The following is a 144,179-nucleotide window of genomic DNA, read 5'->3' as shown; positions in this document are numbered from 1 at the left end:
CCCGATCTGCTTAACGGTGGATGGATATTTTCAGAATTTATAGAAGACTGAATAGAATATGTGGACTGGGCCTGTGCCGCATCAGTATTCCAGGGGAGTGACGAGAGCGAGTCGCGATCTTGATGGGCTACGAACTCGAGAGGACCTTCTCGTCGTTCCCCGAAGTCTATATAACCAGCAGCTTTCTCCCCAAGTTTTGTATATAGAGCGACGGGTATAGGTGGAGGAGGATTCGTTATATGTGCGGAAGAATAGGAGGCTCTTTTTGCAAGTAATAGGGAGAAGGAGCTGAGCGAAGGAAGAATGGAAGCTTATTAAAAAAAGGACTCTTAGCGGAGCGTTACATCTTGTCTTTCCGCGAGGAAAGAGATGCTTAGAGAAAGGAGAAATTGTGAGATGACAAAAATCGAGGGAGCTCGTACCCGAGACAGGGAGGGAGTTTTTATTTGACATCGCGTTTTTCCCGAGGAAAGAATGGAAATGGTTGAAAAGAACGCGGAGTCGAAAAATGGCGGAGCGATAAGTCGGGGAGCGGGGAAGTTCGGCGTTGAGGGAATCGTAGGAAATACGTGCAATAAGAAGGCGAACAACTTGTGTCAGCCGTCGGAAGTTGTCGTTGATCGTCTCGGGGAATTTTTCTTCTCGATTCTCAAAGAAAGAATAATCTATCGGTGTGTATAGACCGGTGGAAAGGCGCACGCAGACAAAGTCCCGATGACGCGTTGTCTGCTCGGGATGCTCGTTGAAAAATAAAACCTCCCGTTCACCCCGCGCGGCGTCTTCCGGAAAAAAGTGAAAGATATTATGTCGATGAGAGAAAGCAGCAGGAGCAACTCGTGTTCGATCTCCGTTTCCGGATTACTCGATTTCTAGATTTTCGTGTGTGCGAGGAGGAAAAAGCCCAGAAGAAAACGAGAAGATGATTGAGAAGGAGACGGCGGCGTGCGCGCCGAGAGCGCCGATGGCGGGAGGCTTTTTCGAAGCAGGCTCGCGAAAGGGTGAGAGAAATGAGATAAAAGAGGAGGCGGTTGTCGTTGGCGCGGTTCGAAGCGAGTGTATCGGGGAAGACAGCCGGAAATTCAGCATCTTCGATCCTCTCTCCTTTTCTACTTGTATCTCTACATTTTAGTCTGGTGGAGGCTGCGCGAGCGATATGTCCGGTGGGAGGTTACGCCGGTAGGTAGAATATCGTGCCGGTTCCTGTGCGAAGCTCGCGGCGGCTCGTCTGTGCGCGAGAGGAACAGATATCCGGAAAGTAGGTTCCCGGTGATGCTTGCGGGACTCGTGCCGTTCCGTTGGCGTTTTTCACGGCGTTTTACGCCGTCAGATGCTGCTTCGCGTTCGTGGGATACGCGGCACTCGCGTCTTCCTCAAATCCGTGGTGGAAGCCTCGACGCGATTGAGCTGCATTTCCCCTTTGAAATAGTATCACGTCAGGTGGGAGATGATCGCAGGCGATCGATAGCCTGGCAAAGGGTCCGGAGGAGCTGCTGGCTATTCGGTTCGTAATTGCTCCGGTGAGGGATTTTTGCGTAACGAGTTATCCGGAATCTTTGTAGAACGAAATTTGAGAGATTCGACGTTCGTTTTAGCGCTCGGATCCTCCGAGCTCAATTTCTAGGGAGTAACGAGGGCGAACGGGAGTCGCAAAGCTTCCCGTGCAAAGGTCACGCTGAGAGTTCGCTCTCAAGTTTTCTTGGGCGCTTTCGTATCTTTGCCGAGCTTCATTATCCTGCGGCACACAACGCTTCTCGTGCACGGAGACCTCGGAGGATGAGCGTGTGTGCCAGAGTACGTACGCACACACGTGTGCCTGCAACGATTCGCAGTTGAACGGTGGTCGCGCCTCCGCGAGAGCATTCTGATAACAGGCGTTGACGATGGGGGCCGTGGTACGAACGCGTCCATAAGAAGACTGAAGAATGGAGCGAGGGAGGGGGCCGCGTCCGGGCGAAGGTGGCGTTGAAGATCGCCCGTGTGTTTCGCGTCCGTGGCCCCCACCAGGGAGTCGCGTTAATGCCGGTTCCACGACATTTCCGCGGAGTGGGAGAGACGAGCGGCGAGCGAGCGAGCGAGAGAGAGAGAGCGCGCGCGAGAGCACCCGCGAGTCGCGTCGCGAGCTCCGCCCACTTTGGAGCTCCGCCCAGCGGCCCCCACCCTGGTTCCCGGGCGAACGGGGCGGCCCCCACTCCTCGGAGGTTTCCGAGTGTGTGCGCGAACGGGCGAGCCGTGCGAAGGGTAATTCTACACTGTGAAGCGTGAGCGAGCGAAGGAGAGTTTTGGACGCGGTGCCTCGAGGTGGCGCGGTGGCGATGTTGAAAGCGATCCTGGTGGGGGAAGCGGCGGACGAGGACGCGCGAACCGAGCGCGCTGCACCGCTTGAGGAGTGGAGTGTGCCCAAGTACGGCGGCGAAAGAGGGGCAGGGGAACATCGCAGAGGAGTGGGGTGGGGAAGCAAGAGCGCGGAGGGGCGGGGAGCGAGCAGTTCGGCAGCGCGACCCGACGTGGGCACTTCGCTGTCCGGCCTTTCTTCATTAAAATATATATTTCCGTATTACTAAATAAGACAAACAACGTTGATCATTAAGAATAACGAAATTATTAATATTAACCAAGTTCTGTGAGTCCGTGAGATCAACTTGTACGAGCACACACAAACTATAACGCGCCCCGCGAAAACCTGCACTCATTAACTCGCGTGTTTTTCCTCTTATCTTCTGTACACTAAACCGACAAACAAAAGGACTCAATACTAATATTATATCACCGGAAACAACAGAACACACTCGTTCACCCTCACCCCCCCACACACACACACACACACACACACACTCGTTCACACGCAGACAAAAAGACACCACTTAACGAGAAAACAGACCAGGAGGATCGTCACTTCATTAACTGTTCCTCTAAATCTCGATCCTTCGATACGTTGTACATTCGTTACATAGATATTCCAATTAATTATTACTCATTGCGTGTTCATCCTCGGAGGAACACGAACGACTGTCGCCCGCCTTTTTTTCTGTTCCGTGGTGGTCCCTGGTGCGCGTGTGATTTAGAAAGAATGAAACGAGGAGGGAAAGAAAAATAATAACGAACGACGTTTCATCGTCTCTATTGTGATCCACTCTGCATTTATTCACCGTACGGAGAATTTCAAGGGACTTTGTTAACAGTGCGTCGATAACGAGGGTGAAACGGAGATAAGGTGCCACAACGAAATCATAAAGTTACTACGTAATCTAATATATATATATATATATATATATATATATACACACACACACGAATATATATATATTTACATAAACGCGTGTATGATGAATATACATGCAGTGTGAGATTATTTTGACGAAATTTCTCCCCACTCGTCTCAAATACTCCATTCGTGTATCGTCGTTAAGATCATTCGTTACAGTTATACTTCCTGCAACGGCTTCGGAAAGGAAAGCGTAAAGATAATTATGAAAAAGTGGTTTACCTGTGCGCGTAAAAAAGTGTCTTTTGTGACTTTTCGATTGTGCGATAAACGACGATTGGCATAGTTTTTTTGTATCGAACGTGCTACAACTTGATCGACTCGCGAGAGAATTTGTCATAAATTTTCATCGTAAGGTTTTATTGACATAGTGAAAATATTGGAAATTACTCTCGTTATTTGAAACTCGATGTCAGGAGAGGTGACCGGCAACGAATGCAAGTGCCAATAAATGCGTGCATATCTGTGGCTTTTCGTTTTCATGTTTAATCATCGTTTCAAAGTTTTTCGTAACTTGTTAACAACGAACAACTGTGCGACATGTACCACCGTCGTCGTGGTCGAGTCGCCGCAATAGCTCTGAATTATCGTCCTCGTTCTCTCGTCCCCGAACACTTAGATTCCATATAAATTTCGAAAATTCAAAATAATTCGTTAAACCACAAGATTTATTTGTAAAGGCGAAATCTCCGGGATAATAAAAAGTGCCGAATGGAGCGAAATGAAATGATGAAAAAAGTGAGCTACTCTGACGCGAGGAAACTGGACGCAAGTGGGATATGAGCCCAGGTACGTGGTCATGGATTAATCGCCGATGTTCTGTATTACGGATTAATTCGATAACGTGCGTCGAACGGTCCTTCTCCTCCTGAATATTCGGCCCAATTATCCTTCGTTTACTCCCAACATTATCCACTATTACGCACCAACGAAACCGAGCGAAAATCCCCTCCGAGTACTCCGAAATCGTCCGGTTAACTCAAGCCCAAATATCGAGTTCGCCGCGTGTCGCGAGTCATATTCTCATCACCTTTTCTCGTAATTTACTCCGGGTCGCGTTCCCGGTGACTCTCACGAAGGTGCACTCCCCGACTTCGTGACAAAGGACGAGCGCAAAGAGAAAGAGATAAGAGAAAGGCAGAGAGAGAGAGAGAGAGAGCGAGAGAGAAAAAGAGAAATATAAGCGTTCTAAGCGTCGACGATCATTGTCTTCGACAGTGTTGCGTTCTCCCATGCAGCGGACGCATACACACATCATGAGGCAGGTTCAATGACACAATAATGACGTTTGGTCATCGCGTAAAACATTCGTCGTTCGCACCTGATGTCTTCCAAACGCAATTTCCCCGTTCTCCGTAACATTTATACATACAAACACGTACGACTCCATAAATCCATGTGCACCTATTTATATGCATATACGTACGCGTGTGAATGTGCACCGAGATGGTTTATAGTCGAATTTAACGTCACAAGAGTAAATAATCCAAATGGTCGTTGCGTACAGTATTATATCTATAAATGCACTTTACCAACTGAAGAAAACGGGTGCATCTGGAAACGCGTTGCAGAAGAAATCCTACGGGCCTTTGTGCGTGCACGAGTGTGTTTAACTTGCACGTGTGCGAGTGTGTGTGCTCTTCGCGGAAGTCGTGAAAACGCGTGCCACACGTCAGATTTCGATCTGAACGAGATAAGAAAACCGGTAGAGGCACCTCCGTGTTTCAGGGTCTGCTCTTTCGCTCTCTCTCTCTCTCTCTCTCTTTCGTGCTCTCTCCTTGGCTCGACGTGCCCAGCAAGGGGCACGCGTGATGCATTTTCTGCCCGCTTTCTTGTCCCTTTCGGTTTTAGTAATTGCGCGAAAAGCAATCGAGTCGAAAGACTTGAGAACATCGTCTCGAGGTGATCGGTCTTGAGGGCCGCAGTGGAAAATCCGTCCGAGGACTGCACCGGAGAAAATTTCGTTCCAATGTGCTCGAGAAAGTGTCTTTTTTTGTTTTCCCGAAGACGCGAGGGGCTCATAATTTTTCATTAATTCGAGGCGATTCGAAACTCGTCGAGTCATCGCTCAGTCTTCACCTATATTAATATCTGTTGTAGCTTTGTAAAAAAACGACACGAACGTGCCGGCAAATGATTAAAAAGAAGCAAAAAATTGTGCTCCGATTAATCACGAATATAATTCATCCTGTTTGTGGCGAAACTGCGCGAGGCTGTACTCAGAAGTTTCGTTCTCGCGAGGTTAATTAATCTTCTCGCCGTATATTTATGCGGATATACGAACCAGTTCGCCGTACTTTCGCCCACATTTGCCTACGTATATGCAATCTTTCAACACTCGCAGCGGCTAATTAGAAAGACAAACGAAAATGTCCCTGCTGCGTACGCGCGTTGGATTAGAGCCTCGTCGTTGCACAGCCTCGGCTCCGTCATTGGGTCAAATTTCGCCTCGTAACTCCTCGTCATTCCATTCGTACTAATTTGAAAAATCAATTTCGCGCATTTCGCTAGCGAGATTCTCGTGCAAAATTTCTTCAGCGCGGTCCTCGCGAGGTGACGGTTGAATTTGTGACTTCGAAAAAAAACTTAATTCTCGATGAATCTGAGAAAAATTCTTCAATGTTAGTAAACATGTCGTTAAAAATACTGCTTTTAACTGAGCCCGGAACTCTCGTTTTTTTCTCAATTATTTCCACAACCCCATAAAAAAATGTATCTCCATAAAATTCCCCTCGGCAAAAGAGCAGAATAAAGTGAAAATATTTTTTACTGTCGACAATAATCAGATCGTAAATTCGGAAGCATAATTCGTGAGTGACGAGCTGATCTCTGAATTAAGCAAGTATACACACGTACGCACCGGATTATCGAGTTGTTCTCAAGTGTCTCTCGGCGTTGATAGGGACGCACTCGGCAGGACAGGGAAGAGATAGCTCGAGCAGAAGACGGGGAAACAGCAATCCGTCGGATCCCGCGTTGAAGTCTCCGAACGTTTGGCGAGCTCGAATCGCCGTTCCCGACAGTTGAAATCCTCTGCTCATTTGTTTCAACCAGTTTACCAAATTATATATTCGTTTTTTCCTTAAAATATGAAGGAAATTTAATTGCGACCGGAATTCTAATGACACGAGAACATTATAAAGTCACGCCGAGTCGTCTGCGCTAATGAGCGACTAATGAATGAGATCCTGGGCAAATCTAGCGCGAGCGGCGTTATCGCATCGCGAAGAATGTCCGCGTTGCACGCGCTCCTCGCAGTCCAGCATCCTTTTCTGCGTATCTCGAGGCATGACCTCCGATTTCTATACACATATACACATCGCGAACGCTCGTTCCTGTCTCATTCAAATAAGTTAGAGAGGCTTTTACTTTTCTCGAGTAGCAAAACAGCGCGGACGAGTGTGCACCTCGGCGTGTGTATAAGCTTGAGAATCGCGGCGAGAGAAGTGACGTGGCGCGTGCGAGCTCGTGCCCCGATCTTCAACTTATCCGTGGTGCGTTAGCGCTGCGTATGTACGCTTATAGAAGCGACGAGGCATTTTCGCCCTGTGCATATATATTCGACGTGCGAGAAGTGAGCGTTGCGATCCCCGTGACTACGTTTACATTAGCACACGGGAGAAAGACGTTGCCGAGGAATTATAGAGTCCGAGGGAGAGAGGAAAGGCTCGAGAAGATATGGAGAAAAAAAATTGAAATTCCAATGGAAAAGGGGTCCGTGGATGAGTTCCGGATCGTCTAATATTATGCGTGCGATTGTTATGCACGCGTGTCTCGTGTAATGGTATTATGAGGCCACGAGGATGCCACGAGACACGCGATTCCTCGGTGAATAGAAAGAAAGAATGAAATAAATAACGCACACGCGAGGAAACGTGTATCTATGTAAATGTCGAGTTACCCCCGCGCGCGCGCGTCCCTGGGTTACGTTATATTTATTATTAACATAAATCTACCACGATATTTTGGCGCTGCTTACAAATGCCACGATTTAACTCGCGCGCAAGTGTCGATAATGAAATAATGAGAGCCGTGTGTGCTGCCGTTCGAAAAATATTAATCGCCTCGTATCTTTCGGTATCTTTTTCATGATGAAGTGTTAGCTCGCCAAGCTCGAAAAAACATCGACGAAAATAATTGAAGCTTTCTCTGAATCGAGCCCCCCTCCGTCTTCGCTCCACATTTCGGAAGGACGTTGCCGAATTTTTCATTAATTATTCACGCTCGTGACACTCTGCTTTCCCTGATAAGCCCACTCGCACTACGCGCACGCTCCCACTTATGCCTCAATAAATCCCGAAACATCAGGGGCTGCTTCAGCGTTGCTCCGTGACAGGTAGAGTATCCCCCTGGCCAGCTGAAAAGGCTTGGACGAAACGCCCACAAACGTACTTAGCAGGCTACGAAATCGGATAATCTGACCATCCTTTTTCCGAGGTTTACACTTCTGGCCCGTTCTCTCACTTCTCTCTTTCTCTCTCTCTCCCCCGCTTTTGTGATGCGCCCAAAAGCGTTTTAGATTATCCCTTTTTTCGGCCTGCCTAACCATGTCCACTCAATTTCATCGTATTCTCCATTTTGTATTTATGAACCCAATAATAATAACCAAAATATCGAATGAAAAAAGATAATACTCTCACATTTGTCATTCTGGTACAAACTAATACTTGATATATCATTACGATATATCGCTCGTTCGTGTGTACAAGAAATACATGTCACGTTGTTTCGTGTAGTTCGTACTCTATACGCTCATATGGAAAAAGAAAGAACAATATGTATAGACTCTTCTATGTGTATGTATATAAATGCATAGAGGAAGAGGCGTTGGGTTCAAGCTTAACCGAATATCGGCCTTTATGCTCACGACAATGACGCTTTATTATCATAATCTATTATCGCTGCTCGCACAAGCGCACTCACACATTTGTAGTTTTTTACGTTTCTCGTGTACTTGAGTTCTGCTGCTTCAGCTTAACGGTTATTCGCTTCGTTACCAGAACCGCTGTCTACGCGTAAAATTCCCCGTCTTTCGGCCTCTCTTCCTCTCTCTTTTCGTCAGTTACACAAGAAATGTGTTTCTCTTGTTTTTTAACCAGATAAAAATGTGCGTGAAACGTTGCTCGATCCGAACGTTCTAAAAACACATAGAATCGGACAAAAACACTTATTTTCTTGGATATTTTTATGAAGCGTAATATTCGACGGAATTGGAGTTTTAACGTTGCACATGCTTTACCGTGGGGGGGAGGAAATTGGAATTTAATATTCCGCCAGCAAACATTGTTTTCTCTTGATTAAAAATAGTCCATAAAAAAGCAGGCGAGTAAGTCGTGCCCGGAAATCGTAAACTGTGCCATACAGATTGTTGAATTTCTGTGGAAAAATGAAATGAGCGATATCCCTATTAATGGCGGACGAACGTCTGATTGTCCCCGCGTGTCGTGCGGCATAAAAAATAGCGAATTAATCCTCGTGAAAAAGTCTATCCGCTGCGAGAAGAATATGCCTGCTCATTTACATCCACGTGCACGCTCTCGTCTTCCGATTATTATGAGCGGTTAAACGAGCAGAAATAACGCAAAGCTCTACGTGTTTTCCGGGTTGACAGCAGGTTACCGGTTCCTCTTTTTTCGTGTCCCTTCGCCTTCGAGAGGTTCTATTTTTAATCTTTTTATTCTTGTTTCGGGGCGGTTCAATGCTGTCATTGTCCCATTGTTGTGTGCTGAAACATTATCAATCTCTCTCGATGAATCTGCACTACAATTTTGACATCGGAGATTGAGATAAGATCAGAGGGAATATTCAAACGAAATTACAAAGCCTGTGGCACTATTTTGTCTTCGTTTATACTTCCCTCGATTATTTGTGTTCCGATTTTCGTGTATTATTTTTCCTTTCTCTCTCATTAATCGAGGTTCTTATCGTAAACTCGCGCGCGCGGGCTACGAAATTTCTTTCCCGGTTAATTATAGAATGGCGACCAGCCGGATCGCCGAGCTCTCCAGTCGTTTGATAAGACAGTAAAGCTCTGGGAATGACAGAAAAATTACTAGCCTTTCTCAGGATCGATGCTTAACGAAAATTTCATCGAGCACGGGTCGCTCCGTCAATCGGGCTGACTGGTGTCGCACTCGCGTGGATTTACTGCCAGCCCCGTTAAATTCGTACACATACGTTAGCGGAGAAACGCGTTTACGTACAAACTGTTCCTCGAGGAGTGTCTGTCTCCGAAAAATAAATGGACGTTCTTGTTGCGCGCGTTTATAGTTACGTATAAAATATGTTACGAGGCTGCGAGCAGCGTCCGATAATACGGAGCGAACAGTTTCGTGCATATATAGCTACTGCATATAATAACGCGTTTCGCAGCGATGCAAAAATCCGTGTAAAAGCCGAGTGCTCCGGTCATACTCGGCGAGCTGAGAAAACGGACAGCCCGGATACCTGCGCGCTCGCTGTCCCAACGAGCTAACCGTTTGTGTGTTTTCACCATCTCAAATCCGTATAGAAACGCATGTAACTATAATATATCCAAATGAAAGAGGCTGGATAAAAAAGCAAAGACCGCAACTCCCTATCAAAGGAATTAGGATTGACGAAGAGTCGAGGAGGAGCGAGACAGATACGGATGAAAGCGAGGGGGCGCGAGAGTCCGACTAATGAATGCGCGAGCACACGCATACACACAAATACTGCGAGGAAAGCGATGGAGAGGCTCGAGATCGGATATCAGTCCAAGCAAATTAATCCGACGGACTAACGAATCAAGTATCGTTCGAATATCTCTCATTCTTTGCGTCTCCTTTCTTCGTCTCCCCCGCACGCTCCCCTCTCTTTTTATTACACTTTTCTTTTATTTTTCCACCCGTGGCCCCGCTCCGCACTCTTCCTTCCTCTCGCTCTCAACTATTTGTCTCTTCCTGCTCGCGATCCGGTCTCTCTCGCCTACGATTTTAATCTCTCATAATCCCTCGCCCCTGTCATCTTCCACATAGACGCACACACATCCACGCACACACGTCCTCCGAGACGTACGTGCGACTCGAGGCCCAAAGAGTCACGGTGTTCGGCTGCTGCTGCTGCTGCTGCTGCTGCTGCTGCTTCTGCCTTTAGCTCGATCAGGGCGGTGAACATGGCCACGCATATATGTGCCAGCATCAGCTTCGGGAGAGGGGAAAGAGGAAGGAGCCGGGGGTCCCAATGGATCGGGACAATGGTCCCTGATTGCGGATTAGGGATTAAAGAGACAAAAGACACGCCGCGTCCCGGCTGTATTCTCATATTGGATAGCATAGTTTTGTCTTGTACAATATATACGCAATAAATGATAATAATAATCATTATAGATATAATGAAAAAAACTAATACACGTGCGAGTGCGTTTGGAAAGCAGACTCGAGCATCGATCCTCCAGCTTGTTACGTTACAGATTTCCCCAATATTTTCGTTCCCTCACAAATCCACGAGCAGAAAACAAAAAGCTAACGGTGCCGCTGCTCCCGCAAGGGTTGAAAATCCCTCGTATTCGCGAGCGATTATACCGAGTCTCTTCCTGTGAAAAAGGGAGAGGAAAAGGGGCGGCTTTTTGCTCCGCGATCGCGCCTCGATTTCGATTCTACGCTGGTGGTGTCCGCGATGTTGGGCGCGTTAGTTTGTAACCCCGCGGGGTGAGAGATGAGATCGTAGATAAGATCTGTCCAGCTGGTAGATAGCCATTGGGGAAAGCCTCCCCAACAGGCAATCACCTTTCTCGGCGGTCAGGCTTTCGCGAACGCTCATCCGGTCACCGCTATATACATATAAACAATGCGTGCATTTGTTGTTTAATTTTTTATTTTGTTTTAACGTATCTATATGCACCGCAGATATATCGAGGTGATTTAAGAATGAAGCCAACGAGTACACACGCGGTGTAACGTACGATACCTGATAATATCCAACTCGCTGCAGCTTCGCGCAAACATAAAATCTTCATTGATTTACTCGCTCACGTAAATTTTTCAAATTTTACTATTTATACGCCTTCCTTCGAATTACGCGTATATGCTGCTGCTAGCTCGCAACGATAAAGCAGTTTATTGCCGGTGAAAGATCTCTTAGATTAATGGAGAATCTCGTCGTCTCCTCTCTCTCTCTCTCTTTTCCACTCTTTCTCGTTAGGGAAGAATTGATTGCCGGAGGATTTTCAGAGGCTGAGCTCGGACGATCGATACTCTGGGAAAATCGCAGCTTTTGTTGTTTATTCACATGCAGCTTATCGTCATTTGAATAATAGAAAGATGAGATCGCGTATCTTGCGGGGATGGAAATAATGCGCGTTTGATAAGAAATGAAAGTGCGGTCTCCGCTTGCAATCGACTTTTTAACGCTTGGCAAATTGGTTGGGATTGGCAGTTGGCTTCTGCGTGCGGACTCGGATTTTATTTCTGTCGCGTACGTAACAGCTGCTCTTGCTTCGGGTGAAACTTTTTCGAATTTTTTCCCCACCCTTTGCAGAACCTCTTCCGTTACAACTCTCGGTCGTTTGGTCGTCCACTTTTTTCTAATTCTACCGATGACTCAATGTCAAAGCATGTTCGGACGACAACGTCGAATATTTGATGTTGGTACACACACGTACCGTACAACACATGAATATATTTCCTTCTTCGCTCCGCGTTGGCAAATCTCGGAGGCCACGCCTCGAATATTTGACCAACGACGATACATCTTCGGCCTATCTTTTACGCATACAAATACAGGTGAGAAGAACGGCGATTAGCATTAGCAATGACTTTAATCAGTGAAATGAAAACGAGTTTCGCTGTTTATCGATTTCACGGAAAAGTAAACTTGAACGATGAAGATTTAATGAAAAACAGATTTTGATAAGCTTCTCTTCGAGTCGATGTTTGTGCGTCCAAATTAAATTGAATTCGCTTAATTAATCAAACCAATTGCGGATAGATTCGTTTAACGTATTTGACGAATTCATTAAACTCGATAGGTCCAATTAATCGAAAGAATTTTGGAGCTCGCACAGTGACATGCGCTTCATTTCCAAAGGATTCTTCGTCCCATATGCGGATCTCTCGTTTCTCGGCGGCGAATCGCGTTTTACGCGCGCTGCGTTCCTCCCCTCCCCCCCGTAAAAGCCCAAGGGTTTTGAGCGTGCAGCCTTGAAGTGTCCGTCTCGTGTTTGATTTAAAATGCACGAGACAGGAGCGAGGAAGAGAGAGAAGGAGAGTTCGCGACGTGTCGCGGGTACGCCGATTGGCAATTTAAGGGCACTCGCGCGCCAGCGGTATGAAGCTGCGGTGAGGAAAGAGCGACAGAGTGCAGCACACGGGACAGCAGCAACGTCACCGTTTGTCCAGCTCACTCTTCTCGGGCCCGAGCGAACTAGTTTTTGTCCCTCCGAGCGAAACGTGCTTACGACGAATCAACCAATCGGCAAACATCGTCCTTCCATCTCGTCCTCCTTCTCGTCCACCTTTTCCACCTTCTCTCGAATGATTCCACACGAGAGGCTTCCTCTCTCGATTCAAACTATCTCCACTCTCTTCTCTCTCCCGCTCTGGCCATTGCCACCATGCTGTTTATTCGCGATCTTATAAATTTATTCCTTCGCGCTCGATACGTAGGCATAAACTCGTCGAGGGCCATAAATACACGAAGAAAGCTTAGAAATCAGTAAAAGTCTCGCGCGCCTCCGTTCATTTCGCGATGGAGCTTTACCGAACGCCTGATTTTAGATTGAGGATACGCCTCGATTCGTCTATTTCGAGTAACTATATACAACTGATTCGAATAACGATAAAGTTCGTGAAAATTGTCTTCTTTTTCAATCAAATATCAGCGATATATCACGGAAATGATAAACCAACAGCCAATACCTCGAGATTGCGATTCAATAAAAACGTGGCATTTTCATCGTTTAATTTCCAAGGGTGCCATTACACTTTAAAAGCAAAATTGAGCAAGGTGTGTGTTATCTTCACCCTTTTCGACGCCTATAATAATCTCCATCAGGTACTTCAGTGGAAAAGTGCCAGTAGGAAAAGTTGGAGTGTGTAGTTTCATTCTCAAGCTTGCATATGGATAACTACACGCACACACACACACACACACACACACACACATGAAATCTTTCTTCCTCTTTCCTTCTATCTTTCGCATACTTCGAAGCTATTTCACTCCATTTTTTGCGCGAGTTCCACTTCGCGACTAGCACACCTATATATGTGTATATGCACATATTTAGTCGCGTGTGTGCCTGTGTGTGTGTGTGTGTTAAAGGCTGGTAGAGTTGTCGAGACTCACTTCGACTCATCGACTTCACTGCGAGAGAGCGAGAGAGAGAGAGAGAGAGAGAGGGAGAGCGACGAGACTCGAGGAGAGTTTCTCGTCGCGTGTTTCTTGCAACGTTCTCGCAGGTCATTAGAGTCTCTCCCTTTCTTTCTCATTCCTCTCTTTTAGCTTCTCGATCTTAAGGAAACGGGTATAAATTTACAAAATGCAGGCATTGCACTGACTAACCTTGTCTTTCTCTGTCTCCGTTTCTCGCTCTTTCTTCCCTGTATCTCGCTGATACTTTGATGTACAGCGAAAAAGCATAAGTACGAAGAGAGAGAGAGAGAGAGAGAGAGAGCACCGAAAAAAGAGAGCGAAATAAAAGAGAGAGAGAGAATAGCAGCACATATTTTCACGGTTAAATGTGTACTTAGCGAATGTATTACTTAGTACATGGAAATGGAGAACAACTCGCGTTACACTTATAAGGACTCTTCTCCTTTTGTACATGCGCTCATCCGGACGCTAAATGTGCATGTATCGATCATTTGCCAATAGAAAACTCGGCGCACGTAACTCTCCGGAGTGGGCAAAAACTTGAAAGGTCCTTTAATAAACCGTTGCTTCGAGTTTAATACTCAATAATATTTCGTAATAAGAGAATAAACACTCAAAGTTATTGGCTCTCGTCGTTACCGAGTTGTCCAAGAGATTTATTTTATCCTAAAATATTTATAAGCCCTAAAATCGAATTCAGAGAAGTTTCGCTCTTTCCGCGAGTCAATGTTTCTTTGCAATAAGTAATATTTCTCGTATGAAATGAAATTGCGAGACAACGCTTTCGCTGTTTATGCACATTCCTTGTCTTCTTCGACGAGGAATAACCGATAGGATGGACGATTAAGAATACATTGTCTCGTCGGTCAGAAGCGATCGATTCTATCGACGTGAGCGACAAAACAATAAATAAGGAAGGCAGGAACGCGCGGCGTGGAAAAGGCGTGCTTAGGATATCAGGTGAATCGGTGAGGTCAAGAGGCTCTTCTGGACGCTCCACGTGTACGTTTCGTTCTAGATTTACCAAAGTATATATAGACATGCACGTGAATGTTGATACGTGTGGACAGAGGTTCAAATATTTGACCCAAAGCTCGCGTCATCGTACACCCATCGCTGAGTAGAAAATTCTATCCGTCAATCTTACGGATTGCCGAGGAAGAAAAATCGTTATTATATCAGGGATCGTCACTCGTAATCGAGCGAGTCAGAGACTCCCGTGATTGCGTAAACAATCACGAAAGAATCCCCGAAATCGTCGACCTCGAAAATTAATTGAATTCGACGAGACGTTTTCTGTGACGGCTTGAAACAAATTCAACTGTAATAAAGAAATCCCACTATGTTAATGGACCATTAATTAATGGAGTTAATTGAGTTTGCGCTCGCCAGATCGACTCGGGGAAGGCCTTTCCGTGCGGATCTTTTTAAATTGATCCAATGCTTGTTTTCACAGTTATCTTTACCAGCCAAAAATTTCGGTGTTTATGTGAATAAAAATGTCTTTACGGCCTTCGTTATGTTCAATAAATGAATCCGAAATCCGGCGAGAGTAAAGATGAATACCGTCAATAAAACTTGTCACGTTGTAAAAACGTGGGAAAACATTTTTTCCGATCTCCGACACCAACTCAAACGGAATAAACGTTTTTTTACAACTTTTACTGCACGACTTTTTTCTTGTCGATATTAAATTTGTTTCTACGTGTGTATTCTACGACGTATTTTTTCGGGGCAGAGCGAAGTTTGATGATTCCGTAGCACCGAGGCGCGCTCTTGAGGTTATTAGGGTCGGGGGCACAGGCTCGGTGAAAAGTAAGGACGTGGAACCCTCGTTAATTGCTCTCGGCCAACGCCGGCTGCAATTAATTGGAAGAGATAGGACCCAACACGTTTTCCTCGCGCTCGAATATCCGACCTGAAGTATGCCTCCGTCTCTTTGACTCTCTTCTCTTTCTTTCGTAACATTCGTATCTGTCAATTTGACAGAAGCATCCTCGAAATAACACACACAAAACACAGTCCCACCACTAAAACCTGTCACTAAAAAAATGGTTTTTTTGTCCAGCGTTAGTGTTTCTCGTGTGTGTTCATACACGCGTACGATCGAACTCCGTTTTCACCGTTAATTATTCGTAAGCCACAAGCCATTCCTCGTTTCACTCGAAGATAAAGAAAGATAGACAAAAGGGGAGAGAAAAGAGAGAAGGCAGAAGAAAATAGAGAGAAGAGGGGAGGGGAGGAGGAAGATAAAGAAAAAGAGAGAAGCTTAATACCTGCTGATGCAGCCGTTCCGGAGGTCCCTTCAAAAAAATCCTATTGAGATGGGCTCAAAGACAAAGATAGAAAAACAATAAAGGGACAATAATAAGAGGAACAAAAGCCAAACTATGTATATCTATGTCTATAGACATAATTTTGTCTTGGAACATGAATAGAAGAAAGTAAAATAGCGAGAGGATGGATGGACCGTGGGTACATGAATGTGTCCGACTCGAAGGTAAAGCAAGGTGACCAGGTGCTATACCTGAACGCACAACCTGCCACCGGAGAGGTGGGAGAGAAATTTAGAAAACTTCTTAAGTGTATTAAGGCTCATGCTTTTGACAATGAATTTCTTCGAAAACTGTGAATCCATACTTACCGGTTGTACGGTGGATAAGCCATCGCGATTTTCCCATGAAACATCTCTTTTCTTGGATACTTGAACAGCAGATGAAGAGTGAGCTCGGGAAGAAACGAGGCTGAAAAACGCTACGAAAATTCCTCGTGGATCCAGACGGTCGAAAACGCATTTTCCTGCGTGTGTCGAGAGCCGTATACCGAGCTGCATCCAAATCACGAAAAAAGTCAACATCGCATGCATTATCGGCTCGAAAATAACAACAAAATCCCAAGTGATTACGCTTTAGGGACTCCCAGTCTCCCATTTACACGCTTCGAAGGGTTTCCCTCCAGAATTCGACTCTCCAGAGGACTGTGCTGGTGGCCGACGAAATATTTTCATTGCTGGACACACACAATGGTCGAAAACTCGAGACGAAAACGAACTAGTCGGAGGGAGAAGGAGCGAGGGAGAGAAAAAAGTGAAAGATCAGAGTAGGGCTCGTTGAGAAGGAAAAAGTAGGAGACTTTTTTTACCTCTGCATTTCTCAAAGCGCGTAATGCACCCCAGGAGGCTAGTTTGATGGACGCGCGGGGACACACAACAATGTGACCAGCTACGGGTTTTACAAGATTTTACAAAGGGAAAGGGAGAAAGGGAGACGGAGGATTGGTCCGCAAAAGCTTGCTCCTCCGCCCGCGCACCTGGCAAACGGTCGCTTCGCTATATACGTCAGTCCAGCTCCAATCCTCTGTAACAACGTACCCATAATTTCACTCAGTTTCGGAGCCGAGTGTACACACTCAGTCGGACTTTACAGAAACTTATTTCTAAACGTGCGTAGATCGTACCTGGGCTTTTACGGGGTATAACCGAAACGAAAAGCCCACCTGAATGTTTCGAAATCCTGAATCGACGCGATGGTGCGGCGTCTCTATCGCGGTCACCACGACAGTTTCGCAGTTGAGGAATATCTGCCGGCAGGAAAGTCTGTGACATCCGGTCATCACCTGCGCGCTCCTCGTTTCTATTCCTCGTTGTCGTAAGTTTTCCGCAATGGGGACGAGCCCCGGAAAATTACTTTGCGAAAACTCGAATTCTTTCTCACGTCACTCGCTCCCGGTGAAATATTCAGCGGGGCTCAAAGCTTCTATCTTCAGCTTCGTATAATTCTGACGTTTTTCAATTCTCGATATGCAGCAGCTTACTAAAGAAAATATTTTTTTTTCCACTTCATGGCCATTCGTGTTCTCGTAGAATTATGATAGAAGGGTTATTGGTTTGCTCCTTTGAAGGTTTATTACGAGCCAAAATCGTAAAACGAGCATCACCCACACAACGTGCTTTGGGCGATCATCGTGATTTCTCAGCAACACGAGAGAGTCAATTCGAAATTGCGATTGCGTGGGATGATCGCAAGGCGTTATTATAATATATGATCAAGACTACGTGATGAGTATAAATATATATCTGCATGTGAATATACATGTACGAGGATTACTGTGCGAGTTGTATACGCACAAAAAATAAAAAAGAGGAAACGATGCATTCGTCGATACATATGATTTCTCAGGAGCAAGCACCGACAGTACTTTTCAAATATTTCTCTTGGAACTTATATTTTTCTAAGTACTTGATAAATCAGTTCACGTTTGATGCGGAGATTAGCTCTCGGATTTGTTGAATTCCTGCGATCCTGGTATCTTCATCGTTTTATTCCTCGGCTGCGCGTATCGTTTTTATTGCTACTGCGTTCATCGCGTCGAGGAGAGATCCCGCGGTGATAAACGTTGGCAATTAATTCGCGAGTAATTAATCGAATCGATTTCTCTCGATATCTCAACGTACTAAATGAGAAATAATTAAAAAAAAAAAAAAAAAAAAAAACAAGACAAACGAAAGCACAACGAAAAAACTTGACTAAAGTTGTGTATATTTATGGGATCGCCGATGACGCGATGATGAGAAAAAAAACCAATACGACACTTATTCCTCGTGTGAGAGTGTGCTTGGAAATAATAAATGTCGCCATTATAGAGAACACCCGCGGAGATGGATCGTCAACGTAAAAGTCATCATGGAAAATCTGCTCCCCCGAGATCCTGTATGTTTGTTTTAACTCTCATTGGAGATTCTTCCTTCTGATCGGAGATAAGATAAAAGTTAAACGTGTCGTCGGAGAGACCGGAGGACCGAGTCCAATCTCGTCCCGCAGGAAGTGTAGAAACGTTTCGACACGAGTTCTCAATTTTCATCCCTTTTTTCTCTTTCTTCGCCCCTCTCCTGCTCCGTCGTATGACTTCGCTCTCTCTCTCTCTCTCTCTCTCTCTCGCTCTTTCAATGACCCTCTGTTCCTGCTATGAGAGTACGGATCAGAAGAATTCTACTGTCGCGTCATTACGGTGGATTATTGCTCTGTCGCAGGCCTAGACATCCGGGGAGGAGGAATCCTTTAATCGCCATGACGTCTGCGAGGGTGCCATAAAAATTATCTTTTCGTGCGTGCATAACTGTGTGTTATACATACGCAAATATATATATTTCGAAATTGAGGACCGGTGCGCGTCCCGGTAATGCCGGGTAACGTCATTCGATAAATCATTCAGCGCGTGAGTCATTGGAATCGTTTACCGGAGGAGGAGGAGGAGAGCGAAACGTTATTGATAGGCGAGCGGGAGAAAAAAACCGTCCGAGAAACTCTCTTCGAGCATTTTCAACGAGCGCCTTGCTTTTTCGATTTTTTTCCTATCGCCTATCCCGCTCCTCCGGCCATTTTTTCCCGCTGGCCTCTCCTTCCCCTCGCCGCAGAGCGTGCTTCATACGTCTTAATAGAACAGTACTTTCTCTCCTTTTTTCTCTCCTCAGTAATAATATGGCGCTTGAGCTAAAATTATTCCAACTCCACCTCGAAGCTCGGCCATAAGAACGCGCTCGATCAGTATCGATGATCCTCCAAAGAGGGGGGATCTGAAAAAAACGTATTATTCTATTCCCGTGATAATTTTTGATTCGTCATTGGATGGATTTCGCGCGTTTGTCTCGTCGCCGGTCCGGGTGGTCCCGCGGCCAAGTCAGAACCAGATTTGGCTGGCCCGTACCATCCAGACTCGTATTATACGCAGACTGATTTTTCATCTCTCTCCTCCCTCTCCCCGCGGCTCGATCCGCTGCGGGATCCGCGAAATCACGAATTGATAAATGACACGAGTTTTATTAGTTATTCACTCGTGCATCTTGGACTTTTGATTGATGCCTTTGCTCGATAACGCCGAGGAGGAACGAGCATGTCTCGAGTCTCGAGATTCATTCTACCCTCTTCTCATCGAATATGCGAGTGTAATGATAAATCCATACAAGAAAGGCTCACCAGCACGTATATGTTTATACATGTATATTAATATTTTTTAAAAATCGTCTATACATCGAATCTGTACAAAGCTCACACTCGTAATGAACGATATTTGAATAATTGATTCAACACTTATTGAGATACACGAGAAAAATGAAAAAATAATAAAAGTCGTGATTGCTTCGATTAAATTAATTGAGATGACAATATGTTTGCCCATCCCTAACACGAGGCGTGGCTGCGCATTTCTTTTTTTTTCTTCCTTTTTCGTTTTGAGACTCTCGACTTTGAATTCTATTTAATATATGCAGAAGCTCCTCGCTCAACGTTCCCTCCGTGTCTGCACGCGCGTGTATACGTAACACACAACAGTAAAAAATACTACATTTCGTTAGTGTGCATGGTAGTCGCGGAGACACATTGCTCGCTCGTATACGAAGGCGGCGGCAAAGCCTCGCGTATACACGCAGCCTCGAGAGAGCACATACGAAGGACGAATAGCAATTAGTAATAATTCTGTCAGACAATGAGCCCGCATCTGATCTGGGCATGAGAGAGAAGAAGTCTGCGAGAAGCTCATTCCATATAAATGTATATGCGCGTGTGTTGGTAATACGTCTCTTATTATGCGTGTGTGCACGTGTGCGCTTCTCTCTCGTGGGACACAATAAGAGATTCATGTCGTCGGCTCGATTTAATGGACGCGATGATGCGAGATTGAGCCCAGAGTCCGTGATATACATATACATATACGTGAAGTTACGTGTGTGCTCATCCTCGCTGCGAATCGTTACGATGAATCAACGCGGCGTATATTCTCTTCGAGAAAATTCGCCGGAGCCCATTAAATCAGATCGTAGAAAATTTAATTTCAAAAACACGCTTCAACCGAATCTCGGCCCAGAAGAAGAAACGTGGATTGTTTTTTCTCGGATTTATTAATTCCACAAAATTCCAACGCTCACGTTCATTATCTGATGTGTACGAGGAACGAGAAAAATTCTAACAAAATCTAGAAATTCGACGGAATTCATTTATTATTTAAAACCCCCTCAAGGGGACGCCCGAGAAATCTCATTGATGCTCAATTTTACTAGTCATTTTCCTGCACGACTGCAGTCCTCATACGCGCGACGACGAGTAGCTAAGGCTCCAGTGTTGTTGAAAACGAAATAATACCAATTGTCCTTCTAGTCTCGTTTGTTCACATCCGTAGGATCCCGTCGCACCCGCGGAAGCTCTCCCGTATAATTACACAGAAATGTACGCGAGCGAATGAGAGAAATAAGTGTGTACAGACATGCTGGAAATCATATATTCCCCGGGGTTGACATTTTTGACGCGTCATCCTTAATGAATTATCTTGCGAAGCTGCTCTCGCAGCGGGACGTCCTGCGCATGGATCGGTGTACATGCACGAATACGAATAAAGAGCGCGTACGACTTCAGCTTTCTGTGCAGCTAGTCAGCTTTCTTTCTCCCCTGGCTTGGTCCTCCTCTCGCGTTCGAGCGTGCAAGCGTCAACGACGAATTAAACGTCAGGTTTCAATGATCGAATTAACAACGTCGATATACAGCGAAGCTCACAACACGAGGGACGAAGGGAGACAGGCAGAGAGGGCAGCCCCGCTTAGCTTCTTCACTCTTTTTGTTCTTCCACATGCACATTCATGCGCGCTTCTGATGTACGGGTATAAATGTAATTCTCTCGTTTGGCCCCCGTTAATATACTCGGTCAAGGCTTCCCCAATCGCTTCTGTATATTTTATAGTCCAAGTTTCATCGCCAATCGTTCTCAATCGTGCGGTATCTTTTCTCGCGTAACATATATCTCAATGTTTAGGGCACGTGAAAACTATTCGAAGGACAAATCCTGAACCAACGGAGTTGAAGAGGTCGAAATCGCGATTGAAGCTTATGCCGTTAAAAACAGTGCGAATCGCAACGACGGAAGGCGCGAAACTCGGAAACTCACGAGTTCTTTGCGTATATCGATCAGCACTTTGAGGGATGTTTTTACGATCATTCTCGACATTTTCCCACCTCTCCTCGAGTGCCTCTGCGCCGTGCACTCGTGTTTGTATCTAACCGCAGCACTGTACGCTTCCGTTTCATTATATTATTATACTTGGGACGACACGGCGCGGCTCGAATGTCGTTTTACTGTGGTTGCGAGGGAGAGAGAAAGAGAGAGAGACACACCGAGCGAGAAAAAAAAGAGCGAGAGCAGAGCTCGATGTACGTAGGTTGGTAGGTAAAGCTGGTAGAAGCCGCCATGTCTAATTATGTCGCATTGATTTTGTCATTAGTCGGCCCTCTCCACCTTCGTACCTCACCCCGCGCGCTCCCCGCTGCTTTACATCAATGTGTGCATACACTCACTCTCCATACATATGCATAACGCGTATATAGAGACATCTTTGTAGCGAATGTTTCATTGTTGGCAGCGGTAGCTCGAGCAGTTTTGCTGCTGTGAAAAAAAGATATTATTTCCCATAGGTTCCCCTAGAAAGTCGGCTCTTTTTTCCTTTCAATGCAAACCAATTTTCCTCTCGGTCTCGTGCTTTTTATTGGATTTACATCGGTCCCTCAGAAAGGGACACGTGTCCCGTCTGCTTTTTTCGCCCTCCTCGATTTCACTGTAAAATAAATTCTATTTGTGGAGATTGTCCGATGTCGCCTTCGCCGATTCTCCAACCTCGATTCGCTCGTCTCGATTGTTAACAACTTCATAAACTCACGGTGAAAAAAGAGAAAACATTCTACGTATATGCCCAATCGTAGCTCCCCCGTGTTATTTGACATGCAAAACCGCCAACAAACAGTTTAAACTCGCCGAACTAATAGCGAGGCTTTACACGCTGCGGGCTTCTATTTCCGCAATTTGAAATAGAACGAGACGCGAGCAGGGACAAAACCTCCAGAGCCCGCCAAGAAAAAACAAAAACTCCCTTTCTTTTCGTAGCCTTTCTCGCTTCCTCCTGCAGTCGCTAGAGCTTCGCGAATACACTTTGTGCTAAAACTTCAACGCGATACGATATTTCGGTATTTTCATTCGCAACAATAACGTCTCATGTCGTATTTTCATGGCTCGTGATTCACAGAACACTGTTTACCCATCAACGAGGCTTCAGTTCGCGCCTACGCACGCCACTCCCAAATTCCGATGATAATTATTAATTAACGATCTCTTTAATGCCAAGCGAACGATTATTCTTGCCGCGATATTCTCTCGCAACACGAAACTTTCCATGTCAAATAAATTACGCACACGTTGCGAATCCAAGCTAGACAGTTCATCGGTTTCCTGAAGCTTCATGGATAAGAGCGTCAACGAAGTTTCAGACAAAGCGAGCATCATTTCGTCAGAATATTCCTTTTCGATTTTCTCAATTGATCAATAAATATTGTTCTTGCTCGAAATATCTCGTAATTTAATGTAAACGGATATATAACATTAGTTGTTTGGAGAACTGGGTTTCGGCCTGAGGACTACCGCTGGGAGAACTCTCCACGTGACGTTACTGATTCGCCGTACCAAGTATATACCTATGTACACATAAAAGTGACATTATAATGGTCCCAATAACAACTCTCGCGGTGTGCGCGGCCATTAACGAACGGGGTGAAAAGGGGGCCTCCGCGCTATGGAGAGTATAAAACACACGGAGAAAGCACATACACCGATCGACTCGCGCGCACGCACTCTGCGTTTTAATGTTACAGTAATAATCAACGTGTAGCCTGCGACCATTTTGTGTGTGCTTTTTATTTTTTCCTCGTTTATTCCTTGATCAATCATCGTACTTCTTATTTCGCGCACAACGAATCGTTAATAATACATTAACGCCCTCGACTCGATCGAATAATAAAATATAATGAGTACGACGATAAATATATGTGAATCGTTGATCGGAGTCATGGAAATATACAACTGTGAAAGCACGTTAAATACAAAATAGTCGCGCGATAAAAGAATGAATTCGACGCACATATTTTTCGGTGTTAAGGTTTCTCGACCTTTTGGGCGGGAGAAAACGTAGCAGCGGACGCCTCCATTCATCAAGGCGCGTTCTCATTACGCGTCTGCCGACACGAAATTACAAGGAATTTGCTGCATATCTGTAGCGTGTTTTACAAGTGCCCGTGGCTGCATGCCGTACAAAAGGTCGCTACATAAGTGTGTATGTTCAATGTATTTCTTTATATGAAAGCATCGGAGTATCATCGAAGCGAGTCTCGGATCGAGACCGCGTACAAACAGAGGGCTCGAAAGAGCGCGCGCGTGTACACACACGCACAGACGAAGCCCATTCGTTGAAATGACTTAAAATTGAATACTGGCCGAATTAAAATGAACTCGTATGCAAGTCTTCTGCATGTTCTTCAGTCCTTGTGTGGATACTCGTCCGTGTGCCTTATTCTACACGGGCCCGTCGCTAATTCGATGTGCCTCGCGTGTCGCTCATTCTTCCTCGTTCCTGCTCCACACGTTTATTTTTCTCTTGCTTGTTCACGCGCGCCCGAACACGTTTTATTCCGGATTCGGTAGACACATGTATTGACTCTTTTTTAAGGCACACGCGTGTGCGTCGAAATACTGAAATATGAATTTTGATAAACTGCGCGGATATATATCTAAGCGGCGTAGAAGTTATTCAAAAGCTCCATTGTCATTTCGACCACGTGAAACGCCCGATGAAACGTCATAAATCAATGGGACTCGTTGAAATTGCGTATTCGCGACGTAGAAAAAATCGTTGCGACCGGATCGCCGGGGCCTTATTCGAGGTAAATTTCTGAAGCGAGACTTCGAATAGAGGAATCGAAATAAACTTTTGAATTCCACTGAAAACAGTTCACTTTCTCTTAACGAATTGCCTCCATCGGCGGGCTTTCGTCTCCGTCAAACGTATTTTCCGGAGGACAAAGAAAAAAAATGTTGCAAGGGATGGAAGCGTCATGTAATTTGTTAGACGCTCAAGCTCGATGGAATCTAATAATCGGTGACCGCGAAAACGCAAGGGCGGCGTATCCGTTATGGCCGATACGGAGTTGAAGGGCCAAAAGAGACTTTGCAGGGAGCCACTTTGCGTCCGGAGAGCTTCTGAGGTTTGGAATCCGCGAGGAAGAGGGAAGATGGAAGGCTCCTCGGCGCCGTCTCTCTTTACGCTCTCTCTCTCTCTCTCTCGGTGCTTCTTCCATCGTCACTCTTTTCGTCTCTCTCCAGCTCGCGCGGTCCACACAACCCGGTGTGCGTGCAGCGTGTTACGAACGAGTTTCTCACGGTATATATGCTGTTGTATGTGCCTCGTGGATGCATTCGGAGGAAATTATAAGGGAACGGGTTAAAGCCGGGTTAGCGAGAGAGTCGAGAAGGAGAGCGATAGCGAGGGAAGATGAGCGGGAGGAGAGCGTTGCCGGAGCGAGTCTACGGGGCTGAGATGCCGAGCGAAAAGTGCACACGATGTGAGGAGAAGAGGCGCAAGGATACGCGAGTAAAGATGGAGGAGGTGAGGAAAGAGGGAGCACCGCGGGGGCGGGGAACATACAAGAGCAGATCCGAAGAGTGCGGGGGCAAATCATAGTTAATTGATATCACAAAGACGAGAAAGATGGAGAATAAGACAGAAAAAAGGGGAGTGAGAGAGAGAGAGAGGAAGATAGGGCTGCTGCTTCTCGCGTTTCCCCGCAGCGCATCAACGTACCATCAGCGAATACACAGAACACGAAAGAACAACGATGATGCCTGCGTATCGACTGAGGTACATGTAAACCTCGCTTGAAACACACACCGTGGCCCACGGGCTTTTTCCTTTCTCTCCGACCGACAACTTAACTTCATAATCGTCAGCTCTCGCCTAACAACCATATCGTGGATTAACCTTCCGATATACCTGTCTGTTATTATCCGTGAAGCGAAAATTGCCGAAGAATGAGAAAAATTTTTGTTTCTTTCAGCAACTTGAGAATACTCGGTAAATAAAATGATCGGGAGGCTCGAATGTCTTTCGTTGTTATGCGGCTTGAAATGGTTGAGCTCTCAGCAATGTGATCTATGATTGGCCTTATTAGAATACTTGGAAAACATTCGGGATGTGCATCCATTTTTTCGTTAGCGTTGCTTATAAACGTCCACCACCACGTTTGGTCAATTCACCACGAAAATATTCTCGAATCGCTTTATATATTGCAGGCTTTATTGTGACGACTGCCAACTCCTGTTACGTTGCGAAAGATTGTCGAATCTTTTTGTTGCACAGCTCAGAGCTTATCGGTGAAAAGAGGTTGAACAATGGCCTCCTCTTTCGTGAGTCCAAAGATGTGCTCCGCACCGTCTTCCGGAGGTGGACCTTTCTTGTGAGGAATATGCGCACGCGAGGTCATCTCGTACACATATGAGCCTCCATCGCACCTCTTCACCTATATGCACACACGCGTGTAAGAAACTTTTTCAATACCAAAAATGACGAGATGGAGATGCGATAATTGGGGAAAAGTGGTTAGGTCCGGAAGGAAAGAAGAAACAAAAATTCTTCGGCGTGCGTGCCCCGCGTCTTCGTGATAAAACCTGCAAACACAGAGTCGTGAAATGTATAGAGTGCTGTTGAACTGCTGCTGTTGTTGATGAAAGTTTCGGAAACCTGTATGGGTGGTTGTAACTGTCGAAATCGCTGCCATGTGGTCCGTTTCGATGGCTCTTTTCCTCCTACTTCGACAATTTCTTTCCTCCGCTGTGTCCTCTCGTGAAACTTTTTTGACAATGAATGTGGTCGAATCAGGTGGTCACGTATACATCGGTTCGGTTTCCGGTCCGAAAGGTATAACGGGACAAGAAAGACTGAATGATCACCGGTGTCAATTCTCTTAGAGTTTCCCCAAGAAACCATTTGATTCGCACATCTCTTTTTTTCTCTCGTGTCTCCTCTTTCTTTTTCACAATGGGTCGATATTCGACGCGTGTATGCAAATCTATACGTTCCATTCACATATTTTTTACAGAAGCTTGTCAACCACCTGTCATATCCTGGCAAAACTTTATCCCGTTACTCCTGCCCATGAAATTATTCTCTTTCGATAATTTTCTGTTTCAACGACTCTCGTCTCATCTCCAAAAAGTAATCGACGATTGACCTCGTCGTCAACGTGCATCGTGAGAGAATTTTTCAAGTCACGCGATATCCTTTTTTTCTTCGTGTGTAACGCGATGTATCGATAAGAAATAGAGAGCGAGAAAGGAAGTCATTGAAGCATTTTACTTTACGTTGCGATGGGCAAGTCTTTTATTTTTTTCCTATTTTCTTCTCGGATATTTAAATTCAGTGGTTTCCGCTCGCTTCACCGATCATATACGATCGCACGTGCCATGTAAGACGACGAAATACACCATACAAAATGAATATACGAGCGCAGACGCGTCAGACCGATGACGATTAAGATCTTATCGTTTAATTGGAGGAAGAGCGCAGCCCCTCCTCATGTAAAATGCCACCAGCACGACCAAAAATAATCGAGGTGTGTCCGAACTGACCTGGCGCTACAATACGGTTCCACCTCCGCCTCTTCCTCAGTCCTCCCGAGATCGCACGCTTATACATCTATTTTTGTTTCTTGACAAATTCGAACATTCCGATATAATCTCAATGGTGCTTTGAGGAAAAAATAAAATACTGATAATTTATCTCGACGCTCTTAGAACCAGTCTTGTAGATGAATCGAGCCCCATTTCTCGGACGTTTTTTTTCGTTGAAACACTCGAAAACGGAAAAATCCTACGACCAGGTGATGCCATAGTTTGGGCAGATGTTTCCTCAGTCGTTTCTGCTCTATCGCATAGGAGGACTAAATACACAGCCCGAGCCACGGTAAAATGGTCGTGGAGCTCCTCAACAAATATTTTTCTCCGATCACTCTTTCCCTGTTTTTGAAAAATAGAAAAATCTTTTGATGAATTTCCATATAGAAGATTCACCCAAGTTTTTAGGATTCCATAGACATCAGCAGCGAGCAGAAACACCAAAATCGTTTCCTAAAACATGGAGTACTAATAACGAAGCTCCGATTGATTTTTAAACACATTATTCGTACGGTGTACGCTAAATTATCGCTGAATTGTTTTGTACACCTTCTCGACGATATTTGTTACACATAAAGCGTGAGCCTGTAATACGATAAAAGTGGAGGAATGAGGGAAGTGAGGAGGGGGGAGGGAGCCAGTTAACGCTCGCTCAAGTTTATTTAATGGTGTATCCGGTTCACTGCCGGCAATACCAACAATACTTGCGGTACCCTCGTCTACATTATATGCACTATGTTCATACTCGTAGTCGAGTAATAATGCGCACACGAAAAGCCGCCGTTTGTGTGCAATCTCAGCCGAGTTAGATACGGCAATGTTTTCCCTGAGCATATAACAGGTTATTTAGACTTGTATATCAAACGAGACACGGCAGTGTCTGAATGCCAATTAAAATAAAACTTGAATAATAAAATAATTGGTCAGATTAAAAAATAATTTTAACAAAAATAACAATTAAAATAAAAGTTGAATAATAAAATAATTGGTCAGATTAAAAAATAACTTGGTTGTATTGAAAGAAGATGAATTTTTTTGGCACGATAAACAACAATAATGGAATAATTTGATATTTGCGATGTCAAGTCAAACACGAAGTTACGGTAGGAAAAAGTTTGCGAAAACTAGGCCATTCTTTCGAGTACAGAGGGAAAGAATATAGACTCGAAGCGGAAATAGTGAACGCGTCAACTTCTTCCATATAGCAAAACGAGCGCAAGCATAAATAAATATAAAGACGATTTCAAGAGAAACACACTTGGCGCTTTTTCTGCTGATCCGTCGTTTCTTCGAGTCCAACGATTTATCGCAGTTCGTTCTCCCTCCCATCGTGCTCCCGATTCATAATCGATGTACCCGCAAGATTGAAGATATTATCATGAAGAACATGGGAAATAATGGCGATAAGAAAAGTTAACGTGATTCGATCGGGGGATCTACGAATATCTGTAAAAATGTAATTGAAGCGTTTCGCTCGAGTATCCTTGCGCAGATAAAAATACAAAATAAATAAAATTAGTGAGCGAGCGAGGCAAATAGGCCTATAGAATTTGCTTATCCATAACGTGCGTCGATCCACGCTGCATGATCTTGGCGTCTTCGTCACGAGAGTATCATCACCAAGATCGATCTCTTGCTCGCGTCCCGTTTCTGATCTTCTCTCATCACGATAATGCATAATTCGCGAGTCGAGTTGGGTGTGGATACGAGTGGAGAGTACGAGGGATGTAATACGATCGTGGAAGGAACTCGGGCATTCACCGTATCGCACACGCATTACAAAGTGATACGACGCGGTACATGCATATCCGCGCGTGTATAAATATCCATGTGGCTGCGTTACGAGTATCCGTATAATACTTTGTACTGTACTTGCGGTCCTGCAGGCTTTGGCGGAATCTCCGGAGACGCTCGGGGATACATTCGCCGTATATACGGTGACTGGATTATGGAGTTCCTACCACGAAATTACGAGAAAAAGAGAGAGAGAGAGAGAGAGATCGAGAAAGGGGAAGAGGGGAAAGGAGCGAGAGAGCAAAAAGTAGCAAAGAATGAAAGGCGAGGGAGGGTACAAGGGAGGTGTATAATGCGATACACGTACGTACCATAATGTCCGGCAATGGTGGCTTTTCGAGAGGAAGAAAGAGAGAGCGCGAGGAGGGGACAGGGAGAAAGAGACGTAGAAAGACTAAGAGAGGAACGAGAAGATGGTATAAGAAGAGCTGGTAAAGAGAGTGAGAGATTCTACAAGATGAGAGAGCCTCGGGCCGTCACGGCGTTCTACACCCCCAACGTGTAATACGTGCGGGCGGATCGCATGCACATGTATACGTCCTCTGATCCTCCTGTTCATATTCATATATCTGTGCCGAAGCACGGATGTGTGCGCATGCATTCACTGGCTAAGCGCACACGCGTTCACTGGGGAATCATCTCGTGCGCTTACCTCTTCCTCCTCTTTCTCTACGTTTTCCTTCTCCTCCCTGGTCCCCGGGCGCACAACACACCTACTTATCCGTCCGACGATCCGTTAGATTCCAGGGATACCGCGAACCGATGCCGCCCCCCGTGCTCGCGCGCGGTTACTCTACTACTACTACAACTACTAACTATCGAGCTTCGTACACAGCGGCCGCATAAAGCGAGACGGACGGAGAGAGCGAGACAGAGCAGAAGCGAGAAGGAGATGATCGTGCGCGAGCGCTTACGGCTTGGGCTCGATTTCACGTAATTGGGATGCAATTATAAAATCGCCGGGGCGCTCCCGGCGCTTTTACACACCGTTCGCTTCGAGGAAAGCGGCGTTGCTTGTACAGCACCGCGGGCGCGAAGATGCGAGAGCTCAACATCCAACCATAGCCTTCTGCGTTTTTAAACCTTTCGTTTCTTTCATACGGCTCCTCCGTCTCTCTATCGTGTCCTGCGTATTATTCCTCTTTCAATGTTGCCGTACGAAGCGGCCTTATCGACGCGTCCGTGTCGGTGCAAACATCAGAGTTATGGGAAAAATTTGATATCGAACGCTTTTTTATCTTACCGGCGGGACACGAATCAATTTACAGTAGTCATTTCGACGTACAGCCGAATTAGACAACAATGAGTCCAATTCATTCGGATATTTTTGTGGGAATATTCGAAGAGGTTAGAGATAAAGAGCGTAAACGTTCTCGAGAACGAGGTGTACTCATCTCTCATAAATGAAACAGATTGCTATGAGCATTGGAAAGTATAAAGACTAAACACGCAGTTACGGATATTGCCGATGTATAACAGAATACAGAGATCGCCATTCAGAAATGATTTTCAAAAGTTGTATATGTTTGCGCTCAAGCTTACATTCTCGCACCCGCTTTGAGGGTGCTGGGGAAGCAGAAAGAGGGATCAATGTGACCAATCGATATTGATAAGTTAGACCGATGAGCCGCAAACACAGCTGGTTACCTTCGCGGGTTTTCAGGTAGACACCAAACCCCCGGAGGACAGTCCGAGCCTTGTATTATATTATATATTGCATTATATTGTAGCTGAACTATTGGAACTATTCTTTGCGCACGAGACACCAAGACGTTTCTTTCTCGCGTGAAGCGCTTATATTTTCGAGTGTATAGTACAAACCGTTTCCCTCACTCTCGGGTATTTTCGTGTATGCCCAGCTTGCCGCGTTTCTACGTATTTTCCTATCTTTTCGGGCCTCACCTAGGACCGCATTTACCTCACTTTGTCCACGGATATATCTCGTTAACTGTGGACGGGCATGGGCTATAACGCTCCGCTCGAATCGACTGGGACTTTGGCTTGTTTGCTCGGATTAACCGGTCTAGACGCGCTTTATAAAAACCCGCGTCGAAACTATACCCACCCTCGAGACTCTTCTCTAGTATGTCGATGTATTTCTTTCGGAAATTAATCATCCAACTGTATTTTTATATTCAATGGGAACATTTTTTTTCCGTTTTGACGTAGAGATAGATATGTTGAAATAATAGTCGAGTAAATATGATGGTCTTAAAGTTCTTTTTCTTTCAACATGTTACAGGTACGACCTGGGGTTGCGACGGGGTAGCTAGTGAATCTTCTACCGGGGGTGAGGATTTCGATAGGACGGAGTGTTGTCGCGAGCTCGGTGTTGCAACGAGTGTAAGGACGACGTTCTGGACGTCGAAAGTCGACGGAGAGATTAGAATACGAGGTAGAACTGGTGGTGGTGGTGGCGGTGGTGGTGACGACGGAGAAGATAATAAGGAAAAAAAGGCGTCGAGAAATATTGTGAAAAAAGTCGCGGGGGTTGAAACGTTAGATTTAAGCAGAGAAAAGTCGAAAAAAAGTAGTCAGCGCGAAATCAGCGCGAAGAACAACAGAAGAAAAGGAAGGAGAAGAAGAAGCTTTAGCACGGTGAAGAGCCAAGTGTACGCAGTCACCGTGGGTGATGTGAGGCTGGCGTTCGCCTCACGTTTGGGGTAATGCCCTCCAGTGAGCCCCATCCCTCTCAGTACCATCTACAGCAGCATCACGGGATTATTCAGGCATCGCATTTGCAGCAGCAGCTCTCGTCGTCGTCGACGTCGTCGTCGACGAGCGCTAGCATTGGGCATCAGCATCAGCTATATCAACAGCTGGTTGCGGCCCATCATCAGCAACAGCAGCAGGAGCAGCAAAGACAGCAACAGCAACACGGAAGCTTTCAAAATTCCACGTACGCGCAGCAAAAACAAGAGATGAGCCCGGAGGAGGAGGGCGGCCGGGGTGGCGGGTCCCCTCCGGCAGCAGGGGCTGCTCTTCATCAGCCCCATCACCCTCGTACCGCGAGTCCACCATCGGGTACGGAACCGTGCACGCGGGACGCAATACCAACGCCCACGCCTACCGCGGACACGACAACGACGACCACTGCTACGAGTAACAGCGGAAATGGCAATGGCAATAATAACGGTGGTGGTAACAACGGAGGAACCGGTACGACAGTCGTTACCGGTACAACTTCGGTAACCGCTGGGGCAACAGGAATTACGTTGAGGGAACAACAACTGCAAGGGCCAAGCCCGAGTCCGAGCCCAACCGGTGGTGACGTTGAGAAATTCGACGGCAAAATCGTTTATAATCCCGACGGATCGGCATATATAATCGAGGGAGAGAGTGAACTTAGCGAAGACGATTCGTTGCCTGATGGATGCATAGTCGATGGTCGAGGTGTTTCGGTTCCACACTCTTTGGTCTATCCTCAAATCGCCAGTGCTTACTATGTCTCGAGGCTTTATGCGCATCAGGCGTATCAGCAACAACAACACCAGCAACAACAACAAAGATCCGCGGCTCAACAGCACAATCCTGATTTACCTGTAATGCATAGTTATCGCGTAATAAGTTACAGAAGCGCGGAAGGTAGCAAACAAAAACAGCCCAGTACACCGACGCCGACGAGCGGTACGCCGACATCCGCAGCTTCGGTGCCTGTCAAACCAATACTCATGTGTTTTATTTGCAAATTGAGTTTTGGCTACGCCAAAAGTTTTGTAGCTCACGCACAGGGTGAACATCAGTTGACGCTTATGGAGGACGAGAGGCAAGTGTTGTCTCACTCTACGGCATCAGCAATAATACAAGCGGTTGGCAGAGGTAAACAACCGCTCGTGAGTTTTCTCGAGCCCGTAACGGATTCGTCGGTTTGTCCACAAACATTACCGGCACAACAGGGTACTCAACAAGGGCAAAGAGGTAGCTCAGGGACCGATGTTATTGAACAAATGGAGACAACAACGACAACGAGTACTCCCGCGAGTACGCCCGGAATACCGAGTAGTCCGTCGCAAGCGAATCATCATCAGCAGCAGCAGCAGCAGCAGCAGCGCGAAAGGCCATCTCCGACAACACCTACAACACCAACGTCGCACTCGAATACACCATTGAGTTTCAATCATCAGCAGTCTCAACAGCAACACCAATGGACCGGTGCTCAAGTGAGTGCGGCGTCCTGGGCGAAAGCTCCAGATGCGATGCACTATACTTCTCCACCTCCACCGCCTAGTTCAACCAAAGGCTCGCCCTCGTCGTACGCAGCCCTGACTCAACAACCACCGAATTTTTTAACCGGTACAACGATAGGGGTTTGTCCGGAACACATGCAAGGACGTCCCAGTGGTGTTGAGTGCCCGAAATGCGAGTTAATTCTCGCGAGTAGTCGGTTAGCCGGCCCTGGTGGTCCGCTCGCCGGTATACACAGTAGAAATTCCTGCAAAACCCTCAAGTGTCCGAAGTGTAATTGGCATTATAAATACCAGGAGACACTGGAGATCCACATGAAGGAAAAGCATCCGGAAAGTGAAACCTCATGTATTTACTGCATAGCAGGACAACCTCATCCGAGGTTAGCCCGAGGGGAGACTTACACCTGTGGTTATAAACCTTATAGATGCGAAGTGTGTAACTATTCCACAACGACCAAGGGTAATTTGAGTATACACATGCAGAGTGATAAACATCTGAACAATATGCAAGAGCTCCAGCAAGGAGGTGGTGCTGCTTCGGCCGGTAGTAACCCATCGTCGTCTCAAGAGGCTCCTATGCCAACGAGAAGTCCTCATCACCAGCAAAATCACGGTCCTCATTTGAGCGTTGGACAAACGGTGAGCCAAGGGAAGCCGAAACCAACGTTCCGTTGCGACGTTTGCAATTACGAAACTACCGTTGGGCGAAACTTGAGGATACACTTGACCAGCGAAAAGCATACGCACAACGCGCTTGTTTTGCAACAAACACTAAAACAACAGTATCACCCATTTTCGGCGCTTCAGTCCCATCATCAACAAGCCCAACATCATCATCAGCAACAGCAACAGCAACAGCAGCACCAACAACAGCAACTCGAACAACTATTGCATCTTGGTGGTCTCGACAAACCTCAACACGCCGAAGCTGCGCTTGCCGATATGGCTTATAGCCAGGCTCTTCTTATACAAATGATGACGGGTGGTCAATTGCCACCGCAACTGCCACCCGAGTTAATTGGAGGTATGGCGAATATGGGAGCAATGAGCAATCTCGCGGGGGACGTTGGTCTATCGCCCGAGAGCATGGAGCCACCCCCTGAACCCGCAGATCCTGACCCCACGTGTCTTTTTCACTGCTGTGTATGTAATAATTTTGCGACTGATTCCCTCGAGGAATTGGGCAAGCATTTAGCAACGGATAGATCGCGTACGCGAGAAGGTGAGATTCTCGCCCTCGTAGCAGGCAATTTCGGCTGCAAATTATGTTCCTACAAGACCAATCTCAAGGCAAACTTCCAGCTGCATTGTAAAACAGACAAGCATCTGCAGCGTCTTCAGCACGTTAATCACGTTAAAGAGGGTGGTCCCCGTAACGAGTGGAAGCTCAAGTTTCTCGCGTCACCAACGAGCGCTGCTCAATTACGCTGTCACGCGTGTGATTATTACACCAACAGTGCTCACAAATTAGCTCTACACGCATCATCGCCCCGCCACGAAGCTGCTGCTCTTTTACTTCGTCATTTACTCGAAGCAAGTGCCAATACCCAATCAGTGGGTAAACTGTATCACTGTGCCCTGTGCGGTTTTAGCGCGAGGCACAGGCTTCCTCTGTTACAACACGTACGCTCACTGAGGCATCTGCAGATGGAACAATTGCATCAGTTGCATCGACGCGTTGGTACACAGGGAAACGAAACTCCGCATACTGATATCGGCGACGTTTTTCAAGTTGCCGCTGATCCCGACTCGTCGGCCAGTCAACAACCTAGCCCGACCACTCCTACAACACCAAACGCCGCAAACAACAGCAACGGTGAGTTACACACAAGCTGTGAGAGTCTCACTTCTTCTTATTCATTCCTCCTCTCTCCTCTCTCCTCTCTCCTCTCTCACCATAATCATACACTCCTTCTTTTCCCATTCATGTTTTATTCGGCACTTGTAGAATAGAAAGTCTTCCAACTGTCGTGGCACTCGTGGCGCGTGCCATCTCAACTTGCAACAATCATTGTGAGGAAGTATAAAGAATATACCCTCCCGCGTATTGGGCAATAAAAGATGAATGTATCACGAGAGTCGATCACGCACAAAATTCACCCTAACTCATCGGCAACAGGCGAATATACATACACAATGCGCTGCATATACAAATACATCGCGCCCACGTACACGAGCACCACATTGCCCAGCTACCCTCTACTTACCCGGGAGCTTTATATATATTTCAGCCTTCATATTTATATATAATGACAAGAAAACGCGATACTAGCGAAAAAGCAAGAAACATCAAAAGCAGAAATGAAGCACGTGCCCATTTCGATTCACAATCCATCCAACTGACGACTGAAAATAGGTACACTCGGCACTGCCAATGGTGTTCTCCCTATAGGCGCGCGCGCGCGGTATGCGGTTTTTCGACAATGCGCGCCTCATGCCGCCTTAAGAATCCGGCAGTGCAATCGTATTCATTATGTACCGATACGACAACAGATACTCATCCATTGTTCACGTGCTTTTCTCTTTTCCTTCTTTTTCTTCGACTTCGCTCTCTTTTGATGAAATGTAACTCGTTCACACGTACAAGAACCGACACGCATATACCAATCGGAAACGAAGGCCCCATTCACGAATTTGTACTACTAATCTATAATTCGCATTTGATTATCTGATCCAATGAGACATCTGTGAACTGTCTGCCTTGCCGGGGCTTGTGCCTCTTGTGTTTTCTCCAACAATGCATGTGTATTGCGTGACTAATGGTTAAAGCTTCCAAGAATTACGATGTGAACATTTCTTTCAAGCGAAAAGCTAGAAATTTTTTTAAATTTCAATAATTGTTCAATTCTTCGTGTTCTCATAACTAAAAAACCGTTGTGTCGACTTTATACTTTGTAATTTCATTATGAACGTTTACATTAAATTTTTGAATAACGATCACATTTATTTGTCTGGGCAACTGAAACTGCACTTATTTTGACTCCATTCCAATGTTAATGTTCGTATGCGTCTTAAAACCAAGATAAAGTAAATTTGCACGATCATGGGGGCAGGAAAACCGCGTAAAAAATTGTTTGATTTTACATAACGTCAATATGTTTAATTTGTGAAATTTCAGAGCGGCGTGAAGAAGGCAGTAGCGATTGCGGAAGTGAGGTGAAACAAGAGCCCGAAAACGATCTGGAAGTCGATCCAGAACAGGAGGAGAGCGAGGAAATTATCACGTGTCCTTATTGCATGTTTCTACCAAGCTCGAGGGATGAGTTAAGGACGCATCTCCTGATTGCGCATAGGCAGGATTCCGAGGAAAAAGTAGACACTGTGAAAGAAGAACCGACGCCGGAATTGCTTTGTCCTTTGTGTCAGGATGGTTTCAAGGAACGTCCGGCACTGGAGAAGCACGTAATGCAAATTCATTCAGTGAATGCTGATGGTTTACAAAGGCTCTTGCTTCTCGTTGATCAAAGTCACTGGTTGAATAATAATCCACGGAATACTTCGACACCCGCGGCAACGCCTACTTCGCCGAGTACTGCGACCGCAAAATCTCAACAGCAGCAACAGCAGCAGCAACAACAACAACAACAGCAGCAGCAGCAGCACCAACAACAACCACAGGCGCCACAACAACTGCATCATCAAGAGGAGGAGATTAACGAACGTACGACTGTCGACGAAGTCGAGGAGATCGCCCATTGCACCGTTTGCGGACGGGTGTGTCGTTCAATCGAGGAGCTTCAGCAACATCATCGCGAGGCTCATCCTGCCACGAGACCAACCCTAGCTGTTAGCGAGAAACACGTTCACAAATATCGTTGTGGTCAATGCAGTCTCGCTTTCAAGACACTAGACAAATTGCAGCAACATTCGCAGTATCACGCGATACGAGACGCCACAAAGTGCGCGCTGTGCGGTAGATCGTTTCGTTCGGTCCAGGCTCTCCAACGCCACTTGGAATCTACTCACGCTGACGTACACGAGGAAGAATTAGCGCAATACAAGCAAAGCCTGTTGCATGCTCATCCTTTGCTTCAGGCGTTGACGGAAGAAGCATTTCGTAGACAAGGTGGTCTCGTTTCGGATGCAAATGCCGAAGAGGAGAGCCGCGGTGACGAAGAGGAAAGCGATGCCAGCGACTCGTCACCATTGCACAAAGAGCAGCGTTTACTCGAGGATTATTTGAACAGCCAACCCGTTGCTGAGGACAGTTATCACGATCCTGGGCGCAAGTTCAAGTGTCATCGTTGCAAAGTCGCATTTACTCGTCAAAGTTATCTCACCGGACACAACAAGACTTTGCTTCATAGGAAGGGTGAAAAAATGTCTTATCCAATGGAGAAGTATCTCGATCCAAATAGGCCATTCAAATGCGACGTTTGCAAGGAGAGTTTTACGCAAAAAAATATTTTGCTCGTGCACTTTAACAGCGTGAGTCACTTACACAAACTCAAGCGAGCGGTGCAGGAACAAGGCAATAACAATACTCTCATATCGGTGGTACCACCGGCTAGTCCAGTGGAGTCCCCTGATTCCCAACAAGATCAGGACAAAAAACCGTATAAATGTAACATCTGCAAAGTCTCGTACTCGCAGGGTAGCACGCTCGACATTCATATGAGAAGTGTTCTACATCAGACCCGCGCCAGTAAATTGCAAGATCTCGCTGCGAGTGGTCAACTCGATCTTGGACGTCCGTTGATCGAGCAACCGCCACCTACGAGTCCGACGAGTCCACCTTGTGGTAATAACGCGACTACGAATACCGGTGGCAATCAAGTATCCTGTCCCCGTTGCACTGCACTGTTTGTGAATCAGGAACAATTGGCCACGCACCAACAACTATACTGCATATTCAGCAATCCACTGGCGCTCTTTCAACAATTGGCAGCTTCTCAACAAATCGCCGCTTCCACCCCGGACAAAACACCGCCGCCGATGTCAACGACACCGGGACCTCAGCAACACGCTCAATCGACAAACGTCGCTCAGCAGCAACAGACGCAAGTAGCTCAAGATATTCTTGGTCAACCTCGTCACAAGACTTCGCAGATGTACAAACATTTGCTCGAGAGCTTCGGTTTCGATCTTGTGATGCAATTTAACGAGAATCACCAGAGAAGACAAAGAAAAGAAGAAGAAGCGGCGGCGGCTCTTCAAGCACAGCAAGAACAGCAGAAGCAAGAACAACAGAAACAAGCTTTGGCTGCACAAGCAGCGCAAGAGCGAGAAGAGGAACCCGAGGAGACGATGGACGAGGAAGCAATTCCGGAATTAACGCGCAGTACCTGTCAGCATTGCAACAAAGAATTTAGCAGCGTTTGGGTTTTGAAGGCACATTGCGAGGAAGTACATCGCGATTTGGTGCCCCGTGAATTCCTCGAAAAATACGCTCAACAATTCAAGTGCGAGTACGAAAAGAAGAGCGTTGTCGTTACCGTGGCTACCTCATCGTCGACGAATACCGCGCCACGATGTTCCACGCCGGCGTCCAATCAGCCGCAGGATCTCAGCTCCGATAAGGAGAGGTGCGATAAGGAGAAGGAAGAGAGTCCCGAAAGTATGAAAGAACAAGTCAGTCGTACGCCAGAAGCCACATCGACTACTCCGGCGACGACACCGGCATTGAGCAATACACCAGTCTCAAGTACGGATTCTCTAACACCGACTGCTCTTTCGACCAATGCCACGCATCATATTCAATCACAACAACAACAACAACAACAAGCACAACAACAACAACAACAACAACAGCAGCAGCAGCAACAGCAACAAGTTCAGCAGCAGCAGCAACAACAACAACAGCAACAACACGCCCAACTGACTCTAGCTCAACAGATGTCTGAAATGCAAGCCGCTCTCAACGCCATGGCTGCTTCGCAGCTGCAACAACAACTCCAACAATATCCCGGTCTCATGATGGGTATGATGGGTCTTCCTCTCGGACTCAATGTGCCTGCTCTGGCTGCAATGAATCTACAGCCTCCTCTCGTTCCAATGATGCTGCCACCACCTCCGTATGACGGTGCTAACGCCGGATATCCACCCATTAACGCACAGGCTGATATTCTTGCGAAGCAACATCTTGTTCTGCAACAACAACAAGCGGCTGCGGTAAGTTCAATCATATTACTTCATTTTCATAACCCTTTATTTCCGTAAATTCTTTAACGAATACTAGTCATTTTTAGACGCCGGGTAGTTTTTAGTAGTTTTTTTTTACAATCAAATATAATGAATGCGAATTTCTTTCTATCCTCTTCACAATACGGTTGTTCAAAACAATTGGTCGATTAATAATTATCGTGCATCGAGGCCAAAAATTATGATGTTGTAGATCGATTGAAAAATCTTGCTGTCTCCAAGTTCAAAGTATGAAAGCTCTTGAAAATTCATCTTTTTATCTTTTTTTCGTATTCAGGCTAATGCAGCAGCGTCGCAAAAGCGTGCACGTACGAGAATAACAGATGAGCAATTGAAGATACTGCGAGCTCATTTTGACATTAATAATTCGCCGGGTGAAGAGCAGATTTTGGATATGGCAGCGCAGAGTGGCCTCCCACCGAAGGTGATAAAGCATTGGTTCAGAAATACGTTGTTCAAGGAACGTCAGAGGAACAAAGATAGTCCGTACAATTTCAACAACCCACCGAGTACGACACTGAATCTCGAAGAGTACGAAAAAACAGGGGAAGCCAAGGTAACACCGTTGAATTCGAGTGTCTCCGGAGGCAGTTCTTCGGATGACAAGAGTCCGAACAAGCAAGCCTCTCCACCCCCTCCATCGTCCGGATTACTATCGGGTTCGATGTTGCCGCAAATAAACGAGATAAAACAAGAGATACCGGAACCTACGCAATTGCAACAGCAACAATCGCAGCACGAAGATCCGCAGCATCATTCACCAGGAAGCTCGGGCGGACAACAGTCCCGACCTCATTCACCCGCGCTGAGCATGAGTTCAGTGTTTTCGGGACTTCATCATGATATTTCTTCTCACGGTCCGATTGTGACAAGTGCGCCGAGTACGCCTATGCTGCCACCAAAAATAGCACCACAGAACTTTGCTAGTCCGAACGCGAGCTCAGGAGTCGTAGTGCCAGGCTCAATCGCTGCACTGGCATTGACACCGCAACGTTCTTTGAGCCCGGGACGCGGACCAGCCGATTATTCCTTCGGTGGTAATAGCAATGGTAGCAATTCATCCGGGGGTAGTTCGGGTAAGCGTGCCAATCGTACACGTTTCACCGACTATCAGATTAAAGTTTTGCAAGAATTTTTCGAGAACAACGCCTATCCCAAAGACGATGATCTCGAATATCTGAGCAAACTGTTGGGTCTCAGTCCCCGAGTTATCGTTGTTTGGTTTCAAAATGCTCGACAAAAAGCTCGCAAAGTATACGAGAATCAACCGGCGGCTGAACCGGTAACACCAGGTGGTCGAGAAGGTGACGATGGCTCGGGTCGTTTCCAGCGTACTCCGGGTCTAAATTATCAGTGCAAAAAGTGCTTACTCGTGTTCCAACGTTACTATGAGCTTATCCGACATCAAAAGACTCACTGTTTCAAAGAAGAAGATGCCAAGCGTAGTGCTCAGGCTCAAGCAGCAGCGGCTCAAGTTGCCGCGGTTCTGAGTTCTGAGGACAGCAACAGTAGTTCTACGACAACCACTAATGTTAATCCGAGTAACCAAACACCGGCTACTCCGCTTGCTGATCAACTCCAACAACCAATGACGACCCCAACACCGCCTCATATTCAACAACAAAGTTTGTCGCAGCCGTTGCATCAACAGACTCAGCAGTCGATCGCAGCGGCTTCTCAGCAGTCGCAATCCGAACCGAAAGAAGGCAGCTTTCAGTGTGACAAGTGCAATCTCATGTTTGGGCGATTCGAACTTTGGCGAGAACATCAGCTCGTACATATCATGAATCCATCGCTCTTTCCACCCGCTTATCCGCCTGACTCGCCCTTTGGTATACTCCAACAACAGGCGCTCAACGCCAGTACTGGCATCAACGCCGATTCGCAGCATCCTCTGATTGCGATGATGCAAGATCGCAAGAGAAAGTACGAGGATTTTGAGGAGAGCACGGGTAGCGATGGACGACCAAATTCCGAGCACAACGAGCAGCCCAAGGACAAACGTCTGCGAACAACAATCCTCCCGGAACAACTCGATTATCTCTATCAAAAGTACCAAGTAGAATCAAATCCGTCGCGTAAAATGCTCGAGACTATCGCGCGCGAGGTCGGCCTTAAGAAACGCGTGGTACAAGTGTGGTTCCAGAATACACGAGCGCGCGAAAGGAAGGGTCAATTCCGTGCCCATAGTCAGGTAATAAACAAACGTTGTCCTTTCTGTCCGGCATTGTTTAAAGTTAAATCTGCATTGGAATCGCACCTGTCGAGTAAACACGCCGATCAAGTTGCTCGCGGGGAAGTGAACATCGATAACATACCGGACGAGGAACTCTCGATGGAGTCTGCACCATCGAATTCCAGCACTCCGAATATGATGCCACCGCTTTTTCCACCGTTCAATACTGACATGGAGGCATCATTGAAGAAGTACTACGAAGAGTCGATGAAACGTTACATAAGCGAATTGCAGGCGCACACGAGCAACGGAAAACAAGAAGGTAGCTCGGCAGTGACAACAACAACGACTACGACGAATCAAGGCTCGAGTAGCACGACCGGTGAATCGCCGCTCGATCTGAGCAAGCCCGTCGATCTTAGTCGTCCGGTAAAGCTGAGTCTCGGTGGATTATCGAATTTGCTAGAAGATCAGCACAATGTTTCGCAACATTTTCGAGGTGGAAGCGATTGCGGTCCGTTGACTGATCTTTCGGAGCGTAGTATATGCGACGATGACAGTATGAGTGAGACTACGGAATTTCTCGACGACGAGTGCGGTCCCGTTAGTCCAGCGTCGAGTACACAGAGTTCAAGACACGGAGGTGCTGCGAGTGGTATGGGCGGTAGTATCGGTGGTGGCAGTCAAGCCGTTAGCAATGCTGGCAGCGGAAGTGGCGGTATACAATCAGGCGGCAAGAGATATCGTACGCAGATGTCAGCGACTCAAGTAAAGGTCATGAAATCCTTGTTCTCCGACTACAAGACACCAACGATGGCAGAATGTGAGATGCTCGGTCGTGAAATAGGATTGCCGAAACGCGTCGTCCAGGTGAGCAACAACATCATCCGGGAACGATCTTAAGACTCATTGAAATAAAACTCGAACAGCAATCGGAAGCAAATGAAAAAAAAAAAAAAATAAAAAAATAAAAAAAACTTACCTCCGCGATTGAGTTTGATTGTTTTTTGCTCTTGAGAACCGCAATACGTGAGATCCTAAAACTTTGATGGAATTGTTCGAGGACTCGGAATAGCAAATATCGCGGAACGTAAATAATTGTGAGAAATTCACGCAACATGAGCGTTTTCATCGCAAAGTTCTGAAAAACTGTGTCTCTCTTCCCCCATCTCACTTTTTTTCCTATCTACCTCTCATGCAAACGCCTCGCTACGGGGCCAAGACACAAAAACACGCAAAACAGGATGGACTCTAATGGAGGGTGCCCTCGGTTCGCAGGTATGGTTCCAGAACGCGCGTGCCAAGGAGAAGAAGGCTCGCCTGGCGGCTGGCTTACCGGCCGAGGGTTCGGCAGTCCAGCCACATCGCGGACCAACCGGGCCGGACGAATGTCGTCTTTGCTCGGTTCGTTATTCCCCTAAATCACCGCTTCAGGAGCACGTATTTTCGCGACGTCACATCGAGTCCGTGAGAATTGCGGTCGAGGATGGTAGCCTAGTGCCACCGACACCTGGCGCACCGATTCTTCCAAACAGTATTAACAACGCAATGAGTAACAACAGTACGATCGGTACGGGCGTGGTCACTCAACAGACAACGATAAATCAACAACAGACAGAGGAGAACATGATGTACGGGTCGTTGTTTCTTCACCCGACGGCAATGTTCCAGACTCAACAGCAGCAGCAGCAGCAGCAGCAACAACAACACTCTAGCAACGCTGCATCGAGCGCTGCAACGACTACCACCGCCGGTGAGTGTCTCGCTGACCTCTTAGACTCGTAATGCGCTACAAATACTGTGCCACTCGTGTTCTCGATTCCACAAAACAAAGAAAACTTTATGAGACAAGGAAAAAAGAAAAAAGAAAACACCCCAATCCCAGAGACGTGAAAACAAATGAAAAATTAAACTATTTCGAATTGCGGGATCCGTTGATCTCTCACGACTGTGTATATAATCGTAGTTGCGAGTTAACGGGTAGGATAAAGCTCCAATTAAATGACGAAAGATATGATGGCGCCGGAGATCGGTCTGTTCGTAAACCGTGAATAATCTCTCGTTGTTGATTCGAGAGCACGAGAGTATTGGCGGCTCAGAGAGAGACTTTTTATCTGTGTCGTGTTTGCACGTCCCGTTGTTCTTAGCTTATGCGTATGTTCATGTATATCGATGGGTATATACATATGCGACCGATACAATTATACGAAAACGAAAAAAAAGGGACACGAGGAGAAGAGGGCCCGTGTGATACTCTAGGGGCCCCCTCCTTCCCCGGTTCACTATCGTGTCTTACGTTTTAGAAAAATCGTAGATTATGCTAACGCGAAGTAAATAACTTTTTTTTATATAGTTGCGAATAATATATCCAGAGCTAGGCAATACTGAAAGTTCCTATCAGATGACTATTGTAGCGATAAGGAAAGTTTAGCGGAAATAATTAAATAATTGAGCGGACGATGATTACAGACACGCACTTACGCACATGAAAACACAAACAGACACACACACACACACACACACACACAACCATGTACACGGACATTCACACACATTTAGGTATTCATATACTCACACTCAGAGGTGATAGATAGTTCGGGCCATTTTTCTTTTATTCAATGTTTTACCGAATGATACGAGAAAATATATCTCGCAAGATATAAGAAGCGACTCTCTCGACTTTTAATTACATGTAATTTTTTGTTTTTTTGTTTTTTTTTTTTTTTATATAATTACTTTTCTCTGTACGATCGCTGCCCTGAACGGAAGAGCAAAAAAGTAAAAAAGAAAGTGATTGGAACGACGTAGTTTCGCGCCAAGATCTTCTGTACAATAAAAACAATATATGTATATTAGATTTTATTGATTATCGAATTCATCGTCATTTTTATAGGAATGATTTATTCTCAACACCAATCGCTATAATTTGGCTTTTTGAGAAAATTTTCATTATATGAATTCGTAGCGTAGCTTGTGCCGATTCGACGATGATCTTAGGACGCTTCTATGTAAGTTTTTTTTTCATAAATGTAAGTAGCGAAGCAACCCCAGTTTGAGCGATTTCTCCTTTGTGAATATCCAAGAACACTTTTTCTTGATACTGTGGAAAATGACGATGGGCTTTTTTCTATTCTCTTTCTACTCTTATTTTTCGGAAAGAGAAAAAATAATTCAAGATATAACCAATTAAGAAATTCCTTCATTCTGCTCGTTCGAATGACCACCGATCACCACTGTAAATACCTCGCAAAGCTCGCTGTTTCGACTTCCATATCGACAGCTTATCATTACTCTCGTTTCTCATTTTTGTTTCTTCAAGTCCAATTGTTTTGGGTATTGATGACTCTTTTCAATCTCATACGCCCGAGATTTTGGTCTGAAAGATACTTTTGACCTTATTCATTTGTTGGAGTTTGTCATCAAATCCTTTTTCAAGGAATTACACTCATGAGTTTTACTCTGATCTTTTTTTTTTTACTCACGATGAACAAATTACTCCGCTATCAAGATGACTTTGATCCTAATCACCACTATTATTATTTCACTATTACCATTACACTACTACTACGACTATTACTGCTACTACAACTACTATTACTATTACTACAACTACTTCTACTACCATTTATTATTATTATTATTATTATTATTATTATTATTATTATTATTATTTTATGCGTTAGTTATTTATGAGTTTCCTTGTGATCGCCACACTCTTGACCGCCCACGCGACCTAACCCACCCGCGAACGTTCTCGTTGTATATTCTCCCTTGCTTCTTCATCTTATTCTTCTTCTTCTGTTCTTCTTCTTCTTCTTCTTCTCGTTTTCCTCTTCTGCCTTTCTTCACAAGAGTGGGAAGTACCTCGAGATGTCTCGAGGAGGTAGACAGCACAGAGGACCAAGAGTGGGGAAGAAAGTCCTCCTTTCCTCGCACATTATTTCTCTGTCTTTTTTTTCATCTTTATTTCAAGGCGTATCTCTTTTCCTTCTCCTTTTCCTTTTTTTCATTCTCTTCAGTTACTCTGCGTTCTTTCGCCCGTTCGCGAACGTGGTCGCCAAGGGTGTGGCTCCGCTTCTCGCTTTTCTCTGCTATCTTCAAAAAGGATACAGGAATCCCATATATATACATATATATGCGAAAAAGAGAACACAGAACCGAAAAAAAAACATAACACGAGTGCGTACTCGACTATCGTATACGACACATGAAACAGACAGAAATACACGGTAAATACACCATTACAATGTTATGTATGTCGATCCCATTACTCCTGTGTACATAGTTTATTATTATTATTATTATTATTATTATTATTATTATTATTATTATTATTTTATATGATTAATATTATATTATTTTCTTCCGTTCTAGTCTAAAATAAAGCTATTCTATCGAAACATTATTTTTTTTTATTGTTTTATTATTATTTCGCATGCTCCCAAAAATCCCAACACAAAGATGGCAGATCCTCCGAAAAGACTGACTCGTTTCTCGAATTGTTTCGAAAACTTCATCCACGGTCGAGCAATCCATACAGGATGGGCGAGATTTCTCGAGAGGTATTTCTTGCTGTAAAAAATTTGAATTTCCCTTAATTTGTGTAACAATGAAGATAAAACTGTAGCTGAAAAGATACGATTTATGAAGGAACATGCTATTTCGGGGATTGCGAATTTTTTTTAGTGAAACCAACTGATTCTTTTATGGATGTGGTGTTTAAATGAGATTATTATATTTGATTTATTTGAAAAAAGTGGTTATTATTCTACGAAAAGGAGAATAGTTTCGCTGACGGTGTGTGGGTAAAAATGATGTTTTACTGTCCGGGAGTTAGGCGCGAGGATGCCGAGGTGCCAGGTCGATTCTCGCGGTTAAGAGAAGCAGAGATAGCTCTCTCGGGTGGCCGTGAATTATCCACAGGCGAGCTCGAGTCTGGGCAGCCTCGAGAGAAATGCGCCCACCACCAACGCCAACCGAGAAACGCTTTAGCGCTCTCTGGACGCTCCGGAGGACCGGAGTTAAATGCTACTGAAGGCTGCCCACACACACACATTTATATATTTATATATTTGTACGAAGGCAAAGACTCAGCAGGGAGAACTTTACCGAGTTTGTAATAAAAATATGAATGACCGATTCACCGAGTACAAACTACTCAAGCCTCTCAACTACATAGCTCAGTCATTACTGTACAAGATCGTACACTCTTCAATTTCTAGCTCCTTCGTACTCGTGACTCTTCTACGTGTATATACTTATTGGGTACACTTTCGTAATTTTCTTATTTTTCTGGTCCTCATTTCAGTCGTCGTCTTTCCTAGAACTTACTTAAGGGTGTTGGGCTCATCTCTCTGCTTCTGTTTCTCTCTTTCTTCGTTCAGCAACCATTTCACTCAGCCAGTCTTGGACTCTCGTCGATAGTGTAATTTTTATCTCTTCCTAGTCTTTCTCGACTTGTCTTATTTTTGTGATTTCTTCTTACTCATAAATCACTACGCTTCTCTAAGAAATCGTGGCAGCAAAACTTTTTCACCATCGGATATTAGGATTTTCCAATATTCATCGCCTTCCCAGCATCCTCAAGGATTTCTCTCACTATGTAAAACCAGCTTGTGCAGTTGTGCCCCGGATATTTTATTCTTAAATTGCTTTTCATCGTTCGATCAAACTGTGACGTAGGTCACAATCGTTCATTATTCCATTCGATTTAATTCACTTTCCTTTTCGATGGAGCTCCGCTCCAGCTTGAGCAAACTATAAGCCCAATTTCTCTCGATCACCGCGCCAATGAGACGTGTATTTTAATGACGAAAGTTTAATAATAAAGTTCTTGTGGTTAGACCGAGTCATCGTGCTGGTAGGTGATCTGGTTTAAGGAGGAAAAAAATGGGGTCAGAATTCATCCCAGAGTTGGGAAATGACTTCGATATGTACGTGTGCGTGTAAGTGTGCCCATGCACATGTATGTGTGCGCTCGATCGGTAAAAATTGATTTCTCGCTCCTCGAAAATGTAAAAGCGTCGGCACTTTTGACGATTAGTTTCACTTTTCGGCATAACCTCCCATTTTTATTCGTTTTTCTAATTACTTTCACCGCGTTGCCGGACTTTCTTGCTGTAAAAACGGAAGGAACGGCCTGACACGATGGACATCGGTAAGAATCGATCGAATGGCTCATACGATGAGAGATTTCCCTCATCATCATTGGTACAACCGCCAATTAACTTCGCTCCAGTTCTATCTTCGATCACGACCGATCACTCGATTTGCCTTAGAGTGTCATAAATCCGAAGCAAAAACTAGTCCAAACACGAGTTCAGCTTTGTATAGGGCCACGACCTCCGGCCTAACGATAAGAAAAATAATTATGTAGATGAAAGAATATAAAAAAAAGAAAAAAAGATAAGAAATAACTGGTGCACGTGTCCTTGCGCCCAGACGTGTTCCCGCGGATCAAGATTCTCGCTCCTACAGAATGCAAATGACAACTTCTCGAAAGGGCTTTATACTATAACCCTTCGCATAGCCCGGCTCTTTGTCGGTGTAAAAAAGGAAAGGAAAGAAATGGGGCCACGAAGCGCGCGTGTGGACGTTTGTCGATAAACCTGCACTCTGGAGATTGAAACCAAAGCAACGAAAAAACAAAAGAAAAAACGAGGATGAAAAAAAAAAAAAACAAAAAAACAAAAAAACAACAGTACGCTAGTCGTTCTCCCGAAGTGTACAGGTATTCTATATCTCCGCTCGCGCCTGTATAATTCGCCCGGTCGGAGCGATTCGCCTTCGATATTTTGCTTACGATGACAATCGGGCGGAGAACCCTCAACAGTCTCTCGAGTCTTTGGAGACTGTACGAATTAGCATGCCGCTCGGAATTTCTTCGCTGCGAGATCGTCTCGTGAAAAGCCTTTTTTTCTTTCCTCTATTCATTCTCCTTCTCTATACATATATATAGATTTACCTATCATTGCCCTTCGCCTCCCGCGACGGTCCATTCAGCGAACGCTTTTTTATTTGTCTCTAATCCCTTCTCGACGTCGTGCCCAAAGTGAGGCTCGTGCGCGGTCAACGTTTGAGGTGGCGGAGGATTTTTCGCCGCTGCCGGATCGCCCCCGAGATCTCCAACGGTTTACTTTGCCATTTTTTTTCATTCTTTTATCTCATATCCGCATACGCATACATACACATACTCGTGTACACTGATGTTCATATAGAAGGATATAGCTAGTAAAATTTTTCGGTGAGAGAATGGATCGAAAGGGAAAAAGGAGTACGAGCGTGCTCTCGGAAAGACCGTGACTCCTTTCGTCCCGGTGTTAGGGACTTTCGGGGTCCAGGCCATATGTTACCCGATCCCACCGGAGGCCGAAGCTATTAATTATATCGATCTATATGGTCCGCGAGTGTAGTTAGTCGCGAACGTTCGAATGCACGGCTGCCACGATCGCACGCACTTTTACAAGCAGCACAAAATCCACGTACACATGCACACGTCCCTTCGGAACCGATCTGACTCTACGCATCGTTTTAATGCGAGTCCCTCACACGTTTCACCTCTCCTTTCATTTTTTCTTTTCCATCCCCGCTCAATTGGTCTCTCATCCCTCTCTACGGCCGATCGCGAGGGGTGAAAACGTAAAAAAAACTCATATACGCCACGGATAAAGTACGAACCGTAGAGTTGCACAGAAAATACATAAAACCCCGAGGAGCATAAATCATTAGCCGTCTGTACTGTGTATCTATACGTATATACATACGGATATGAAAAAACGCGCGTCGTTGGTGCCGCACAAAAAAACCATTATATCAGTGACTCACGCTCTTCACGATTCCAACAAGGGACTTGCTCAATGGCGAACTGTGTCGCGTCTGCCGAACGAGAGGAACAACCAGGATTAACGAAAAGAATCAGGGAATTTACGGGATTATGCTACACGATTCGTCTATGCTGGATTTTTTGTGTAGACGTTTGATTTAATGGTCGAAAGATCGATTGGACCCTGATTTACTTTCAATGTTAAAATTCATTCGAGACTTTGTGCATGGCAATCTTACACGAAGATAATTTCATAGGAGAAGTTACGATGCTGCTGGGCATTGTATAACGACGTTAACCGCGGTATAAAGCAATTTTTCATTGTCGCTCTATTTAAAACGTCGTAGTGAAGTTTACTCAAAAATAACGACGCATAGTTTCACAGGGAAATATAAACTGAGTAATTCCCGCGTTGAATTTCTCTTCCCTTGTTGGCTTCGATCTACGCTTGCCCAGCATTGTAAATTCTTTTTATTCACAAACGTTTAGTGAACGACTCGACACTTTGATCTGATTAGGCTCATCGTGACTCTCTCTCGTTTGCGATCGATTCTCGAAGACCGCGTAGTTCAGTGATTGAAGAAAACAACGATTGAGGGACCGAGTAAAAAGTGGATGGCTGAGAAGCAAGTAGAAACGTTATAGACGAGCGAGGTCTGTTAGCCAAGAGACGGGCTAAACCAGTAAGAGTAGTCAAGCGTATGCTCTCTCGAGGTCTCGCACGGCTTATTCTTTTTCGTTGGACACACTCACATATATATCTTCCTCTATTCCTCGATCTACCTCCTTCGTCTCCTCATAATTCTCTTCGTGCTCGAGGGGAGCTTTCAGCCTTTTTTTCTCACTCTCTCCTCTTTCTCTCTCTGTCGTTCTACCTTCACGGTGTTTGTCGAAGGCGCTACTGGAATCCGGTAAAAAACTAACCGCTGACCAGCCGGCTTCACTGCTACTGTGCTGAAGCATCGATCCCCCTTCCCTTATACGTCCTAACCGTAATGTGCGTCAAGCTATTCTATCCACATCGGGCCCATCGAGATGGCTCACGAATACATGTAATTAAGTGAATCTTGGTACTCGGTGATCTGAAAAATAGAACAAAGTTGTGGAGGACTTTTCGGGAGGACAATTCTCAAGGAGGAATGCTCTGATTACCGTTCTCACACTTCCCATGAGATGTTAATCAGCTGGTTTGTCATCGATGGAACATTAGACGGAGAAACTGCTCCAGACATTTATTTTCAGAATTTTACGATGTATTCACCTAGTAAAACTCACGCGCAGAGCTTATTCTACTCCGTCGTAAAGACACTAGTTACCCCGAGTTCGTCGTCGGTCACATAGTCGCGGCAGTTTGTCTCGCGCATAGACAGGAGGAGCAGAACGGGAGCAATAAAATGAGTTCATCTCGTCAAACTCGATTTGTGGCTTCCGCTTATCATTATCATTGGCGCGTCGAAACAGAAACCCGAGTAAAAAGAGCGTAGAAAAATGAATGAGGGAAAAAAGAGCGTGTCTCGAGTGCTCGTCTTCGCTACAGCCTCGGGTAGTCCACGCGTCCTTTTTGCCCACTTTCATCGGCCAAATGAACAATCAGCGTCGCAATGCGCTCGTAATCGACGTGTGTTTTTACTCCAAAGTCTTCCTCTTGTTTCTTCGCGGATTGTTGAGTCGTGGAATCTCGAGCCTTGGGAAGAAGTAATTTCGATGTCAGCGCCATTTATGAGGTGAGTTGCCGAGTTAGTTTCAGGAATTACGGTAAGAAATGATTTCGCTGTACATACGAGCGACGAGTGTATCCGCCATTTTATTCAAACTTGCTCAATAAACTCGAAGACGCGCACGTTTCGCAGGAAACTTGTGATTTCTAGCGTCCCTTCGGTTTTAAGCATCGCCCGCATGGTGCCTTCAAGAAATAGTCAAATTCTGGATAAGACGTGATCTGGGACACCCAGAATATAGCCGTGCAAGTAGAAAGAGTCCGAGTCATCTTGAGCAGCAAAAGTAAAGAGGTACACGTAGGCCTGGTTTGGTAGGAATTGAACGCGCAGGCTTGCAAATCCCGAGAAGAGCTGAGCGCGCGATTTCGCGCGTAAGCGCAAAACAGGCGCGACCGCAAAGATCGCCTCGAAAGAGAGAAAGAGAGAAAAAATTGGTAAGAGAGATAGAGAAAGCAGAGGAAAGAGCAGTAGGGAAAGAGTATTAGTAGAGTGCATCGGCACGAGGCTTCAGCAAAAGCCTCTCCGGCTGCCGGTGGTTGCTGCTGGTTCGAGTTGTTGTCTGAATTATACTCTGATTATACTGCGGAGAGTGCAGTGTGCCAGCCGGCTATGATTAAACATTAAACAACGCCATTACGGCGAAGTACGAGATCTCTTTTGCCGCTATACTACGCGCTTTCGACGTAAGCAGGATTGCTCTTGGTTCATTGTATACGTATATACGTGCACATGTATATAGATATGTCGTTATTTTCGCTGCTGGATAAATCCAAAACGAAAGATCAACAGTCTCCGTATAAAAGAGACGGAGAGGCAAGGAAATGGGAAGAGCGAGAAGGAGCGGGAGAAGGGAGGTGACCGCGGTTGCTCGTGTCCTCCTACGACTCGGATTAGCTTGTAATCCTGAGCACGCGGTACTCGAATGTATACAGGTTTATATAGCTATGCGAGGCGGCTGTATCTCGCACAAGCTACCTCGAGATATGCTGATGGCTAACCAGAAACAAGAATGCCAAGAAGCGTAATTAGCTCGTCCTCCTTCCCTCTCTGTCTTCCTCTGCGCCTGGCTTTCCTCCCGTCCTCTTGACTTCAACGACTTTGCCTCTATTTACTTTGCTGCAGACATTCCTTCAGATCGAGAGCGCAAGCAGCGACAGCAACGGGACGAGAGAGAATATTAGCAGCGTTTAGCTACTTGTCTCGTCCTTTTCACATGCTCGGGAGATTAGCCTCGAGACGGTGATAAGCTTTCTCGCACGGAGGGTGTCGATTCGATGTTCCGACAATCTCGGAGATATCTGCATCAGGCTCAATCGCGTTTTTACGCATCGTACCTTTCCAGAAGCTCATTCGGGGTTGTACGCACCGCATTTTTGGCAAAATCTCTCGTGCAAAATTCGAGTGGAATCTTCGTATTTAATTGCTCGAAGATGGGTAAGAGCTTCTCGTTTGATTCCTGGTAATGATTTTTCTCTCGTGCCCACGAATTATGATGACCTACCGCCGGGGTGATGCGCTCGGTGTTCACGGCGCGTTCCAAACGTAACGACCCTCTCGGACAGCTCTAACTCGCTTATAATAACTCGCGGAGTTTCTGCTCCGCGGTCGTCGTCGCCGGTACGTTGCGGTCAGCGTCCTTTTTTTCCATAATCCCCGTCTCTCTCTCTCTCTCTCTCTCGCCTCCTTTTCTTCTTGGTGCATCGTTCCGGGGAGTAGCGAACAGTGGAAGAAGGAGATGAAAAAAGTGAGGAGGATAATGATGATCCGCAACGGGCATTATTGTCTCCGCGGCAGGTTGCCCCCGCGTATTCTATAATTATTCGCGTATAATTTAACCTGCGGCGAACAGCGCTGCTGGAGCTCAAGTGAGGGCGTCGAATATCCGCACGAGAAATAAATGAAAAAAAGGCCAGTGAAAGAGACAGGGAGTAATGAAAAACATGAATTCCGGAAAGGAAAGTTGGCTGTCTCCGCGTCTCGGTCTGTCTAGTACGTACATTATAAATAAATATGGCAGAGCTTGCAGCGGGGCCACCTTGAGCATCTCTGCGAGTCACTCCACCAGTTACAATTATAATCCACAAATTTATGTAATTCATCAGGCGTTTTCGGCTTGCCAGAAAAAGCCAACTCTCACCGCGCATAAAATCGAGATCTTGGAAATAAAAACGCATCGAAAGAAAAAAGATAACCCGATAGGGTACCGAGTATAGTCGTAGTAGTTGTAGAAGCAAAGAGGCGGCGGGGGAGCGGAGGAGGACGAGAAAAAAACGAGGCAAAAGACAGAATAGAAATCGTTGGTAAGTTCTGTGGAGAACAGGGCATAACTCACTCGGCCAGACAGAAGAAAGGAATTAAAGATGGCCGTGATTGCCGTTGGATCGTGGCCAGAGGAGAACAGCATCTCTATACATATACACATACCTGGATATATATATATAGCTGGTAAAAGCGCGCGTCTTCTCTCCTCGACGCGTAACTAAGTCCTCCTCGCGCGCGAGCTTCTTTTCGCTTCTCTTCCACCTCTTCCATCTCATTCTCCTTCTTCTCCGGTCCACTTGTTCTTATTCTACTTTGGAAGCGCGCGCGCGTCGAGGGCTCGCGGCCAAGGCGCGAGATCGGCGCCCACATCGAAAGCACACATTCCCCCCGTCCGAGGGATGAGAGATTCCCTCTCGCGTATTAGGAATTCATATCTCGGGTGGGTTCGCGGGGGGTGGCTTCTCCCCGTTTTCCCTCATCCTACCTCGTCTCTCCGAACCAAGAGAGTGAGAAGCTTCTTCAAGTGTGATCAATACGAACTCATTCTTACTGCCAGCGATACTCAACCCGCCTAATAACCTTCGACAAGTACTTTCGACAATCTCAACATTTCCTTCGGCAGAGTTTAACCTTTCGATTCACCTTCTCGAACGGTTGTCAAGGGAAATAAATATATCGACGAGTTAAAAATCTACGCAATGCGCTTGAAAACTGCAAGCAACGTTACACCGTTTGTTAGCTGGACTGAATTTTCGAGACGCCAGCATCCGGTCCACCAATACCGATCCGAAATGTTTTTTCTTCTGTTCAGCATGAAGAATTTTTGTCTCAAAGAATAAGGGGGGGGGGGGGGAGGGAAAAATATGAGAACCGTTGTTACGATGTTTTCACGTAATTTCGGATGTCTTCCACGAGAATGCCCCGGCAGGAGATACGTCGAGAGCTATCCTCGAGGTTTGCCACAGGAGATGGAAGGAACGAGGAGGAACGATGGGGTGAGGGACGCAGACATACATTAATAACCAGAGAGGAAACGTATCTTTCCAGTAAAACTCACCCCCCTTCTTCATAGATAGAGCACATATAAAGTAGCCTGAAGAAGATACGTACACCTTATATAAATGTATGACTAAAGGGTAGAGAGAAACTGGTGGGCGAACCGGCGGATTTTCTTATACGTATATGACCGTAACATAGCTTATTAGGGAGGAACGAGAAAATCTCATGCGGGTAAATCCTTCCTTGAGGCATTTTTCTATATCTTTTACTTCGGCAAACCACCCTCCCACTTTTCCTTTTTAACATTCCTCGTTATGGGAAGAAAAATGCGGTAAGAGAAAGGGAGAGAAAGAGGTAAAAAAGAAATATTGGAATACGCTAACAACCCTCGAGGACTTTGGGGATCGTTTCGCATCGTAGATTTCGATGTTCTTCGCAAATCCATTCGAGATAATGCGACTACAGATTTTGAGTAAGTCTTCTTACTGCTTGATAACTCTAAGACGACTATTGATTGAGCGGATTAAAAAGCGCGAGCTTCGATTAGAGAGGAGGAGAAACAAAGAAGTTGTACGAAGAAAAATGCACTCGGAGACATGTGCTGAAAGATTGCGGAGGGACGAGAAGGCAGAGAGAAACGAAAAATAATCTAATGGAGGGTCTCGTGTCTCGGCGAGTAAATTGCGGTGGTTCGCGGGTTTGCGGTGTATTACCGGCTCGATTATCTCGCACGGTTTTAATAGACATACCCAGAGAAACTATCGTGCACTGCTTGCGTACATTTTGTCTATTCAAATGTAAAACTCTTTGGCGTTAAAAGGACGTGAGTTTTGCTTAAGAACAAAATATTGTTCGTCAAATCAAATTGAAATACTTTTGATCACACATGCGTGAATGATCGCGCACTATTTTTCGAGGCTAAATGAAAACAAAGTTTTTGAAATCCACCCTATTTCACATATTGTAAATCAGTTCGTTTCCTTCACGATATTTTTTCAACTGCTGATGCATTTGAATCGAAAATACTCAAAATTCAGTTTCGTTCCCTCCAGAAGTTGATATTGGTGCGACTTTTCTTCTGAGAATCCGAGATCATTTACGATACTCTAATTTTCATGAAGTTACACGAAAAAAGATAAAAAATCATGGAATCCCGATAGCGAGTATTGACGAAAATTTGCGCATTCGTGACAACGAACCGCGAAAGGATAACGACTCGCGAATAGACTGGACACGATATACCCGTGCATTTATACATATACTTACGTCTACACGTCTGAGCATTGGACAGGGTAAGGGAGTGTGTAACAGGAAGGGGTTATTACGTACCTTCTGCAAAAAAGAAGGAGAGACAGAGTGAGAAAAAGATTCTCTCTCGCCTGTAATCCCAGTAATGTCTGCCGTTGCAGAATAGAGAGGGCGAGAGTAAGGAAAATGGATCTTTCTATTTTTCCCTCTCTCTTTCCACTCTATCTTTGGCTCTGTGGCATGCACGTTCTGCCGCAAGGGAGCCAATGCTTTATGACTCGTAGACATCGAATCCCAGCAGTTAAGATACGGCGTGGCTTCTTTCTCCCCAACTCCTTTGCCCACCCCTCGATACTACGAAGTATATTTGACTTGACACGCGCGAGAACCTCGAGATTTTCAGGGAATACGAATCTCCGGATTCCCTCACGATCTCTTTGCGAATTTCAATTATAAAAGTAAAACGGCATTGTGAGAATGTATAGGCACAACAAGAGTAGGACAGTATCGATCGATGCTTTTTGCTCTTCGAAGCTTGTGAAGAAGATTAAATGAATCCATACCGAAATGATAGCCCAATGTTTATAATCTCCTCGAAGATTGAAAAATTTCGAGAAAAAAGAATAAAAGTGGCGAGAGCGTGGCGACAGAAGGGTGGAATAGAGAGGAAGAAGAGAATTGGAAACGAAGGACGTAACGAGTGCCGGATTCGACGGATTCCTGACTACCGCCTTCGATCTCACCGGAGAACGAACCGACGCCGAGCTGATCTCCTGTTTATATACATATTATGGGTTCGCGGGTGGAAAAAAAGCCCCGTCGAGCATGAGACCCGGGGAGAGGGTTATTTCTATACGCGAGATGTTACGGTGGACCGCGAGAGGGAGAGAGACGTGAGGCTCGTTGGAGGAAAGTCGAAGGATCAAAAAGAGGACGCGATCGCTAATAATATCGGTGAATGCCTGAGAATCCGCGCAGGGTGGAGGCTTCTCGTCGCGCTTCTTCGATCCGCTCTTTCGTCTCTTTCTATATTATAGCTCAGTGTCGTCTCTACCGGAAAGGTTCACGAATCTGCTCGTCGTTCGACAACATGCGCCCTTCTCGCTTCCAGCTTTTCGATATAAATTCACCTATGGGCCATGTATAACGTACAACTCGCGGTTTACTCCCGCTCTCTCTCTCTCTCTTCCTCCTCGGTCTCGCGTCTGCGTGGCGAGCCGACCGTAAATCTGCCAACGGTCAACCAACTGAATACTCGAACACTCCGTGGCGGGCCCGCAGTGAGCTGCTGTATTTCTCCGCTCTGCGCCTATTTCGCTCTCGGGCCCCTCTTCTCTTCGTCCATCAGTCAGCCCGCTCCGAGTATGCGTGCGTGCACTCTTTCTCTCTGCTCCTCCAGTTCTCTTCTCTCGCGAGTCTTTCGAAAGGAAGCGACCGCGAGATCCCTCGTTCATTTTGCCTTCTTCACCGCTTTTGCGTGAACGTCTCCTCCTCGTCCTCCCCCTTCGGGCCCACGTGCATTAACTTCTCGCACACGATGTCATTGTATGCACAATATTCGTCGGCCCGAAGCGTCTTTGCTGCTCAGCGAACATCCGAACGGATCCGGCACCGAAGAACACGACGAATGTCGTTCATATGACGAACGAGAATTCGCCAATGGATTATCGAATATGACTAACATCGAGGGTGTATTGCAGACCCTTAAAATTCGATTTCGTGTTGCCAGTCAAATTTCATGTTGCGTAGCATTTTATTTCATTCAAAAAGAGAGCCAAGACGCCAAAGTATTTCTGTTCGTAATATTCATTTTCAGACACTCCAAATATTCTTCGCGGTGTTAATCATCTGGCGCGAGAAAAATCGAATAAAAAAAGAGTACCTTCGATTAAAATTCGTCGGAGAAATAGTACTGCACCGTGACGAAAGAAACGGGCAAAAAAATCATCGGCGAATAACGAAGCATCGGAATCGGTGAAAATTCGTGGTGATTATTAGAAGGATTGCTGAGGAAGGTTGTTATTATTATTTGTACAAGATGAGGCGGTAATGGCGCGAGGGTAACGCCCCTGAAAAACGAGAAAGAGAATTGTCTCTGTGTCCGGACCCGGAGCGCGCGCGCGGCCATTTCGCCGGGGGAGGCTACGAAGCGAAGGGCAAATGTAGCGTCGATTGGTTCTCCTGGCAATGTGCTGAGACTTGAGAGAAAGAGAGAAAGAGATTGCTGCTGCTGCTGCTGCTGCTGCTGCTGCGACACTGGAGAAGGCAACGTGCATGTGCAGCTTTAACGTGCATGCGCGCGACTCTGTCTCTCGAGAGCGCACGCTCTCTTGTGTGTACCGAGGCGAGAGACTGTTTGCTGCACTCCGTAATGCATTCGATGTAGCATACACTGAAAAACAGAGCGAGAGAGCGAGGCAAAAAGAGGAAAAAAACGGAGAGCGAATGCCCTCCTCCGTGATCGCTCGGATGCTGCAGAAGCTCACGCGTCACGGCTGAGAATTACGAGAAAGGAAAAAAGAGATCGCGGAATTAATGGTGGTGGCAAGTCAAACGAATCCCCCGGGCGTTAAACTAGCAAATTTAATAAATTCCATCACAAAAACTGTCTTCGCAGCCTTTGAATATTCCTTTCCAGCGTCAAACGGGACGGACAATTCATCGATTCGAAACGATAATTGTAAATACATATTGAAACTCAAACGCTGCTTTTTTCATTATCGCATTATTGAATCACGCATGCGAGAGCTTATCGAACTCGAATTAAGTTACCCGATCCCAGCGACCGTACGCAACAAATCTTAATAAGCGATCTCCAGGAGCGATAATTAAGGGTGTTTCTCAAGTCTCAATGGTATCGTAACCATGCTGGCTTCAAAATAGTAGCAACGTTATTCCAAAATAGTTATCTTAAATAGCTTCCGGAGTAATTTTCAAAGCGCGTTGTAAAATATCTCGAAGAGAATGTTGATCGACGAGAGATAAGCTCGATCTCAGTTATAAAGCGAAGTGATCGTAGATGGAGAACAGACGTATACGTACGCGAAGACAGAGTAACCAAAGATGTGAGAACCCCCTCCCACCCCTTTCCCCCCTCTATTGTTCGTAGTTCAGGGTGTATCAAGAGACACGACACCCAAATGCGAAGGAAAAGAAAAAGGAGAAAGAGAAAAATAAAAATTGTATGGACCGTAGAGATTCCAGGATGCTGTAACGTGTCCTGTAAATTCCTGAGCCCGTGTGCTGTGTACGAAATCCTTGTAGGAAAGAGAGCTCTCTGACACACCTGGCTACTGGGTGGCGAGGACGAAGATACACTCGCAGAATTATGTTCGCGTACGCGTATATATAGAAGGATCTTTAGGGTCGTTTCTCGTCAGCGCTCTCACCCCCGAGAACGGAAACATCAATGACAAAGGAGCTACTCTTGCTCTTAAAGGAAAACGACAAAGAATCAACGATTTCGTGAGATTGCCATACAGGAGTATTAACCATAGTCGTCTGTTTGGTGGAGTGAGAGCACAGGCGAGTTGTGTATGACGCACCGTTCCGTACCGGGGGTACCGAAGCTTTTGTCACGGAAGACTGATAGAGCGAGAGGTACCGCGGGCAGGAGAGAGCGAGAATGAAAGAGTTCTCGTGTTCGAATAAAGAGAAGCAAGGAGCCGTGTGCGCATCTCGCGGGCGGGTGTCGAATGCGTTCATTTACTGTGTAAAACGGCGGTAGACTCTGCGTCATCTCGTTTTTTTAAAAGGAAGGTGAATATTATATTGCTTGTATATTATAAATCCATGCGCGGGTATTATAACGAGGGCAGGATATCTCGGGGAATCGTCGGGGAGACGCAAGGACGAAGCTGCGAGATCTGGTTCGTTTTGCGCCATTAAATATACAATTGAGCGGGAATAAAAATAAAAAGGAAAAAGAAGAAAATGAGAAGAAAAGGGTATAAGAATTCGAGTGCAGGCCGATCGGCCGGTTGAGAGGGTCGTAAAATCATACCGCGTGCTCATAAAAAGAAGAAAGAGCAGACTCAATTCTGTCGCATGAAATTATAATCGAGGAGCACGAGAGGATTAAACGTTTGTCTTTATTTCATTCGTCCGAAAGAAGCCGCATTCGCTTCTGCGCTTCTCCTTTTCCCTCTGTGCTCTGATTTTAAAATGGCTGAAGGGGATGGTCCTCCCAGCGCGAGGACTTCTATTCGCAGACTTTTGCTCCGAGCAGGACTCCTTCGTCGTCGTACACGCTCTCGTTTTATCCTCGCTCCTCGTCCTACGGAAAGATCCAGTTTTTACCGCAACCGAGGGATGGATGAGGGATCGCGATCGCCCGTTGGAAAAAAAGGAGAAAGAGGGATGCCAAACGAGAGTGGAACAGGGAGAGAAAGGTGGACGACGAGGAATACAGAAAGAGGGCGATCATGTGCACCGGGAATCGGGAGTCAAAATGTCAGGCGAATCTTGATGTATCTCGTCTTTGTTGATGGCCACCTTTCTCTTTTCTCTCTCCTTCGATTCCTCTCTCTCCCTCGCTGCCCTACACTCCTGCCCTTTATTCGACACTTAGCAAGGTGTGCGTGCACGCGAAAGTCCCTCGTTCATGGCTTCCATTCGGCGCCCACGTCGCCTTCAGCTTCCATCCCTCTCGCGCATTTACCTCCATTTATATCGCATTACCAAAAAGTCCGAAGCAGGGGCCTGCCTCAAATACACTTCACCAAAATCCGAGATGCGAGAAATCTCCTTCTCAGTCCGCAACATCATCATTTCTTCTAATTTTATTTATTCCGAGATCACGAGGCGCCTAATCTCGTCAACGTTCCCTCTATTTCTGGCTCTGGCCCAAATTAAATCCCCGGGGCACGTTCGAAGGCTTTCTTTCTACAATTTACGTTCTTCACTTTTTTTTCACCGTCGACGTATCTCATTGGAAGCTCGAGTAAAAATAAAAACGTGAAAATCAAGCCACGCGTGTTTCCTAACAAAATGAATTGTTCTTCGAGGTCTTTTCATCGCCGAATTCAACCGATTTCATTCCATCACCGAACCAAACGATCGCGAAGAACAGTGGCCATTTTGCTGGCTGTTCTTTGATACCCGCGGCTCTCACGTCGCATCAGAATACGATGAAGCGAGGCACGAACCAGCGGTGTTTCCTCCTCGAAATGACTAATGATTCTCACGGCATGCTCATTACGAAAAAGAACCCGCGAGTCCTTTGCGGCCTCTAACGACCGGTAGAACTGAACGCGTATGTACATGTGCCCGGGACTTTTTCTCTCTTTCTCGCAACATCTGGCCCCGTCAGGTACGCGCGTCGTCGTCCACCGTCCGGGAAAACTTAATGCGAACAAAATTGATAATTCTTCACATGCGCACAGACCTACACACATCCACGAATGCAGGATATAAACGATTATATTCAACGTGGGGGCCTTTCGGTTAATTTTTTTTCTTTTAATTCATCGACTCACCGGAAAACACGCGTAGAGTCCACAGCAATAATAAGGATCACTCGGTCTCGATTGGCCGCGCGCGTGTCGATATATTACGTCAAATATGTGCCCGCGCAAGAGGGAACCTAAAAAATTCTCCTCCCGATCGGGGTTCTCCCGAACTCCCGATCTACTCTCGTCTCTCTTTTTCCGCTCTGTCTTCTCCTCTCATCCTTCTCTCTTTCTATCCCATTGGATTTTAAACCGGTTTCGCGAAACGACGACGTAATGCTCCAGCATATCTCGCCACCGCTGTAGTAGAATCGGCAGGAGCCAACTACCACCCGCTTTTAAAGAATACCAACTTCCGAAGCATTACAAATGTTTCGTGCTCTAAATATATACGCATGTCCCGATTTCACGTGCATACCGCAATAATTCTGATTTCACGGACCCTTTCAGCGACTTTATCGATTCGAAATTCCTCAATTTCGCTTCGAATTATCAATACTGACACGTTGTCAAATTATTGATGGGACAGAGTTGGAAAAATTCAGCTAACCGGGAATACCGATCAGTGAATAATTATCTCGTACGAAGAACGGAGGTCGAATCGAAAAAAGTCTCTTCCCGGTGGCCGATCGTTCATTGCTGTATAGTTAACCCTACACCTCATGTGCCTTTTTTCATACCCTCAACCTCATGACCGGGGTTTGAACGCACCCCACTCTTTTTCTGCTTATAAATCCGGTCCTACGATGCTAAACTGACTTTATCCTACACCATTTTCTTCGTTTTTTTATAACGAAAAGAATGATGTACGATAAAACTAATTTCAATTGAATTTATATATTAAAAAATCCGTCGATAATCAGTCGATAATGTCGCTCGTTAGGACGGGAGCGTAGTTTGAAGTTCGCGTGGGGTGTGCTCACACCCCAGTCATGCGTTCTAGGGTCAAATTTCATGAAGTATTAATTGAAAGCGATAGAAGTCAAGTGAATTTACCGACATGTTGGGAGAATGAACAGTCAAATTTTATGTATTCCGTTGACGTTGTCGACCTTATTCATTTTACGAACGTTCTCTTGACGTTCCTAACGAAGAATATTGATGACTGCACGACGAAACGAATGACTACACAGAATTGAAAAAATGTTAGGAGAGTCCTTCAAGAAGATCATTAATTATGAAACGAATTATAAATAATGCAGCGGAGATGATATTTTCACAGTTATGAACAACGAACTTTGGTACTACGATACGATTTTCCAGGTGGTTGTTTCCCCAAGGTTTGAGAGGATTGAGTCTCTCAAGCCTGAGCAAAGATGAGATAATGTTAAAGTCAGCGAAAGACCACCAAAGAGTCTTGATGTGTATATATATGTACAGTTTTGTACGTTCACCAAGGCGATAGACTTTGAAAACAAAAATGTAATAATGGCAGTGAATCCCCACCTAATCACCTTGATTTACGTCGTGTTTATACTTATTTATATTTCTTGAGCGTTTAGTGCACACGCGGGGATGATCTATGAGACGCATTAACTTGGAGTCTTGTTAAACGGTGCCTCGGGCTCGAAGAGTACGGTATACGAGAAAGGCAAGCAAGAAAAAAGAGTGAGGGAGATGTGAAAGAAAAGAGAAGACTCGTAAGAGCTCCGTAGGAGGGAGAGAGAGAGAAAGAGCAGCAAAGTATATCGATGATGGTCCACGTTGAAGTGACTACAAAACTACTACACTCTGGCCTTTCCGGTCCTCTCCCTCCATCCTTCTCATAACCCTTACGAACTGTCAGCCCATCGCCCTCTCACGTGCACTCGCCCTTAAGGCCAACATCGATGTACTCTCTCTCTCTCTCTTTTTCCATTCTTCCCCTCTTACTCCTGCTCTCATCTTGTTCTCTCGATGGTAGTTGGAGTTTTGTGACCCGACCCTTCATAAACTAGTTCCCAACTGCGTTGTATGTTAAAAAAAAATGGGCACTTATATAGACGTAGGCGTGGATGAGCCGTTAAAAATGTACACTACGAGCTGGAGCCAACGTTAGGAAAAGAATGGAAGAAAGTGTAGAATGACAACGCGACGTGGGTAAAAAACTGTGACACCTCGCTACCGAGGAAAATGAATGGAAAAATAGGTCGTTAGAAAATGAATGAAAGCTGAAAGGAATTTTAAAAGAAACGTGGGAATTTCCACCTTGGCACACACACGCACGCACGCACACACGATCGTAAACACAAGCATGTTTTCAGTTGCTCGCGTAGCTGTAAAATTCCGAAGATAATCCCGAGAAAAATATTTCATCATTAGCTCAACAACTAATCTAAATCTTGCCTCTTTTATTTTCTTGTAATGCGTTAACGCGAAGATCCGCATGCGAATGAGATATACGAGACAAAAGACGAGGGTGAATCTCCGTGAAGAAATTTAGATGATTTCCAAAGAGACGTTCGACCAATACCCAGAAGCGAGACAAGAGATTAAGAAAAAAGAAAGCCGAGAGGAGGGAAAAGGACGAGAGCAAAGAGATGCACAACGAAGAAGAAGAAGAAGAAGAGACTCCAAGCTGTCTGGTCCATTCGTGTGCTTCCCGGGACTCGTTTTGTCTCTTGCTACGAAGCACTTCTCTCTCTCTCTCTCCTTTGGCTCTCGGAGAATCTCTCGCGAATTGCCATGCTCTCCTCTTAGGCGCGTTTGGTCCGCGCTCGCGCGCACCTTCCTTCGCTGTATGCGCGCTTCCTCGGTCCAGGGTTATTGCCGCTGCGGACTTTTTTCTTCCATTCCTGGACAGCCCTTGGTCTCGCTCTCGCAGGATATATCTCGCCTCTCGCTGTGGCGGCCTCCGAAGTCAGAGAGCGTTGAATGCCGAAAGCAAGAATGAGCGAAAGAGAGAAAGAGACGGAGCGAGATAAATAGAGAGAACGAGAAGAGATGCGAACAAGAGAAAGAGAGAAGACAGAACTTGCCAATCGTCGAGATGCGTTCGGTACCTGTGTATATGTATACACGCGAAGAGAAGAGAAGAACAGTGTAAAAACGAGATCGACCACCTAGTTCTCTCGCGAGAGGTGAATCCTTAGCTCCTTTATGGCGTCCGATCTAGTTAAAACACCTCGCTCAGTCCAGATCACTGCGTTTATTACGTTTCCAGGGACACTTTTTTGCTTCTTCAGAACTTCCGTATATAAATATATTTCTTGGTGGAACGTGCAATTTGACGATGTTCTATGAAAGGCTGAATCGAATGTGAAAAGTGATTAAGGACTGTTCGGATGGGATTAGTGCGCAGTAAACATGACGAAGGATTCTTGAAAAGCTGCGTTTTTAACAGCGCAACGTTACGATTCTACAGCTGCGGAAAACTTTACGTTAGCTCTTTCTTATGCCGATCCAGTGACATAAAAGCGACGGTTATTTTACATCGTGACTATATCGCACCACTGCCCGCAACATGTTGAGAAGTGTGCCGAGAGAATCAGTGTGAAAGAAAGTGTGAGTGATACCGTCAGAAAGGAGTCGTCCGGAGATAGAAAGGATAAGGATGGAATGTCTTCATCTTGTCCAGGTGGACATTCTGAGACAAGTAACGTTGTGGGAGAGAACGAAGAGCGAGAGAGAGAGAAAGCTCTTCACATGCGATGTTTTTATCGTTGGAAAACGGTCGTTTATCCTCGCGATATCCTGGCGAAAGAGAAACGAAAGGGAAGCAGTTTCGTCTCCGGTTTCCTTGGCGGAATCGAGTCGCGTGGAAGTCGTATGAGGAAAGAAAACGAGAGCAAGCGAGGAGGGGCTGAGGCGCAAGAAAATTTTCGCTCAGGCACATTCGTGTTCCGGCTCTAGCAGCCGCGTAGAAGTTCGACTACCGATCTCTTGGTGCATAACTCGATTAAGAGTGCTCTCGGAAGACACGGCAGGATTTCTGTGTTCCATTGCCGCACTCGTTCCAACCGGGAGGCGCAAGTACACGCAACGCCTTGAAAAATAACGCAGGGCAAAGGAAGGACGCGGGGGAGCAAGGGGGAGGAAAGGAAGTAAGAAAATGTAGAGACAAGAGAAGAAGAAAAGGAATGAAAAAAAGCAGGTGAAAGAGGTGAAAGAATAAGGCGAGGCGCTGGTTAAGAGCGAGAATCCCCGAGGAGAAAGAAAGAAAGAGAGTGACGAGAGACCAGCAGTAACACATGGAAAGGATAGAGTTATTTATTGTTATGGGCAAGCGTCTCGCGCGCCCAATGTCCTCCGGGTGTGTGGGTGTCGAGATACTCTCCACCACTTTCTCTCTTTCGCTCCACATCTTTCTCCATTATTTCCTCTCGCTCCTTCCCCGCACTCTTCATCGTAGTTTCTTCGTACTTATCCCTCCACTCGTTCTCCAACTCTTCGATCTCATTCTCGTCTTTATTTCTCCTAAAGCCGATGTTCCAAGGCTTCGGTGTATATCTGCTCGCCGCCCGGAACAAGAAAACAAGAGCGAGCGAGACCAGGCGTAAGAAGAGGAGCAAGGACTAGAGGAGGAAAAGTAAGACGAAGAAGAAGAAGAAGAAGAAGGCGAAAGACGTAACTTCAACACACGAGGAGCGCGCCCGGATACTCTGTCAGTTACAAAGATTCTCCACTTTAACCTCCCTCCCTTTTCCCTTTTCCTCTCGTCCTCTCTCTCTCTCTCCATTCCCTTACTCAGCTCCGTTCTGCTCGGCACGCCGCTTCCTTAAGCTTTGAAAAAGAGAACCAGACCGCGAGAAAGAAGACTTTCGTATACGCGCAATACAACACACATACAGCACGCGCTCGTGGAGGAGAGCCGCCCACGCTTTCGTCCTCTCCTGGGCACATACCCCGCTGGGTGTCCAACACCTACCTACATCAAGTTCCTCTCCCGGCTCTTCGGGGACCCTCACTCTTCGGGGTGTGTTTCGTGCATGTTCCCGCTCTTCTTCACCTTCCACTCGTTCTCTTCTTCTTGAAATACTTGTCCTCCATTCGATACGAAACGCGAGAGGGAACACAGATACGCCACGTGAGGCCTTTGCAGGAGCCAGAAACTGCGGCATTCGACTCGAACACCACGTGATACTGAACTTTCCTCAGTATCCATATACAAGTATATATGTCCAGGTATACATATGGAACGTATAGAAACGCTTCGGCCGGAGCGCACTAAATTTATCCCCGTGAACGACTTTATTACATTAACCTGACTATACGGCCTAGGCTCGAGGAACGAGCAAGCCGGGTAACGTTTAATTCGAAATTATTACTTAGAACGAGCTTCTCCGCGCTCCTCGCAGATCTTCCAAACTCCCTATTGAGCGAGAGTGAAGATGAAAGCGAAGAAGGAAGTGAGAGAGATGGCCAACCGATGGCAAAAAAGACAAAACAATGAGGCGAGTTCCGTGACAAAATGCGTGGATATACCGGGGTCACTTTTGGTGTCTGGAGACAGGCCAGGTCCCCGAAAAACCTATACGAGTGTGGCGTGAAATATATTTATATGTAATACAGCATTTAAGGCTCGGCGCGGTGGTGGAGAAGTTTTGATTTACGCTCGAGAGGGTGTTGGAATATTAACAGGAAAATAAGAGTGTGGCACAAACCGCCCAGAGGAATTCTCCGAGCGTCGTGAAATTTCTTCCAAAGAAGGAACTCCCGTCTGAAATGTAATTCGTATGAAGAAGGATCGATGGACAGAAAACAAGGCAAACAGATATTCCAATATACTTTGACAAAAATTCAACATTTCTAAAGCACGCGGCATCTTTTCCCCACCAAAATTCCAGAGAGTCTCGTAACTTTGTAGCTGCAAATCTCGTTGCGTCTATCTCCCCTTTTTGTTCGCTCGAGACTAAGGGAACGTCCTCGAGTACAAAAGATCGTTGGTCGCTCTCAAGCCTCCCCCCCCCCTCTCTCTCTCTCTCTATTTTCTTCTCTTTCTCGTGGTAATTCGTCGGTGACTTACTGCGAGTGACCCGCGGGATGTTTGCGAGAGTTGCTCCTGGGGTACCATAATGGCCGAAAGCGAAAAGCGTCGTGCTAAGGCACAAGCACAGTCAGCTTTCAGTGGCCTCTTCTCACCCGCGCGGCAGAGAATATAACCGGCGAAGAAGTGAGGTCAGAGCGAGAGGATATTTTTACGAGTCTGGAGCTGGAAGTTGGGTCTCTGGAACTTACCGCGACTCTTATTTCTCTCTCTCTCTCTCTCTCTCTTTCTCTTTCCTCGTATAAATACATACATATATATTTATAAATATATATATAAGTACAGTTGGCGTATTCTTTCTTGGGAGAGCTATCCTCGCGATGCTTCGACTCCTCGCGGTGTGGAGTTATAATTTACAGCCCTCTACGGGCGCCCTCGTCCAAGTGCTCTCTCTTTCTTCCTCCTTAAATATCTATATATTAACATATATACGTGTACATCCGTATACAAGTATACTCGAAGCGCACCGTGCGCGAAGCAGCAGCAGCAGCAGCAGCAGCAGCAGCTAGCTCGCAGTTTCAAAAGACACCACAACTTGCTGTATGTGCATCACACAGCCTGCTGATGCTACGAGAGATCGAGAGTGAGAGAAAGAGGAGAACAGATCAGCGCACTATGGACCCGGATTGCTCCGAGAAGCTCGCCCTCTCGCTGGCTTAATAGTGTCTGTGCTGAGAGCGTTCGTCTGTCCGTCCCTTCGTACGTCCTCTCTCTCTCTCTCTCTCTCTCTTTTTCTCTCTCTGTATAAACTCAACATATCCTCTGCATTTGTATATATATGCATACACGTATCCCTTACTGACTCTCGTTGCTTTGCCTTTTGCTCGTGTTCCCGACACACCAGAACTCTTCTTGTGCCGAGAAGCTACGTGTGGGTTGTTAGTCGGCCAGTTTATGCCCTTTTCTCTCGTGCCCTCTCTCTTTCGCTCTCGCGATTCGGAGCTCTCGCGCGAGCGCGTTTATACTTCTTCGTTTGCAAGAACCCTCGCTCAAGAGTCTCTTCCTCCGTTTCGCGACCACTGTATCATCGGAATCTTTCTCTCGTACACCTCTTGTATACGAGCTATACCTACCGTGTGGATGTAATACACACACGTTTATAGAAAGATTTTTATTCTTACTATGTACGCAAGATCGCTCTCGTTGTTCCAGGACGAGCGAGAACAATGAGATAAATGCCGAGACTCGCTTGTTCTTGTCAGCCGCGGTGGCTTATACGCTCCTCACTCTTCCTTCTTCTTACTCCTTTTTTTCTTACTTTCCTTCTCTCCCTCTCTCTCTCTCTCTCTCTCTCTCTCGTCTGGTCATTCGCGCGAAAAAGATCCAAAACTGCCCGTGAGCTCGCGCGTATAGCAGCAGCCCCCGTAAAGCGCGATATCGAGAGAGACTCCCCCCCCCTCCCTCCCCCACTTCTCTTTATTTCAATCTCTTTCTCTCTCTCTCTCTCTCTCTCTCTCTTGTGCTCCTCTCGCCCCCTCGAAATCTCGAATCTCAAGGCTAACTCGATAAATCTCTTTGCTCAAGGGAAACGAAAAGAGAGGAAGAGGGAGTCTCGGGTGCGCGAGTTACAAATTAAAGAGACCGCGCCGGAGACACCTCGCCATATACATACACCGAGGCCTATTATTATATATTCATCATTTTTTTCGATTCTTTGTTTTTGTGCTGCTCGTTACGATAATGCCCCCAAAGAGACAGAAACTGTGTATATTTACAGGCTCACCTCTCTTCTGATGGCTATGAAAATGCAGGTGTTTTTCACGTCAGAATTCAATTTCTCGATTTATGTTTATTTCACTACGTAATACGAATTGTGCAGTCCGACGTTCACTAAATAATATTCTACATTAAAAAATTATTTTTACATTTCTATTATATTTCACTTACCATAAATTTTTAATCGTTTTATTTACCACTTGATTGTGGAAACTCGTAAACAAAATAGCGTGTCTCATAAACGAGGTCAGTGAAATCACCGCCTGAGCACAAGCAGATTTTCTGAAATTTGACTAATAACTAAATGAACGGTGAACCTGCAGGATCAAACTGAATTTGATCCTACGTCCAACTGATTAAAATATTCGTTTATCAGTGCGAATGCCCCCATTGAATAATCATCGTATAAGAACGAGTGTGAACGCTGGAGGAAGATGAATCGACGTTTCAAATGGCTGGAAGCTACTGATGAAGTTTCATTATTACACGAGAGGGTCAAATGTATTTTTTCACTCGCAATGGCGCAGCTCGAAGACGATTAGTAGCGAGGATAAGAAAGAGCGAGAAAGAGAAATATCGCGGCGTTCAAGTGTGCGCCTGCCTCGCTTACCTGACACATTGTTACAACGCGCCCTGACGGATACGCCCTTACAACATCCACTCGCCACAGCTCTGCTTATATAGCCCGAGCGAGTAACACGTGGCGTACAGCATCACTGGAAATCACTCGCAAAGCATTCACCTGAGTTGGCTCTATTCAGACGACAAGATAAAGATTTTTTTACTCGTGCGTTTGACTCTATCAATGAGAAATTTAACTTCTTTTTAATTCAGACCCATGAGAAGAAGTAAAACTAATCAGCACCCTGCAGTTTTCACCACTTGAAATTTGTAGATCATATTGTTTAAGGAAGTTGAGGCTGTACAGTCATTTTTTTTACCCAAAAGTTATGACCTGTACCTTTCAAAAGTTAGGCCAGTTTACACTTTGGCAATGTTGCATACACTTTAAAGAAAAGTTGGGGAAAAAAAGACGAAAAACTGGTGAAAGCTCAGTCGAAAACACGTACGGTGACGATCCCAGCCTCAAAAAAGCAAATCTCCTAATAATTCTGAAAAAATTTACACTATTCAGCAAGCCTTGCTCATGTTGCTCAAAAAATTTCATATTTTTAGCACCATTTTTAACGGAGATATCACTGAATGAATGTGTCTTGACTTCCATAAGATTATACATGTTATTTAGCCCAAATTGTTATTGATTTTTTTCAGCAACGACGCTCCTAAACTGTCTCAAAATTTAACTGATTTTTTTTTACCCCTCACTTTATAAGATGCAATCGGTTTAAAAGCGATGACATTATTATCATTCTAATGCCTCAACTTCCTTAAACAGATTAGGATATTCGATAGATGACACGAATTATTTCCTTAAGGGATATAAATTGATGAAATGTACGCTAGAGGAATCTCGTATTATTCGCATTTTAATTAAGTCATGAATTTACTGATAAGGAAAATCGAATGAAAGAAAAAAATAACAAATATTCGATTTTTTTGAAAATGAATCCTCTGTGAGCAACAGTTTTCTAGAAAAATGATGTTAATTTGGGTAGTTGTTCAGAAATTTTGTTCGCCTCCTCCTCTTGTTGTCGTAACTACGAGCCAGTGTATGTGTCTGTGTTCGTGTGTGTGTGTGTGTGTGTGTGTGTGCGCAAACAAGTTCTTGTCGATGGAGTACGAAATGTTTCGTGCAAGAAAAATGCAAAGACAAAGAGTTTAAAGAAGATAGCGAAGAGGAGAAAATAAGAGAGAAGGAGAAAAGACTCGAGGACAAAAGGTGAAGACAAGAAAGAAAAGGCAGAGAGAAAAATGCGGGAAGTTGTAGGGTCGGTAACTCTGGTGGTAGACGCGTCGTAAAGTTTCGCTTCCATCGAGGGCGAGAAGAACTTCGCGCCTTCCACCATCCTCTCGTGCACCTTTTCCATTCCTTTTTATACTCCAATTCCTGGTGTATTTTTCCGCTTCCCTAGATCCATCCATGTTTGTTTCGTGTTTATGTTTTCCAACATTGAAAGGCCTGTGAAATATAATTCGAGTTTCAAGTTGCCTCGATTCGCTCAGATAAATGAAGACCCCAAGGTTTCGGATAATTAATCCCCTTTTTTCGGCTGGTTTTAATCTTCTCTTCGGCTCCTTTATCGTTCGCCTTTCTCGCGTCGTCTCCGCACTCTCGACGCTTACTTCAGTCACTGTAACGCGCGTTATGCGATTCGGCCACAACGCTTAGGTTAACTGCTTATGCAGATTGGCAATAGTAAAACTCGCCTGGGAGTACAGAACTAGAGACCGCGCGCTGAACGAATCCCTCTCTGTTATGTCCATACGCTTATGTATAAATAAAAATATACAAAATGTGCCTCCGTCATTGGCGAGCCAAGACTATGCATTAGTCTGCGGTCAGGACTATCAGAAAGCCACAAAAAAAGCAGTCAACTTCTCATTCTATGGTCACCAATTCAGCTGCTATTGTACCACGTCCTTTTTATTATCTCTTTTCCCCTTCCATTGGCAATCTCCCCCAGCGAAAAGTTCGCTCTATTTTCCTATAGAATTAATCCTGCTGGTTCCATCGATGCGAAGAACTCGTGTGTGGAAGACACGAGATGCACGAGTACGTTATGCATTTATGAAAAGAACGAGAAATTCGAGCATTCGAGCGATGATCGATAGACTCTTGTGCATTGCTCCCTCGAATTATGCGAGGCATAGGCCTCATTGAGATTCGATCATTTTATCGAGGTGAACCTGTGCAGCCTCCGTTGCCATTGATCATTTCTGGAAAACGGTACGATCTTGAAAAGAACTGGATGGAGGGGGAGATCGAGAAAGAGGAGCGATATCAATTCAGTCCCGACGAATGATCAATCACGAATGCCACGACGATACACATACGTGTGTGTTGTTAATATTATCCCCTGAAATCAGGGGATGATTCGAAAAAAAAGCTTTTCACTTTTTATTTGACCAGCTTGGAGCAAAAAATATGTTGCCTGTGAAACTTCCATATGTGCCTCACCTTTCTATTCTTCGACACTGAATATTTATTCGACACAAAAATTATAGTTTATTGTAGATAAGCACAGTTCCGGGGCCTCTTACGGGGGCAAAGTTTTTAATTTCGTTTACACTTTTGAGTTTTTGAGTCTTCGAGTTTCGGAAAAGTTTATATCGTGAAGAAAATTCATCACAGATTCCGTTTCTTAAAAAAAAACATTACGGGGCTTTCAAGGAAAGAAAACACATGGAAAAACTTCAGTTTTTGACGCGTCGAAAGCGGATGCCAGTCATTACGTTTGGACTGCTGGTAACAGCTGATCGAATTTCGGGCGAATTCGGGAATCACGAGAATTTCATTAAATTTATTTTTGAGACTGACTCACGCACTTTTATTCGTCTAGAAGCTCCGCTTTTTTTAACGAATTGACCATTTCTTTTTCTCGGTGTCATTACACCGATATAAACTTACTTTCGCACAATGAAAATGTTCCCTAGGTTATGTGTATTTCAAGTGTCAGCGGTACCGACTAAATCATTAACTAGTCAAGTTGAAGTATAAATTTGATCATTTATGATATTCTTAAAACATTTTATTACATTCTCGTGATGAAAATATTGTCAATGTAAGTGTTTATTAATTTAACGAACAATTTAGACTTGAATTTAATCAACATAAAGTAATTGTGAACTTGACTAGTCATAGAACAGCTGAACTATGCTCTAATCAACGAAATTGAGATAACGCTCAGCAGAGATCAATAGAACTGCAAATCCTCATCGAATTCAATTCAAAAGCCTCGATCACAATGAAATTTCTCCCTCAATTATATTTAATACAGAGTACTTTGTTTCTAACGTCGAAGAAAATAATCATAAGCCAATTCGAAAAACGTTTTGAGGATCTCGATATCAATGAAATATCAGAGAGCGATCGAGGAATGAATAGTGTTCAAAAATAGGAAGAAAATCGCTGCGTTTGTGTCCGCATAGTTGTGCTCGCGGTGAAGCATCGTAGAAATTGAGAGAATTGCCGAGTAGGCTCTAATTGAGACGCGCCCTCGAAGACACTCATCACGGGGTCGCTAACACCCCGTGTCAACAATCAAGCCGCCTCGCGTCTCAACTTAATTATGCACGCCTCTAATTACCGCGGAGAGGGAGGAATGAATAAGGGGAATGAGGCGCCTGATGTGTACGCGTGACTCGCACTCGTTCTATCACATATTTATGTACGTGTACGTGTATAAAAGAAACTGGCGTTGGTGGCTACGAATTCTACATTTTCTCTGGCACACACGGGCAGCCAGTCAAAAAAGGAAAAAGTGGCAGCGCATTGTACACATAGAACCGAGCCCGTTTGTGCCCACTTAACATTTTCTTGCGTCAATCTCACTCGTTTCCTCCCTTAATTTGTTTAACTAATCATTTCCGACTCGTTAAATAACGCGACGTTAATTATTTGGTAATACAAATGTCGCCTCGTCACGTCTCCTCGCGTACAGTGTTTACTTCATCGTGAGTGTATTTTAAGTATAGCGATAATTATCGCACGAGGAGCATTTCGCTGTCCAACTTAGTTCGATCGACTGCGCAAAGGAAAGGATTCCTTTCGACAATAAATATTCGCATGTTTATTAAATTTCGCGAATTCGGAGTTTCATATGACTGAATAATGCCCATAGAAAGCCCACGTGAAGACGAGAATAAATTTGTTTGCTGGGGAGCATAAAAATTCGAAATTGAACTCGTTTGTGTGCGAGTTTCGAATTTATACGTGGACGAAAAACCGCGGCGGTACGTGCCTCTCCCTGCATCCCTGAATCACGTACGCTTATCAGAATCTCATAGACGTAACGTAATTCGCAGCGATATATTCGAGCTTCTCTATCCCGGCGTGTCTCTCTCTCTCTCTTTCGCTCTCTTTTAGGAAACCGGTCAGTTTCCGCGTGCTTATTTTATGTGCATAAGTACGATTTTACTGAGCACACACAGCAGAGCACAGGGTAAGATTAGAGAATGAGCGGCGGCGGGGCAAACGTGTACGAGAGATCAACGAAGAAGATGACGGTGCGAGGATGCTGTGTGTGCGTTTCTGAGACGATTATTCGACAAGAATACCGAGGAAAGAGCGGGAGCGAGAAAGAAATAAAAAACAATGACAGAGAGGGAAAGAGAAAGGGATACGAGGATGAGACAGAAGGAGAAAGAAGGAGAAGTTTACTCCGGTATTCCGTGAAAGGACGCCGTCATTCCGCAGTCTCCCGTCACGGGAGGCATCACCGAATGGAGGAATCCTCTCGCGTACGAGAGAAATCGCGCTCAGAAAAGAAAGAAACGAGATAAATATATGTATGTATTCTCCCGAGCGGTGACGGCCTTTTTTTCGCTTTGTTTATCCACACATATAACTCGTTATATGTCCTGGATAGAGTCGCGTGTTTGTGTGCGAGCAGCATCAGGAAATACGTAGTAAGACAATCAGGTAATGCCTACTCGGTATGCCCCGGCGGCCGTGCGCCGCAGTGGCACCCTCGAGGGTGCACTAGACGCTTCCCAAGACTCTCTCTCTCTCTCTCTCTCTCTCTCTCTTCACTCTCGCCTCCCGCTTTTCCCCGTTTTTCCTTCGTCTCTCTCCACCCCGCAGCATGTACATGAGACTTACGTAGACGCGTTGTACGTACAACGTATCGTGGACTAGGGAACCCGGCAGGGAAAGCTTAAATTATTAATTAAGCCTCGTTCTCGCAACGTTGATGGAATTAAGCTGCCGCGGAAGAGAAAATAAACATGCGGGATACGTGGCTCATCGTTTAGCCCTTCGACTCACGCGACACAAGCGAATACCGGAGTGGCGATATTTACAGATATGAACGCGGCGGATCGCTTCTGGGGAAAAAGTGCATTAAGTAATGAAGAATAAAAGCTCCTGCAGCTCGTCACTGTCAGCTGGAATTTCTCGGAGTTTCTCTTCCCACTCGAAAGCTTGACGACTAGCACCAAAATTAAGGCGAAATTAAGGTTTTCCATTGCAACGGTGGTTCAAGCAGTCCTAGTATGATCAACAAAAAATTTGAGAGACAGAGCCTATTTTTGCTCGGCCCAGAATCCTCCGCAACCGCAGAGCAAAATGAACGAGAGGATTAGAAAAATCGAGGCTGATTTGTGCGTAAAGATAATAATATTCTGATGATCCGAAAAATGCAGCAGTTTCTCATTGCGTTTCCTGAGCAATCGTCATGACTCCCGATTTTAGCAGTAACGTACACACGCATTTATTGATTTAAGCTGAAAGTTCGACAGCTTGCAATTGATGAGTCATGACTTTTTTCCGTTCAATTTTTTCACGTTATTCTCAGTGTCGATGATGATAATTTACGTTGGGGTCGTGGCGCGACGCCATTAGCAATCGATACCTCGCTGGCATATATATGTAGACAAGTCCTCGCATTAGATTCTTTAGTGTGGTCGCAGTTTTAGTCGCATATAGAGGGTAAAAAACTACATGAAAGCTCTTGCTGTAGAGTAAAATAGTGCGCAGTGTATTCCGCGTGTCTCGCTGGCTTGCGGCATGTGGTCGTTACACGTATACAGCACTCGTATACGCGCGTGTAAGAGCGACCCTTTGCCAACCCTATTGGAACTATTGACGTGTAGAAAAATAAAAGACGACAAAAAGAGAGAAGAGAGGACGAGGGGGTAGTGATAAATGTGACTGCTTTCACTGATAGCTCATGAGAATAGGCAGTTCTCAATCGAAAAATTGGACACGCACACATCGAGAAATCCGAGCTACATTAATGTGTCTGTATGTGGAGCGTGCCACCCTACTAAAAAAAGCGCGATTAGCTAAATCGTTCGATCTAAAAACTGATGGGTCATCGTCCTTGTGAAAATCAAATCGATTCGTATATTAAACGCACATGCAGTCGACCTTTGATGCGATTCTTGAGAGCACGAAGGGGCCTGGATTTCTCAACGTTCACGCTCGCTTCTTCCACATTCTTCCATTAGCTGCATCAAGTGCTCATTAATCAACGAGACCAAGAAGGATTCTCTTCATCTGGAGATTCATGTTCTCTGTAAAAACGTTCGACGAAAAAGCAAGTTGAGCGAGGTTGAAACGTAAACGAGGAAATACGGAGCAATCCTTGTTTTCAGTGATAAAAATAATTTTACATTCCATTTGTTACTGAAAATCCGTTCGTTCGCGATGATTTACTCGTTACATAATGTACCGGTGAAAGAGTCTGTGCTTCCTTCGTATCTCAATCGATGTGGCCCCTCGTCGAATTGCGGCAAAACCCATAAGAAGAGATGGCCTAATGACATTCCCGATCAAAGGAGAAAGCCACCCTTCCTGAGCAGATAGCCGAGGAAATTTAAAACTGCGTCTATATCGCTCCGCCTTCTTTCCTCAGGTTTTTTTACTCTCTCGTCCCATCTCGAACTCGCCTCGCCACATCCCTTTTCTTTTTAAGAGAAATCCAAGTCAACTCTGACGAGGGTTAATTCCGATCACGTATCCCACGTACGCGTCCATACTCCGGGCTGTTCCATCCCTCTCTTTGTATTTCTTTTTCTCTGCTGCTTAAGAGACAAAATTCGCGATCCCTCTTCCGTACCGCGCTTCTTCTCCTCGGTACTCTTCATCTCCACCCTCCGCCGGTGCCCCTTCTCGGCAGATCCAACCCCTTTGATTTCCCCTTGGATTCTATCGCTATCCTCGTGCAACTCTTCCGGGGGATAACTTTGAAATAAAATAAAGAAGAGAGGCAGTCGAAGGACTACGTGCTGAACACAGGGCTCGTCGTGTGTTACAAGACACCACGAGACGTATTGGCGACTCGACTACGTCGATGTGGCTTCGTATGTCGTCGATACTCTTGATTGAACATTGTGATTTTCGAATGATCGACAACTACCGATAATTAGACGATTCAACAATGTCTCAAGTTTCCTTACGAATTTTTCCTTCAATCAAATCATTACGGACGGAGAAAAATAAATAATAATACACTTGGAAATCATTTTTGCAACGTTTTTTTTCCATTCCATTTGTCCTGAAAGGAACGCGTCCACTGCATTTAAAGCAATCCTATATAAGATTCTCGTTCTTCTGCATATAGTCAAACAAACAAGCTGACGAATAAACGCTGAAAGTCTCACGAAGAATTCGCGTTCTTCGGGGAGCGGAAGGCTACAGTAAGGACAGGACGACGACGAACGAAGAGAATAGATGGTAGCAGCATGCACACAGAAGGAAAGAGGAGACGGATGGACGCGAAAGGGGACAGATCGTCAAGCAGACGGGTCCAAATAACTTCTCTCCCTTTCAGCATCCTTATCGCGCGCTCTCTCTCTCTCTCTCTCTCTCTCTCTCTCTCTCTCTCTCTCTCTCTCTCTGTCCCTTCGGTTCTCCATCTCATGATCCTTTTCTCTTTCTCTTTTTCCCTCATTCTTGGCTCGCATTTTCGCTGGACGCTCGAGCTGCACGAGCTATAATACTTTCTTATCTTTCTCTTTTGCCTTCGCTTCATTCGACTCTCTCTCTCTCTCTCTCTCTCTCTACCTTTGTATGCAACGACAGAGATTCTTTTCCAAGACTATTATAATACATCCATTCTCGTCTCTCTCCTCAAGCAGCGAACATAACAAGAAATTTTTACCTACTATGCGAGACACGAACTACATATTTATAGATGAATCAACAAAAGTTTTGCACTATACTTGACAGTGGAACATGAAATGTTGACTTACTGAATAAATCATAAAGCGTGGAACGCAGATTACTGCTGGTAATTCAACAATCGATGAGTATCGAAAATTATTAGAATTCGATTAGATGAAAATGTGATTGATCGAACTTATCGAAACATTTGCAAAGTTTAAACCAGAAAAAGTGCAATCGTCATCACAGTAAAACACGCTGTCTTCCCCTTCAGCGATGAGCGAATTATTTAGCAATTTTAACAATACTAAATAAAAGATCCTGCAGGAAAACGAGGTTCATTCCCTGCAGCACACACGTAGCAAAACGGGGGCGTACCCTCGAGCTTCATCCCCTATCAATCGGACCCAAGTAAGGGGTAAAAAAAGAACTGAGTGTCTGGACCACCGGTGAGAGATCCCGCCCATAGGATTTTCACGTCTGGCAATTGCTTCGTTTTCTCGATGCGCAAGACCGGCTTCGACGCTATACTTGCTCCTCGAAACTCGCTCGTTTCTCAATCAAATTTCGGCCCACATTTTTCGTCATTTTAAACGCAGCTTCAGTGACATTGTTCTGTTCACGAATTCGAAGATCCTATTCAACGTCAGAGAAAGTAATTTGACTCTAGACGGCAAAGTTAATCGTCTCTGACTCGACAATTTCTAGAGCGTTTGCGGTGCAGTAGTGAAAATCTTTTAAAAAACTGTCAGTTATGGAGTTGCTCGGAGATATTGACAGCGAGTAAGGCCGGTTACCTATCTCTACATTCGTGAATACATGCGCATACGCATACACGTGAGAGAATGTATTACTACATTGAGAATCTTTTGCGAGAATATTATTAAGAAAGGAATGTGTAAAGTGAAGGAAACTGCGTGTGTATTCGTACATGTGTAAAAAAAGCGGGGGATCTGCGAAGAAAACGAGGCGGTGTGTGCTCTTATAAAGATAGGGAAAAGGAGACGGGAGGCTTGAGGGGGCATGATTTTCTCTGGAAAGGGAAATTGACTGAGGAAACCTGAAAGCTCTCGCAGCGAGCCGGCGTCTCCCCCTTTTTCTTCCTCAGCGTCTAAAGTACCCGGGCTCGGCTCGTGTGTAAACTTTTCTGAATTTCCTTAGGCAAATATTGCCCGGGCGAGAGCGGGTCGCTCGACTCAACTCGTACATATACACACACCTTTACCTTCGCATGCATATGTGTGAGTCTGTGTGTGTGTATAAAATATACACGTACGTACGTGTATGAACGAGACACGGGTGCGGAGGGACCCTTAGGGCAAAGAAAATGAGATTTTTCTACGAGCGAGCGAACCGGACGAGGCCAAGCCAAGCGCAGAGGAACAGGCAGGGGAATGAATTTGAAATTAGTTTGTACCCGAGGCTCTCTCGCGAGTAGATCTCTCTCCCTCTCCCACTTCTTTCTTGCCTCGGATGCCTGAAATTCTCCGAGAGAGCAGGAGAGAGATCCGTACTCTCGAGGTCGACTTTACTATTACACGTGACCGAGCCAATTCCACCTTATATTCGCATATATACATGTGCATAAATATATAAATGGGATGCATATATTTTTATTCCAGGACCAACGTGATTGTATGAGACGAAACAAAATACAGCTCGCAGCAAATTGCCATTACCCTCATGACGGAACGACAGTTAAGGGAGATCGTGCGATACTTGGGATTCTAAAAAGCTACTGAACTTTTACGCCCTTTTCATTAACGGAGAAACGATTAAAATTTATTCTCCCAATTAGTAAAATTATGGGTAACTTGTTTTTTGAGATTGATCTATTTTTTTAATGTTATGATAACGGCTCAAATAATTTCGCAGTTAATCGTCAAGCAATATGTTACAACAGCCATTTTCTATTCGTATGCGCATGCATATCTATATTTTAAAGCAGCTGGCTCATGGTGTTGTCAAACCTTCCACCATTTGCCGTTATTACTCATTAAGCCCAAATAAGTGTTTTTATTTTTCCATTCCCAAGGCATCATTGGTATTTAAAAACACGATATTTTCTTGTTCTCATTTTTGGCTCTTCAAAGTTCGGAGGATCCTATTTCATTAAATCCGAATCGTCGCAGGGGAAGTGTGTCTGCCATAAGAGCCTGTGTATAGCCCTTCAAAAATGTGATTTTCGTTGATCGTTTTCTCGACAACTGAACGGTTGATCCTACAATAATTTCGGGAATAGATGCACCGTGTATATTTCTAGGATATTTCAAAATGTCGGGAGCAGATCGTCCTTAAAAGCTTTCTATCGATAGCACAAATCAGAGAATACTTGAAATTTGTTAACATTTCAATCAAATTGAATTTTTAGAAGAATCCTTTCGTTTATAAATAGTTTGATTTTACGAAATTTCGACCAGTGTACCTTGCAAATAAGATAAATTTAATAAGCGAAAGGTTACCGGTCATAAGGGAAAGAATGTTTTTTTTTCGTATTCGTTGGAATGAAAAATGATGGCGGTGCGTTCGCGAGGGAATAAATTTTACGAGCCGCAAAATTTTCCGACGCCTCGGATATTACATTGGTTGGCGAATACGCAGGCAAGGACTGAAAAAATTGAAGGTACGAAAGACGGGAGAAAGCGTAGATGAGAAGTTTTTTCCCAAGCGTAATGATTTCATACAGAAAAGAATCTTCTGCGTGGGTATATATATTAATTTTTGTTTATGGTTTTATTATCCTTCTTGTTGATCGATTCATCAAAATCGACGAAACAATGTTTTTCCATGTTTCCTTTCAGTTTAAATTCCACACGAGCAAATACATCATTCGATAATACACATCCATAGAAAAATACGCGCCAAGTGAAATTAACCGAGTGCAAAAATGTGCACAATGATATTTACCCGTTGACAAAGTAGAATAAAGTAAAGGGGTCGTTTGAATCATCAAGGCTGGCACGCCTCAGAAAGACATTCAAGCATTGCCCTATTAAATGTGTTTGTGGGAGAAAATTTCCATGGCAACGGCTTCCGACAACAAATCGTATCACTCGAGTTCTAACTCTGAATTCAATTAATAATAATGCAGCAGAAGCACCATCAATAAGAATAATTATCCTCATTATATCAACACGAGCTTTGCTGTTGACTCAAATTCGAGCGCTTGATTTATATTCCCACAACTGAAATGTCAGACTTCGGTGCGGAGCCGCACGCATCAGCAAAAATAAAAATCTGATTCTGAAATATCTCAATGAGATTTCCAAAAACAAAGGTCATTTCCCTCCTGACTTTTGTGACGAATCAGAAATTACGCAGAGCTCGCATCCGCAAGATTTTTCAATATTGGTAAAGCCCAATAAAAAAGACGAAAATTTTTCACACATTTACAGAGTTCATACAGTATAGAATTCTCTGTTTGTAGCAAGGACAAAAAATTACATCGTGCAAGACTGCAATCACCGTGCTTTGAAGAGCAATATAATATTGGTCATAAGTTATCGATACTATCACGAGAAGCCTCCCACGTATGTTTATAAATATGAGTAAAAGCGTAGTAAATACGAGTATATATACGTTGCTTAATACGAAGGGCACACATGCACGAGGTAACAAAAACGGGCGTGTGTTTTCCCGCGCATTCATTGCGCCTCCCTGGAGATCTCAATCAAGGCGAAAAATAATTTCTCCCCAACTCCTCCCATCCCTTGGTGGCTCGGCGCTGTACACGTGTTCATAAAACACACATCTCGATACACGTGTATATCTGTTTTCGCAATATTCCACGTAGGTATAGATTTTACCGCAATCCTGAGCGACCTCTATCATAATTTACGTGGCTCTTCTAATCGAGTTTCGTGTAGTTTGCTTTCGTATAAAATCCCTCTGTAATAATCATTATACCAATAGTAATCATGAATCGGAAGGATACGATGAGCCGAAAAGAATGTGGAGTATAAATGATAATAATAATGTATTTTCTATGGAATTAACTTAATAACTGATCAGAATATCAGAGCAATATAATAATGGTAAAATAAGCTCAATTATAATTGGAGTAATGACAAGTGTTGAAAAAAAGTTCCATTGGGGGCCAATGAGTGCGAAAATGACCGGGACGGGACGAGCTTGTTGGAGGATTCCTAATCTCGGCGGAGGGTTAAAAATCCAAGCAAAGAGGGGGGGGGGAAAAAATCTGGTGGAAAATGAGAGTATTCAGTGACTCCTCGTCTCGCTGTGCACTCGCCGAGGATCCTAATGGTTGTCCACTTCGAGGTTCGCATGCTCCAGCGTTTCGTCACACCTTGGAGCATCGTCAGTCCTTTGTTTTAGGCCGCGGTGCGCGGCCGGCTTTTCGGTGATCTCGGTCCTCGGCTCCGGACCGTTTACACTGAATTTTTAGAGGCTTTTTTTGGTTTTTTCGGGATGATTGTTTTTTTCAATTTTGTTGCTCCGCGGAGCCGAGAAGTACGGGAGTTCGCGTCGACGTCGTCGCGATCGAGGACGTTTTTGCCCGCGCGTCTCGCCACTTAACTCTACGCGCTCTTCACTGCCCTGTCATCGCCCCCAACCCACCTCGGCCCTTTTTCTTCAGCCTCGTCCTCATCCTCCGCGCACTGTAAACCTCGTCCTTCTGTCTTTTAAGTTTTTTCGGCCACTCGAACTCGCCTGCTTCCATGTACTTTCAACGGTGCCAGCAGCACTTTAGCACAATTTCGTCCTGTTTAACTCGCATTTAATGTAGGTGCGAATGATAAACTGAAAGGATTGTGGAGATTTCGTTAATTTTCAATGGTTTTATCAACGGTTTAGCGAGCGTTAACTAATCGGTGGTAGAATGCAAAATGGATGAAAAATCTGAACAAATAACGAATATTGTTTTCCCTGCGGAGAGCCACTGAATTTGTTGCCTCCGCCTCAAAGTACATTGTTTGACCATGCAGCGAAGAAAAGGGGAAGAAGATGGGGAGGAGAGGGGCTAGGAAAGATAAAGAATTGAACGTTGCCGCTGGTGGCTCGAGCGAGTCTAATTCCATCGCGAGACAATGGATTCGCGAGGTATCGGAGTAAAGCGAACGCGTCGGTGGATCGTCGGCGATTAAACGAAGGATCACAGCAACAGTATCTTGCCTCCGGTCCCTCTCATTCGCTCGCGGTCGTTCCTCTCTCTCTCTCTCTCTCTCTCACGGAGACTCTCACTTTTTCGTTCTTTCGCCTATCGCGCGAGAAGCAAAAGTTGCAGCATGTGAAATAAATGGAGAAACAAGAAGTGAGATTCTGCAGTGTGGAAGAAAGAGAGTAGCTCGATCTTTCTGTCGTGGGAGGCTGTCGTCGTGTCTCTGTGCGTGACTCTCTCTTCCTCTCCTTCTTTCCATGCTTATTCTTCCTTGTTGTTTCTCTCCTTTCATCCCACGTGGAAATTCAATTAGGAACGCGCCTCCTCCTGAAGTACCCTTCTTGTCCTTGTCCTTGTATAGTACTCGTAGCTCTCGTGTATTCCAAGCTCACGCTCGCTGTTATATTACCGACTACTTACCGATCCTGTGTATACATATATTTCCAATTCGCTTCGTATTTAATATATAGATACATTACAATGTATTCGCAAATCGATTGACACGAGAAGTCGACCCACGCGAATACGATTTCGCAGGCGCGTTGATTCCTTCCCGGATAAAATTAATTACAATATATCTCGCATGTCTAATCATCCTGTCACCCCATACCGTACCCATTGTTAAGCCTGTGAGAGCTTGCGAAATCACCCAATCGATCTGCTTTCTTTTCTCGCGGGTCAGTCGAGCGAATCAAGGCATTGGGAGAAGATTTTTTTCTCTGGGAACAATCGAAGGAGCATTGCACTGTTGCGCAATTATAATTCGTTAATCGTAAATCCGTTAACACTGTATTCGATTTTTACGAATTTTCCTTGAAAATAGGGACCTCGAATCCTCCTATTTTCGTGACGATTCACCAGCCAATTGCCAATCACAGTGAGAAAAAAGTGTTGCAATGGCCTCTGAATGATGGTTTTTCGTAGGATCACTCACACAAAACGTTCGCGGGATTTCTCATTGTCGAAGATTCGACGAAAGGGTGTGAGAGTAAACGAGGAAGTTTTGTGGCGCTGGGTGATTCTTATCTCGAGGCAATCCAAGCAAAAGCGCTTATAGTAGCCGAATAGTGTGACGATCTCGTGGCAAAAAGTCAAGTTCCCCTAGTTCGGCCCGTTGTCTTTTCGCTTGCTTTTATGTAGACTGTATGACTCGAAAAAAGCGAGAGAGGATGAAAAAATAATGGATAAAAAGAGACGCGGAGAGTACGAAGCTCGCGGGGGTTTGTCGAGAAGGGCGTCCTCGTCGAGTCGCTCTTCGGGTCCTCCGAGTTTTCGCCCGCCCGCAACCTCACTCCCCCAATTATCCGAAAACTTCGGTCCTTCCGGCTCGCGCACTCTCACGACACGTATATTTGTGGTCAATAGAACCACCTTAAGCCACTGCTGTACCCGAACTTCTCGCGGTTCCTTCTTTGCACTCGTTCGGCGAGAATGAGACGCTGCGGAGAAGAGGATCGTTCGGTAGAATCACTCTATAGATGTATACGAACAGGGGGGGGGACAAAATCGAGCGCAAGGGGGTGAAGAAAGCGCGAAGAGACGCACTGATTAAAAATTATCACCCACCGACTACAAAAGGAGCTCTCCTCCTTCTTATATACCTTGCTTTTTCTTTCATCCTGTCCCTCCGTCGTCCCTCCCTCCACAAATCTCTTCCTCTTGCTCCTCTTTTTCTACTGCGTTCGTTTACAAACGTTTTTTATTTCATTTCGCCAGCCGAGGACGAGGAGTAAACGCTCTTATTTTCGCCCTTTTTTACCCCGGCACTCGATCCCTCCTCTCCCTCACTCTTGTTTTTGTTCCCTGCTTTTTCCCACTCTCTGTCCCTCGCCGCCAAGAGTTTTGGCCGACTTTTACGCCCTTTCAGCTCACCGCTGAACAAGCCACACCGCTCGCGCGCAACATCCGAGACGAAGATACACGAAAAGAGTCCTCCGCTCCCCGGAAACTTACCAGACGAATTAAAAGTTACTCCAGCCAGGGACAAACGTACACGAGAAGAAGAAGCAGGCATGGGATGGGAATAGGACGGAAAAAGGAACGCAAAAAGAATGATCGTTCGCTGCGAGAGGGGCAAAACACATTCGTAAGATTTGTAAGGTTATATTCGCGCGTGCTGCTCGTCCCGCGCTTCCACTCAAAGTGCCACCGCGGATTCGATTTCAGTCGAAAAACTTCTGAGATTGTGGTCAAAGTGATTCTGCCCTCGAAATTCTTACTTATTCTCTTTCCAATGTATCTGACAACGAAATTAACGATTTCAATTAAACGCCGTACGAATCAGGCACCAAATACCGGAAGTGATTAAATGCCCCTGAGAAATATTCGTCCCAAAAGATCACCCCCGCTCTAACGTTGAGAAACGTCGATCACATCTCGAATAATTAGAAAATTCGTTCACACACACCCACGGCAGTAGTTTCTTATCGTAAAACACTGTTTTCTACACGGACCACAATGTTTATATGGTCACGTACGAGCATCGCGAATGGATGCCACGATCGTTAACTGCGAAGGGCTCTGATAGTGATGCAAGAACTCACTTAACACTCAAATTGGCGAGAAGTTACGGAGAGCAAAAAGAATTTTGCATGTGCCTGTATACTTACGTGTCCTGATTTCATACACTGTGCATACGCACACAGCAGTATAAATGTGCGTCGAAAGATATATGAACATCGTGCGAAAAAGAAACCGTGAGGTTGCCGGGTACAGGAGTTTAATTGGTGGTAATACGAATCCGCGTAATATAAACCGCCATCAGTCTCGCGTCGGGAGGGGACCAGAGAGAGTGAGAAATATATAAATATAGAAGGACGCAGATGTGCAGGAAGAAAAGGGAATTAAAATAAAGGACATAAAAATATGAAAAAATAATAAACGCACAGACTGGGTCTGAAGAAGGATCGATGTTTCCACCTTTAATAACGTACGACTCGAGCCTTCTTCGGCGTCCTGCCCTGCACTCCCCTCCCCGATTTACTTATTTTTTAATATTTCTATGTATATACACATGTGCTATCGCAATCGATTTGGTTGATGAAGGAGCACAGGCGAACTCAAAGTTCCTGAGAAACACCGACGGCTTTCCATTTCTCCACCGGTCCTCGCGCGACACCCTCACAAAAAATCACACCCTCCACCGATCGACGAAGATAAATACGAGCGATGAGAAAAGCGAGGAGAGACGGAGGTAGAATGAGAAAGGAAGCGAATTTTCTCCTCGTCATTCCCGCAGTTTTCTTTCAGCGACCCTCGCGTTGCAGGGGTTGAAAAGCCACCCTCTCTCTCTCTCTTCAACTTATCTTGCCTTTAATGTATTCACAAATCTTCCTGCTCCAACGCCACCGAGAAAACGTTATCGTTCTTCTCAGACATGCTAGAGTCAGCAAGAGAGCGACGACAGCGCCACAGAATGCGTCTCCGGCGAGGTTCAGATGTCCCTTCGAGTCTCGGATACACACGGTATTCAGCCTCCTTGATTTTATTTATATTACAGATACATCAATGAGCGTACAGAGATCGGAAAGAAGAAAGATGGCGACTCTCGAAAATCTTTATTCCACTCTTTTTCGAATCTTCCTCGCCTCCTCGCTTATTCATTCCTCCACGACTGTTAGTACAAGCATGTACGTCTATAGATCGATTCTAAGGAGGTTCATCGACGAAGCTTTTTTGCGTTCCTACACGCGAGGGTGGAACTCATTTCGCGGACCGACGCACTCGTCTTCTATTTATATCGAGGGATAGCATTACGGAGGGATAGAACGAGCCGATCTTCCTGTGGCATCGATTACTCTCTTTCTTCGACGATCGCTGTGCAGCACCGCACACGTGCCAAAGCCTCCTCTTCCCCTACTTCTGGATCGAATCATAATTATCAGAGTTTTATATTGGCGGTTGAAAATGAAAACTGTGTTTATTTATCTTCGTTCACAAGCGTTCTCGGATATTTCATTGGATCGCATTTCATTCGGAGATGAATTTCTCTGTCATTGTCGTACGACGAAATTTGGTTTTATTCATAAAAATATCAGGCGCTCCGGCGCGACTAATGATTTTGGAGGAAGTAATACTTTTTATTTTACGAAAATACTGCAGTGTCCTCTCGAATATATTTTAATATGAATATCCATATTCCCGTCTTGACATTAATATTTATATGTGTGTGCGTGCGCGCGTGGGTGTTTGCTCGCATGAAAAGGGACGCACGAGAAAAGCGAGGGAACGGAAAAACGGAGAATATATAAGTCCATTATTGGATTCTGAACATTCTCGAAGTTATTAAAATTCGAAGCGAGATACCAGCATACGAAAATACATATAATATAAATATCATTTCGGTTGGCGAAGAATTCTTTCCCCCAGGCTTTTTCGATACACCGGAAAACACAAAAGATTATTCCAAATAAATATATAATATATTCCGACGCAATCCGTTTTAATTTGACAGACAGACGCTGCTCGTCTACCAGCGAAACTTTGCCGAAGACCATGCAGGAGCCGCTCGATCGATCATTATTCACAATAGCCCAGTGCGATCGCTCTTGTCGCTAAGGTTTCGTTTTCAATACGGAAAATAATAAGGTAGAGCATAATTTCGAAATAAAACCAGAAAGGTTGTTTAAATGAATGACGAAGTAATAAACATTACATTGCGGTATTGATAAAAGTCATTCAAATTTCGTAGCCCAATATCGACGATTGATTTATTGTTTAACGATTTGCTACGAGCATTTATATGCGGAAAATGGTAATGAACCCCTCCGAAAAATGAGGGATGGAGAGGGGGTGAAAGAAATTGGAAAATGAGCGCCACAGATTGGAGCAACGTTTTTGTCGATCCGCTGGCGAGGGTCAACCCTCACAGACACGTCGCTCGTGTTGCCTCGGAACGTGGAGGAAGAAAAAAAAATAAAAAACCTCGGGATTCGTGATCATAAATTTTAAATTACAGCTAGGTCGATCGAATGGGGTTCGATCCAGCGGGACTAATTCACGCTATTCTTCGAACCCCTTTTCCCAACCCGGTGAAGCTTTTTCTGTACTCTAGATACGACATACGTGTATCTATAAGTCTAAGAACCAACGGCACAAGCCCCATCCCCCATTTCGATATTTTATTCCGATCGCGAAGAACCCCTCGGCCGATCATTTCGTGCATTACTCGCTCGTAAATAAGAATCGAATCCCTGATAAACTGGAACACACCCCCTGCAGCATTGACCCCCCTGAAAAGAGCAAGATCCTGCGCGGATTCGGGGGTCTCTTGGGGGCGGCAGAAAAGGGTGAGGACTTCGAAACAGCCGGAGACATTAATTGTAAGATTTTTTTAATACCTGCAACGAATCCGGCGAGAGAAATTTATTATTCTGGCAAGAGCGTCGCGATATTGTCACGAACGTGTGCGGACGGAAATTTCGATTACAAGGGACGGGCGGAAGCAAGAATCTACACTGCGAAAGTGGTGACAATATTCTAATTTGGGGAAAAAAACTATTAGCAAAGAAGGAAACGTTCCCACAATTCCACACAGCTGAAATTTGATCGACCCTCGTTTGGTAGAATATTTTTTGATTGATACTTTTGACTCCGGTCTAAATCTTTAATGCATTCATCCCGCGAGTTTGTTTTTGCACCGAATCCGCCTTTCGTTCGTTACTGATACAAAGTGCACAAAGTGCCATTTCGGGAAAAAACGAGAGCGTTCGGGGGGATCGACGTAGCCCGGGATTCGCGTTTGATTTTTGGTTTGCATTGGTGCTCGGTGGACCGAAAAAACCTTTAGAGAGTTTTTCCGCTTGGAAAAGCTTTTCCTCCGGTGCTATAGAAACGTACGTACATGGACGTACGAACGAAGCTTGATTCCGCACCCACACACGGTCCATATCTTTTCTCTTGATCCCGAGTCCCCTCCACGAGCACGCGATCCATACTCTTTCATTTGGTGATTGCTGTTTTAAATAATTGGCCCTCTCTATCAGCCAATCGAAATACCGGAATTTCCATCGTGAAATTCTCGTTTCTGTGCGGACGTAAAAAATAAAATATTACCTGCGATTTTTTACGGATCTCGACCCCTAGACGAATGCATTCGCACGCAGACGTGCATCGCTCGGCCGATACTGCGCTTGATAATTAATCGAACTTCGAAACGAGCCCAAAGCGATATTAAAAAAATATTTTGGCACAGTCTACACGTCATCCGATTGACGAGTGTAAAAAAAATTCATATTAGTAAATATATACAGACAAGCTGATATGATAATGTTCCGCTCTGGCTCGGGTATTAAAAGCTCCGTGACCCGAATGGTCCGCCCACGAGCTAGACTCGCTTTCGGACGGAGAAAAATCATATGCATTCATATACGAGCGACGCACACACGGATTTGATGCATGCGGAATGAAACGAGGGCGCACATTACAATACGGAATGCCTTGATAAAAGCCTGGCAGATAGCCGAAGCCAACTGATCATTTCGTACAAAAATAGTCGATGTCATTCGCCACACGAGCGCCATTTTGTTAGCTTTTATAAATAATAAAAGTAAAAATTGTCCTCCGCGTACACGTGTGGGCTCGTGTGAAACGTACGCGGAGCACGATAGTCGACACTTCCGAGACTCACGCATCGCTGCTCGTGATTTACGAGATCAACCAACGTCCACTTTTCCACGTATACGCTTCTTTATACATCTCTACTTTTATCCCTTTTTTCAATGCTCCCTTGGAGCGAGGGGGTTGCGAGACTGGATATCGCCCACTCCACGTTTCCCCCCTTTTGTTTCATTACTTTATGTTTTATATTTCTGTTGCGCCTGAACTCTGCCTACTCGATATAAACAAACGACTAAACGTCTCTGAAAAATCCGGAAAATTATGATTGACACTAATATATTTTTTCGATATCTCTTGAATATAAATTATTGCATTAAGGTACCTCGTGCACGAAACGATTTTCTTAAGAGAGTCTTGAAATTTGCACAGAGTTTAAATGCGGGTACTCGACTCACACGCATATCAAATTTTAAAGGGTTCGTCTTATCGGTTATTGAGATAAACGCGTTTAAATATGAAGAAAAATACACAGGGTCGTAGGGACCGTGCGTTAAAAATCGTTCATCTTTCCATATAAGGAATGAACGCTTTTTACGAAGTTTATGAAAAAGTGCACAATAACAATGGAGGTCTGAAAAAAATTCGAGACGATTGTCTTATAATAGTAATAAAGATGTATTACGTTGAAGATTGAACGAGATTGGTAACTCGTAACCTCACATTTGCTTATTTCAGCATTTTGTTTCTCTCTGGCTTGGCCCATTCCTGTCATAGCCTTCTGTCTTTTTATTAACACTTTTTTCTTCATCCATTTCCCTTTGTGCTCTGTAAAGCGACTTTTTACATAAAAAACTCTAGTATTTAAGCCAGGAACGAATAAAAATTCGGCTTCAGTCAGCGATGGATCCCCGCTTAATCAGTGGCTGGTAATTTCATTCGCCAAAATAAAATAAGTCGAAAAAATGTATTTACAATTTTGAATAAATAATTCTCACATTAATTTAGAGTGATAATATCTTTAATTAGGAAGTAAAAATCGACCCAATTTAGACACCCATAAAATACGACCCCACGGGCATGATCTACCTTAAATGAGTCGTTTCCCACTAGATTAAAGATGCCAGGAGAAAAATACGAACAACACGAGACAATGTCTTCCTCGATATTTTCTTATTTACGAAAGAACTCTGCGAATTGACTGTCAAATTTCGCGAGGAATTTCCACCTTTGAAATAATTCACGGCCCTTCGTAATCTCCATTTTCAATGTTAATAATTATTGAACTTTTGGTTGAGACTGTTCTATTTGTAAAATGTCGATAGCGCGCTCGACTGTAAATTATATAAGAGACAAAAAAATAATCGCGAGCGGCGCCATGTCATCGAGAGTAACAGCGGAGGGAGATTCTCGATGTAAAATAGATACGAAAATAGCATGAATCGAGAAGAGCATTGGCGAGGATTTAAATACTCGAGAAATCGTGAAGTGGAGCTGTAACTTGTGTATTCATATGGTACATCGATCTTGTGCAAGAAGGAAAGAGGCACGGCAGCCGAAAACTTTTCGATAGGAAGAGAAAGAGAGAATATGGGAGAATAATTTATTATTATGAATGTAAAAAGGAAACCAGATATATGCGGTAGGGCACGTATCGGTAACGTACGCGATTTGAGACACAAAGTACAGTCCAGTTCAATTTTCTTAACGAAAAATTCTAAAACTCGTATTATTTCAAACGGCTAATTATAGCTTTACCCAAAAGACAATTTCTTCTGGGATAATCTAATTTAGTGAATTACGTAAATTTTGCCAAAGTTCGATCGCTTGATACCGGCGACGCGCTTCACGAATTTTCCTCCTGCATCGAAGACCTGTGTGATTTAATTCGATTAATTATTTCACAAGACTGTACGAACGGAGCTGCATCAAAACTGGAACGATTTGCAGTGTAGAGGCACTGCCAAGCCAATTCGTCGGTTAGATATGCAGATGAAAATAGTTGAACACGATCCTTACAGTAAAAGGTTCAGCCTCGAGGATCACGAGAAAGTTCACGTAACGGAATATCGAAAAGAAAGCCTCGAAAAAAAATCGTCCCGCTCGACATTATCGCACATAGAAGCTTTCTGAAGTTTCTTTTTTCACAGACACTTATCAACGTTGATGAAAATAACACCGGTGTGCATATTTCGAGCTGCTAATCTCAGCGCGGAGCGAATATTTCTGGTGCGGAGTCATAAGCAAAGTTCTTCCCAACGAATGTGAGCAAACGATTGTATATTTTAATCAACGAGCTTCGAAGAATTACGTGAGATATTTCCAGAAATTTCATGCCCAATGAAGATAAATAAACCAAGGAAAAGAGAGACAGAAAAAATGCATAAAATCTTGCTTTCGAAAACCCACCGAACGCGAGTTTTAAAAGGACAGGAGCACTCTCCCCTTTCCTTAAACCCCCGAGGCTCGTCTGTCATTTCCCATTACTCGGAGAGAAGATCCGAAGGGCTTATATTCCCCCCCCCCCCCCCCCCCCCATAAAAATGTATCCCCAAGGATACTTAACAAATAAGACCGATCCAAAGATTGCGAAGAGCAGCGCCACAGCACCCAGAATCATTGGGCATCGATTCGTGAAATTCAGCGGCCTAGAAGCCAGGTGAATACGAAAGAGAATGAAAAAAGCAATTAAGAGAAAAATTACCAGAGAGAGTGAGAGAGAGAGAGAGAGAGAGAGAGAGAGAGAGCGATCGAGTGCTAGAAGTTGCACCGAAGAGATTTTCAGAGACTCTTTGAATCCGAGGTGGGCGAGAGGTAAAAAATACCGAGCGCAAAAGCACAGACACATGTGTACACCTCGAACCGAAACGTTCAGAGATGGAGGAAGCGAGAGAGCGAGAGGGAGACTTAAAGAAACGAAAGAAAGGTTTTATCTGCTTGGGCCACAGCAGGGCCACACAGTTATTTATCGCTTTCCGTTGTAGCTGTGGCGTTGTTTCGTGGCCAATCAGAAGTCAGTTCGGCTCCATACAAGTATACGAACCGCTGTATCGATGTCTGCACACATTTGTATATAAATTTCTATTCGTATATATTATATATCGAGATACATATACGCGTATATAAGTAGTGAAAGAAGTCTGGATTCGCGCATACATTATCATCGTGTGGTGTGGTATATATACAGCTCTCGCGAGACCGTAGGGACCAAAAGTCCCCTCCGACGTCAGCAAAAGCCGCGAGGCGATGCTAAAAGCGAAGGCGAGGCAACCACCAGAAGGAGCAAAAGACGCGATATACCAAGGAAAAAGAAGGAGGGAGAAGGAGAGAGAAAATCTTGGTCCCCCACGGCCATTGTCTTTCTACCGTTGTAAATCACATTTTATTCCCTCGCTTACGTTCTTATTTTATTTATTTGCTGGAGAAACGTATCGCTACCGTACTCTCTGCTTCTCCACCTCCTCTCTTACCTTTATACCTTCATATATATACCAATGAATCTATGTATATATATTTATGTATGAATCTATACAGGGTACACGTTTATATCGATGAACTGACGCCCAAAAGACCCCGAGAATATTTCCGAGGATTTATACTTACACCCTTTTTAATTTGAGCGCGGTATGTAACATCAGTTACTTTTGCGTATATCTTAAGGTTGTTTAAACGTGCCTCGTGTCTTATTTTTATGTTCTACGCGTCTCCGTGGCGATCAACACTCAAAGATACTTCTCTCCCCCCGACCCTCTAGAGCCACGCTCTGATATATAGATCGAATGTGTTCGACGAAAAAAAAAAAAAAAAAAAAAAAACAAAAAAATTAACAACCATCTTGCCGTAATTCCGAGTCTCTTTCTAACCACGGGATTCCGAAACTGCGAGGCTGTACTTACAAACTCGGGATGTAAGATAAATCTGAAGATGCGAGAAAAAAAAATAAATAAAAGCGTTTAATTGCTCGAGTTCAAACGAAATATCCATGCTTTTGTGTGATTATGTTTATAATTTAACTACGATTAACCTGGTTTATATGGCGTATGATAAAGGATGATTAATATATATGATTGTGAAAATTTGAATTTATGTTGATATTTCCATGTGCAACATTGTTTTCATTAGAGCTTTCGACGTACGTTGATTTATTTGCTGTTTAATGTATTGCTTATGCTTAATCGTTGTTATTAATGAAAATAGGATTAATTATAGTTGCGTGAAAGTGAATTCTACAAATTGTCGTTGGAGGCATCGAGTCAGAGGCGAGGAGGGGTTTGGCCTGATTGTCTCTTCATTGATGAATAGCAATGGAATGAAAAGAAAGAATAGAGGAGAGACAAATGATTGTTTGGTCCATGGAACGTAAAAACAGTTGATCGATTAGAGACTCTAAACCGTAATAATGTTGCGTGAAGCAGATTTGAAAATTTGAAATTTTGGCCTTTTTCGAAATTCGTAGAGTTCCTTGTAACGTCGTAATGTTGCAGCGTATGTCCACCCACGTAACGTAATGTTTTTGGCATTCCGTAGTTGTCCGATGCGCTGGCATAATGATTTTAAACGCTTTTTTCTCGTTGGTATATTGTACGAAATATTTTGCAAGAATCGTTTGAAAATAGCAGTCAATGAGAAAACAAAACCTTTTTCTACATAATATGAATGCATTTTTGCATCTGTTACCATTCGGACGGCAATTAAAACACACAAAATGCTTTCGATAGTTTCAGCGGTGCAAGTAGACCATGCAGGCCAGGCTCTCTCCCAGCCTCAGTCCCGTCCTGGCCACCAACAGGTCAGTAACAACGAGAGATTCACTTTTTTTTTTCACGTACGAGCCTCGCCATTAAACCATGCAGAGGAATTTCAGTTGTACGAAAACTTGACGCACGAACTAATCGCATCAGAGTTGACCTTACTTCGTGTCACATGGCTTGAGTCAAACAACACGATTTCAAAAGATTTTTTCAACCTTTTGCGGTTTAATCGCAAGGTCTCGATATTTTATCGATTATAGTGCATTCGATAGTTACTATTTACGTCGACACGATCGTAGGTCTTCAGAGAAATCGCCTATTTTTATTCTGACTCCTCTAAAATCCTGAAGCTTTTTACCAGCACACAATCCACTCTCACTCGTCTCTCAGACCTTCTTCATTGAATCCTCCAATCATTCAAAGAACAATCGATGAGTAAGCTGCGTAAGAACACACATTTACCCTTAATCGATAGGCCGATTCAGTGAATCTTCTTACTCTTTTGACCAGTCAACGTACAGGAAAAAATCAAGCTCATTTACGAAATTTATTCAGCGGTGATTGCGGGTGTGTGAGAAGCCGAGAATCAGTGACACCTGCTCAGCCACTACCGGGCCCTTGTTAAAAGGGTGCTTGCACTCAGCCTCGAGAGGGAGACGAAAATAATTGCACGCGTACAAGTTCATTATCGTGCGCGTGCCGAACCTTTTTTTCACCGCAGCTCATTTCATTGCTCATGAATTCGACACGGTAACTAGTCACCGAATCGTAATTATTGCTCCATGCGTTTTTTTGTGGGTTTGACGATTTTTTTTCTCATACGCTACGAGTGTCAACCTGACGCACACACAGGGGTGCGTTCGTTATTGTGGCTCGAACCCTCTTGGGAATGGAGTGAGGAAACAAATGGTGGCGAGAAGTGAAACAAGAAAAAGTTTTCGTCGGAGGAAGGGAGACTGTTTAAAATATGTGCTGATTCGTTTTCATGCTCCCAAGATCACGTGTACACTTATACATTCGTAATGTGCATATACAATTATGAGGACACACCCATGAAAATACCCCTCTTCTCTCGTGGGGGTTGAAACTTTTTTCTTCCCGGAGTTTTTTGTTCCACGAGGCTTCTTACCCCATGAAAAATTAGCCAAACCTCAAATTAGCCGAGGTGCCACACGACTTACCCTTGAGAGTTTTCTGCTCATCTCGTAACTCGATGCTGAAAAGACGACGAGTTTGTTTTCATAGTTACTATTCTCCCTGTGCGAGCGGCGTTTTTTCTTCCTTTTTTTTCTCTTGCCATTGAAGGATACCAGCAAACGGTTTGGAATGCAAATGAGCGAATGCAGAGCGAAATCACCAACCCCGCGATGAATTTCACCCTCAATTTCGAGAGTCGAAATTCTTCGACAGAAATCACTAAAAATTATCTTCCATTTTTTATCATGCCATTGTGAATCACATTTTGAAACGTTCTCCAATCTGTTTCGGCGATGTCTTCAAATGGCTACAGCTATTCGAGATTTTCTGTTAAATTTCGTAATCAGCTATACTTTGAGAGCGTCTAAAAATGTGGCTCATGGTAAATCTTCTGGGTGTCACCCCGACCCATGACACCGTGACCTCGAGCCAGAAACGAAAAAATAAAAGAGAAGATAAAAAGGATAATGTATAACGAGAGCGAAGCGTGCACGTCGGTTATCGTTGTCATGCAAATGACTTAGGCGAAAACGAGAGAGACCAAACTAACTTCTCATTGTATCCTTTGTATCCTTCTCCTATCTACATATTCGACGGTTTCTATGATAATACAACCGCGCTCTTTATCATTGTGTTTTGAGTTTATATTTAATCTTGTCCATGAAAAGGAGGAAAAAAACAAAACTTTCCGTGGTAGATTAACTCGTCAATGGTCGTGCAGTGAAACTTTCCCTCGTGCATCTGTGAAGTTAAAAAAACTCTGTTTTCGATTCGTAAACATCGAGTTTTTTTCTTCTAAGCACTTTTAAGCTTTTATCTTATTGATACGAGAACGCGAATCTGAACGTGTTGATAAATATTTCGTCGCTTGGTTTATGTTCAGAGGGCAAGTAGCATAAAAAGAAGAGAAAAAAATTCATTTTTTAGCTTCGGAGTACGGTTTTGTGTTGTTCGGTAAAAAGTAACGATCCTGAATAAAAAAATGTTCAAGCACGTTCGTCATTGAATCGAATTGACTGAAACTTTAAATGAAAAAAAGGAGAACTCTGACAGAAATCACGAGGCCGAATGAGTCCTGAGATTCCGATTTTTTCTTCCAGCCTGCTTTTTCAATTTGTTCATATTCTCATGTCACACAATATTAGTTGTCTCACCGCAATGGGACGTCAATCAGGTGGACGATCACGAAAGAATAAAAACGTGAAATAAACAACGTTAGTAGCGCGAGATGAAAAATGTCTGGGGATCTGGTCTCTTATCGACTAAACAAAGTGTCACGGTGCAAAAGTGACGAGTTGAGGTCGCGTGGCGCGTGAAAACTATCGCGTATGCCAGAGACAAGCGCTGTCCACATTGATAAACGAAATTCCGTTCTCTCGCATTTTTTCGCCGCAATCTTTCCTCCTGGTTCCTTCTAGTTTCTTTTTTGTAGTTCTTTTTTTTTTTTTTTTTTCATTCGCTCTGTTTTTGCCCGCAGTCAAGAGGAGAAGGCAATAAAGTTTATTAGATCGACTGTCTAGCGATCGTTTTTCGCGTTCCGTCGCGAAGACCCGGTTATTTATACATTTGCAATGGGAACGGGAAATGCTATTTATTTCACGCTATCACGATTTCTCGGTTATTTCTCGTATGTATGACGCAAGCGATCCTTCCATCGGCCGTTCTATTACTCTATTTCTTTTCCTTTTATTCGTATCACTCAAGATCGAGTTACACCAAGAAATTGGCAGGAGAATAAAAAAATCACGACATCATCCCATCTCTTATTTTCTCACGAGTTCTATTTATTTTCTATTTCAAAGTAAAACGAAATTGTTATTCCAGGAAGAGTCGCGATCGAATTTATAATAAAGAACGTTAATCTGGCGCCATCCGATCTGAAATTATATTGAAACGTAATCGAGTTTTATCGAGTGTCACAAAATTCACTTCTTTCTTCCACCCTGTCCGTTCATTAAGTTTAGAAAAATGCAGCTCGATAAGCTCCTCATGTCTAGAAAGTTCTAGCCGAGAAAATAGCGTCCACTTTATTGGTTCTCAACAACATTTTTGAACTACGGCCCGCGGTGGGGGCGGCAGAAGAATAGAAAAGTCTGTCATCGAAGAACAGTGAAAATAGTGGATTGATGCGTGAAAGCATATCATCGAACGAAAATCACCTATTCAGTGAAAGTTGTAAAAAGTAGAAAACGATGACGTCACCCTTTCCAACCCCCAGGCTCATGCATATGTTTCATGCAATGTCTCTCCTCTTTTTACCTGCCCATTGCCGCCCCTCTCGCCAACTTTTCTAACGCACAAGCTTTATACATAATATTCCACGTGGACGATCTTACATTGACCTCTCTTCGTGGCCTCGCATGTTTGCGACGCGCTGTCTCGCCACGTCAACAGGGGAATTTGTGTGCAGCCCCTCGGGACGAGTCAGCTGAACGATACTTTTTTTTTTCATTAATTATTAATCTTGCCGGTTCCAGAAAAACGGTTTCTTGGTTGTAGAAGTAATGCGAAAATCGGTCCGATCTCATATTAATTTTGTCTGTTTGTGGGCTGAGTTAATACGGGAATTATTGAGATTTGAGAGTACGACAATGAAAAAGGCCTTTTCTGTCGAAATAAAAAGGTGAAGGGATGTCACGATTATCTAAAAATGAGGAAAAACAACTTGGGTACTGTCGTATGTCGACTGAATATTGAAACAATAATTCGATAAATATTTTATCGAACGAGAAATGGAGAAAAAATTGTTCTTATACTTCTTCACACAACGACGATGACTCGATGGTTGGTAAATTATTATTAGATGCTATCGATCATTTCAGTATTGAAACGATTGGTGAACAAATCTGAAACAATGTCTATACTGCGTGTCAAGTTCTCGGAGTGTGTAACCAGGAGGGAAAGAAAAGAGGAAGTTAGAGAACGGAGAGCCCACGATTTCTAAAGCGCGATTAGCATGATTCGAAACTCCGCGTAATCGGCGCGACTAACTTTATTTTACTTCAAAATCGTTCTTGTTTTTCCAAATCGCTATAATGACCAGAAGGAAGAAAGTGAGTGAATCAGAGGCGGCGGGGGAGGTTCAGGAGGGAATAGAGAATGGAGAGAAACAAAGGCAAAATGAGCAAAGGGATGTGTTTGCAGATACGGTAGTACGGTTAAGAATTTACGAGAATAAAAGAAAAATGAAAGGGTGAGATCGTGCAAGGCCGATAGCAGGGAAGATAAAGGGTCGTGAATAAAGGCTTTTCTCATATACAAGCTGAGGGGTTGATCGCGCGTACGTGGATATAAGAACCAGTGGAGAAAAGAGGATGAAACATATGTTTCTCGAGTGCATCGATACCAAATATCATTTTATATTTTACCGTACATCACGCCACTCTATAAGAGTTCCACAGTTGTTGAAACTTTGCTAAAACGTCATCGTCAACGTGAATGACGCTCGGGGGACTCGTCATCGACCTGCAATTAGTGGCAGAGTGCACACCGAGCTTGTCAATTCGCTGCGTATAGAGAAGCTATGGGAGCGAGGATGATATAAAAAGGATATTTCTAAAGGCCAATATTATGGACGAAAAAGAGAATAATAGATGCGGAGTGCCCGGTCGCAACACTCGTACATGAGAATAGGAAGAAACGACCCCCTCCCGAGCCCCTCGAGCCCGAGCATCCCATATAAAAAAAATAATCCACCCTCTGAATCGAGAGACAAAAAAAGAAGGGTATAAATAGATGATATCCCACGTACGAGCATATCGTGACCCCCCTCCATGGAATATCGTTACCGTCTGCTTTTTTCATCCCCCCCCCTCCCCCTCCCGCCGCCCCCTCCACCGGCCGCAGCAGCCCTTAACGAAAAATCTCACACCCTTCGAAGCTCCCTCCACCGTTTGGAGGTTGCAGTTATTAACGAAAGGAGGAGAAGACGCGAAAAAAAAACACATTAATACCATTCGCTGGCTATAAATAAAAAAACTACCCTCGTTCCATGCCGCCGCCGCCCCCCCCCCTCCCACTTCACCCCCGCGGGATGCTCGAATATATGTGTAACCGAAACCTGCTTGGCTAGTTTTACTGCTCACCTCGATGATGAAGCGAGAAAAAAAGATTACCTAAATTCACCTCCCCCTAATTTAGTGTATACTATTGCGCAAACACACGACATCGAGATCTATATTTAAGGGTGGGAATGAGCTTAGCAAGATTCAGGATGCGTCAGTTAGAGAGCAGCAACGCTTCTCGTTCTCACGCGAACAAGAGTCAAACACGAACCAACACCTCTGGAACTGTCTTCATTCTCTCTCTTTTTCTCTTTTGCCACAAACACGTGTACTTTGATGTCGGAGAGAGGTGAAGAGAGGGGAAAAAGTATCACGCCTTTTCGTGTGACGATCAAGTTCACCGAACCCTCAAATTTGTCGCAGTTAACACACGCTGCGAGCATATCAATGCGGGGAATGAAGAAAAGGTATGAAAAATTATAAGTGAATGTTTTGTTTTTAAATAAATCACATCCATCCAGCCTAGAGACTGGTAAGGAATTATTTTAATCACAAAAATTCGCTTCGTCTACGATAAAAATAAAACAGAAAAAAATAATTATCTCCAGTGCCGACTGCAAAAGATATCCGATCAACGATTCGATTGATTATGAATCATTTTGGAAAGCGGCTTTACTCGTCGCAGAAATTCTAACTGAACTAGCTTCTCGAGGAAGAACAACGAGGAGATGATAAATGAAGTTGATAAAGAGGAAATTGTGGAGGAAGAAATGACAAAAATAGAATAAAAAGAGGCGAATGAAAAGAGCCCGGGGAAGAGAGAAAATTACAGAAAATTCTGAACGTTACGAGCAATAAAGCCAGAAAAAATCATATATGCATGAAGGATGAATAAGCCAGAGAGATAGGGATGAAAAAGCGAAATTGGCTGCTACACTCAATTGGCTTACTCTCTCCGAGGGAATCGCGAGAATTGAATCTATTACTTTCCTTCTCTCTCCCTCTCTCCTCACTCCCCCCTTGCTGAGCGAAGCCAACGGGATATTTTGGCGGAAAGATTATTCTCTCTTTCTTCGTTTTCTCTTTGGTAAAGTATGCGATGCTGTTGGGCGATCCACTTTTCTACGGCAATCTCAATGTTAATTACCGAAATAACGGGAGCCAGAGTGAAGAGGGAAAAGCCTGTATCGCGTGTCCGTATATACGCGTACGGAAGAGAATAGGGGTGGAAATTCGTGTTGGCTGGAAAAAGATGTGTTCATTGTGCGGGTTCGCGGATGCTTTTTCTCGCTACGGTTTTTCCTCTTCGGATATAGAGGAGTCATAAACGTGATTTATGTAAGCAGTTAGATAGTTGAATCTCAGTATTCCATGGCGCGCTTTCCCTCCGTTAATATCTTCATTACTAAATCATCCCTTATATGTACGAGGCGCGATATACGGGTGCAGACTCATGGACTACGAATCTTAGCGGGCGATTTTAACGCTGCGTATTTATTCGAATAAATAAATACACGTCTATATAAACTTTCATTTATTTATCTTCTCGTGCGATTCTATATTTCGTGGCATTCTTTTTTCTAACCACCCCATCATGGGAATTTACACACACGCACTCGTTTCTCCTTCCCCACTTGGCCATTTTTATCGCCTAAATATTCTTTCGTCGCCACTTTTCAACCGCCAAAATCGTCGTTGGAAAAATCAAACCACTCGTTCCAGTCCCATGCAGTTCGATAAGAAAAAACGAAATCTTGTCGCACGCAGATGCTCGGGCAGATTCGAGACAATGCGAATGAGTTAAGCACGCGCGGCCAACATGCAAATGCTGGCAAGAACGATTATTTCCGAAGAACGTTAAATAAATTCCTCTCCTTTCAGCCCTTGTCATCCGAGCTCACATTTCTTGTTTCCGTGGAAAAAAGGCGAAGAGAAAACCGTATAAACTCCAGCAAATACACAAGGGGAGCTCAATATTTATTCGTACGCGGTTAATTCACGTGTGCATCGAGAATTCCGTGCGGGTTCCTTCGCTGCTGTCGCTCGTTCATCGTCTTTCGTGCATATATCGCGCATCCAACAGTCGCACATTCGAAAACACAAGCACACGTATGAACATATACTTGTGTACAAACATATGGCGGTGTGGAATTCAACGAGAGCGGGAGATGTTGGCGAATGTCAAAAGGCCGCGCGAGGCGAGGATGCAGAAGGGAGCTCGCGATGTGATTTGCAAATGTGTTTTACCGTACGAGGAATTAAGCGTGTACGACCTTAAATTAAACCGTTCTCATCGTTCTCCATTCGTTGCTACAAAAAAGCAGAAAAAATTAACAGAAAAAGCAAGATCCGAAGAGTAAGTGGGAGAAAGAAAGAGAGAGCGAGAGAGAGGTGTATAAAAGAATCTGACAACGATACACGCGATAATTCACGTCGTTTCTCTCGCTCCCTGTGGCCCGGGAGGGCTCGTTGACGCGTTGTTATCCCGTACGCATAACAATTTGCTAAAAAAATCGTGTTTACATCTTTTCACACAGAGCCCGTATAGATATATCTATACGAATATATGGATAAGTACGTGGGAGGTGAGGATCGAAGAGTGTACATGAGAACTTATTATGCAGGGAGCGAAATGAGAGAAAAAAAAAGGAAAAAGAAAAGGAAGAAAAAAAAAAGAAAAATCAAACGAGGAAAGTCGTATCTCTTTCTTTGCATCGTTGTACGGTGAGAGAAGAAAAACGTGCCGAATGCAATGGCGATCCAAGGAATTAATCATAATGCATCGGTCACCGCACCCCTGTTTTATCGCGTGTGTATTTATAAATATTTTGAAAAACTCGATGGTAGAAGCGGAAAGAAGGAACAATGAGGCGCGGGGACGCGAAAGAATCGGGAGTGAGGATGCACACGATCGAGCGATTTGGTACAGGTGGCACCTGCATGCCGATCATGTATTCACTTTTTATACATACACGTATTTGATGATGTACGAAAATATACATGTATGCATATGAGCGAATGGACAGAAAGGAGAGGTTAGAACGAGAAGGAGAAAAACGGAGAGGACTAAACTGAAACGTTGGGAATAAAATGTAAATTTGACGATTTAACATTCGTCACGAGGACCCGGCCGCGCCTGCGTTCACTCAGCACCGGTTTATATCTGGCGACAACCGATTTCTTTCACTCGCTCTCTGCTTATCCTTTGCCTCGTCGAAATTTGGGCCCACGTGCACGAAGAGGAATTCGAGCCTGGGCTCGTAACACTCCGCGAAGCGAGTGAGCGCGAAGACATTGCTGCATGTAAATTCATTGTCAATTCGGGCATCGATCCATCGAAATAACACCAAAAATTTCGGGCTAACGAACGCAGGAGAAATAAAAAATAACGCATTGCTGTAAACGCGTAATTAACGATTTCCGAATCTTCAACTCACTCTGGAGCATCTCGAATTCAACGAAGACAGGAAAATCGGGGTGGAAAGTTTTCCAACGAGATTCTTCGTTTCACTCGCGATTCGTTTGACCGATGACCTAAAAACATGTTTGTCGAGCCCCGTTTCAACGTGAAAAACATGGCGAGAATAAACTGAGGGAAAAAGTTAGGCGAAGAGCGAGAAAAGGGGGAGAGATAAACAGAAAACGAGGGTGTAATTAATTAACAGGCCGTTCCGCATTCAATTACGCTGGCCGGGGTGTAAACGAGTTGAACTCAGGCATTCCCCCCTCCCACTCCTCTCGTGCAAAGTAAAAGCTGCGTATTAAGCGGGTGGAGCAGAGATTCACGGTCGTAGCGAATGCAGAGTCAACCTGTTGCGTAAATCGAGAGGAAGATGGAGCAAAATATATACATAGTTGGAAGCTACGTTTCTGGGGGTTTGCCGAAAGCACAACGAGGGTCGAAGCGCCGGAAGTTGAGGAGGAAGTGAGAACGTACGAGAGTCCGCTCGGATGATGCTGCGCGCGAGCTGGCAATTAAGCCATCAACCCCTTAATGAATGAAGTCTCTCTTTCGTGGTGATGGAAATGGATGCCGAGAGCACAAGGGGAGGTTTCCTCGTTCTCCAGCAACCCCCATTAGCTAACTAACCCCCGAGTTATTTGCATGTCTCGGCATTCACGAATAGAGATCGTTCGTGGAGCGGGAGCGGCGTTCTTCGCCCGAGACAATTGTGAGACTATACTGCCAGGTGCTTAAAGGCTTAAAGCGGAGAAACCCTTAAAGAACGTACCGCAGGACTCTAAATCCTCACGACCCTCTTGTTCGTACATTGTCGAGATTATCTTTATTGAGTCAAATTGATTGCTTATTATGTCATGAAAATCGTATCAACGGCTTTTCACATGAGCTCGAAAACTGGAGCAATTATATTGAGGAAAAGGTCTTTGGACGTTGGATTTTAACGGTAACAAAACTAATTCAATTCATTTAGTGGATCATTTAATTGGATTCAAATAAACGCACTTTAGTTTCTTCCTCAAATTTTCAGTAATTTAATCTACCAATTGAATTAAAACGGGAGTGGAAAAATCCGATTCTTATCCGGTTCGCAAGAAATCAGACCCGAAGACCACTTTCCTTCCATTCCGGTTAAATATAATAACAATAATTTCATCGAAAGCAATCCCTCGCGGAAAAGCGTCTTAACGAAAGAAAGAAATTTTGTGAATTTAAATACGAAAAACGCGCACTATTCCTAAAGTGAAAAACAAATGCACTCGCCCACGAATGGACAGTGAAATAATGCACATACTGGTACGTACCCACCGATTGAAAATGATTGAAAACTTTTGTAGAGCACACTCGAGTAACAGGTATAAAACACGCGCGGACAGGTATAAGACAATAATATATTTACTGGGACATTTGAACTTATTAAATTGCACACATCGATTGTGCATAGATAGATCTCGAGAGTTATTCCAAATGCATATCCGTAGGAATAGAACAAATATGAACAAATGACTGTCTATAGGCTCGATGCACTATTACACGATTATTCAAAGCATAGAACATTAGAAGGATAAATTTATATCGCCATATTATATAAATATGTATACGTAAGAGCATAAGAGCAATGCTGAGGCGACCGCGAAGGGGAGAATGAAGGCAAGAGTGAAACGACAACGAGTATAACGACAGGAATAATATATAGGTGACGGGCGGTTTCCGGTCGGGGTTAAGGAGCGTTTAATTAGTACAAGTTGCTCTGCACGAGATTTTACATACGCATGTACGGATAGAATTTTCGGTATCGTTGTCATCAAACCCTTCTCATCCTTCTCGCTCCCTTTTTTCACTCGTGTTCTCGATCTCAGTCTCGCGCTTGGCCCTTGTGGAGAAAAGGAAAGGGAGCATCGGAGAGAAAGAACGAAGAGGGGAGGATACTTGAGCGATTCGCTCGGTGGATCTCAAGCGTGTGAAGACCGACGAGATAGTCAAGCTTCTTGACCACACTCTGTTGCTTCATTTATGTATACGTATATATTATACATCTCGTTGAGGGATCACAAAATTGTTTCATCGAGCGCGTAATTTGTAGTAATTGAAAATGAGGCCATAACAATCAATAATAATCGATTCTACGAACTTTTATAAATTCCTTTTCCATCAATTTCATTACGAGACTTTTTCGTCGATAGAAACTGCTGATTACGACGATCGATCGTCGCTTCTTCTTTCTTCAATGTTCCGGGCTTTTACAAACTCTTCGCATTGGTTTAAGGAAGCTCACGCGAATCTGATGGAAATTGAAAATTCCAACTTTGTGTTTTTAAATGTCGTGTTTTTAAATGTCAATTATGCCTTGGGAACGGAATAATAAAAACACTTATTTGGGCTTAACGAGTAATAACGACAAACTGTGGAAGGTTTGACAACACCGTGAGCCAGCTGGTTTAAAATACAGACATGCATGCGCACACGAATAGAAAATGGCCGTTGTCGCATTTTGCTTGACGATTTAACTACGAAAGTATTTTAACAGCTATCGTTGTATTAAAAATTCGTTTGAATTTTAATAATTGCGAGAATAAATTTTAATCGCTTCTTTGATCATGAAAAGGGCAAAGAAGCAAAAGTAGCTTTTTTGAATCACAAGTAACGCATGTTCTTCCTTGACCTCACCCTTTTCCCCGCTTCTCTGTTCCTGTTTCACCGAGATGCTTTTTTAAGGCCCCACAAGCACGATGAGCAAGAAAGACTGCGGGAAATCCGGCCGATCAGGGGGTTAACCTTCGTAACAGAAGACGATTTAAAAAACACTAAAAATTGGTTTTTGAGCTCATTATTTCATCGCCTTTTTCAAAAAACATCGAACGGGATCACGAGGCATTCGATCTCGAGTATTCGAATGCAACGCCGCACATTGGAATAGCTCCCACAAGCGAATATAGACGTATGCACGTGTGTGGGATTGGTTTAGCTCGAGCAGAGAGTGCGAACGATCGCGTGCCAGCACGCACTTTGTCCCTCGTGTGTGTAAATCCCGCTCGTCCTTATGTATGGCCTTATCCAGTCCTTAGCGCGGAAACGCTAATTCGTTGATTACTCTAATGACTGCTGGACTTAATGTTTCGTGTAGGAGAGAGAAAACCTCTCGATTCCTAACGAGGTAAATAAAAGGATTTTGCAAAACAGTACGAATTGGCAGATTAAATAATACAATCTTTTAACAAGATACAAAAAAAAACTTTGGAGTTCATTTCTACTTAATTTGACCGCGGATCTGCACATTTCCAATCGGTTTGTTTGGGTTTGTTTGGATTTTATTGGAAAATTAGTGAAGTCTTCTTCTGAGGAGACGATCCATAAGAAAACTTATCGAAGAGCTTAAGTTTCTGTATTTTATATTGAACGTGGAATAGTGAGTGGAAAGAGTGAGTGATAGAGAAAAAGAGAGAGAGGGAGAGGCATAGTAAAAAAGAAAAGGAACGAAAGGCCACGACGTCCGAGAGATCTCGTTTTCTAGACGATGGTAATTGGAGCAGACCGATAATGGCTGACCCCCTACAAAATATCGCCCGGGGACACGAATGTCCGAGAGCTAAAGACCGACGAAAAAATTCTCAGCATTCTGCTGCCTTCGTATTTTTCTCTCCTCATAATATTTTTTTCGTCTTTTTATATATAACGCGAACGTTAAAGTGCCAATTCATAAATACGTTGGAATTTGCGAAAGACGAAAAAGGGGGAGAGAGCGAAAACGAGAGCACACATTTTCTCGTCGTAAAGTATATTACTTTAATTATCGCTGATCAAAGGTTACCAAAAGATCCCTATAATTTCCGGCTAAGGAAAAATTTGTAAAAACCTAATGGGCCCAATAATTATGAGCTTCAGAAAATATTAGTGCATCGAGACTCTATTCGGAGGTCAAAAGATCACTTTGATCACTTTTATCACCGAAGCCATTATTATGCTATAATAAAAAACAGCTCTTCTCGTAAATGAATTAAAAAGCTTCAAGGCTTTTCCTACAAATCCTATAAAGACACTCTTAATAACTGGACATTCGTTTCCTCCATTCAATTCCACTGAACTTTTGTCAAATATAATCGTTGTTATTTCAATCACAAAAACAATGAAATTTCCACGAACGACGCTGAAGTATCGCGAGCCCTCCGATCATGGCTCACGTAACGAAATTGTTGGTAACGACGAGAAATATAAATTGGACGAAACTGCCCTTGTATTTTCCATCATCCCCCGGCCCTCTACACTCATATATAGCTCCGATAGGGTTTCTTAATCCGTCTCGCAACACTCACGTCCTAGTTTTCCGGTTCTTCCTCCCACCTCATCTCCCTCGTTAATTACTCTCATCTCGCACGTGACGTCGCGGTATTTTATCGCGATAAGTTCTAAATTGTGTCTGCGTGTGCAGGGGAGACCGGGGCGAGGGGAGTACCTGAAAAACCGTTGCACTGCGATCGATATTATTCAGCGAGGTGCATCGTATCACTAATATTTCCGAATATTTTCACAATTAATGAATATCTGCACGGTTAGAAAAAAATAACATTCGCTGGCGGAGAAAACGAGTTCGAAGAAACAGGCGAATCCCAAGCCGGAAGTGAGATCGAAGTTCATCGACTCGGACGATCGTCAAGACCCTCGGTGCCTCGTTCCCAATTGGCTCTTTTTAGAATAAACCGAATTTCGGATTCCCGCAAATTTATGCGTGAAAAAGCTCGTCGAAGCTAATTCAGTCGAATTTTGGAGGGCTTTTTTGCGTTTCGATCACCTCGCTTCACGCCGGTTTTCCTCGTACGTGTAAATACCTACATGCACATACGCAAAAGACGAAGCTCGGGAGAGCTTTGTCGAGAATTTCGAGCATCGAGTTGACGAGAGGCCAGTGAGGCCACCGAGAAGACCTTCTCGTGCTCTTTCCATGTACATACATAGCCATTCGTACACACACATATGTCGAGCGTACATTACGTATGTATACTGTTAATTCGTAATAGTCAAACGCGTAGCCTCCTCCCTTGCGTTCGAATCGCGACCTCGTCACCTTACACCGCCACCCCCACTCTCGTTCTTATAAAATTACCACACGAGCAACTAGAGAGCATTAAGCTTGACGACTTATTGGAACTGGAACTGGCGTTAATTTTAATCCGGCGTACATCACTCCGATTCTTTGGCGCATGGCACGGGGCATTAGCGTTAATCCGATTCGGGGATGAAATATATTCCGGTAGTAGCACCGTTATATTTATAGAGTAATCCTAATTTTGTGTGAATCAGGTGAAAAAGTTGGTGAATTTTTCAAAGAATTATAGACCCACGTTATTGGGGTTTTATTTTAGTTAGTTTACGAAGCCTGTACGACCCTCGTTTCTTCTTCCGGCTAAAAATAGGGGTTAAAAGTGAGACTTTGGTGGTAACGTATATTTTCCTTGGTATATGAAATTGTGGCAGTCGCAGAAGGGGAAAAAATGATGAAGAATGTGTGTCATTGAGTATTCTCCTCGGTGAAAGCGCCGAGATTAGGGCTGGAAAGTGGAAAGGGATGGAGCTTTTCTCGATCTTTTGTGAGAGATAAATCCCCGCGTAAAATAAAAGAGGCTCGTGCTTGGGGTATTGTAAATATTAATGCGGTGACGCGAACGAAAGAAGAGAAAAAATATTTGAATAATAATTACGAAGGACACCACCCTCGTTACTTCTCGCAGAAGGGATCGTCCTCGATATGGAAAAAAAGTTGGCCCAAGAATTTCTCCGTACTCAATAGGGCTTTGGGAAAGGATGGAAATAAGACAAGAGAAAAGGACGAGATAAAAAAAATTGTTTGTAAGACAACAAGGGAGAGAGAGAGAGAAAGAGAGAGCAGGAGAGTCGAGGGGTCACGAAGGTCTCGGTATATTTTCTAATTAGAAGGATATCGCGAGGGGGTTGTACACCAGCGAAAAAAGCGAAGGGAGCAAAGAATGAAAAAATTGTCTTGGCAAACAGTAAGAGGCGTTCTCTCAGCCACTTCCGGTTTCCTCGTTATCCTTCCAAGAATTGTTCGAGACGCGAGGAAACAAAGAGAAATGTAAAAATAAAAAAAAATAAAAAAAAAACGATACGACGACGAATAATATCGCGATGGATCGCGGGGAGAAATCATCCCCCCGATTTCAATCCTAAGATTTTAATATTCAGCTTAGTGTCTCCGCAGCGACGAGACTTGGACTTATTTGGAATAAAAGCGACCGAGTATTTCACTTGTGCGTAAAAAAAGCATTAACGAATACTTTCGAAAAGAAATATCTCTGAAAGAATTGTTAAAAATGAATAATCCTTTCGGGGCTCGGAGCGATCACTTTTCCAGCCCTAAATTTGGCCCAAGTGCCACCCACGCTTCAGATAAAAAAGTCAGATTGAATTTGTACGGGGGTGGTGTATTCGTCGGATTTGCACTCGAGGAAATTCGAGCACTCACGTATGCACGTACGTAAACGAAGCCACCGAATCAGCAATCCTTGAGACCTGTCTCGTTTCCCGAGTTGGGATTTTTCCCTATGGCGAAAATTCAATTCCGGTCTCTGCGTCTCTGATCTCCGTAACAAGCTGCAGTCGAAGCGTACACATAGTCAAGCCCCAGGCAAAGGAAAGCATATTAAATTTCTCTCCGAGTATATATAACACATAGACATATACATTGACATGTATATAGGGAGAAAAAGGCTCGAGAGTTTCGTCGCTTCGATTTTTATTCCTTCTATACGATAAAATGGCCGAGCGAAGCAATATACACACACACACACACATACACAGGCGTGTATACATGGTAATACCCCTTAAGAAACTCCCGAATCAGGCACCCCCTCGTGGCCTTCTAACGATGTGCCAACAAAATACAGAGAGTGAGAGGATGAAGAGAGCTCGAGGAGAGCGTAAGCAGATTGCTGAGGAGAATGAAAAAGGGTCGAGAAGCTAAAAACGAAGAAGAGGGACGAAAAATATTCGGCGTAATTATATATACATGGATGTACGTACACATCGCGATATACAAATGGGGGAGAAGGGAAGAAAAAGAAAGGCGGGCTAAGAAAAACCGGAGGAATTACTCGCTCAGTGGGCCACGAGGAGGTCGAACCGGAGTCTCGGAGAATGAACGAAAAGCTCTTACCCTTACTACTGCAACTATGCGCGTGTCTTTCCATTCTAATTTCTGCCCTCCGCATATCACAAGTGCGATCAAAATGTAGTGGAAGAAAGTTTGTATTTTTTTTCCTCAGAGAACGAGATTTTTATGCTCCACACCCCCTTAATTATCCGGCTGACAATTATTTTTAACGAGCCTCGCGACGTCTCGGTTGTACAGCAACGAGAAGGGGGAGGAGCAACGCGGAGCGATTGAGGGTCGTTACAGGCTGCGCGATATCCGCGGCGTATCGAGGACTTTGAATATCGAGGGGATAATCCGTCCAGACTTATTTTTTCTGCGCTTCATCTCTTTTTCACTGGAAATGGGGGATTTTGTTAATTGAGGGTGAAAAGAGAACTGTCAATTGGCCGCGATCTTGTCTCCGAGCCTTCTCGAATTCTCGCTTTTTTCTTCATCGTTGTCGAAATAAACAAGAATTTTTCTATCCGTTTCATTGGAGCGAGACATTTTAGCCGATGTTAAAAATGAATAAAAGAAACTACGAAATAAATTTCACATCTTCATGGGCATAAATCTTCACAATTTTTTATCCTTTTTTTCCCGCGCGTGTACGTCTCGCGAAGCATGCACACAAAGCACGCCACAAAAGTCCTCACACGCGCGTTGTGCATCGAGCTCCATTACCAGCGACGGTAATCGTCTAATAATCGAAGCAAGGGTAATTATAGCGTTAGCTTCATTCGCGCGAGAGTGCAAGAGAGACGGATAGTCGACAGAAGAAGAAAGAGGGCGAGAGAGAGAGAGAGAGCAGCGGCTACACATACTGCCCACGTCCGGCGCGCCTCGATCATTAAATCGTCGTTTAATGATAATGACAATCGGTCGACGCAGAGCCGCTATATGGGCATCCTCTCTACGTCTATGAAGAGCGTTAAATTATACTCTAATGTTACTCGCTGTATATACGACTACAAAATACCAAATGAATTTGTGGCGAAGTGTGTGTCCATGTGTTTGTGGCTGTACGTCTGTATGGACGGTGGCTCTTGGCTCTATTAAATCCGTTTCTATCAGTATCATTTGTCCCGTTGTTTAAGTACCCGATGACACGTAACGCTGTTCCAACCAGACTCTTCCCTCGCTCGGTCTCTCGGGTCTGGAAAAAAATATCCAATTTTATCTTTTCGACTTGCTCCGATGGGCAATGGAAAAAGATAAGGAAATGTGCCGATTTTAGGGTGGAATATAAACCGATGAAACCTGATTTTATAAAGTTTCCACCTCTCGATTAATTTGATCGATTGAATTTCGATAAAAAATCATTGGGCAAATAACAGAGTGTTTAAACAATCGAGGAGTTGGTTATTTCCCGAGGGAGCTGAGCTCGAATGACTCGAAACTTGGCGACCACTTCACCAGCATGCGAACCAAGTAATTTATCGATTGAGAAGAACGAAGGGGAATAAAGAAAAGGAAGGATGATTTATCGACATTCCTAATCAACGGTTAATTACGACGAGACGACGATTTCGCGTGTTCAATCGAGCCAAACAAGTACGAGGGTACTGGGAATAAAAGGGTTAGACGTTAATATGAATCCGGACAAGTGAGGCGAGCCATAATTAATGCTACGTATACAAAAGCACGTGTATACGCATATGCACAAAAATCCGTATACGCGTGTGTGCATCGATCGCGAATGATCGAGTTGAGAATCAAAGTCTCGTCTTCTCGAATTGACTCTCTGTTGGAGGCAAGTACGAAAGGTTCCAGCAGCAGGGCCATCATTTCCCAGGCGAAGAGACAAAGAGCATACGAAAAGACAGAGGAAGAGAGAAAGCAAAAAGTACAACGAAGGAAAAGAAGAATGAGGAGCGTCGTTGATCTCGAATACGTTGAGTCTGGCGAGCGCGTTTCGGTCTCTCGATCATCTAAATAATTAAAGATTCAACTGACGCGAAGCCCGACGACGATCACTGCAGCACACATGCGAATACAATGTAGCCAAGGAGCCATTTACATACATTCGTGTATATACACGAGGACAGCGAAGCAAAGGTGGTGATTACTAACAAACAAAAGGGCTCGGTTTAATGAAGATTAGCGAGTGAATTAAGGTCGTACGAGTCCTTTTGGTTGGCAGGGTCCGATACGTTAACAACGAAACGACAGGGCCCTCGAGAGTATTAATGGGATAATCGGTCGAGCCCAGCGAGAGGAGGGCGTCATCGCAGGCTCTCGTCGCCGCGAGATAGAAACCACACGAGACAGAAAGAGAGCGAGCAAGTGCGTACGGGGTGTGCGCACGTACGTTTACACGTCGATCGCGCACGAGTGTGTTCGCACGCGTGTGTGTGTGTAAGCAGAGGCGAAACATCGAGAGTTGGGTGGGTGATAATGATTTTATAGTCAGAAGACTCAAGCACCCAGCAGACTTACACCATTCCACGCATACTAACGTCCGCACACGTTTTATAATAACACACTTTCGTTCGACGCGTATGCATAAGAATGCATGCGTATAGATTATTCAAGTATACAGAGATATTGTTTCATAGAGACGACGCGTATCGTAGATTTTATATGTATACTCGAATGTGTACACCGCGGGGGGCGGGGGTGAGACAATTGCCTCGATAATACGGGTCTTCCTGCCTGGCACTCGGTGATACCGACGGCGAATCAAGTGCTCCGGGTGTATTAACGAGTAAAGAGAACCGTAAGAGAATAGAGACAGAGAGAGAGAGAGCGAGGAGATTCGCCCTCTCGCTTTGCACTCGGATAAATATTCCGTCGCGTTAATAGCAATGACCCTTGACCAACTGCAGGGGCGCGAAAAGCCTCGGTGCTTTTGGAAGGAGTGACCCAAATGCCGTGCGAGCCCCAAGGAATCGAAAGATATCGTTATAGAAACGCACGACGATTTCCTGGTTAAAATCTCATCGCTGCGATTCCACTCCTTCTTCCCAACGCTTGCTCACGTCGTCGATTCCATTTTTTCCGAGGGCCCGGGTCTCGAGACTAGCACAAAATTCAGCAAAGTGCAACAACTCGAGGACAAAAAGATTTTCGAACTCGAGAGCGAAGACAAAATGAGAAGAAAAAATGGCGATTCGGAGACCCGATTCTCTCTCGCCCCGCCTCTCTCCCTCTACATTATGTCCTCGTGCAAGCAGTGCCAGGGAGTCTCTTTCCACGCGAGTTCCACTATCGCCAAGCGCGTCGTAAATAACTTGAGGGTAGATATACGCCACACGAGGTACCCCGCAAGCCTTTCGAGCTTCATTCTTACCATCTTCTTTCACTCCTCCCTTCGCCCTCTCTACACGCGGAATGTGTAGATATTCATGTATATACGCACTTATTCTTTTCATTATATCGCTTGGAATATACTCTCCCTACCACTTGGAGTGGAATGTGCGTGCCTTCCAGTCTCCGAATGAAAATGGCTTTGTCACGCGTCAATAATTAATTAGTGCTATTTATAGATACTCGGATACTTTTGTGCGTTTATGAGAGTTTATCTGCTTTTGAAGTGGAAGACACACGGAGAGCGATAGATTCCACTTTTCGTTCGATAGGTTCACGTGTGCTTAACGGTACCTGGATGTGGACGAGTGTCGAGGAGAAGATTCCCGAGCGACAATTGTTCGTTTCGAAAGACATTTGCAGGATCATTTTTCTTCTTAAATCGATCGTTTCGCACGCGGTGCGGGCCGGTTGAATGCTCGAAAAATAAAGAATAACGGAAAAAGGAATAAAATGTTTGTGGAAAAGGAGGTGAACGTAAAGTGTGAACTCTCGGTCATCATCGAACAGGTTTCCATCCTTTGAAACTCAGTGGCCGAGGAAAAAAATGTTGAAGAAGTGGGAAAGGAGCTTGGAGAAGGAGAGAAAAGAGAGAGCTCATTCGACCACCTCATCGGCATCGGGAGACGAGATAACGAAATTAGTCCCCGAACTAATTTATTTCCTAATTCTCGGAGCGAGCGGAGGTGTGAAACAGCCGTTCGGGTCGTGGCGTCGACGATAACGTTGGACCATATCTTCCCGTCTCACTCTCTCTCTCTCTCTCTCTCTCCCTCCCACTTTGTCTTTCTCTCAGGCTCGTGAAGTCGTGAAGCGATCAGGAGAGTGAGCACAGCGGCGAGAGCGAGAGAACCGAAGAAATGAAGAAGAAGGTAAGAGAATTAAAAATAAAAAGAATAAAGAAACGAGCAGGCAACGAAACAAGAAAATGGAAATAAGCATCGCACATATACACGGGAGAAAGGAGAGTCACGTTCGGGCCCGAAACTTGTGTACACGAGTATAGATATTCTCTGTATACGTGAGAGCAAACGATCAGGATTGTGAGAAAGAGGGGAAGAGAAATAAGGGAATATCGAAAAAAGAGAACGCAGAGAAAAGATAATGCGAGAAGGCGAAGAAAGAAGGGGCGGGGAGAGAGACGGAAAGAGAGGAATTCAAACCCACGCTTTCAACGTGTTTTTCCTTTCCCCCCAAGTGCCCACAAACATCATGTCTAAAGTAAATAAATTTATATTTCTAATATGAAATTTTACAATGAAATTCCGGCCAGTTGAAAAATCCACTCGGACTATCGTAGTCTCGAGTTGAATTTATCGCTCTGTCTCCGTCTCTCCGAGTATCCGCGATTTGGCTCGTGAGAGAGCCATTGGCCTCGCGATCTGGACCAATATCAAGAATCCTGCTGATGAGTTCGTTCACGAGATGCTCTGCCGAACGAGGCAAAATGAAAAGCAGAGACACGAATTAAGGCGCGTCGAGAAAAAAAAATGAGATTAAAATATACATAGTTGATTTTGAAAAAGGCTCGGACAAGAATCACCAACGGATCGGTGCACTCAGCAAGCATATCTGAGCATGGCGAATGGATAAGAGCACCTCCAAGATTTTCAATGCATACAATCATACGGACACACTTACAAAACAATATGTAGATGAACGTGTGTACGTGTACGATGTGCGTACACTAGCTAACAACTTGTGCTCTGAAGACAGTGAAATTCTGCAATTTCTACGTGAACCTCAATTTGATCCATTGAAGTGACCACTTCGAGCATTTTTTCGGAATCTGAAGCGTCACTGCCGGTTCCTTAACACGAAAGAACCGATAATTCTATTATCAGTGCGATTTTTGAGGGAATTTTCGTCAACGAAATTCCGAGATTGAAAAATGATTTGCCTGCGTTTATGAAAGTTACTGTGCATGGGAAATTCAAAATTTTCAAATTCAACGAAGTGGAATGACTCCGTTTAGCCCACATTGAGCATGCACAAAAACAGGTTGAGTTTCCAGTTGTCTATGCAGACTGGGACCGACTTTATCTTTTTGCACATTTCACCAAACGAAGCTATCTCCTGACCCAGGTTAGGTCAGTTACTACGAAAGCTCTTTGGTTATCCAAACTTGAGATATCGAGTCTCGGCTGCGGGTAAAACTCTCTCAATTTGTGGAATACACTTACAAAGTTTCAAAGTTTGTGAGAAAATCCATGAGTCGCCTTCCTCGCTAATTTCACATGACACCGCTCACTACCTAGTTCTCGTAAGAATCGCGTATCTGCCTCTGTTTAAGCGCGTTTTTCTCAAAATGACGTTTATGGACGGCTCGTTGATCAAATATCCGAAACTATTCAAGCGACCTTTACCAAAATTCGAGCGAAATTGTGGGTGAAACTATTTTTGTAAGAAGCGTGCTTTTTTGTAGTTTTTTAAATGATGGCCGCCACTTTGTCATTTTTGGAAAAATCGAAAATCGATATATCCATTTACCTGTTTAATCTAAACCATTTTTTTCTCCGATCATCCACTCCAGAGATTTTATCAACAGCGCACGCCCATATTTTTTTGAACCTCCCCTCCCCCCATTTTCCCGTACGAAAACCGAGTAAAATGAAAATAAAAAAAAACATTTCTGCATTTCAACGCGTTTTATATCCATACTTATAATTTATACCGGTAAAAAAAAATCGTGAAAACAGTCTTCTTTTGCCCGTCTAATTCGGCTAGACCCCTTAAGAATTGAGAAATAATTTATACCGGTCAAAAAAATCGTGAAAACAGTCTTCTTTTGCCCGTCTAATTCGGCTAGACCCCTTAAGAATTGAGAAATTAGAAGGGCTCCCGTAGCCCTGCGACATTCTTACATCCTTAAATATCATGGTTTCCGGCCGTTTCTTTATCGTCTACAAAAAAAAGTTATTGGACGAAGACAAATATGTGACAAAATAAGACTTCCCGGCTGCAGAGAGTACCCGCAATCTTGCAGAGACGCAGAAGTGTCGCCCGATTGGAAATTTTCAGATAATCCAGTCGCCTCACCACGTAGGATAGCGAGTTATCTCCTCCCATACCCAGTTCCTAATTCTACGCAAATAATAGTTCCTATCGCTTGAGTCCTCTGAGTGTAGATACGAGTTTTGACGTCAGCGACGTCACCTCACTTCGACGATTTCCATCACTGGATCAATATTGAAAATAATTTGTTACGAATGGTCAGTTTCTCGACTTTTCACCATAGAATATCAATTTTCCGAGGTTCTTTGTCAGCGGAAATTTCCCAGTTGTGAAAAGCGTGGAAACGGGGATCAATGAATGTACTTGTCCTGGTGTTTGTTTCTCGGGATGGATTTTTATGATTTCCTGTAAGCATCTCTATCACTGGATGGATACTTGATGATATCGAGCGACGCGGTAGCGTCTTGAGGCTAAAGATTGAAAAGTTTTTGAACGCGGCAAAGTCGATTCGCCCTGCGTATCTGTACTCGAGATTGGCTGATTTTACAAGTATCTTTATTCGCGGGGTACGAATGTGTGCGTGTAATCCTGAGCGTATTTATGTGTATGGGTTTATTCCTGGTACTCCATCGCGCTGGTAATCTTCTTCACCGTTCTCCGCTTATTCCTTTCCCTCTTCATTTGCTATACAGAATCGACTGGGCAACGCGTACTATCGCATTCTGTGCCCTCTCGCTCGAGTGCTATGCGTAAACGTCTCTATTCAGCACGCACAATTTCCTTCCGATTATTGCCCAACCATTTCCTTTTTCGCCTCCCGTTTTTTCTCCAGTTTTTTATCTGTGCAGATATAACTGATGGAAAAAAGCGCTTTTGCACTCCGAAGAGAGTAAACAACGTTCGCGCGAGATATCGCGCAGATCAACACTGAATTTTGCCCCGATCGTAAAATAAAATTAGTCGGAGAATTCGAAGGCGTTCAGCTTAATTTTTACGCAAAGGCGCGATTTAATTACTACGAAGCTCGATGGTCAATGCTGTTTGAATCCTTATTTTGGATTATTTAAACCGATCATAGTCACCTCGACGAGGATACAAAAATTTTATTTTAACCACGAGAGTTCGACTATGAAAACTTCCTTCTACACGATATCTTTACAAGCTCCAATTATAATTTCATTACATTGTAATACTGTAATAACATTAAAAATTACGAAATTACAAGGCTGGGCTCACGCGTAACTAAGACTTCTCTGTAACCGATTCATTTTATGAGGAGATAAATATTCTGTCACGAAACACGTTCCACGGAACTGGAACTTTTCCTGTCTCCTTAGAATTTGAAAAGTTGGCGCGAGTATTTGTGAAAAATCCAATCGAACGAAAAAGCGGAGTGACGTTTCATTCCTCTTTTTGTCATAAAATTAGCCATTCGCCTCGAACGACTCGTTGGCTCGATGACCAACGGGCGAATTAAAATTCCCGAGCGCGTGAACCGACGAGCCATCCGACACTCTGCTCTAGCGGTCGATTAAACTTTTTCCTGGTTACATTAATACTTGCGAAAGAAAACAGAAGAAAAGAGGGAATAACGAGCGAGAGAGAAGTGTTCTTGATCAATCGAGACTCCATTTAGATTCCGAGGATCGATAGGGGAGACGACATTGAATGAAGGAAAAACGAAGCTGCGCACACGTATTTATATGTGTGCGTACGAAGTCGTGTTAATTTTGTCTCCGCAGCTCCCCTCCTCATTATTTTTCATCCGGCACTTTTGTTCCTTTTTTTTTTTATTCTCAGATCAAGAATGGTCCGTTCGACTTTACAATTCGGACTTTACGATTGAACGGAATTGAAGGATCGAATATATACGTGTATTCGCGTTCGGTTGAAATTTAAAAATTCGTGTATCCACTTAAAGACGGAAAGTACTGGAACATAATATCTCTCCATCTCGCCCCCTCTCTTTCTCCGTTGTGCGATCGCGAGTTAACGAAAAGCGAGACGAAAATCTTGCTCGTAAATAACGAACGAACAAATTTCACGCGCGCTTGTTCCTCTGGCTATCTTTAACGGTCAGAGGTTGTCGTGGTTTTTCGCCAAACTCTTTTATCACTGTCAATTAAAACGAGAATCATATAAAATGGTAAAAACAAGAAATCCCGCCCGTGTCCAAAAATGCGAAAAACGTAATGCTCAATAGTCGCCTCCTAATTCTCGCGGCTAATTAAAAATCTGTAGTATCGAGCCGTTGAAAAACAACGTCGCGCAAATAAGTGACAAAGTGAGAAAGGAAGAGGCATCAGGAATTGGATGTTTTATTGGGTCTGAGAGCCACTGCAGAGTTGCGAAAACGAGCATAAGGCAATCAGGATCTCTGGTGGACATTACAGGGGAAAAAAGTAAAAGAAACGAAACATAGGCTCGAAGCGAGAGGCCCAAAGAGCACGCAGCACTACTATCTCAATCCATACGCAAATGAGATGTCCTCTCAACGTATCTTCTCTCCCTCCCCTCCGCCACTTAAAGTTCAGCTCTCCTCCCACCCTCCTTTTCCTGGGATTCCCTCAGACCAGAAACGAGAATGTGTGCTCAGATAGGCGTCGATGAGCTCGCCGGTTCAAAATTGCGTTTCTCACTTTCGCATACACTTGTTCGCAAACACTTGGACTTAAATCTCACACCCACACTTCGATCCTCGCTACGTATGACTGAGTGTTTTTTTTTTCAGGTAGAAAACGTTTCGTGAAGTGAGCTAAAGTATTTTCCGTTACTGCGCGGTTCGTCCACTGAACCTTCCAACTTGGTTCGTTAGCTCCGAGGCTAATTCCTTCCTAGGTTGGGCCATCAATGAAATAAACATTGAAGCTTCGTCGTGTTCACTGATGTTTCAAGTTTTAAAATAGGCTTTTCTTCGTATCGTTATTTCTTCCTTTACATCAATCAGCTCGATCGCACTATTGGGAAAAGGGCTTCGGTTTCCATATGAAAGAGCTAGCCCACGTCGATGATTTAACTCATGCTCCCCGTACGCATGTGCGTGAGTTTGTTGGAGCGTCGGATATTATTACAGTATAGGGTGACGGGCGGTGATAGGCAAGCAAATCAAAGCCACTCAAAGAAATAACCAGTGCTCATTAAGAGTAATAACCCCCTTTTGCTTCATCCCATACGCTCTTCAACGAGATAGACACGGCGATGACGAGATTGTTTCAAGGGTGTCGCGCCATTCGTCATCGTCCTCGGCTCGCGATCAACTGTGACTCAATTTCTTCGAAACACATGCAATTTTTCTCACGCGTTTGCCCTCGATTCTTCGCTGGCAAAAAAGCTTGATGGAAATCCTGAATAATTTTGGTGCTCCGTAGAAACAATTCTGGGTCAGCTACGTTTATTCTGCGATTTAACAAGTTTATGACGACAATTTAATTCGACTTGCATCCAGCTGTGACGGAAGCCTAGCGATGGCCACTGAGCCTGGTTCTTCGATGTGCATTCTTGTCGAAAAACTAGACTAACGTGTGAACAAACTTGAGAATTCAAAGTACTTTTTCCTCCATGAGCAAAGTTTTGTACACCCTGCGCTTCCTGGTTCCTAACGAATTAATTCGAGTTCGATGAAAAGAGGTTTTTTAAAGACCTTACCCCGACTTCTTGAATATGAAAATTTATTTTCGGGTACTAAAAACAACATTCCGACGATCGGGACTCGCGATGAAATTCCTGAAGAGCTTAATAAACAGATATTCCGAGAAACACGACCCAGCGCTGATATCGGTATCGATAATTTTCTCATTCTCAAATAATATATCGATAATTTTTTGGTCGTTTATCGCGTTTCTGTAAGTTGTTCGGAGCACTATCGTGTTCGTCTCCCAAATACAAGAGCTTCGCTCGCCAGAGAGGTGTGACATGAATAAAAAGGAAAATGTAAAAAAAAGGTGGATGCAGGATTGTTTGCACGGGAGAGGTGAGGAGACAGGTCCGAAGAAGAGACCGGATAAAAACTCCGTGGGAAGAGTGTTGGTCAAATAGTAGGTTGCGTTCGAGGCATTTCGTTTCTTTGCTCCTTTGTCGTCATTATCGTACACATTACTTTGCCGCTTATCCAACAAACGTGAATGAAATCCTCATTAGAAAATTATCCCAAGATTCAATTTAAGGAGTGAAAACCTTGAAAAATAATGCCCAAAATTTATACTAGCTTCAAGGACTTATATACACTTGTGATGGGCGGAATAATCGATTTTTTTGCTTATTAGATTCAAGTACAATGTCTGAAGAATACTCTCACCAAATTTCATAAAGATCGGAGCATTAGATTCGTAGCTACGGGCATTTCAACCGACCGCCCGGTGCGCGCGCGGTCCTCCAACACTTGAATCTTTAAACGCGTTTATCTCAGAATCGTCTTTTTTTTAAAATACCTTTGCGGTGGACACGATTACTAAAAAGAACTATCAATTTAGCACCTCCAAAAATGATATTTTTGTCAAATTTTTGTTTTTGCCTTTATTTTAAATCAAATTTTTTACAAATCTTTCGTCCAGGCCCAAATTATCATTGTAATAAAAAACAAGTGGTGAAAATTCGATATGGATCAGATGAATAATTGTTTAGTTATCACGTCCACCGCAACCGATGCTCAAAAAAGGGTGCTACTCGAATACAGCTGGAGTTGCCCCATTTTGAGAAATTTTTTGATGAAAAAAATCGTGCAGGCACATGAACATATGTACTAATGAATATCGTTGACAGTTTTTCATTAATAATTTATCTTCTTGTCGAAAAAAAATCAAGAAAATCACCGAAGCTCAAAAAAGGGTGCTACTCGAATACAGCTGGAGTTGCCCCATTTTGAGAAATGTTTTGATGAAAAAAATCGTGCAGGCACATGAACATATGTACTAATGAACATCGTTGACAGTTTTTCAATAGTAATTTATCCGAATTTATCTTCTTGTCGAAAAAAAATCAAGAAAATCACGTTTCTTTCGTAGCAACTATATATGAGGCCTCAAAGAATTCCACTAAAAGTTTCCATTTCTTCTGTCCTCCCATATACATACACACGCGCACACGAGCGTCCAAATACGTCTTATACATTGTATATATTAGTGACACGATGTTTTCTCATGGTTCCAACATCCTCTTTGCTCTTCCTCTTCTTCCCATCCACTGTCATCTCTTCCTCACGCTCCCAAAGCATGTACGCGCGTCGTATTTAACGTACAAACACACCGAGCCGAACGGAGGCGCGCGGCGCACACACGTATGTGGAACGACCGCCATCGTACGATAATTACAGGAGAGCTCGCGCGCCCGTCCAGTGAATGAGCAGGGGTATCATTAACACTTCCTGCCTCGTAACGACTCTCATCTGTGCGCTATCACGAAGACATTCATGACGAAGTCTACGAGGATGAGCACGAATCGTTCTTACGCACAGAAATATACGAGATGTTGACGGTGCCCACGCGCGTCACAGAATCAATTTGTCAGCCCACCTAATCCGCGCGCATTCTCACGACAAATTTCCACAATGAATAATTAGAACGCGGAGGAAAATTACGGTCGCGCGCGGTGACTCCAAAAAAAGGCCAACAAACGAATTATATTCTGCGTCAATAATCACAGGAAATTACGTAGAAATCAAGTCACTAGAAAAATCGGAGAAAGCGATTTTTTACCGCGATCGTCAATGCAGTCACGACCCGCGCGCCATACTCCATGGAGATTTACTCAGTGCTCGTTCCTTTTCCGGCCGATTATTTCCGACGATGTTTTTCTCTCCTCGCCATCACTGCAGATACATTTGTCTCGTTCAATTAATTCACAATTCGCTTGACAATAATTACCGATCAAAGTGCCAATCACCGTGAATCGTTTACGCCCGAGCGAGCCTATATTGTCCGATAAATTATACGCAGTGATCGACGGTTTTTCTAATCCCGTAATCTGTATTTCCGGTGTATGAAACGAAAGACGAGAAATTACGGACATACCATCAATTAGACAGAGAACGAGCACGCGGGCATAAGAGATCGGTAAGAGATTTGTATGCCCGTGCCGGAGCAGAGTACTGTTAATAACTACCAATTTACCTGCGATCTCTCACTCTGCCTTGTGCTATCTATATACCTCTAATATATACATCTATATACTTATGTACATATTATATATTGAGCGAAGAACCCGGTTTAACTGGTTTCTCATAAATTCACTGGCGATACGCGGCCGGAGTGACTATTGAAAATATTATGACAACTGGAATCGCTAACAAATCAATTACAATATTCTCAATCGCGATCGAAAGCGTTAATAAAGTTTGAGGCTCCTCAATTTTCGTGCGCGCACATGTGCACGATCGCGTTTCGTGAATTAAGAAATTTTATATTATGCCGGGGATTATTAACGCTTTTCGTTCATATTTCCATCCTCGTCGGGATTGAGAAATTGATGAGGAGTTTGATTCGCACAGTGAAAACGAAAATTTGATTCGGAATCGAGGAAAATGTAAAAGAAGGAGGCTTGAATATATTTAGAGTCGAATGCCAAAGAAGCGACGAGGAAAATATCGATGTTCGATTGAATTTCGCGAGAATGGAAACACGCCGATAGACGATTCGTTGGATTGAGTGACAAACATGAATTAATGAAGAATTTCGTTTTGTTTGGCTTTGATTTCAGTAGCGGCTTCGAGCCTGATCGGTAGCGCGAATCTCGGTGTTGGGAATTCGGGCAGTCTGATGTCGCTCCAATTGGAGAACAACGGTGGCTACGTCCAAGTGCCGCGTTCGTTGATGCAAGCGTTTTTACGTCAGGATCCAAATCACCCGGGAGTGGAGACGGTAAGGTTGCCGAGTGCTTCGTCGCAGGAAGATCAAGGGGCGCCGGTGACGACGATGACGGCGTCAGGAGCGAGTGGAGCAGTTCCGAATTTCTGTCGGGAGGTCGAAACCGAAGTGTGTTTAGTTTGTCGTCGTTGCGGACGCGCCTATCCTCAAGAATCGATGTTGCTGGCGCACCAGCGTTCCTGCTACTTGGGGAATCAACAGAGCCGCGGTGCTTTGCGTCTCGTGCAGTCCCGCTACAGTTGCAGTTTGTGCGACACCAACAGCTCTACGAGGACTTACGGATCGATCACCGAGTGGCGGCGTCATTCGGAAACTCTGCAACACCGTACGCGTTACGAACAGCAACAGCAACGGCAGCAGCCAGCGAGCCAGTCCACGGCCGGAGGAAACCCTGGGAAACTCGGAACTCCGACGATCGACCGCGAGGCTCGCTCGCCCAACGGCGACCAAGAGGCGAATCCCCTAGTCGACGAGATGGAGGACGTCGTTAATCAGATAACTCTGCTGGCGGCGCGAGCCGCCGCGGAAAGCACCAAAATCGGAGGGAGCCAATCGGCGCAAAACCCAAGCGACAACAACAACGGACCCGAGGCCAAAAGACAGAAGCACGTTCAAGAGATCGCCGCGATCGCCGGCGGCCGCTAACCACACCGAATGGCCGAAACGGAAAGAGCGATCGAGCGCGATCTTCACAGCCGGACTGGATGAAAAATCTTATCGATTGTAATTTAATAATGGTGGAAACGATCCGTAGCTTCTACCCGCGGAGATCTTTTTGCCTGCAAGCTACTTCCCAGTGTGGTGGATCCTCGGAAAAACCGGAGAAAATCGGACAGTGATGTTCTTTCTGTTCATCTTTTTTCTTTCTTCTTTCAATAACTCGCAGACGTTTGTCTTGTTTTCTCCCACGGGACCGGCCGAGGGTGTTTCGTACTCATTGATTTAGTAACGCGATTGACGAGATACATGCGCATATCTCGTTCGTTACGGAGAAAATAGTGAGAGAAACGTAAGGAAGACTAGACGAGATCCAGGAGCGTTGACTGAAGCGCGCGGACTCAACCAAGTTCCTCATAAAAACAAACCGAGAAGACGATAAACGCAAAGCGAGAATTCGAAAGGATCTTTCTGAGCGACAAGTCCGCGGAGAATGTGACGTGAAAATGTCTCGTGTCGAACGCGTACTCGGGATTAGGAAAGACGATGAAAATTCTTCGTTCATCATTTATTTACGAAATTCGACGTTTTCTTTAGTTCTTGCGCGTTTTTAGCTTCGACGGACGTTCCGATTCGGCGTGGCTTCCGCCCGAATCGTGCTGATATGAGAGTGACTGGTCATTTTTTCAAGATAGAGCAACTCGAGTGAGAGAGAAAAAGATATTTGAGGATAGGGAGGACGAGACGAAGCGAAGCTTAATGAGAACCTGATAACAAATCGTCGAATCGACGACCGTTCGACGACGAAACGAAGGAGGGTAAAATTATGTAAGCGAACAAACGAACGAAAACGAAAGATAAATTTGTGCTAAGCGCGCAATGAAGCTCCTCGACTTCGTCGTGGTCTGACAAAACGTTCCTATGTAAAGTAATAATAAATCAAGAAAGAAGTTACTAAAAAACAAATTTTTGCTGACCGCTCGAGAGCGCCCGACACACTCTTACAACAGGGACAAAACATTTGGAAATAAAGATTGAGGGAAAAGCGAGGAAAACTCGAAGATCGAGCGGAGATTTAATCTTCCGAGTAATGCGATACGTATCAACAAAAAACGAATGAAAAAATGCCTCGAGCCGGCCGCTCGGATCTCTGATTTTTTTTCCACCTCGCTCTGTCTTTTTCCCCGTATCAATGCGAAGTAGAGAACGATAGTGTAACGAGCAAAGAGCAACGAAAAAGGGAAAAGATTGATTAGTGAAGATCGGTGTTCGAGAGGGGGCGGGAGGCGGGAGGCGGGGGGGGTGATTTTGTCCGAAAACAAGATTTGGGTCGTCGTGAGATGTGAGGGGAGGGTGGCAAGGGTGAGGGCACGGTACACCCTTAACCGAGAGAGTGGGCAGGGGGATCGCGGACGCGTTGCGAGCAGGTCGGAACGTTTGAAAAAGCCGAAAAACTGCGCGTACTCTCGTCGTCGTACCGATTTCCAGCCGATTCGTTGGCGCGCCGAAATCCGCAGGGTCCGCGGGGGGGGGGGGCGCGGCTGACAATTGAAAAACAGCAGTAGAGTTGGGAGGAGAGGAAAGAAAAATCCAGCAACAGGTTCCTATATTGAAAATAAAATAATATTTAATAAAACGGCTAATGCGAAGGGGTTTACTGAATTAACGATATTACCGGCCGATCGTAATAAACAACAAAAAGTATATATTAACGATTTAAATAACACTGATCCTTTATATTAGCTGTTAACAGAGATAACGAGAATTCCGTTTGGAGTGGGAGGATCGAAAAGAGCCGCGATATTCCGTGTCGTTTGCAAAAGCTCCTGAATATCAAGTACTGAAGAAACGAGGAAGAAAAAAGTAAATTATTAAAATATGTGAAATAGCGCAGCGTCGAAGTGGAGGGTATCGCGTCAGGCTGTCCGCGCGTTACTCTCCGGACTGCTGGAGCCAGAGGAGGGTGAGAAAGCTCCGAGCTCCGAGGACGATCAGGTTTTTTAGAAACCGTAATACTGGTTGCGAGGTTTTCGAAAAGAGAGCAAGAGAGGACAACCAATCCACTATTAGCCAGTAAGTCATTGCGAATTACGTTTTCAATTTTTAGAAATATCGTGACTAAGAGATGAGTAAAGAAATCTATATATCTAAAATTGTGTTATAAACGCCGCGATATAAAAACCAAGGAACAAACAAACCCACAAATCCGCTATCCGGCGAAAATCACGAATTATCCCCTTATTTCTCATCGATTCAAACCTTTCGATTACGATTACGAATTAGCTCGCAACGAAAAACGAATTTCACAAGGGACGAGAGGATCAGGAACGGGAAGAAAGGGGAGGCGATCAGGCGAATTGATTCGTCGATGGATACGAGAGAGCGAATGAAAAAGCAAAGAAAAGAGGCAAAGTAATGATATATTTATAAGTTAAGCAACTCGAGGTTCCTGTCGCATTAAAAACAAAAAAATCGATTAAAACAAACAAAACAAAAAAAAACGAAAATGCTTTTCTATGTAAATGTTGTCGGGATAATGAGGAGGGACTAATATTTATTAACGATTAATAATTATATTTCAATTGATTACGATTATATCTATTGAATAATAGAAATGTCGGTAGAGGAGAAAGAGAGAAGAGTAAGGAAAAATCTAGAGTCACGAGGAGGCTGCTTGAAGAGAAAATAAAAGAAAATGAAACGTGTATATTTATTATTGTCAGAGGATGTAGACTTTTCATGATTATCGCGCGTCAGAGCGATGCGAGGGGAGCGGGGGAGGGGGGAGGGGAGGGGAGGGGCGGTCAGAAAGAGGAGGATAAAAAATATTCGACGGTCATTGAAATTCCTAACGAGCATGTGTGTTATAATTTTTAAAATAACATTATTAACGATACAGATATTGATAGTATAAATAATAATGATAATTATTATAATAATAACGATAAAAATGGTAATATTAATAATAAAAGTAATAATATTGAATGATAACGATGAAAGCCATACCTCGCGATAAAAAAATAATAACGAAATATGAAAAGGAAGAAAAAAAATGGGAAAAGGGCCCCACGAAAGATCAGCGAAAGACGGAATGTTACGATCGCCGGGTAAAAGAGTTTAATTAGCAACGGAGGCGCGAAGTTTATCAAGCTCCAGAGTGGAGGCGTTGAGGTTTTATTTTTGTGTCGTTGACGGATGCAAAGATGAGAGAAAAAGCCGATAAATCGGTGATGAAAATATGGAAGACTTTCGGAAATATTAACCGACCTGAAAGCCCGTCCTCCCGTTACAATTCGTTTTGTTTAATCGAATTGAATTTGCGCTTATTTCTTTAAGTTCCTCAAAGGAGAGAAATATTTCCAAGCCCATCACCGAATGTAGCGTAGTCGCAGGTGTCTCGATTATCGCGAGGGAACGCGCGGTTCCTCGTCGAATTCGTCTCGGCTCGCCTGTATCGGCTCGAGCGCCCGGCCAAACGCGTGTATATAAGCATACGGAATAATAATGACGATAATAGTACATTATTGTTGTTGTTGTTATTACGATGAAAAAATGTGGACGTTTACGCGCGGGGATAAAAAGGAGAGCCGAAGCACAAATGAGAGACGAGTGCGAACAGAGAGAAGTGAAAAAGAATCAATGAGCAGCCCTCCCCTCTGTCGCCCCCTTTTTTTATGCGTAGCCCCCCTCGTCGCGTGGATGGCCGTGGCGAATAAGAAATTGGAATAGCGTTGCTCGCGACGACTCGTTTCGCGAGGAAGACAATTTCGTTCGTCAACGCTCCGCACCGTCATCAGCAAATTGATTCCTCTTTTTTCTCGGCCATTTTCTTCTTCTTCCCCCTCCTCGGAGCTCCCCCGGCCCCCGGCCCCGGCCCCCGGCCCCCTTCTCGCCCCTTGCCCCTGCCCTGTTGAGTAAGTTCCTAATACGCGATATATCCTATTTTTATTACTATTTCGTGTATCACGTGTGATGTGCTTTATTTTTCGTCCGCGCAAACGCGCTCGGGGGCGATGAGAAATCGAAGGAGTATAAATACATAAGGATACGGGGATGAGATAGCGGAGAAACTAAAATCGTTACTCGCATTGATACGTTTTAATGGTAATACGAAAGAGAGAAAGAAAAAATAAAAATAAAAAAACAAAAAACAGAGTGGGAATGGAGCAGAGAGGAAAGAGCAAAATAATGGTGTGTCGGCGCACTCGTTAACGCGGTCACGAAGCAAAGAAAATAAGAAAAAAGGACCGGGACAGAAGTCTATACATATTGTATTATGTCACTTTAGACACTAAATTATGGAATTATTATTATATAAATAATATATACGTACGTACGCGTGTGTACGCAAAAAACGAGGGTTTTATTGCGTTCCCGAGTTCGTGAGAGAGAGAGGGAGAGAGAGGGAGAGAGAGAGAGAGAGAGAGAGAAAAAGAGAGAGAGAGAGAGAGAGAGAGAGAAAAAAGAGAGAGAAAGAGAGAGAGAGAGAGGGAGAGAGATTGAGAGAAAGAAAGGGAGAGAGAGAGGGAGAGATAAAAGAGAGAAAAAGAGAGAGAGAATGAGAGAGAGAGAGAGAGAGAGAACGTGCGATAAAATTAAAACAAAAAAAACGAATGAGAGATAGAGAGAAAGGAAGAATTGCGTGATAGAGTAACCGAACCTCGCTACTAGCTGTTCCTAATTAAAAAAAAGTTAACAAGAAAAAAACACACAATTAATATGAGTAAAGAAAAAAAATCAACAATTGTATGAGTGATAAGTATTCGACGAAGATTGCAAAGGCAAACTCAAAAAGGAGAAAAGAAACGAGAGTTATGAGAAAGCGAAAAAAAAAATAAGAAATTAAACACGTGTGCAGTTTTAAGGTATGTGAATAGAGACGCTATATTATTGCACAGAGAACAGCAGCAAACAACAAGTAAAACAGAAAGAGAATGTGAAACAATTGTCTTTTGATGTAGGCACCGCGCGCTGCCACTCCGTCTCCAACATTTCTCTCATTTTCTAAACCTTTTTAATCTATATCGTTTCAGTCTATTTTTCATTTTATATATATTCATTATTCGTATGATTTTATTGAGTTTGATCGATAGTGAGAGTTCGCGTTCACGAAAGTCCCGGTGTCCTTATCAATTGGAGCCTGCCACGCGTCGCTCTCGCTTCCCCTCAACCACCGTGTCGAGCTTCTTTTTTTATAATAAAAAGATGAAAAATGAAAAAAATAAATAAATAAATCAATCAACCGAATAGAAGAATAAAAAAAAATCTTGAAATATTATAGGGGATATCGAAATAGAGAACCAACGAATCGCGCAAAATATACGATTAATAAAGGGGTCGAGTGCGCGGTGTGAAAAACAAATACGGGGGAGGAAGGAGTGGCGCGAGTGAGTGCAATCCTAGTGTTAAATGAAAAGGGAACGAGAGATCATTGAAATAATGAGATTTCGCGATGGACTGTATGGAAGGAAAGACGAAGTAAAGAGACGCGCGAAAGCTTGAGATCAATCATTATATACATATATTATCAATATATATGAAAATTTGTTTTATTCATATAAAAAAAAAAAAAAGAAAAAAAAAGAAAAAAAAATTATTTCTTTCATCCGTCTCTCGTTGAGTTTCTATTCAATGTGTTATTTTATAAACGAGAAACAATGAATGTTTATTAATTGAAACACGCGCTGCAATTGCTTTCGTCGAAATTTGACGAATTAACACGAATTGAACGATATATTATTAATTGAATGCGTTTCGATCGAAGGATCGATCGAGCGATCGATCGATCGATTGATTATTATTACTGCTATTATTATTGATTGTAACTTATTAGTTATTGATTATTGTCATTATTATTAATCGTATTATTATTATCACTATTACTATTATTATCGAATTATCGAATTATTACGATTTTATGCCATTTTTGCTATTATCCACGGTGAGAAAAAATTGCGAGTTGTCGACGATTGTTCGTTTCTTCTTCGATTTTTTTAAAATTGCGAATCTCTTTTCTTCTTATTAATTTTTGATTTTTCTTTTTCTTTTTCTTTTTTTTTTTTTTTTTTATCGAGAGCAATTAATTGACTATTATTAATTAACTGATACTAATTGATAATGAGTAGCGACTAATTCTTGTGAGAGATTGCCATGTGTATATCTATATGTACTCGCTATGGGGCCCCGTGGGCCTTGATCGTGGGCCTGCGTGTGTTGAGATAATTTTTTCGAGAAAATTTCGAGGCATCGACGGGGCGCCCGAAACGCCGGCTCCAAGGCTCGTTTTTTACTAAATTTCGAAGGTTCTGCATCTGCATTTGCCTCCATCTTCACGGGGTGGTACGAAAAAGGGGAAAGGCGAATGAAAAGGAGGCTGCGCAATCGTTCCGTTTTGCCAGAATCGCGAAGCTCTCACTTAACTTTCAATATTTCGTTCCAGTGCTGTTTCAACATATTTTCAAAGTCCGGAGCTTAGAGATGAGATTTCAAGAATGAAATCCGCTTCACTCCCAATTATAAACTTTCCAAATGTTCCTCCAAATTTCCAAGGATTGTCGAGTCCTTACAATTATTTTTAATAAATACACTCCCTCAGCAGCAGCACGAATCTACGAGTGCCTCGTGTCATCGTTCCTCGTCTTTTGTAAACTCCCTTGCGCAGGCACTCGAAGAAATACCTAATAAGCATACTGAACCCAAATTCCCCGCATTTTTTCACTCAAAAGTAGAATATTTTGCGATAAAAATGAGACCTGAGCAGATCGGACGAGTGCGCGCTCGTTAAATTTTTGGCAAAACGGAAAAGAAGCTTTCGTTCAATGAGAGAATGATGAAGGGGAGGCTGATAGAAACAATTTGTAATAACGGGACGACGAGCCGGTGCAATCATGTTCCTATTAGGTTTCATATCTAAGCAAGTAATTAATTATACCACTAAATAATAAATGATAATGATGGATGATACGACGATATTATATATTATTGGATATATATATATATATATCTCTAACAAACAGAAAACATATATGTACATATATATATAAATATACACATACATACACATGTATAAATATGTATATATATATATTTACATATATGCGAATTATACATAACGATATGACTAGGCTGTAGTCTGTAACACTGCAAACGTACTGTTTTTTCCCCCTTTATACACACACGAGAGAGAACGAACGAGAGAGAGAGAGAGAGAGAGAGAGAAAAAAAGAGTGAGAAAGAAAGAGCGAACGAGCGAAAGAGAAAGAGGCAGATGATAATTTAAAGAAGAGAAGAAAAGTCATCGAGACCACGCGAGCATTGCTGATGGAACGGGACTCATGGTTACGAACACAGGCTCACAGACACACAGACCCACACACACACACACACACACACACTCACACACGTGCAGAAAATTTGTGAAACTCATGCAAACACACAGGAATACAGAAGACAAACGCGCACACCCTGGCACACACACGCAAACACACACACGGACACACACACACACACACACTCATGTATACGTATGTACTCGTTGAAACGGTTATCTCGAGTCTCGTGCGAGAAATCATTTCGTGAGGAAGTTTAATGAGAGTGGTGATATTGTATCGAGACACACGAATACGAGAAACTGAAAGGAGGGGAGTAAGATGCAGAAACAAATAAACACACGGAACGTTCTACGACGGCTGCTCGTTATCTGTGAGATGCGGACGCATGGGGATTGGCACTGGCTCCGTAATAAACGTAATTATAACGAACACATACACACGCAATATGTATTACCCAACCACCCCCAATGTCCTCGAGAAAAAAGCGAAGTTTCAAAAATTCGACAGTTCCTCATCGTCACCGAAGACGAAAAGTGACACACGCAATTTAAGGAAGAAAAAAAAGGCAACAACAAAAAAAAACAAAAAAAAAAAAAAGAAACAAAAACATGAAAAACGAGTTAAGAAATAAAGATTGAAAAAAAACTTGGTTCCTATAAAAAAAAATGAAAATATGCGCATTCGCCTCGTCCGGATATCGAACAGTAATCAACCCCCCATTCTCACCCCATCCCTCGTCCAATTCCACCTCATTCGTTAAGGAGAGAATTTCGAAGGGCCACTATTCCGACGAAATCGGCGTTTTCTTCGTTTTTTTCACATTTATTTTCATCGGAAAATAAAAATACTTCAATTCTGGTTTGCACCCTTTCGCGTTCGAGAAGGAAAATGGGAGATCGACGCCTGCTCTGCGCGCATCGTTGGAAGTGAAAACCCCTCCCTGTGGGCATGGGGCATCCGATTTTTTGGATTCCACTCATTTTTATCCGCTTCTCGGGGGAAAAAGGGATTTTTGAAAAAACCTGTGATTTTCGCATGCAAACGAGATAATGCGGCGTTTCAGCTCGATTTTTTTATTCACGAGACGCGCACTCGCGATCATGCGGGGCTCCGTTTTATTTCCGGCGTACCGAAGCCAAACACTTTCATTTCCGGTTGCGAGAGTGTTTGACTTTTCGATCGAATTCGATTTGCATAAACGGCGAAAACGAAACTCAAATTCGTGTTTCGTAACGCGCATATTCATTGAGCGGAAGATAATGGAATTTTCGAATTCGGGATTTTCGACATTATTACGAGGACGAACACTCCTCCGCGGAAATGATCGAGTTCGGATCTCAATAAAGATATTGAAACAAAAAGAAGTGAAAACGAAAATATTGCGATCGCATTCACCGACCGGAGAAATACCGGTGAAAATCATTCGTCTGGATAAATCTTTGGCACGCACCTTCAAAATTTACATTTTTCAAACCCGATGGAAAATCGCGTTGACAAAATCCATCAGAGCAAACATTTGTATCGCGCGGTTCAATTCATTCCAGTGGACTGGGAGAAGGTCGTCAATAAAAACGGAAAAACGAGCACGCTGATGTAGTTTATCGCTGAATCGAGTCGTAGTCGAATGTTTTTGTTGTCCAGGAATAATTCCGCGATGCAACGTTCGCCTTGGACATTGCGTCAGTTCGCAGCAGGTAAGTAGATAAAATTTTTTGCTCCTTCTTCGATTTTATGAACTTCCAATCAAATCTATACTAAAATTCTCACTGGCTTAAATAAAACGAAATGAGCAACGAAAAGAGCATAATTCTATTGAAAAATAAAACGAAAGATACGATCCTCTTGAATGAGGAAGCAGATTCACCGGTGCAAAACGTCAGGAACAGAGACGAGGATGAAAAGCGTCGTTTTTCGGGCGAGGAGGTGGGCGAAGGGCAAAGACAGTCCTTAAAAAAGGAATTGGTGGTGCTGTCACTGTAAACCGAAGGTTTGAAAAGTGCGGATCCATACGAGGGCTCGTCTCGATCTCGCGTGAGTGTTTGCTCGAGAGATGGAAGGCAAATTAGGTTTGTGCCAAGAGGGATCGAAGTTTGGCTGTATCGAAATAAAAGCTCTCGCTCTTTCCACCCATTTTGGGCGAAACGTACCGCATGGGACTGCACACACACACACACACACACACACACACACACACACACACACACACATAAATCGAAATCGTGTCCATGAGCATATGCAGAATCGCGTATCCGAACGTTCATCCCCAACGGAACGAGCCCCTCAGCGTTAACCTTCATGGAAGGGGGGTTTCGATCCGAAACTCGCTGATCTCGGAGCAAAAAACCTCCTCGACGTATACGTGTATTCACACGCGTGATTCGATTTCCCTTACGTGACATCGACGTCGCAATTTTTCAGGAAACTTTTAAAACCGACCCCCCCCCTGCCCCCTTAACTATCTCGTTCATCCTTCAATCCTCTCGACGTTACAGCTGGTAGAGATGTACACCTTTTTCTCTACTTTTTCTCGGACGTTTTCACCACACAAAATAAAAGAAAAAGATGAAGAAAAGAGGAAAGAAGATTTGAGGGAGCACGAAGCAGTTCATAATACGGGGGACACAAAGTATTATTATAAGAGCTGCTGCGAGAGCTCTCGGGCATGCTTTAATACTGATATAGCTATATTTCTCCCCGTGAGGTCGTATCTTCTCGTTAGCCCTTTCGCCCCGAGAAATACTTCTCTCCGAGTATTCGTATCCACGTGTGTATGTGCGTCCGTTCGTGCAGAAACCTCCGTACGAGCTAATATACCGGTGTAACGTCTGCCTATATATATATTTGATGTGGAGTCACGTTTTTAATTTCTTCACCGATCTTACACCCCCCCCCCCCCCGACCGCCCTCCAACCTCGCCGCTCTTTCCTTCTTCGCTCGCTCCTGCTGCCTTGCCTCATTTTCACACCCCCTCCTTCGCCCCTCTCGCGAGAAACTCGCGAACGCCTCTAATAAGTAAATAATAACTCGTTTCGTAGCCAGAGAGAGAGAGAGAGGAAGGAGGGAAAAAAGAGGAAGCAAACGAGCGGGCGCGGGCGAGAGAACCCACCCGAGAATTATTACGGCATGAGTAATCCGAAGCTACGTGTGGCAGACACAAGACACACGAGGGAGGTAAGAGGTTTAAGGGATACACAATAACGCGCGAGGTGGATCGTACAATTGGAAAAATCGTAAGTGATAAATGCCTCGGGTCGTGAAGATTTTTTCAGATAATTACGAGTTATTTTGATGGAGGACGAACGAATTTGGGGATTCACACTTTTGCAGCGTTATTCTTTGAATTAGTGGAAGCCTCGTCGGAAAAGTTGCCTTCGAGTTTGTTCGATAAAATCGAAGGACATTTGAGGCAATCGAACTTTGACCCTCGAGGCACTACTTCCGGTTACTCGCAGTCGGAAAAGGGCGCTAAAATCTCGATTGGCACAGTCTCGAGTCCTCCTTTTATTGGAAATATATGCGAACCCGAAAGAAGCGATGAAAAATCACGAATTCTCGGCCACCAATCGAAGCACTTTTACAGCCATGATTCGATGCTCGTTGCAACAACGCGAGAACAAAAAGCTGCGCCGGATAATCTCGTCCGTTTTGCGGCCGCGGTCGGATCCGCCGAGCGGAGAGTTTTCAGGGGCAAAACTCTATTCCATATTGTACGAGAAGAAGCACCCCGCCGTTGGCGGTACAATGTTATCGAGGATTTACTCAAATTCCGAAGAATAATCGCAATATGAAATACCCCGGCGCGCTTCGAGGGTAGAAGCGAGATTGAGAGTTCACGGGAATTTGGAAAACTTTGAATTCAGCGAAAACGCCTCTGGCTATTGCAGATATTCTCGAGTTCTTCGCCTAGCCCCTTGTGTACGTGCACGAATCCCATATAAAGTTTGTATCGCAGGCTCCAATGGACGCGAGCAATTTAAATTAATTGCGAATCCATCGCAGAATGTAAATCCACTGGGCAGTATCCTGGTAAAGTTGCTACTTATTTTTAGCATTAGCTTTCGTGCTATTTCGTAATATTAAGGATGAAACTCGAGAAAGACGATTGGGAAGGAAAGATTAGGGAGGAGTAGAAACAGAAATAACGGATGATCGAAAAACGCGGTGCTTTCGCAACTCACAATTGTCAATCCCTTCGTAAGGATCGTCAAATGAAAATGTCCGAGGCAAACCAAGAGTCGTACTTGGGGAAAAGTACACTGTCAGAAAGGCTGCACTATTTTCCGAGAACTCAGAATGATAAAGTGGGAGAAGAACACCATCGACTGGATACATTTTCAAATAAGCAAAACGATGGAGCAATATTAGAAATACTTTCTACGCTGCACTCAAAGACGCGTTTTCCTACTGCATATCCATGCATCTGTTCAAATAGCAAGAAAATATCCGACGAATTCCACAGCTCGAGAATTCTTCATGTTTCCTTTCAGCCATGTTCCTATGGCAGAATTTTTTTTTAAAATGGACCCTACAGAAAAGAGAATCCTGTAATGATTCAATGAAAAATGGAAAGAAAATTTAACGGTGACTCTTTTCTTCTCAACCCTGAATTTCGAAGGTTTCGAATTCGAATTCCTTCCATTGCGAAATGAAAAAAAAAACAATCGTCGCAGTAATGAATGCCGCGGATAATAGCGCAACACCTTTCGATGAGGCCTCTCGTCGATGAAAAAGTGTTTAAAAATGCGATATCAGAGGCGATATTATGGAGAGAATGGAAAAGCTGACAATGAAATAGGCGGAAAAGTTGGTGACTGTTAACAAGAAGGCACATGGAAATTTTGGCGTTCCGTATGTCAGAAGTGGTTTGGTACAGAGCAGGGAAGATCGATGTGTGGAGTCTGTGTGTATTCGTAGTCTCGAGGAAGAAAGCACACGAGTTGAAGAGAGGGGGAAAGTCCTCTTAGCGCATTTCAATATATCGTGGAAGCTCCTTTGAGGTTGGCGCGGGTAAGCGAAGGGCAAAGAGGGTTGGTTTCGAGGAAAGAAAGAGAGCGAGAGAGAGTGAGGACTTGGAAGGGGGATTGGCAGAGAGCGGCAAAGGTAAGGGGTTGGTTGAGAAGATGGAAAGAATTCGCGCGCGAAGGGGTGGCTCTTCGTCTCACTCTTTTTGCACTCTTCCAAGCGCCACGGGCACGGTGCTCCTGATGGGAAGGGAGTTGGGGCTCGTTGGAGTGAGCAGAGGGGGCGTTATTGATTCTTCTTTTAATCTCGTCGCGACCCACCCCACCACGTGAAATGACGAGGGGCTGCTGGTGCAGAGACGGAAGTAGAAGGAGGCGAAAAAGAAGTTGAAGAAAACGAAGGAGGAGAGTAAGAATAAGAAGAAGGAGACGAACGTGGGCTCCTTAGGAACGTGGCTGGGAGCTCTCCGGCTCCGCAGGAGACGATGGATGGAAAGATGCTTGGAGGATCGTGGGGCAAGAACCAGAAGGGTGGCTTCGTGCCCTCCCGCCGCTATCCAGCTCCGCGAGAAGGGGGTGCAACTTATTTGAATGTGTCGTCGTCCCACTCGTTCCCGTGTAGTCGCTGAGAGGAGAGGGACGGAGAGTGAGACAGGCCGAGAAAGGAAAATGGGAAGAAAGCGAGATTCTCTCGTGTGAAAGAAACGTGAGACAAAAACCTTTCAGCAGAATCGATGCTTTGCTTTTTTCGTCATATTATTTTTAACGATAATACAACGCCGGGGCAAAAGAAACGAGCTGGAACGGCCGAGAACGTTGTGCACGAAAACGTAAAAGTATTAAATATCCTGCTTAAAGTACAACTTTCATCTTCCGTTGATCATTTAAGACTATTTCGTTTTCGATCATCCAAAATGAAGCAATTAAATTGTATACGAAAAATTCTAATATCCCTTCCGTCCCCGAAGATCGAGAAAACGGAGATTCGCATTCTAAATCGATGCATTTAATATGTAAATTTATGTCAGATTGCAAGCAAGTGCTTTCTAAACGGCAAGAGGAGAAAATAAACTCATGAGGGTTGATAGTAGCGCGAAGAGATACATGCAAGTATAAAACGCGGGAAACACAATAAGCGTAACGCAATAAGATTGCGCCGGGATCTTCCCTTCCGTTATCCGCGAGCGAAAATCGAAGATATTTCTCGCTTTTTTCTTCTACGCTATCGTCTCTACGACCCTAGTTCGTAGGCAAGTTAACTTCCTTGTAAATTCGAACCATTTCTTTTTCACCCCACGTTTACGCTCCATCCTTCGTGCATTGGCTCGTACACGAAAAGGGGTTGAGAAAAAAAACCAGAAAATATCCTGCTGCAAGAAAAAACAAGCATTGAGAAAGGGAAAACGATAAATTGCAATTTCTAAAAGAGCATGAATTTTCACAATCATCTTTATAAACTTGAAAAGCAACGATGAAATTTGAACACTCCCCGATGATTTTTCTCGTTTCTCTTGTTCAAGCCGAACAGAAACGCGTGCAATTCGATTAAAAATGTAACTCGGTTCAACACCTCCAGACGAGAATTGGAGAAAGCACAGGACAAAAGCTGGAATTTGAACAATATGAAATTCGTCGACAAAAATCAAAAGTAATAAATGTTCTTTCTCTTTCATACATCAATGCTCCGAGCCGGTAGGATACGAGAGGAGAAAAGAATCAGCCTCAACGACGGAGGCCAAAGAACATCGTGGGGGTTGAAATCAGCACATAACGCGAGACTCTGGGGTGGCAATGACGAAAGACAGGGGAGTCTCCCCGTTTTTTGAGTCCCTACGAAAAAGTGTACACACACACACACACACAGTCGTAGATGTGAGAGGCTTGTGCCGAAAAAAATGAGAGACCCGTGGGGTAAGGATATTGATTTTTTTATTTTATAATTAGGGGCGCGCACCCCTTGGCTGCCAGAAAAACACGTCACCCAGAGGAGCGTCAGGGAAAGGGAAAAAGACAGAGGAGAGGCTAAGGACCCACAAGAGCCACAGCATCCGCATGTGTGTGTGTGGAACGTTTGTTTCTGCGACCCCCTAAAAAACTAGCCCTAACGTAAAAGAATATATGCCGTGTGCGCGACTGAGCCTGTGACAGACGTTCGCCAATGATCGGAGCAAACCCTCCATAACCGCTCATCCAACCAACAAACATTCGCTGTATGTCTAACATATCGCGTTCCTCGAATCTCTACTTTTCCCCTGAAACTCACGCTCGTAATCGTTCGAAATTTATTTAGCTTGAATGAAAGCATTACTAAAAATATAAATCTGCTTCTTCCTGCATTCTCTACACCAATTTCGAATAAACGATATACGACGATGCTTCTTCGGAAAGTTAATCGCAAATTGAGGCGTTTTTTCTTCGGGGAGCCACTAACCAAAGTGAGTCGGCGGTAGCATCGCGGAAACGCGATCCCTTCCGGTTTTCCTCGAAGGAAAATTATTCGAAATCTCGAAAAAGTCAATTCACTCAACAATATTTCGACGATGAAACTCTTCAACGTTTGAATGGTACTCAAACGATGATTCAAATGTCTAAATTGAACGAATCGAAACTTCGTTATCGTGATTCTCATATTCCACGGCATAAAATGAATACTCCTGGGGATGATGAAATGTTGAAAACTGCAGTCTTAAAATATGGTTTGTGATTGCAGTATAAAAAGTAAATGATTTATGATAAATTACATCTTGAAAATTTGTAAATCTTCATGGTTACTGCTGGTTTGTTTTGGTGCAACGGTGGTTTTTGCTTTAAAAGAAAGAACGAAATAAATGAAAGAGGATAAATGCAGTTAGGGGAGCGAAGCACAAAAAGGCCTTATTTGCTTTCGTTCCTCACTGCTTCCTTTTTAATTATTTTCTCTCCATTCCATTTGCTGCCCTCCATACGCAAAAACGTATCCAAAAAAGGTCGAATCCTTCTCTCCCAGCTTCATACGTTGCTCAGAAAATGTAACCAACAATGGTGTAATATTGTAAAGAAATAAATGAACGAGAAACATCAGAAAGAAGAGCACACAAAAAATGAGTGTTGCAAGAGAAAAAAAACGTACGAACGAGATTTACGAGTTTTACGAATGTCGTACAAGTTCGAATCACTTCACTCCACATATATATTTGAAGAAAAATCAATGAAGATGACTCGTCACCCTCCCACCTTGATCTCGTTTTGATCATTCGCTCTCGACAACCGTAATAAATTCGCATTTTCATGTGTTGTTAAAAACGATCCACGATGTCTTAGAAAGAGACATTTCGTCGAACATTTCCCGTTGTAAATCAACGACAAAAGGCGATTTTGTAATTCTTTCAATAAGCTCGCACGGACGGTTGCTCGAGGCGGTGCAAAATTTAGTTCTATACGGGAAGGGAATTCGTCGGCAGCAGTGTCGTTGAAAAACATAACATTTATTTTGGGGAGCCAACAGAAAAGTGGAGGAATTCGGTCGTAGCTGATCCAAATTGCCCTCATATTCTCAGGTTCGCAATACAGAATGGGGGCACATAGCAATAGACGTATAACAAGAGTAAGGAAACGAGACAGGGAAAGAGAGAGAGAGCGAGAGAGGTGGAGAGAGAAGAGAGATGGGAAAGTCGAGGCTTGTCACACACAGAGTGTAATATGCAAAAGAGACCCGCCTCCACATCCGTTTCCATGGTTACTCTGGATCTCTTCTCGGAGCCCGAGCAAAGGTGCCCCTGGAGAAAGGTGCTGGGGAGGTTGAAAGGGGGTGGTGGTGGTAGCGTGTTACCAGCAGCACACTCGGAGAGCTCTTCCACATAGGCTAGGACCGTTGAAACGAAGGCGAAGGTAAAGAAAGAGAAAGCGGGAGCGGAGATAGAAGGAGGGAGTGGGAAGCAGGAGTTTGTGAAGAATGGAAAGACGGAGGAGAAATGGGAGGCAGAGGGACAGACACTCTTGGAAATTTGTATAACTACCCCCAGCGGCGATGGGAGAGAGAGACAGAGCGAGGGAGAGCGAGAGAAAAGTACGGTGGCCTCTCACGAGGTTCTCGACCGAGGGAAATTTAAGTTGGGGTGGGTTTTGCCCTCACGCTAGGCTTGGCTTTCAGGAGAGGGAGTAGACGTGTGGGCCACAGACCGATCCGTGGAATGGGTTATCTTCTCTCCCACTCTCTTCCTCTCTCTCGCTCTCTTAGCACGCTCATTTCTCAGTCCTAACTTTCCTCCTCGCAGGGGTATGAAGAGTAGGGGCTCGGAATGAGAGGAGAACTCGGAGGGTTGATGCACACATCGATCGCCACGATGCCCCTCTCTCGAAACCCGGCTAAGGACAGAGAGAGAGAGAGAGAGAGAGAGAGAGAGAGAGAGTCAGAGAGATTTCTCTCCTTCGTCATTTTGCAAAGGCTCTTCAGGGCTTCCTGCCATCACTATACGTCAGAGGAAGAGGATCTCCTCGCTACCATATCACCCAAGACCAAATGGTACCGAGGAGACCAGCCACCACTTAGCCCTGTTCCTCCTCTCTCGCTCTCGTTCCTACTCGCTCTTCGGCCCTCTCGTCCGACTGTATAGAAGCTCCTGAATGCAGAGCTTCGTATACAAACACTGTAGCAATACTTGGAAGGTTTAGACCCGCATTAAAATCCGAGCTTTCCATGAATTACGAAAGATCCACGAAAAAGAATTTTCCAAAAATCTTCATCTCCCTTTCTCGCTTTCCTTATTTTTATCAAACCTTTCAACGAAAACTTCCGAGCAATTGTGAAATTTCAAAATATTCAGTTATATCGATAATAAAACATAATTCCCACCGATTATTCTTTTATATCGAGCATCTATACTCTGAGAATAATTACTCGCGATAATACTGTTGCGGAAAAACGATCTTCGTTTCTTCATGTCTATTTCTGTCCCTGCATAAATTCATACCCATTTAAATACATATTTTGTACAGGACTGAGTCTCCCATGGGAAGAAAAGGAAAAGAGAGCGAGAAAGTGCAATAATCATCAAAACGATATAATTATGTAGGTAAATGCTTGAGTAGAGCATGAAGAGACTTTACATTTGCGATTCCCAGATGAAACGATAGGAGGCAAACTTGTATATCATGTAGATGGAAGATGAGCGAGGGCCGGAGCGCGAGAGAGAGGAAGAAGCATAAAGAGCGAGACCAGGAAAAGAGCGCGACGAGAAGACTCGCGCTGACCAGCTGCCTCATTCGATCCTCCGCTAATTATCCGTCGTAAGCATCGACTTAATTGCTGCACTCTCGTGCTCTCAAGAGCTCTCCTCTCGATATTTCTGCTCCGAGCTCTTTTGCCTTACATATTCTCAATTTGTCAGACTCCGCAATACGTTTTACCTGTACTACCGTATATATTTCGAATATTTACAGAGAAAGCAGAGAGCACATCTGACAACTAAGACAAAAAAAAATTAAAAACGATGCAAAGTAGATCGACGAGGAGAGTCAAAAATGAAGAAAGGCCCATGCGAAGTGCAAAGTGACTTCGAAGCGTCCGTTTAAGCATGAAAATAAAATTACAAGAAAATTCGCAAAAAGTCGCCTGCTCAGACAAAGCAAGCAAAAATCTATAAAGAAGCCTGCAACGATCGAGAGAATGGAGAACGTTAATGCTCAAATAGCCACGAAGCCGAGAACGATTGTCGCGAATTAAACGAGGAGGATATTTTGAAATAATAATCAGAGAATGAAACACGATAAAGGGAAGAAGAAATAAGGGAAAGAAAGAAGGTGAAATAGAGCCCGGGGAGTGGAGCAAAGTGTAACGTGGGACCTGGTCGGCACCCACTGCGCTATGAAACGAGGAGAGTGACCGTTGTTCTCGCGCAGAGTTGCCAGAGGAAAAGAGGAGGAGGAGGAGGAGGAAGAGGAGAAAAGAAGATATGGCCGTGGGTCTACTATGCAAAGGAACCTCGAGAATTGCACTCCCCTTCGTCCATTTATGCTCCTTACACTCTCCTTACTCGCTCTTTCGCTTGTTGCACATATACATCTAGATTCTCGTGCAACAAGAAAGAGAGCGAGTTAAGAAGAGTGTATATAAGTATATACCTTAATATAGGTGGTATATGGACCGTTGGAGAAGCTGAGGAGAGGAATCTACTTCCTTTATGCTCGCGCGCTCATCTCGCACCGAAGAGCACAACCGGAGTAGCAAAGTCGTGAGAGATTCTCGTCGTAGCAAAAGATGTAACGATTTCTTCGGCTATTCGGACATTCATCGTGATTCCCCCGCGGTGGCTGTACTATCTACGTCTTCTATATAATACACAAGTGTACATATCTGCTTAATATATTCTGACATTCCGAGATTTTTTCTCGCCACCATCTCGCTGGAGCCCGGATCGGCAAAAACTGTAATAAGTCGTGATGAGGAGGAGAAATTTAGCCTCGGGCTATGAGCTTCGCACGAGATTCTCATCAATACCTTAATTCTTTGCCAGATGGAAGTATCTTCGACGCATTAACTATCAGCAGTGCAGCTGATGGAAGGCATCCCAATCCTAACCAATATTGTAGATGCGAAAGTGTGTTTGTCTGTTTCTTTCTCCTTCGCGCCCTAATTAAGCAACCAATTTTCTCGATTTTTGGCACAGAGTTTGTTGAAAGGACGGAGAGCAATACTTCCAGCCCCGGTCGGTGTCCTATTCCTCCTGGCAAAGTTTTTCGAATAACCACGCGAGCGAAGCCGCGCGAGTAAAAGCTAGTTTTCGAAAACAACGATAATCCGCGAAGTTTTATTTTACGAATTTCGCCATCTATTTTCCAATGAGATTCCTGGCATAAGTTAATTGAAATAAAACCATTGTCCCTTCTCCGCGCACCCGTGGAGCACTATCCCGAATAACGAAAAACTTGGCAATCCCGCGCTGAGACGAGAAGTTCCTTCGAAAGCAAGGGTCCATGCCCGTAATTAACAAAACTGATGGTGTATCGACTTCCAGACTATTGAAAGACACCGGAGTGAAAATTAATGTCGAAGGATACGTTTTAACGGGATCTGATGATGGTCGGAGGCCCGGGAAGTGGTGGGGGGCTTGAAAAAATTGAAAATGTGATACGCCACGGTCCATGGCGTCCTCGCGGAGGCTTCTCATCTCGGCGGACTCTCAATGATTTCAAGACTCGTATACAGACATATAGGTGTATGTAAAATTACTCGTCTATATGTATACAGAGAGTATGCGTGGGTGGAGGCTTGGCCGCGAAAGCCTAAGGGCAGAATTATCATACCCATACAGATTCGTGGACGGACATCACGTCACACTGATGTACCAGGATTCTTTCTTACAGTCCTCTCTCTTGCTCATTCTCTCGCGATCTAATCACACTGGCATATACATAAAATAAGCGCTCTACGTTCACGGACCCTATGGGGTCCATCAGCACACACTAGTCGCCCTTTGCGAGGAGTTGCACACACGAGAAAAGGAGAAAGAGAAGGAGCGAGTGACTGAAAGAGATGAGAGAGAAAGAGGAGCAGCATCGCCGGATTGTTTTCAGCTGGGACTCGAGTATAAATTGGCCAATTATTCGGAAATAAGGTAATTATATAAGAAGGGAGTGATCTTCGATACCGAGGAGGTGGAGAATCATGAGCATCCAAGCGAGAAGGGTTGTTGGGCTAAGGGAAGGAAGAAAGAAGAACAAGAGTAAGATAGAAAGAGAGAACGGGATTGAAGCATAGAATCGTGGCGGTTCGCGAGAGAAGGGGGGGAGGGGGAGAGCCTTGAGGAATCGAAGAGAGAAATCAAAGGCGATTATCTGCCTATGAGGCAGAAATCGACGGGCACTCGACGCGAATCGAGCAGGGTTGCTTCTCCTCACTCTCTCACTCGCCCTTTCTTACTCGCATTCTCATCTTTCATATTCTTTCTACCTTTCCCGCTCTTTCGTACGTATTTCCCTCTCCTTTTTTTCCGCGAGAAACGCGCCGAGGAACGGGACGGGTTCTCATCGATTCGTGGCCCGAGGTGGTCACCATAATATGAGAAAGATCGGTAAGAAGGGGGATGAGAATAAAAGGCGATACATATTACCACGTCGAAATGCCCTTACGCTTCTATAGACGAGTTCGAATTTACTAAAATTCTCAACGGAGCACAATCATCAACCGGCAGATGTTTTTAGCCTAAACGCTCGCGAATTAGTCATGAATTACGATCGCGAAGCCCCACTGTTTTGTCGATCAAAAGCTCCACAGGTGCCCCGTCATTATTTTATCGCGTTGGCGGCTCCAGGGTTGCTATGTTTTTTAACAATATATTCCATATCTACTTTTTGGGCCGAAAGGTGTCAGGTTAATACGCAGGTGCTTTTCCAGCGCTCATGATTTATTTAAAGTATCTCATGAACCGCGGAAAAATTAAGATCTCGATGGAACAATATTCTCATTGACTTCTAGATATCGAAAAATAAAAAACGTCTTTTGAACGAAGATCAGTCAAGTATTGTTATCGGATTATTCACGTCGTATTCTACATTAATGCAATTTATCAGAT

The 144,179-nt window shown here is 44.2% G+C and overlaps 1 protein-coding gene across 1 annotated transcript; it reads left to right on the top strand.

The window, feature by feature from the left end:
* The first annotated feature begins 31,204 nt into the window (after positions 1 to 31,204).
* zfh2 (Zn finger homeodomain 2) lies at positions 31,205 to 124,611 on the top strand. The gene is made up of 5 exons (XM_043426034.1): positions 31,205 to 34,921; positions 36,224 to 39,216; positions 39,524 to 42,292; positions 42,701 to 43,175; positions 122,515 to 124,611. Exons 1-5 carry the CDS (start codon positions 31,585 to 31,587, stop codon positions 123,324 to 123,326), a joined length of 10,386 nt encoding a protein of 3,461 aa, XP_043281969.1. The 5' UTR covers positions 31,205 to 31,584; the 3' UTR covers positions 123,327 to 124,611.
* The last annotated feature ends 19,568 nt before the right edge of the window (positions 124,612 to 144,179 follow it).

This window comes from Venturia canescens, chromosome 8 (assembly GCF_019457755.1).
Source record: "Venturia canescens isolate UGA chromosome 8, ASM1945775v1, whole genome shotgun sequence".
NCBI classification, from domain to species: domain Eukaryota; kingdom Metazoa; phylum Arthropoda; class Insecta; order Hymenoptera; family Ichneumonidae; genus Venturia; species Venturia canescens.
This window is presented reverse-complemented; position numbering and strand designations above follow the sequence as displayed.

Coding starts and splice junctions, on each gene's coding strand:
- zfh2 (XM_043426034.1), top strand. CDS start 31,585: ATGCCCTCCAGTGAGCCCCATCCCTCTCAGTACCATCTACAGCAGCAT. Junction 39,217..39,523: donor AACAACAACAAGCGGCTGCG/GTAAGTTCAATC, acceptor TTTCGTATTCAG/GCTAATGCAGCAGCGTCGCA. Junction 42,293..42,700: donor TGCCGAAACGCGTCGTCCAG/GTGAGCAACAAC, acceptor CTCGGTTCGCAG/GTATGGTTCCAGAACGCGCG.